Source organism: Pristis pectinata, chromosome 16, assembly GCF_009764475.1.
Source record: "Pristis pectinata isolate sPriPec2 chromosome 16, sPriPec2.1.pri, whole genome shotgun sequence".
Classification (NCBI taxonomy): Eukaryota; Metazoa; Chordata; class Chondrichthyes; order Rhinopristiformes; family Pristidae; genus Pristis; species Pristis pectinata.
Genome location: NC_067420.1, coordinates 3,814,654 through 3,942,552, shown reverse-complemented (window position 1 = coordinate 3,942,552; position 127,899 = coordinate 3,814,654). Strand labels below are relative to the sequence as shown.

Here is a 127,899-nt window from a genome sequence, read left to right as displayed (position 1 = left end):
TATCCCAGAATGTTATCTGAATATAACAGAACAAGCATTAAACCTGAGCTAAAGCTGGCACTCACCATACAGCTCCAGCTTCATGCTCTCTCTTCCCTGCTTCAGCCTGCGAGACTTCCTGCTGCTGTCTGTAATTAGACTGACGTACAGTCACACTTATTACCACAACACCTCAAAATGCTTTTTCTAAGAATAGGCATGTTGGTGGAAAGGTCAGCACTGACTGCCCCTCGGCAGCTCCCTGGTAGGGGAGGGTCTGCCGAGGCCATTCTGATGCACTCTCCTTTCCATCTGAGATGTGACAGCAAGTGAGGGAATATGGTCCGTGGAAAGTACACCAAAGATCATAGCGTCTTACAACCTGGAAGGCAATCGTTCCAAGCAGCGTGACAATGCTGATTTATATTGCCTCTTTACTGGGTTAATCCAATCAGTCGCACTTCTCTATATTTTTATATATTCACTTAAGGGATCTGGGTTTCGCATTCCTTGGGTTAATTGGCCACGATGTGAGTGGCAGATTCTGGGAAGGAGCTGATGTGGATGCGGTGAGAGTAAAACGGGACGGGGGGGGATTGGTGTAAAAATGGGTGCTCGATGGTCGGCACAACTCAGTGGGCCAAAGGGCCTGTTTCCGTGCTATCCCTCTTCTCTGACTTCTAGTACTTATCCCAAGTGGTGTCCGACCTAGCAGAGCACTGGGTCATTGGATGAGGGTTGGTCAACAGGGAGATTCTTTGTCTGGAATTCATTGCCGATTTCATGAATTCTTGTCCCCATTATCCTTTACGCTCTCACCTTCCCAGTCTGCATTAGGATGGCACCATTACCACCATCTAGTTTTTGAAACTTTATGAAATTTAACGTCCCTCCCATCTTCCCACTGTATTTGCAACAGCATAACAGCTCATCTTCTGTTTCTTTACTCAACCCGGCTGGTGCTGGAAGACAGAGCTGGTCCAGGTGATGACTAGAAGAGGAGGGATGGAGTACCAGTTGGGAGACAGATGCTAGAACCCCTCAGACTCATATGAAGGCCGTGCAGACCCTCTGAGAAAGCAACAATTCCTGAAGCGTAGCTTTCCCTCTGCCCTCGCTGATGGAGCCCCCCCACGCATTTCCTCCATTCTATGCACATCTCCTCTGAGCCCTCCACCCCTCCCCCTTCCCAGGCAGAACAGTAATAGAGTTCCCTTGGTGATCACCTTTCACCTCTCTGGCCTCTGCATCGTCCTCAACCATCCCCGCCGACTCCAACATGATCCCCCCCCCCGCCCCACCACCACACACCTCCCTCCATTTCTGTTTCCCATAGGGATCACTCTCTTCGGGACTCCCCAGTCCACTCGTCCCTCCCCACACACCCCTCTGGTCCCCTGGCACTTCGTCCTGCAACTGTAGGAGGTGTAAAACCTGTCCCTTCACCTCCTCCCTCACCACCATCCGGGGGCCTAAGCAGCCCTTCCAGATGAGCAGGGGTTCACCAGCCACCTCAGCCAACCTGCTCAACTGCATTCGGTGCTTGTGATGTGGTCACCTCTACACTGGTGAGCACCTACGCTCTGTCCGCCAGGGCCATCTCAAGCTTCTGGTCATACGTCATTTTAAGTCTCCTTCCCACTCCCGTACCAACCTATCTATCCTCAGCTTTCTCCGTTGCTACGAAGAGGCCAAATGCAAATTGGAAGAACATCTCATAGTTTGCCAGGGTGCCTAATGCTATGAATATTGAACTTTCCAATTTCAGGTAACCCACACTCCTGGCACTCTCCTCCCACACACTCTCCTGTCTACCTACAGATGAACCTTTGTTCATCCCTCCCATCCCCTTCCCCCATCTGGGCCCATCTGCCCATCATCCCTCCCCATCTGGCTCCACCTATCACCAACCAGCCTCTGTTGCATTGCCCCCCCCCACCCAGTTCCTTCTATGTATCATCCCTTCTCCATCCAATTCCACCTCTCCCCTACAAGCCTCTGTCCCGCCCCTCGACGTACTGCTCTATACCAGCAATCTTTCCTGTTCATTCTCAGTCCTGATGCAGGGTCTCAACTCGAAATGTCAACTTTCCCCTTTCATCTCCACCAATGCTGCTAAATTCGCCAAGTTCTTCCAGGGTTCTGTTTTTGTTTTAGGTCACCATAATCCTTCACTCAGGGATCACAGAAACTCAGTTGATCACCCTCTTATTGTTGGTTCAGTTCCTGCCCCAAACATCTGAGCTCTGATCCAGGCTGACACCGCAGTGCAGCACTGAGACACTGCAATGCTGTTAAGACGCTGGCTCTTGTCTGTCCTTCTTGTCTTCACAGGAAAGAAGAGTGGCGTTCTCTCTGGTGCCCTGGCTGTGTTCACCACTAAAACAGTTAATATTATCATTAACTGCCCATTATCACATTGCTGTTGTGGGAGATGGCTCTGAACGGACATTTCCTACAATACAGGATGACTAGATGTCAAAAGTACTACAAAAGTACTGTGAAAGATGGTAAATAAAAACTCTTACTTTCTTTGAAAGTATTTGAAGTACTAACGTAGAGGACAGCCCAGGGTTTGTTGCAGCTCCAGATTCTTCACCATATGACACATACAACACACCGTGCTCCTGATGTAGGTCCATGTGTACACGAGGAGTTCCCTCCCAGGTCACCGGGCTACAACCCGGAGGTGGCTCTGAAGCTCCTATGGGGCTGCTTCATCCGCAGCCTCTTGTTCAACAAATAAAACAGAACAGGGAGAGTCCCCAACAGCTCACAGGATACTCCCTTACCTCAGGAAAATTTCCCTAACCAGAATTGCTGTAGAAGCAGACTGCCAAATGTGGCTAGGAGTGTGAGGAATTGGAGGAAGGAAACTCGATCTGACAACACAGAAGAATAATGCAAATTCCAGGCTTGGGCTGCTTCACTGAATGTCTGGTTACCCTATTTTTGGAGGTAGTCAGATTGAAGAATACCGGGGCAGCAGGGCTGAGCTTCAGGAGTTGGAGCTGGATCCCCTGCAACAATCCATCCAGAAGTGGCCTCAGAAATCCCGCCTGAGAGCTCTTGACCAATGGGACAGGCTTGGCAGTGAAGCCCCCCAGTCAATAGGTCTCTGCTGTTATTCAGAGCAATGACTGCCTCTTTTCCACCAGCTGCCATCTACAAATGGCAACAGGGGAAGAGGCCAGCATTCATTCCACTCCACTTCCCGGGCAGTCCCTGTGGAGGCGGATGGACAGGGAGCACCAGACAGAGACAGGAAGACACCACGGATAACCTTCACTGTGTTTTGTGGCATTAGAATCCGATAGGCACCAAGTGGATCTGGCAGCTCAACTATGATATAGCGTGGACCATCAGCAGAACAGAGATGTACACCGCCACAGACTGTAACCTCATGGCCCGCACACCCCTCATTCTGCCTTTACTGTCAAGCCGAGGGATCAACATGGGTTCAGTGAGGAGTGCAGAAGGACATATAGGAGCAGCACCAGGCATGCCCACAGATGATGAGGGGCCAGCACAGTGAAGCAGAAACACCAGACCTTATGTGTGCTAAACAGCAAAGCAGTATGCAATAGAAAATGCTAAATGATCTTACAACCAATGGATAAGATCAAAAGTCTGCAGTCCTACCGGATCTAATCATGAATATTGGTGGAGAAATAAACAGCTAATGGAAGCAGGAGGCTCCAAGAACAACCCCATCCTCAACCATGTTGGGGCTCAGCACGTAAGTGCAAGAGACAAGACTGAACCATTTACAACCACGATCAGTGAGAGGTGTTAAACAAATGATCCATCTCGGCTTCCTCTTGAGATCCTCATCCTCACAGAATCTAGTCTAAAGCCAATTTCCTCCAAATGATATCAAGAAATGGCTGAACACACTGGATACAGCAAAGGCTACGAAACCAGTCAACATCCCAGATGTAGTACTGAGGACATGCTGCAGAACTAGCTGCACCTGTGGCCAAGCTGTTCCAGTACAGTTACAGGGTTGAGAGCTTCAAGTTCCTGGGAGTAAACATCACCAACAGCCTGTCCTGGTTAAATCATGTAGATGCCACAGCCAAGAAAGCTCACCAGCGCCTCTACTTCCCCAGGAGGCTAAAGAAATTTGGTTTGTCCCCTTTAACTCTCACCAACTTTTGCCGATGCACCATTGAAAGCATCCTATCTGGATGTATCACGGCTTGGTACGGCAACTGCTCTGCCCAGGACCGCAAGAAACTGCAGAGAGTTGTGGACACAGCCCAGTGCATCATGGACACCAGCCTCCCCTCCTTGGACTCTGTCTTTACCTCTCGTTGTCTTGATGTAGCAGCCAGCATAATCAAAGACCCCACCCACCCAGGACATTTTCATCGGGTAGAAGATACAGGAGCCTGAGGGCACGTACCACCAGACTTAAGGACAGTTTCTACCCCACTGTGATAAGACAATTGAGTGGTTCCCTTAAACAATGAGATGGACTATGACTTCATGATCTACCTTGTTGTGACCTTGCACCTAATTGCACTGCACTTTCTCTGTTGCTGTGACACTTTACTCTGTACTGTTATTGTTTTTACCTGTACTACATCAATGCACTCTGTACTGACTCAATGTAACTGCACTGTGCAGTGAATTGATCTATACAATTGGTATGCAAGACAAGTTTTTCACTGTACCTCGGTACAAGTGACAATAATAAACCAATACCAATACCAATACACCACTGGCAATGCAGAAGATTGCCTAGGCATGTTTGCTCACAAGATGTAGGACAATCCAGTCCGGCTAACTGCTGCCCAATCAGTCTTCTCAATCATTAGCAAAGTAATGGTCAGAGTCATTGACAAGGCTGTCAGGCACCAGTTACTCACCCACAACGTGTTCACTGATGGCCAGTCTGGATTTCAGCAAGACCATATAACCCCAGACTTCATCACAGCCTTTGTCTAAAAATGAACCAAAGAGCTCAGTTTCAGAGGTGTGGTGAGAGTGACTGTCCCTGACATCAAGGCAGCATTCGACCAAGTGTGGCATCAAGGAGCCCTGGTAAAACTGGTCAATAGACATGAAAGGAAAAACACTCTAGTGACAGGAGTCAGACCTCACACAAAGGACGATGGTTGTGGTTACTGAAAATCAGTCATCATAATTCCAGGACATCACTGCAGGAGTTCCTTAGGGCAGTGTCCTAGGCCAAACCACCGTTAGCTGCTTCTTCAATGACCTTTTATCATAAAGTCAGAGGCAAGGATATTCGCTGATGATTGCACATTGTGCAATTCCATTTGCAAATCCTCAGCAAATGAAGCAGTCCGGGCCTGTGTTGGCCTGAAGAAATTAAAAATCTGCAGAACAGATATCTGGAACAGGTCAAGGGCAGTGGACGAGCAGACAAAACAAAGGTCTTAGTTCTCACCAGGTGGTGGAAGAAGTGGAGGCTGTCCTTTCCTGAGTTAACTCTCTCTGGATTGAAGAACTTGGAAGTGGACATAACGAGGACCCTACCGATAATCTGCTAATCAAAGATCATCTCCAAATAGGGAGTTATTTGTGGGATGCTCTTCAATGAGGCAGAAGAAAACAGGCATTAGAAGAGAAGTCCGTGTCTGTGAACTGGAGTGGCCCGAGCCCAGTGTCTGACTTGAACTAGCCATAATTAGCCAAATTATGAACTAGCCAAAGTAGAGCTATGAACTAGCCAAGCCATGAACTAGCCAAAGTAGAACAGTGCAGAACTGATGAGAAAAACGTACAATAATGAAAGTTGTCGGAGGTAGAGCGAGGACTCAGGAGACTAACGAGTGAGAATTCCATGGAGAACAACTATCACAAGGAAGATCGCTGTGCCTGAGACAAGGAGAAGAAGGATCAGTTGGCTGGCCAACAGGAGATCCCCTATTTTGGTGTAAGTGAGTTTGGGTGAGTATTGGTCCAAAGGCAACAGTAGAATTTAGGAATGAGGTGGATATTTGCATTTAATATAATAAGCTGCTACATTAAAGTTGTGCGTAGTTTGAATTAATTAGACTTTGTGTGGTTATTCACCGAACCTAAGTTGGTTGACCAAGGTGAGGGTCAACACCTGTGTGTAGCAAGACCTAGACATCATTCAGGTGAGGGCTGAAAAATAGAAAGCAGCGTTCTCAAAATGGAAAGTAACATTCACAAAAGAGCAATGACTTTCTCCAAGAAGAGTGAGTCTAACCACCTACCCCTGACGGCCAATGTAATTACTGCTGCCTCGTCCCTGATCATCAACATCCTGGGGGCTGGTCAACCAGTCCAGAAGCTCACTGGACTAGCCACGTAAGGAGCATGGCTGCAAGAGCAGGTCAGCGGCTAGGTATTCTTGGGACACTCCAGATCCTTTCCATCATCCACAAAGCACAAGCCAGGAGCATGATACAGCGTCAACAATTCTCAGGAAGTTCAACACCATCCAGGACCAAGCAACCCACTTGGTGGCACCGCATCCACTGCCCTGAACATTCATTCCCTCCACCACCAGCACACAGTGGCTGCAGTGTGTACTTTCTCCCTAGGCTACTCCAAGTCCACCTCCCAAACCCCTGACCTCTCCCACAAGGGCAGCAGGTGCATGGGAACACCACTGCCTGCAGGTTCTTCTCCCACAGGACACAAGGAGAGAGCACGTTTTGTGCAGTGGATGGGAAACAGAGGGCTCTGTGGAAGGAGACAAAGGTAGAGGGACCCCTGGTCAGGACGTGAGTGGTGAAGGGTCTCTAAGCAGAGGGAGACACAAAGTCCTCTGGTGGTGGGGTAAGGGTGGCTGTGAGAAAGCCCCTCTGGAGGCAGAGGATAGAAGAATGCACCCTGTTTAGAGGGAGGAGAGAAAGCATTGACCTGTGGAGGGAGAGGCGCAACTTTCCTGTGAAGAGAAAGGGATGGAATGGGCCATCACAAAACCATTCATAAGGTGCAATCCTTTAGACACAGAGAGGTGGAAGGGGGATGTGAGGAGAGGGCACGGAGGGAGATGGGGCAGGCCGTCAACAGAGACAGGTGCTGAGAGGTAGAGGCTAGGAAAAAGGAAATGGGGGAGAGAGGGAGATTAGCCTTGTGGGGAGCGATTGATGAGCAGCTGGGGAACACTGGAGTGAGAGAGAACGGGAGACAAGGAAGGAGGAGAGGAAGAGCGAAAGGGTCCTGTCCCCGAAGATGGAGAGAGGGGGTAGGGTACCTGGCAGAGTGGCAAGCAGGTGGGAGGATGTGAAGGCCCTGTGGGGGGAGAGAGAGGCGGGGGTAGGGGCTCTGTGGGGAGAGAGAGGTGGGGGTAGGGGCTCTGTGGGGAGAGAGGCGGGGGTAGGGGCCCTGTGGGGGGAGAGAGGCGGGGGTAGGGGCTCTGTGGGGAGAGAGAGGTGGGGGTAGGGGCTCTGTGGGGAGAGAGAGGCGGGGGTAGGGGCTCTGTGGGGAGAGAGAGGTGGGGGTAGGGGCCCTGTGGGGGGAGAGAGGCGGGGGTAGGGGCTCTGTGGGGAGAGAGGCAGGGGTAGGGGCCCTGTGGGGAGAGAGAGGCAGGGGTAGGGGCTCTGTGGGGAGAGAGAGGTGGGGGTAGGGGCTCTGTGGGGAGGGAGTGGGAACCTGTGCCAAGGAAAATGGAAGAAGGAGAGGCTCCTGGAGGGAGAGGCATGGAGGGGAATAGCCCAATGTGAGAGAGAGTCCTGTGGAAAGGGCGAGGAAGGCACTGTGCATGGGGGGGGGGGGGGGAGGTCTAAGGAGGTGGGAGAAAAGGGAGGGGGAACCCAGTGAGATGGAAGTAACTAGAAGGATCTCTGCACAGAGAGACAGGGAGAGGGGCTGTGTGGACACAGTCTTGGAGAGTGTGCTCATGGGCTCAGGGGATTGGGAAGGACCCAATCTCTGAGATCAGGTGATTGGGTCTGGGAATTGGGTAAAGGATTGACTGGGAATCGTTTTTGAAGGGTGGTTGTGAACTGGGTGACTGGGTGATCAGCTCGGATGAGGGTGTGCGACGATTGATGCTTGGGATCTGAGGCTCACGAGCAGCTGTCTACAGACTGGAGAGAGAGTAGTTGTACGTAAGGATCATGTGATTATTATCTGGGGACCTGGTGGTTGAATCTTGCGACTGGGTGGTTATGTCTGGGAATCTATTGGTTGCGTCTAGTGATTAGGTGTTTGAGTCTGGGGATTGGGTGGTCAACTCTGAGGATCGGATGGTTGTGTCTGGGGGTTGGCGATTATCCCTGAGGATCAGGTAGTTGTGCTTGGAGAACAGGTGGTTTCCCTGGGGTTCAGGTGACTGTGTTTGGGGAGAAGGTGAGGACTGGTGACTCTAATTTCCCCAGTAGGACAGAGGGCAAGAGGAATTGATCGTATTTCTTGTAAACAGGAAATGAAACATTCGACCATAGACCACAATCTGGAGACTGCCCCACAGGAAGTCACCACTGACTGCTGAGGAATTGAAAGCTAAGATTAATAGTTTCGTATTCATCTGAAACGGGGGCTTCCTACCCGTGGCTTTGATTGGAACAGTCCTGGAGCGAGCTGCCTGTGATGGCATCAGGGGTAGAGACCGCAACCGTAAGGGCAACTGGATGGGGGAATGGGAGCAGGAAAGATGAAGCCATGAGAGAGACCAGAATGAGTGGGACTAAGGACATAATGTAAAAGCACGGAGAAAAGGAAAACAGGTAGCATATATGGTTCTTTGAGCCTGCTCCCCAATCATCAAAATCTCAACCGATCTTCTACCTCAACTCCATTTTCCTGAACTATCTTCATATTCCTTAACTCCCTTCCTATCCAGAAATGTTGCATCTGTACAAAACGTTGGTTAGACTGCACTTGGAGAATCATGTGCAGTTCTGACCACCAGAGTTCAGGAAGATGTGGTAGCGTTAGAAAGAGATTCACCAGGATGTTGCCTGTATTGCAGGGCTGTAGTTGTAAGGAGAGATTGGGTAGGCAGTGTTTGTTCTCACTGGAACGTAGGAGGCTGAGGGGTGACCTTAATGAGGTTTAGAAGATTATGAGGAGCACAGATAGGGTAGATAGTCAGAGTCTCTTTTCCAGGGCTGGGGAGTCTAGAACTAAGGGGCACAGGTCTAATGTGAGGTGGGAGATCAGAGGGGTAAGTTTTTCACACAGAGGGCAGTGGGTATGTGCAACGAGCTGCCAGAGCAGGTGCTAGAGGTAGATACAAGTACAATGTTTAAAAGGCATTTGGACAGGTAACAGGGATAAGAAAGGAGCAGAGGGATACGGGCTTAATGCAGGCAAATGGGATGAGAGTAGATAGGGGCATCACGGTTGGCATGGATAAGTTGGCCCGTTTCCGTGCTGTATCGCCCGATGACTCAGACCCCACTATCAATCTTTGACTTCAACAAACTCATTGACAGAGCTCCCACAGCCCTTCAGAATAGAGAACTTCAAAAATTCAAAAAATTCTCCTCATCTCAGTCCTTATTCTGAGAACGTAACCCCCGATCCTAGAATGCTCAACCAGGGGAAGCATCCACCCTCAATGAGATTGCCTCTCATTCTTCTAACTTCTAGAGAACATGGGTCTTGTTGACTAAATCTCTCAAATGGCAAACCTGTCATCCCTGGAGCCAGTGAATCTTAGCTGCACTCCCTCCATGGCGAGCACATCCTCTCTTAGTTCAGGAGTGGTGTTGCAACATGCAGCCTTGTGGTAACAGCTGAGTGAGGTGGCTGGTATGAAGGACGATCGCTTGAGTTGTTTAAAAATTAAACAAGGAAGACAGAAACGATTTCTTCAGCCTAAAAGATAGTTGAGACAAATTGTTACCAAGGTCTGGCTGCATCAGGTGATGAAGTAGTCTTGAGGGTTGAATGTTCTGCTCCTATTTCTGGAGAAGAATGAAGCATATCTCAGGACACAGCTGGAGGAGTTGCCTAAAAGCGGCAGAATAAAGAACGAAAACTTAACAGAGCATGATCTTCAGTGAATTTCTGTACCACCCTTCACACGGCAAGACATCCTGGGGCTGTTATCTGCCAAGGTTCTGCACAGAGCCCTTGGAGCTGTCATGAAGGTGCAGCCTTAAAGCAAGTGGGGTGTTGGAGAAGTCTGGTGAAAGATTTCCAAAGCTTAGGGCCTAAGTTGCTGAAGGCATGGCTGAAGAATGATTAGTTTACACAGTTTAAGGATGTGGTTTTGAGAAGGGGTTTGGGTAAGGGGAAAGGAGGGTAGCAGAGGAGGGGAAGCATCTAGAATTTCAGCTTCAGTGTGCAGTGGTGAGGGTCTGTGCTGCGAGTTAATACTGACACTTTTCAGCATTGTCCCACAGGAGAAGGGTTAGAAGGAGCAGTTCAATAGCATCTGGTGTCAGTGGCAGATCACAAACTGAGTTGGCTGCCCTCTGGTGCCCCAACACATCTGTTGGCACAAGGAAGGTGAAGAATGTGGAGAAATGTAAGATTAAGATTTCTTTATTAGTCACATGTACATTGAAACACACAGTGAAACGTATCTTATTTGCGTAGGGTGTTCTGGGGGCAGCCCGCAAGTGTCGCCATGCTTCTGGCGCCAACGCAGCATGCCCACAACTTCCTAACCCTTTGGAATGTGGGAGGACACCGGAGCACCCAGAGGAAATCCACCCAGACACACAGGGAGAACGTACAAACTCCTTACAGACAGCGGCCGGAATTGAACCCGGGTCGCTGGCGCTGTAATAGCGTTACGCTAACCACTACACTACCGTGCCATGATTGGATTAATAGATCTCGCGGGAAGTTTGCCCCAGTGGAGGGGCTGCTTCATTCAACAGGAGCATTGAGTATCTGAGGGTATTGTTGTAATTTATGGGTTTGTTAAGCCCAGCTGGGGGTGGAGTTGGGGGGTGGGTGGGGAGTGGCTAATACCAGGAGGAAGACACATGTTCCTCTTCCAACTTCTCCTCTTCATCTCTCCCAGCCTTCCAAACACCCACAGCAACATTCAGTTATGTAGAGGGAGTGACTCCCAATGACCTGTTGGTGACAGTTGCTCAAGTGCACAGTGTTGTTGCTGTGGTTGGAGACAGGTGACCTTTCTGTATTGAAAAGCAGCTTCAGGAGCAGGGTGCCCACTGGAGTTATCTACATCAGGTGGAGTTTTGCTACATCTTGTGCAGTGTCTTGTATCAAGTATGGTTCTCTGAACCCAGTGGAATACCCTGTACCACATAGTTTCCCCTTTACTCTGTGTGATTTCCTTTATCTATCAGGGTGAGTGAGAGTCTGGGTTTAGTTGTACCCAGTGGCCTGTGTCCAGTGAAGTGCTGTGTATCCAGTGGGCTACCTGTATTTGCCTGTTTATGTTTTACCCAGTGGGTTGTTAATGAAATGCCGATATCTATTGGGCTTTCCTGTTCCCAGTGGAGTCCCATACCAGGAGGCTCTTCCTATATCCAGTGGAGTGTCCTGCACCCAGTGGATTGCTCTACAGCCAGTGAGTTTCCCTGCATCCAGTGGTCACTCTGTACATAGTAGTGCGCTTTGCATCCAGTGCATTGACCAGCACCCAATAGCTTCGCCTGTAGCCAATCCACCCCTCACACCTTTGTAGTTTCCTTTTTATAGACAGAAACTAACCACTGTTGCCAGGGCGTTGGCCTGTATTGATTGTCTTGCACTCCTCTGTTGCCAGGGCATTGGCCTCCATTGATTGACTGGCACCCCTCTGTTGCCAGGGTGTTGGCCTCGGTTCTGATGAAGGGTCTTTTGACCTGAATGTTAACTCTGTTTCTCTTCCCATAAACACAGCCTGACCTGCTGAGTATTTCCAGTATTTTCTGTTTTTATTTTAGTTTTCCAGTCTTTGCAGTTTTTATTTATTTTCACTTACTTGTTGGCCTCAGTTGATTGGACTTGTGCTCCACTGAGCTCCTTGTACATAGTTCCCTGAAAGTGGCAACCCGGGAAGACAAGCTGGTGAAGAAGGCGTATGACACGTTTGCCTTCAATGGATGGGGCATTGAGTACAAGAGTTGGGACGTCATGTTCCAGCTGTACAAGATGTTGGTGAGATCACTCTTGGAATATTGTATGCTGTTCTGGTCGTCAGGTCATATGAAGGATGGGATTAAGCTAGAGAGGGCGCAGAAAAGATCCACAAGGACGTTGCCAGGACTGGAGGGCTTGAGTTATAAGGAGAGCCTGGATAGGTTGGGACTGTTTTCCCTGGAGCAATGGAGGCTGAGGATTGACCTTATAGAGGTCTATAAGCTCATGAGGGCCATACATAAGGTCACGGTCTTTTTCCCAGGGTAGGGGAGCCTAAAACTAGAGCACGTAGGTTTAAGGTGAAAAGGTAAGGATTGAAAGGGGCCCTGAGAGGTTAGATGTTCACACAGAGGGTGGTGGGTATCTGAAATGAACTGCCAGAGGAAGTGGTAAAAGACATTTGGACAGGTTCATGGATAGGAAAGGTTTAAAGGGATATGGGCCAAATGCAGGCAAATAGGACTAGATCAGGAAGGCACCTAGGTCAGCATGGATCAGTTGGGCTGAAGGGTCTCTTTTGGTGCTGTGTAACTCTATGACTCTAAAGTGAGACAATACAATTGAGGAAGTGTAACAAGACCAGTGAATATACAACAGATGGGAGGAAACAGGGTGATGTGGAGGAGCAAAGCAACATGGTGGTGAAGGTAGCAAAACAGATCAATAAGACCATGTCTGATTTGTTTCTCTGTATCAATAAGCCAATGATTTGATTTTTAAAACATTTTATTTACAGCATGGTAACAGGCCCTTCTGGCCCAACGAGTCCGCACCGCCCATTTTAAATCCCCATATTAACCTACCTGTACGTCTTTGGAAGGTGGGAGGAAACTGGAGCATCCGGAGGAAACCCACGCAGACACGGGAGAACGTACAAACTCATTACAGACAGCGGCGGGAATCGAACACCGATCGCTGGCGCTGTAATAGCGTTGCGCTAACGCCTTCGCTACCATGCATGCCATGTGCGTGTTATTAAGCTCTTGATTGGTGGAAAGATATATGGTAATTTCTGTGGAGAGAAACAAGATTACAGTCTACTTGTCACCACTGGCCAGTAACCTCACTGCCAAAGATTTTGTCCAGAATAATATCAGTATGAAGACAAAGTTCTTTCTCCCATTTTCCATCATACAGCATGGGATGTGTAGTGTGCTAATCAGGAAAGATTATGGACAGCCAGTGCAGCCCATGAGTGTTGAGGGTCATGAGATGCTGTCGCAATCAGTAACCTCATGGCCGAGAATACATATAAGCAGCCCATCAGCGGTGAGGAATTGGTTGACTAACTTGGTTCATTGCGATGCCATGACAAGATCAGATGCTCTCACTAACACCCATGATCCCAACCAGGACAACAATCACTTTTCCTTTACTGGAAGTGATGCCCAGATTCAGAGAATAAATTAAAAAAAGATCTTTGCCAACTTGGCGCAGTAAAACTACTAGCCTCCAGGACAGAAACATGAGCACATGATTCTGGCTAATACTTGAGACTTGGGAGATTGAATGGCCTCCTTTGATCAATAAGCCCTCTCACGTCACCTAGTCCTGACTTAAGCAATATCCTAGGCAGATGCTGCTTTGCAATCTTCCTCCAGGCATTTCCCTCCCAGGGCAGTGAGGGACTTCATTAACCCAGTAGGGAATATGTGATTGGTTTTATAAACATACAAAGCTCTCTTTAATTATTCACCTGGACATCCTGTTAAGAATATAGCAGCTTCATAAATATCCTTTCAAATTTAAATATTTGTTTTCCAATGTGGAAATCCAGGACACAAGGAAAAGAGCACGGCAATAAAATTAGACTGGCAGAGACATCAGGCAGTAGCTCCTGGCTGGTGGAAAGCTGGAACTCGCTCTGTAAAAAGCTGTTAAAAGTGGGCATTCATTCAAAACGTCAAAGCAGGCATTGATTTTTCTTGGTTGAGAGTATCAAGGTGTATGGAACCCCCAGGGCAGGCAGGTGGAGTTGAGATCCAGAGGAGCCATGCTCTGCCATGTGTGGCAGACCAGAGAGGTTGGACGGGTGGAGTCATCCCACTTTCTTCTGCTTCCCACTTACAGATTTGCAAATTTATTTCAAAACATGTAAACACTTATTCTCAATGCCAGACTTTAAAAACTAGAAGGGTTCCAAACAACTTTTGTTCAACCCTCCTACCATTCCCCAGTTTGTCATTTCCTCTGATTTATCTGCCCTCCCCTCTGCAAATGCATCTGATGGAGACCGGTCTGCCTCACGTTGTTCCCAGCCCAAAGGCTCTTCGCCACAACCTACACTATAAAAGAAACATATCATTGTGCAACTATACATATGATACACAGTGGCCCTCTGGGAACAGAGATATACCACACCCAGTAACAGGACAGGTCAATGAGGTGGCTGAAAAACTTGAGGACTGCGTCTAGTTCTGGTCACCACATTACACTACTGCTGCAGATCCAATTTGGCAGCTACATGCTTCTACCAGTGCTGGTACCACCGAGCCAAGCCCCAGTACCAAGTTACAGCTTCTTATTGATTAATTATGACACAAGAGTTCATTCGGCCCATTAGATCCCTGCCAGCTTCCATCATTCCTACTCCCCGCTCCCTACTCTCTTGTAACCCTGCAACTTATTCTCTCTCACATACCCACCAACTGATTCTGTTATCACTCGCCTACAATCGGGGTAACTGACAGTAGCGAATTGTATTGAGAAGGGACTGAATGGTCTCTTATGTTGCCAGCACTGGAAAGATTGGGTGTTTTCTTTGGGACAAAGGTGGGTGAGGTGAGACTTAACTGAAGTGTATGAAATTTCTGAAGGAAGAATCTCTTCCCCTCAAAATGACCCGTGGGAACATCAAGGGGGAAATGAAGAAAATGTCTTTACTCAGATGGCATTAGGGATCTGGAACCCACTGCTTGTAGCCCTCATAACATAGAAACATAGAAAACCTACAGCACAGTTCAGGCCCTTCAGCCCACAAAGTTGTGCCAAACATGTCCCTACCTTAGAAATTACTAGGCTTACCCATAGCCCTCTATTTTTCTCAGCTCCATGTACCTATCCAACAGTCTCTTAAAAGACCCTATCGTATCCGCCTCCACCAGCATCTCCGGCAGCCCATTCCACGCACTCACCGCTCTCTGAGTAAAAAACTTACCCCTGACATCTCCTCTATATCTACTGCCCAGCACCTTAAACCTGTGTCCTCTTGTGGCAACCATTTCAGCCCTGGGGAAAAGCCTCTGACTATCCACAAGATCAATGCTTCTCATCATCTTATACACCTCTATCAGGTCCCCCCTCATTCTCCGTCGCTCCAAGGAGAAAAGGCCGAGTTCCCTCAACCTGCTTTCATAAGGCATACTCCCCAATCCTGGCAACATCCTTGTAAATCGCCTCTGCACCCTTTCTATGGCTTCCACATCCTTCCTGTAGTGAGGTGACCAGAACTGAGCACAGTACTCCAAGTGGGGTCTGACCAGGGTCCTATATAGCTGCAACATTACCTCTCGGCTCCTAAATTCAATTCCACGATTGATGAAGGACAATACACAATATGCCTTCTTAACCACAGAGTCATTTAAACATCTCCTGTGGTTGCTTGAGAAAGTATTCTTCATCTCAGGAGATAGATTAGCAACAAATCTCCATTACAAGCCCACTGACAGCTACAGCTATCTTGACTACACCTACTCCCACCCTGCTTTCTTTATGGACCCCATTCCATTTTCCTGGTTCCTCTGTCTCAATCACCTCCGGTCTGATGATGGGACTTTCTACACAGGTGCCTCTGAGATATCTGGTGGTGTGATTGGGAATAGATGAGACATTTGGTGATACACTTGGTGGGCGGAGTGTGGAAGTGACGGGGAAGTGACATTGTATGCCTAAAGAAGAAGAGATGGAAGCAGGGTTATCTCACTTTAAAAAACTTTAAAACTTTATTTATACAGCACGGTAACAGGCCCTTCTGGCCCAATGAGTCCGCACCACCCATTTTAAACCCATGTTAAACTACCCGTACGTCTTTAGAGAGAACTTCTCGGAAAATGTATCAGAAAACCCCCAGCCCACAACCATCGCCCTCCACTGAAGGTATTGGGAAAGGAGGTAAGAGCAGCTGACTGCTGGAGGGCAGGTTAACCCACATCACAAGGATGAGAAAGGTTGAGTGGGGGAGACACGGGGTGCTGAGTGGGCAAGCACGCTGGATGGGCACTAAGTAGCAATGGTGAGACATTTGGTGCTGACAGTGAGACACTGGATACTTTCCCCTTTCAAAAAGGGAAGGTTACCTCCCTCAACAGTTTAAAAATGGCAGGCAGAAGAATCTTTCTCCACTGGATTGTGTGGGATAGGAGAGAGAGTGACCTCACCCCTCAACCTGGATAATGTGGGAATGGAGGACGTCACCGAACCACGCAGCAGTGAAGCAATAAGGGGTTGGTGTGGGGGAGAGGGAATGGGAAAGTAATCATAGCTCCTTGAAGAGGCAATTTAGGACTAAACTGGAATCACGGATGGACGCTCGACAGCTGTGTCAGGGCTTGCACAATATTACTTCCCACAAGGCGAGATCCGGTAGCATAAGTGGCAATGATCCATCCCTCCTGGATGAGTTCAATGCCTTTCATGCACACTTTGATACGGAGAAGTTTGACACACTCACATGAGCCCCTACATCGCCGGATGACTCTGTAATTTCACTCTCTGAGGCCAGTGTCCGGGCGTCATTCAAGGGGGTGAACCTACGAAAGGCGTCTGGTTCAGACAGCATACCTGGCCGAGTACTAAAGATCTGTGTGGATAAACTGACTGGAGTATTTACGGACATATTCAACCTCTCACTTCTATGGTCTGAGGTTCCCACCTACTTCAAAAAGGCATCTATTGTACCAGTGCCCAAGAAGAGCTCATGACTGTTTCGGCACAGCTCAAACACCAGTGATTCGCTGACGACACCAGTGTTGCTGGCAGAATCTCAGATGGCGACGAGGAGGCATACAGGAGTAAGATAGATCAGCTGGTTGAGTGATGCCACAAAAACAACCTCGCACTCAACGTCAGCAAGACCATGGAATTGATTACGGACTTCAGGAAGGGGAAGTCCAGAGAACACACACCAGTCCTCATTGAGGGATCAGCAGTGGAAAAAGTGAGCAGCTTCAAGTTCCTGGGCATCAACATCTCAGAGGATCTATCCTGTGCCCAACACTCTGATGCAATCACAAAAAAGGCACACCAGCAGCTCTACTTTGTTAGGAGTTTGAGGAGATTTGGTACGTCACCAAAGACTCTTGCAAATTTCTACAGATGTATGGTGGAGAGCATTCTGACTGGTTGCATCACTGCCTGGTATGGAGGCTCCAATGTGCAGGATTAAAAAAGGCTGCAGAGGGTTGTAGACTCAGCCAACTCCATCATGGGCACAACCCTCCCCGCCATCAAGGACATCATCAAGAGGCGGTGCCTCAAGAAGGCAGCATCCATCACTAAGGACCCTCACCATCCGGGACATGCCCTCTTCATGTTACTACCATCAGGGAGGAGGTACAGGAGCCTGAAGACCCACACGCAATGTTTCAGAAACAGCTTCTTCCCCTCCGCCATCAGATTCTTGAATGGTCCAGGAACCCATGAACACTACCTCGTTATTCCTCTTTTGCACTATTTATTGATTTTTGCAACTTATAGTAATTTTTATATCTTTATGTCTTGCACTGTACTGCTGCTGCAAAACAACAAATTTCACGACATATGTCAGTGATAATAAACCTGATTCTGAAGATTGTGGTGACCTCCCTCAATGACTACCGTCTGGTGGCACTTACATCAACCATAATGAAGTGCCTTGAGAGGTTGGTTATGGAATCAACTCCTCCCTCAGAGATGACCTGGATCCGCTCCAATCTGCCTACTGCCACAACAGGTCAAAAGCAGGTGCGATTTCTCTGGCTCTTCACTCTGCTCTGGACCACCTGGACAACAGGAACTCATATGTCAGGCTGCCGTTCATTGACTACAGCTCAATGTTCAGCACAATCATCCCATCCAAAGTCATTATCAAGCTTCAAGACCTGGGCTTCTCTACCTCCCTATGCAATTGGATACTCAATTTCCTCATCGGCAGACCTCAGTCGGTGAGGATTGGTAACAACATCTCCTTGCTGATCAACGCAGGTGAACTTCAAGGCTGTGTGCTTGGCTCCCTGCTCTACTCTCTATACACACACGACTGTGTGGCTAAGCACAGCTCCAATGCCATCTTCAAATTTGCTGATGACATCACTGTTGTTGGATGAATCACACATGGCGATGAGTCAGCTTACAGGAGCGACACCTGGTCGAGTGGTGCCACAGAAACAACCTCTCGTAGTAAAACTAAAGAGCTGATTGTTGACTTCAGGAAGGGGAAGGAGGGCGAACATGCGCCAGTCTACAATGGGGATCGGCAGTCGAGAGAATCAGGAGCTTTAAATTTCTGGGTGTTAACATATCGGATGACCTGTCCTGGGTCCAGCACATAGATGCAATCATAAGGAAAACGCATCAGCATTTTTACTTTCTTAGGAGATTAAGGAGGTTCAGCTTGTCACCGAACAGTCTAACTAACTTTTATAGATGTACTGTTGAAAGTATCCTGACTGGGTGTATCACGATCTGGGTACGGCAATTCAAATGCACAGGAATATAACAAGCTGCAGAGAGTAGCGGACTTTGCCCCATACAGGAGGTGCTGCCTCAAGAAGGCAACATCCATCATCATCCGGGCCATGCCATCTTCTCACAGCTACCATCGGGCAGGAGGTACAGAAGCCTGAAGTCCCACACCACCAGGTTCAAGAACAGCTACTTCCCTTCAACCATTCAGTTCTTGAACCAACCAGCAAAACCCTAATCACTAGTTTAGCAACACAATGAACACTTCATGAAAATTGACTTTTTTTTTTGTCCTAATTGAGTTTTCTTGTGAAAATTGTGTATAATTTATGTTTATGCTTTTCTTGTGAATGCTGCTTATATGATGCTATGTGCCTGTGATTGCCTGCCCATCTTCCATGCTTACGTGCACGCGCGGGTGTGTACCCTGGCTGAGTTCCGCGCTCGGTGGGCCCCTCAGGGGATCGCGTGGGTCGTGGACGGTACAAATGCGATCCTCATTTGAAGTGTTGCGTGTTGCGTTAGCAGGTGTAGTGTTGCGTGTGTGTTTCGTTAGTATTAGTTTGCATTCTCTACTGTAGTTCTATCATTGCTTAGTTTTTTCTTTTCTGTATTAGATGTAGTGTATTGACACCGGTTGTCTTTTTGTAGTGCTTTTAGCGAATAAATGTTTATATAAAAAAAATGTGCCTGTGCTGCTGCTGCAAGTAAGTTTTTCATTGTACCTGTGCACACATGGACTTGTGCAGATGACAATAAACCCGACTTTGACTTTGAGACCTCCCGCCAGGACTCACCTGCATCTACCGTCCTGGAAGAACAGGTTTCCCTATTGTCCTAGAGAGAGTCACTCCCCCCAACAGCCCACTCCCACTACAGCCACTCTTAGCAGAATTTGTATTTATAATCCACTGTTCTGGTCCCCCCCAGTTTGTGGAAATATTTCCCTGATATCTACTCTGTCAAACCCTTAACCATTTTCAAATTATTCCTTAGCTTTCTCTTTTCTGGAGAAAAGAGCCCCAGCCTGTTCAAGCTATCTTGGCAAGCAGAACCTCTTAGTTCCAGGATTTTCATTGTAAATGTTTTTGTACCTTTTCTGCTGCCAAGAATGGTTATTCTTAAAGTTACTGCATACAGAAACTTAACCAAACACATGACTGTGTATTCTGAAGCTGTACTGGCAGCACTAGGACCCCGAGGGATGCAGTTAAATTAGAAACAGATTTATGTCCTAACTGGCATAAAGCTTCTGCCCGGACATTATGTATAAAATGCAAGTCTGGGTCCCAGGCTGAATATTTGAAATACTTGAGGTAATGAGATCTGCCCTCACCAGTCTGGTTACAGACGTGTTTCACTCCCTGTGTCTCCGCTGTCTCACTTAGTGCTGCTCCTTCATCCCCGGACATGAGGACATGGTCCCCCTACCGCCTCGCCCTGGCCCTCACCCTTGCCACTGTCCTGCTGTGGCTGGGTTCAACCTCAGCCCAAGGACACAACTCCACGGGTGAGTTCAGCACTCCTTTCATGTCTCAAACGTTCTTATTGCACTCCAGTTGTAGTGAGAAACTCAGTACATGTAAATTCCTTTCACCTTCAGCAGGCAGCCAAATGCTGCCGGCTTGTGTGAGTCTCCAACTTCAGCTGATGGTCATAGTCCAGATCTCACTTCTAGACTATGACTATCAGCTCAACATTCCTGTCTGCTTTACCCTCTCTCTCTTGGCTTGATTCACTCTCTCTTGTCCACCACCTTCACTCTCTGTCTTCTGTCTGCTTATCTCTGTCTCTCCTGTCCACTTCACTCTCTCTCCCTTCTGTCCAGCTATCTCTCTCTCTAGAGAAACAAAGATACTGGAATCTGGATGAAAAACACTATGATGCTGGAGGAACTCAGCAGGCCAGGCAGCATCCGTGGAGAAAAGCAGGCGGTCAACATTTCGGGTCAGGACCCTTCTTCAGGACTGAAGATAGGAAAAGGGGAAGCCCGATATATAGGAGGGAAAAGCAGAGCAGTGATAGGTGGACAGAAGAGGGGAGGCGGGGTGGGCACAGGGTGGTGATAGGTAGATGCAGGTAAGAGATAGTGATGGGCAGGTGCGAGGGAGGAGGGGAGAGCAGATCCACCGGGGGATGGGTCAAAGGTAGGGAGAGAGAGGAAAAGAAAGAAAAAAGAGGAAAAAAGGCGGTAGAAAAAAGAGAGAGGCTGGGAAAGGGAAGAAGAGAAGAAGCGTGGTGGTGGTGGGGGGGGTTTTGTGGGGAAGGTGGGGGGGGGGGATTACTTAAAGTGGGAGAATTCAATGTTCATGCTGTTAGGCTGCAAGGTTCCCAGTCAGAAAACGAGGTGCTGTTCCTCCAGTTTGCGCTTGGACTTCTCCTGGCATTGGAGGAGGCCAAGGACTGACATATCAGTGATAGTGTGGGAGGGGGAGTGGAAGTGACCGGGAACAGGGAGATGCAGGTCACGGTTACGGACGGAGCGCAGGTGTTCTGTGAAACGGTCACCTAGTCTGCGTTTGGTCTCACCAATGTAGGGGAGGCCACACTTGGTGCACTGAAGGCAGTAGGTGATATTAAGGGAGGTGCAGGTGATTCTCTGTCTCACCTGAACGGATGCTGCCTGTGTCCCTGGATGGAAGTGATGGAGGTGGTGTAGGGGCAGGTGTTGCACCTAAGGTGGGGGCAGTGAAAAGTTCTCGGGGTGGGAGCGGGATAGGTGGGGGGGGGGGTGAGGAGTGAACTAGGGAGACGCAGAAAGAGTGGTCCCTGTGAAAGGCAGGAAGGGGTGTGGAGGGGAAGATATGCTTGGTAGTGGGATCCTGTTGGAGATGGTGGAAGTGGCGGAGAATGATGTGTTGGATATGTAGGCTGGTGGGATGAAATGTGAGGGCAAGGGGGACCCTATCCCTGTTGGGACTGGGAGGGGTGGGGGTGAGAGTGGAGGTGCGGGAAATGGCAGAGATGCGGGTGCGAGCTCTCTTTTGACCACAGTCGGGGGGAAGCTCCAGTTAGTAAAGAAGTTGGACATCTCGGATGTCCTGGAGTGGGAAGCCTCATCATGGGAGCAGATGCAGCGGAGGTGGAGAAATTGAGAAAAAGGGATCGCGTCCTTGCAAGAGACAGGGTGGGAGGAGCTGTAATCGAGGTAGCTGTGGGCGTCAGTGGGTTTGTAGAAGATGTCGGTGGATAAGGAATCTCCTGAGATGGAGATGAAAAGATCGAGGAAGGAGAGGGAGGTGTCAGAGATGGTCCAAGTGAATTGGAGAGCAGCATGAAAATTTGGGGCAAAATTTATGAAACTGTCGAGTTCTGCACAGGTGGCACCAATGCAGTCATCAATATAGCGGAGAAAGAGTTGGAGAAAGGTATATAGGGAATGGACGTCCATGGTGAAGATGAGGTTGTGCGTGCCGGAGAACTTAAGGCTATGGAAGTTGGAGAGCATGTGATGTGTCACTGACGTAGATGGGAAGGGATTGGACTGGGGTGATAGGATAGTGTCCGAGGACGCGAGCTCTGTGGGGCAAGAGCATGCGGAGACAATAGGTCTGCTGGGACTGTCCTTCTTGTGGATTTTAGGGAGGAGATAGAAGCGGGCAGTCCTAGGTTGTGGGACTGTCATGTTGGTAGCTGTGGGGGGGAGATCTCCCGAGGCGATGAGGTCAGTGATGGTGCGGGAGATAATGTCCTGGTGGTCCTTGGTGGTGTCATGGTTCAGGGGTAGGTAGGAGGAAGTGTCTGAGAGTTGGCATCTGGCCTCTGCAAGGTAGGGGCGTCTGGCCCCTACACCACCTCCATCACCTCCATCCAGGGACCCAGGCAGCATCCTTTCAGGTGAGACAGAGATTCACCTGCACCTCCCTTAATATCATCTACTGCGTTCAGTGCTCCATTTGTGGCCTCCTCTATATTGGTGAGACCAAACGCAGACTAGGTGATCCTTTCGCAGAACACCTGCGCTCTGTCCGTAATCACGATCTGCATCTCCCCGTTGCCGGTCACTTCAACTCCCCCTCCCACTCCGTCGCTGATATGTCAGTCCTCGGCCTCCTCCACTGCCAGGACAATTCCAAGTGCAAACTGGAGGAACAGCACCTCATTTTCCTTCTTGGAACCTTGCAGCCTAACGGCATGAACATCGAATTCTCCCACTTTAAGTAACACCCGCCCCCCGCTTCTCTTCCTCCCTTTCCGAGCCTATCTCTCTTTCTTCTACCCCCTTTTTTTCCTTTTTCCTTTTTTTCATTTCGTTTCCTCTCTCTCCGTACCTTTGACCCGTCCCCCGGTGGATCTGCTCTCCCCTCCTCCCCCGCACCTGCCCATCACTATCTCTTACCTGCATCTACCTATCACCACCCTGTGCCCACCCCGCCTCCCCTCTGTTGTCCACCCATCACTGCTCTGCTTTTCCCTCCTATATATCGGTCTTCCCCTTTTCCTATCTCCAGTCCTGAAGAAGGGTCCTGACCCGAAACGTTGACCGCCTGTTATTCTCCACGGACGCTGCCCGGCCTGCTGAGTTCCTCCAGCATCATCGTTTTTTTTTATCTATCTCTCTTTCTGTTTTACGCTCTCTCTCCTATCTGCCTGGCTCTCTCTCCAGACTTCTGTCTGTCTCACTCACTTCTTCCTGTCTGCCTCTTTTTCTCTTTGCTGTCTAATACACTCTCTCTTTCACATATTTAGAAATATAAGAACAGAAGCAAGCTATTCTGAGTCTGTTCCAATGTGCAATGAGCTCCTGGTTGATTTGTGAGCTAACCCCACCCATATCTGATGATACCTTTGATTAATTGATTACCTGTATCAATCACTGATTTAAGGTTGACATTAGTGGCATATGCTGAAGACAGTTCAAGTTCTTTCCTGCCCTCTGCATGTACAAATGTTCCCCGACTTTGCCCCTGAACACCTGGCTCTAGTGTTTTGGTCCTGCCCCCTACTGTTGGATTCCTCAACGAACAAGAATAGCCTTTCTCCATTGGCAATTTTTCATCCTGAAAATTTCAATCAAATAACTCAGTAACCTTCTATTTTCCATGGAATACAACTGAAGTTCTTGTAACCCTTGGAGTCCAGCTATCACTCTGCTAAATCCACACAGCACTCCCTGTGAGGCTGGAGGGGTGGTGCCCAGAGCTGTCCACTGCACTCCTAATGCGGTCTAACTCGGGGGCCATTGCCTATTTCCTCTCCTCCTGCCCCCCAACCTCTCTTTGTCCAGTCTACATCCATCACTGTCTCTGTTATTCATCCTCTTTCTTCCCTTCCTTTTTTTTATCAATGTCCCCTTTTTCCTGCCTCTCGAACTATCTTGATTAACTCTCTCTACAGCTCTTTTGCCTCATTCACATCTTTTTTCTGCCAACTTCTTTCTCTCTCTCTCTTTCTCTCTCTCTCCCTCTTTCTCTCTCTTCCTTTTCTGCCCATTTCTCTCTTCCTTTCCTCCCTACATCAATGCAGAAGTACGGGGAAAGTTTGCAACTGTTTGGTGATGCTCAACCAGCCTGCAGTTATAGACATCCTGAGCATTGCGATAATTCATAGACAGTCTACAGAAGCTCAGCATTATGTAGATAGGATGAAGAAGTAAGATAATACAGAGATATCACAGCTGAGCATTAGGCAGCACCCTCCGAGTGGTCCTATTCTGTCCTGTAACAGGGTCTGGGCCACCAGTTTGCTAGCACGTTGTAACAGCATCAATAAGAACACCAGTCACCAGCTTCTCTGGTAGCACCACATTCAATGCCTTCCACCATAGAACCATAGAAAACTACAGCACAGAAAACAGGCCATTCGGCCCTTCTAGTCTGTGCCAAAACATTATTCTGCTAGTCCCATTTACCTGCCCCCAGCCCATACTCCTCCAGACCTCTCTCGTTCATGTATCTATCCAATTTACTCTTAAAAGTTAAGAGCGAGCCCGCATTTACCACATCAGATGGCAGCTCGTTCCACACTCCCACCACTCTTTGAGTGAAGAAGTTCCCTCTAATGTTCCCCCTAAACTTTTCCCCTTTCACCCTAAAGCCATGTCCTCTCGTACTTATCTCCCCTAATCTAGGTGGAAAGAGCCTACTTGCATTAACTCTGTCTATGCCACTCATCATTTTGTAAACCTCTATCATATCTCCCCTCATTCTTCTTCGCTCCAAGGAATAAAGTCCTAACATGCTCAATCTTTCCCTGTAACTCAACTCCTGAAGACCCGGCAACGTTCTAGTAAATCTTCTCTGCACTCTTTCAATCTTACTGACATCCTTCCTGTAGCTCGGCGACCAGAACTGCACACAATATTCCAAATTTGGTCTCACCAATGACTTATACAACCTCACCAAAACATTCCAATCCTATACTCAATACTTTGATTTATAAATGCCAGGATGCCAAAAGCCTTTTTTACAACCCTGTCTACCTGTGACTCTACTTTCAGGGAATTATGTCTCTGAACTCCCAGATCCCTTTGTTCCTCCGCACTCCTCAGTGTCCTACCGTTTACTGTGTATGTCCTCCCTTGATTTGTCCTTCCAAAATGCAACACCTCACACTTGTCGGCATTAAATTCCATCAGCCATTTTCTGGACCATTTTTCCATTTGGTCCAAATCCCTCTGCAAGCTTTGAAAGCCTTCCTCGCTGTCCACAACACCTCCAATCTTAGTGTCATCCGCAAACTTACTAATCCAATTTACCACATTATCGGCTAGATCATTGATATTACCACAATGCTTACACTGCTAAAGTATCTTGTTTGTAAAGCCCATTAGGATGTCAAAGGTGCTATTTAAATGCATGTTATTTCTTTTTGCCTCATAGACAGAACATAGAGTACAGCACAGAAACAGGCCATTTAGCCCACGATGTAGTGCCGAACTAATTAAGTTAGTAATCAAATGCAAAACTAAACTAATCCCTTCTGCCTACACAATGTCCATATCCTTCCATTTCCTGCACACCCATGTGCCTATCTGAGAGCCTTTTGAACGCTCCCATCATATGTGTCTCCACCACCACCCCTGGCAGCACATTCCAGGCACCCACCACTCTCTGTGTAAAAACCTTGCCCTGCACATCTCCTTCGAATTTACCCCCTCCCACCTTAAATGCATGCCCTCTGGTATTAGACATTTCAACCCTGGGAGAAAGATACTGGCTGTCTACTCTATCTATGTCTCTCATAATCTTATAAACCTGTAACAAATCTCCCGTCAGCCTCCACTGCTCCAGAGAAAACAACCCAAGTTTGTCCAACCTCTCCTTATAGCACATGCCCTCTAATCCAGGCAGCATCCTGGTGAACCTCTTCTGCACCCTCTCCAAAGCCCTCACATCCTTCCTGTAATGGGGTGACCAGAGCTGAATGCAATACTCCAGATGCGGCCTAACTAGAGTTTTATAAAGCTACAACATAACTTCCTGGCTTGTGAACTCAATTCCTCGATGAATAAAGGAAAGCATTCCATGTGCCTTACCACCCTATCAAGCTGTGTAGCCACTTTCAGGGAGCTATGAACTTGTACCCCAAAATCCCTCTGCACATCAACACTGTTAAGGGCCCTGCCATTGACAGTGTACTGTCTCTTTACACTTGATCTCCCAAAGTGCAACAATTCACATTTGGCCACGTTAAACTCCATTTGCCATTTCTCGGCCCATATCTGCAACTGATCTATATCCCGCTGTATTCTTTGGCAATCATCCACACTATCCATAACACCACCAATCTGTATCATCTGCAAATTTATAAATCCACCCATCTACATTTTCATCCAGATCACTTATATACATCACAAACAGCAGAGGTCCCAGTATGGATCTCTGCAGAACACCACTAGTCACAGACCACCAGCAAGAATGTCCATTCGACCACTACCTTCTGTCTTCTACAGGCAAGCTAATTCTGAATCCAAACGGCCAATTCACCATGGATCCCCTGCACCTTAATCTTCTGGATGAGCCTACCATGAGGGACCTCGTCAAACACCTTACTAAAATCCATGTAGACAACATCCACAGCTTGACCTTCATCAATCTCATCGAAAAACTCAATCAAAGCCATGCTGATTGTCTCTAATTAGGCCGAGGTTTTCCAAATGGTCATAAATCCTATCCCTAAGAATCCTTTCCAGTAAATTCCTTACCACTGACGTGACACTCACCAGTCTATAGTTTCCAGGATTATCCCTATTTCCTTTCTTGAATAATGGAACAACATTAGCTACTCGCCAGTCCTCCGGGACCTTACCTGTGGCTAGAGAGGACATGAAGATATTGGTCAAGGCCCCAGCAATCTCATCTCTTGCCTCTCTCAATAACCTGGGGTATGTCCCATCAGGCCCTGGGGACTTATCCACCTTAATGTTCTTTAAGAGACCCAACATTACCTCCTTCTTTATCTTGAAATGCTCCAGTATATTAGCATGCTCCACACATCTCCCTGTCCTCCACATCCTTCTCCTTGGTAAATAATGATGCAAAGTACTCACTTAGGACCTCTCCCACATCCTCTGCCTCCAAGCACGTTCCCTCCTTTATCCTTGAGCGGTCCTACCCACTCCCTAGTTATCCTCTTGCACCTGATGTATGTATAGAATGCCTTGGGATTCTCTTTAATCCTACTTGCCAAGGACTTTCCACAGTCACTCCTGGCTCTCCTATTTCCCTACTTGAATTCTTTTCTGGTTTCTTTATAACCCTCAAGTGCTCTGTTTGATTTTCACAAGATCACAAGCTTCCAAAACCTTACATACGCTTCCTTTATCTTCTTGACCAAATTCACCACCTCTCTCGACATCCAAGGTTCCCCTACCTTACCATCCTTGTCCTTTCTTCTTACTGGAACATACCTGTCCTGTACTCTGTGCAGTTGGTCGTTAAACACCCTCCACATGTCAGATGTGGACTTGCCCAAAAGCAGCTGTTCCCAATTAACTCTCCCTAGTTCCTGCCTTATACCCTTGTAGTTTGCCCTGCTCCAATGTAATACTCTCCGGCAAGGTCCACACTTATCCTTATCTGTAACCATCTTAAAACTTAAGGAGTTGCAGTCACAGTTCCCTAACTGTTCTCCCACTGAAAGGTCAGTCATCTGATATATAGTAATCCCTTTGGAATAGGGATGGTGGAGGTGAGGTTCCTGATACCTACACCCTTTGCTTATAGCCAAGTCTTGTCATTGGCCTTTCCATTTAGCTTCAATGCTCCAATGATAGACCTGCACCTGAGCTGCAATAGGTTTTCAAGCTCCTTGATGTGTTCCTTTCAATGGTCAAATTAAAGTCAATGAAATCCACAAGGTGGCAGATTGAGAGCTCCCGCAGCTACCTCGGATTGGGGGTTTGTTGTCTCTCTGCATCTCACCTCGTCTCTGCCACACATGCCCCTACAGCACGATGGTTTGCTGTAACTTTATAATGAGCATCTGTTTCTGGCTTTGGCTTCAAGTCAACTGAGACTCAATTATAGCATGTGTTCAGACTCAACACAGCGTCTCATTTCAGTGGCACTGTGGGCAAATGTCAGCCTGGGGCCCAGAGAGAAGCCCACCCACTCTGACTGAACAAATGCAGGAAACAGTTGCAATTAGAGAAAATCATGACTTTATGAGAAATCGCTGAAAGGGCCCATTCAGCCTAGAAAATTGCAACCTGCGCATATGGAATCTGTCAGTGAAGAAAAATAGCAGTACCAGTGTATACATCAGAGAGCATTGGAACCAGGATAGAGCTAAAGGCTGGACTTGACCGATGCCTATTAAACATATATACTGGTTAACCTGATATTGACCCAGGCACTCCCTCCGCCCATCTGTTCCCGTTGAAGAGTCAGCTTGGTGGACTGCTGGATAGCCAGGTTTTTACTGCATCTTTTCTTCATGCGGGTGTTGCTGCCCTTGAACTGTGGCTTTCTGGGCCACTTCAGAGGGCAGTTAAGAGTCAATGACTTGGCCATGGGTCCAGAACCACACGTGGGCCAGACTCTGAAGGACACTGATAGGATTTTATGGTCACCATTACTGAAATGTTACAGAATATATCATGATACCTTTTTGGTATCTTTCAGAACATGTTGGTTTCAAGACACATACAGTTATCTATCAGAGAGTGTTGAAGTCAGAAATTATCAATGAGTATTGGTGTCAATAAAGCTACCTGTGCATAACAGAGGACACCAGAGAAGTATGAATATTGATATTTTTCCAGTATTCTGGTGTCAGGATAGATATCGTTTGATAGGATAGAATATAGGAACCTGTTGGAGTGTTGATCAGAGAGAGACTTTGCTCAGTGCTTATATTAACGGCGTTATGGATAGAATGGTGATTCAGTTGGCTTCACGCCTACTTCTGAATGGTGCTGGGTTAATTTGCTGTTCCTGAGACCTAAACTGCCCTTCAGTATTACCTCCTCCACTACTGAGAAGGTACTACATTGTCAGAAATGCTGCCCTTTGGATAGGCATAATTTTGTTTTTGTTTTCATGGAACACTGATGCACCAATCCCAGTATTTATTGCCCTGAATTAAGTGACTTGGGCCATTTCAGGGGACACTTAAGTCAACCATAATTACAGGTCTGGAGTCACATATAGATCAGACCTTCATTGATGGCATTAATGAAGCAGATGGGCTTTCACAACAACTGATCATTCATTAAATTGTGCCTACCAAGACTAATTAATTTTATTCGAGATTTATTTGATTGCCTGAATTCAAATTCCCCAATTGCTATAATGTGGATTTGAACTCACGCCTCCAGATTAGTGTTCCAGGCCTTGTGTTACCAGCCCAATAGCTTACTCATGACTGGCCCTGTGCTGAGGTCTGTTGGCTTAGGGTCCAGATTGTTGCCTTATTGTGCTTTTCTGTGAAGTTTTAGCTTTCTTTGCGCTTGCTTATATGTTTGCATAATCACCTGTTTGTCAGTAAACTTTTAGTAACTTGTAGTATATTTGTTTCTATATTTCTGCAGTTTCTTTGTCTGCAAAGCAGACGTGTGAATCAGTCACTGCTCACAGGTTTCTTATCTGGGACTGGTCTGACCGGTTTTGCAGTTTGAAAGGGGAGCATGTGCTCACCTTCCTTTGTTACCGATAGCGTCCTGTTACTCCTCATTACTGTTACGTCGCAGACCCTGTCTGACCTGTACTATGATGAACACCTAATAAAACAGCTGTAACCATAAGATTTTCACTTCATTCTTGACTTCCGAAGAACCTTCTGGACAACATCATCTCCAGATCTAACGGGTTCTACCTGCATTTCAGGTAGACAGTAAAGATTTTATGACATTATTTCAAAGAAGAGCAGGGGAGTTACTCCAACTGAAGGGGAATATTTATCCTTTACTCAACACAAATAATCTATCTATTAATGCCCTGCTGTTCACAGACATATGGTCTCAAATTGATTGTTGTGCTTCTTACCTTAGAACAGTGGCTACAAGAGGTACTTCACTGACTGTTGTGGATATTGTGAAAGATGTTATGTACATGGGAGTTTCTTATTTATCAGGGTTTTGGCGTCAGTACAGATATTGGCATTTGTATACAGAAAGCCAGTGTCAGGATAGATATCGCAATCAATGAGAGAGCAGTACAGATACTGGTAACGATCTCAGAGTGCTGGTGTCCTACCAATATCATTACACATTGCAGAGTTTGGGTGTCAGGATAAACAGGAATATCCTTGAGCCACAGTGGTACAGCTGGTACAGCAGCTGCCTTCCAGCTCAGGTGACCCAAGTTCAATGTGACTCATGACCATGTGAGTTTCCACTGGGTGCTCCGGTTTCCTCTCACATCCCAGGTTGATAAGTTTATTGACCACAGTAAAATGTCCCTAATGTGTAGGTGAGTGGTAGAATCTGGGGGAAGTCGATGGATATATGGGGAGAATAAAATGGGAGTAATGTAAGTGGATATTTGATGGTCGGTTCAAACTTGGTGGGCCGAAGGGCCTGTTTCCATGCTGTATGACCCCATGACAGTCTGGTCTCAATGTAGATATCAGCACCTATCAGGGATGGTTGGTATCACTAAATATTATTTTTACACACCTGAGGTTCGTGTTCATGGAGATATCACTATCTATTAGAGAGCACTGCTGTCAGGATTAGTAACCTTCACAGATTATTAGTGTCAATAAAGCTACCTGTACCTATCAGAGTATTGGTACCAGTACAAATGTGATCTATTAGAGATGTGTTTTCAGTGTAAATATCTTTATCAAGTAGGGAGTGCTAGTGTAATTTAGATTTCTCTCTGTTGCACCATTTAGACATCAGTGCTTCTCAAAGAGCAATGGTGTCACTATAGATGTCAGCATCTGTCAGTGTTATAATTGGTCTCAATACTTTTGGGAGACTGCCAGTGTCAGTATAGATATTTCCATCTTTCAGAGCTTGTCTCTATATAGTTATCACTATGTATCCGAGTGGCAGTTTCAGCACAGACACAGCTGTGTAACAGAGGATATCATTATCACTATAGACACCATGATTGTTCAGAGGGTGTCAGTGTCAGACTATACACCTATATACTGCCAGTATAACTTTCAGTATTTATTGAAGTGCATCAGTGTGGATTCAGAATTGGCTCGCTCATAGAACACAGAGGGTGGTGGTAGATGGAGCGTATGCTGCCAGGAGGTCAGTGACCAGTGGTGTTCCTCAGGGATCTGTTCTGGGACCCCTGCTCTTTGTGATCTTTATAAATGACTTGGATGAGGATGTGGAGGGGTGGGTTAGTAAGTTTGCTGATGATACAAAGGTTGGTGGTGTTGTGGATAGTGTAGAAGTTTGCTGTAGATTACAACAGGATATTGATAGAATGCAGAGCTGGGCTGAGAAGTGGCAGATGGAGTTCAACCCGGAAAAGTGTGAAGTGATATACTTTGGGAGATCGAATTGGAAGGCAGAATACAAGGTTAATGGCAGGACTCTTAACAGTGCAGAGGAACAGAGGGATCCAATGGTATCTGTTTAGAAATCAGTAACAATTGGAGAAACTATGTCAATGTGCATGTGGGTTATTGATTAGACAATTTGGCAAGTCAGTTCAGATATTACCTGAATTGGGTTGTGTAACAATATAGACATCATTATCCAAAGAAGCGTCAGTGTCAGTATGGGTAATGCATCTATCAGACATTTCGGAGTTAATAGTAATCACTCTAGCTGTTGGATTGTTTGGTGTTGGTATAGGCATCAATTGAAATGTGCTGATATCTACCAGGGAGCATATGAATATCAATATGTAGCAGTGTGTTAAGTACCAGTATGGTTATTAACGTTGAGAGTATTAATTCAAAATAAATCTGACTGGCAGTGTCAACGTATGTGTCATCATCTGTCTGAGATGGTTGGAATCATTAGAGATAATATCTGATGCATGAATACACATTTGTGTCTTACAGAGCGTGACTGATTAGAATTTATCATTCGATCAGTGACATTATTAACATCAGTATATAACAAAAGAGGCAGTGTCAGTCTAGATGTTGGCATTAATCAGGGGGATATTGGGTCATTACTGATACCAGTATTTATCAGAAAGTTGATATCACTATACTATCAATGTCTATCAGACAGTGTTGGTTCAATATAGATAATTACAACTAACTGGTGTCAGCCTTGCAAATCACAATAAAACCTGAAAATGCTGGAAAACACTCAGCAGATCAGGCGGCATCTGTGGAGAGAGATTCAGGTCAGTGAACTTTAATCAGAAATTGAAACTGTTAGACAGTTGGGCATGTCAATTTGGATGTCAAAATGGTCACAACAGCAGGTGTCACTTGCAGAGTGTTGGTATCATATCTGTATTCATCAGGAAATGTCAGTGTCACCATGACTATTACTCCTTTTGTAAATGACCGATTACCTATTTGACTGTGGTGCTGGCAACAGTGCTACCCTGCTCCCTCCCTCACACTGGCATCCAGCAGCCTCCTTCACATTGACGACAGCACCACCCTCTTCCATCCCTCACTGGCAACAACAGTACCCTCTTCCCTCCCTCCTTGACACTGGCAACAGTGCCATCCTCCTCCCTCCCTTACACAGGTCTACTGGGAAGCAGAGCAGCTCAGTCAACATGTGTTGTCCGTGGAGCTGGGGAGGGGCGAGCAGCACTCCCCTTGCCCATGCTGTGATGCGACCCAGTTATGCTCTGTTCCACAGCCACGGCCAGCAATGGGATTGCACAGCCTTGCCCTGTGGAGAGACCCTGTGGTCTGGAGCAGTGCTGCAAGAAGATCAACAAATAAGAAGGAATGTAGGGACATCAGTGCTTTCAGAAACAGTGTCCCAGTTAGAACATAAAACACTACAGCACAGTACAGGCCCTTCGGCCCACAATGTTGTGCCGACATCTTATCCTGCTCTAAGATCTATCTAACCCTTCCCTCCCACATAGCCCTTCATTTAAACCATAGAACCATAGAACAATACAGCACAATACAGGCCCTTCAGCCCACCATGTTGTGCCGACCCTCAAACCACGCCTAAGACTAACTAACCCCTTCCTCCCACATATCCCTCTATTTTAAATTCCTCCATATGCTTACCTAACAATCTCTTGAACTTGACCAACATACCTGCCTCCACCACCACCCCAGGCAGCGCATTCCATGCACCAGCCATTCTCTGAGTGAAAAACCTCCCTCTGATATCTCCCTTGAACTTCCCACCCATTACCTTAAAGCCATGCCCTCTTGTATTGAGCATTGGTGCCCTGGGAAAGAGGCACTATCTATCTCTATCTAGACTCTATCTATTCTTCTTAATATTTTGTACACCTTTATCATGTCTCCCCTCATCCTCCTCCTCTCCAATGAGTAAAGCCCTAGCTCCTTTAGTTTCTCCTCATAATCCATACTCTCTAATCCAGGCAGCATCCTGGTAAATCTCCTCTGCACCCTTTCCAACGCCTCCACATCCTTCCTATAATGAGGCGACCAGAACTGGTCACAGAGTGTGGTCTAACCAGAGTTTTGTAAAGCTGCATCATTACTTCGCGGCTCTTAAACTCGATCCCATGACTTATGAAAGCTATTGGGACACTTTAACTCAGGGAGTGTCCCCCATGCTGTCTGGGGTGCTCCTTGTTTAACTGCAAGTGAAAACTGAAGACTGTGGGTTATAATCCTTTGCTCAGGTTTCTGCTGGAAAGAAAACAATGAGCAGTGTGCATCTGGATATCACCACATGCAGGAAATGGGTTGGGGGTATGACTTCTGTGCTGGATGCATTGTACCCTGAAATCCTGTCCAATTTTCCGATAGGTGAGACTGACAGGAAATGGGCACAAACATTTCAAAACATCTGTGATTTACACATAAAAGAACAAACAGGGACAAATTTGGAGGCAGGTGCCTTCAGTTTGCAGACCCCCTCAACTAAACTTCAGTTTCCACTCAGCTGCCGTGCCCCTGTGCTGAAAGCAAATCTAGTGACACAAGATCCCACAAATATCTACAGTGACTGTGTACATTTCAAGACTGCACAAAGGTAAATATATAGCAGCTGATCCCACTGAATCCATCCATAAATATTTCAGTCAGATAGTAATGGGACACAGGGTCCTGGGCTGGAACAGTAGCCTCCAAAATCTGGACCTTTAGTCAGACGGAGAAGTGAAAACAGATTAAAAAACACTCAAGTGTACCAATTCACCTCAACATTGCCCACTCTGGTTTTACCACAGCTGGACTTCCTGTCAGTGACTAACCTGTTCCCGACACAAAGGTCCTTGTTTTAATATTATAATGAGGCTGCTTCTCTTTAGGTCTGCCAACTGCGAGACTCTGTCCCTGTCAGGCCTTACGCAGTTTGTCAAGGGTCATGAATTCTTCCCACTCTGGAGGCTTGGGGACATTACCTTGGCTGATACTCTGAGGGGATGCTGCCCTGTCAGAGGACCCTCACTTCCCATGCCTCTTCAGTTGGACATGATAATGCTGCTATTAACAAAAACAAAGAAGTTCTCTCCAGTGTCCTGGAATGATATTTGTTTCTAATAAACATCACAAGTGCAGATTTTCTTGTTAACTCAGCGCAATTCATGTGAAATTCTGCTGCTGTTCCCTACCCTGCAACAATGCATGTCAATGAGTTTCAATGAGTGCAAGATGTTTTGGGATGTCCCAAGATCATGTGGGATGCCACTGAATTGGAAAGCTTCACTTGCTTCTTTTCCTGACCCTTTGACGTCTCAGACTCAGACTGTGGTCCACTAAAGGTCGTGTGCTTATGGTCCCTGCGATTTCCAGTTCTCATTGGTTAAGCTAAATCTTTCATGATTACTTTACATCTGTCTGTGATGCAAAGTATATGTGGAGAATGACCAGAGTGTGTTTTGTGTCCAGCAGTGGTTAAATCTGGACGGTGTCCACGGAGGTTGGTGGTTGCGGTGACAAAACGCGGATGCAGGTGTGACGAGGATTGCCCTGGCGCAGACAAGTGCTGTGTGTTTGATTGTGGTGCAGTCTGTGTACCACCAGCATTCCGTAAGTAGCTCTCACCTCACTTATATGAGAACATGCCTGGTCTTCATAACTCACAAAAAATAGCTTAACACTTTGGAAAACATCTTGGATAAAGTCATAGAAAACACCTGGTGAACACACTTGGGGAAGACAGCAGAAGCAACAGGCCACTTCACTTCATTCCCTTCAGAACTAAAATCTATCCCTCTCTGCCTTGGATATATTTGGTGACTGAACTGCAACAGCGCTCTTGGGTACAGAATTCCAGAAATTCACTCTCCTTTCGATGAAGATATTCCTCCTTAACTCAATCCTGAATGGCCAATATCTTATTTTGAGTCCGAGACTCCCGTTTTCAGACACCGCAGGTAGGGGGAACATCAATCTTACATCTCCTCTGTCAAGCCATGTTAGTGTTTTGTATTTTTCTATGAGATGATCTCTCAGTCTTCTAAAAACCAGAAAGTATGGGCCAAACCTCATCTCAAAGAAAATTCATCCATCCCAGTACAAGCCTGGTGTGTCCCTCCACCAGCAGTATATCTTTCCTTTGACAGGGAGAGCAGACTTGTACACAATAATCCAGATACGGCCTCACCAAACCTCTATGTAAACTTCTTTATTCTGGTACTCAAATCCTCTTGCAATAAAGGCTAACATATTGTTTGCTTTCCTAATTGCTTACCGTTCCTTCATATTAACTTGCAGTGATTCATGTACAAGGCCACCCAGGTCCTCTGAACACCTGCACCTTTCAATCTTAAAATCACATCTGCGAACACACCTGGAGTTTACATCTCAGAACCAACCAATGGATCACATTTAGGAACACAGAAGACACCATTGCTGAACATTCCTAGGCTGCTCATCGCAGAATGCACCAGGGATCATATCAGAGCACAGCCTAACCCTAAGGTGCTCCTCCACAGTTGCTGTGAAAATTAGTATTTTGCCGTGATCAAATTGATAATGAAGAATAGTGTGTAAATCAAAGCAACGATAGCCTGGAAGATCTATGGGGCCGAGTTATCTTGTATGGTAATGTCCTGCATGCACATAACCTTTCATGAATATTTGCTGTCAGGCAGCTTTGGTTCACCTGGTCCACACTAATATGGGCACAGTTTGGGACATCTTACTTGCCAAGGAACATTAGACCTGCCAGCTCTGCATACAGATCCTGGTACATGGGCAGTGGACATTGTGTATCATCCACTGCTCTGTTCAGAACAACCTTGTAATCACCAGAGAGACAAACAGGCTTGTCAGACTCTGGAATTACATCTACTGGTGTCCCCAAGCCCCTCTGCTCACATTCACCAGCACTCCGTGGCATCCCATCTTCAGATTAAATCTTAAGAGCACAGAGCACTGGTCTAGGTCTGTAACGTATCGATATTACATGCTACTGAATGCAATCAAGGGCCCTATGCTCTGCCATGCCGTTACGGGAATCCATGAATAACTCCATATATTGCATTAGAATCCTGTCCAGACTACATTTCTGTATCCGGTTGAGCTGAAGTGTCTTCAGCCAACCTCCATCCAGCAGCTTTAGTCTCCAGGTGTAGTTTGCCATGATCATTGGCAACTGGAGTTCCTGACCTTTATGAAGAGCAGATCCCATTGCCTGCTACAGCATAGACCTGGATATATGTGTCTTGCCATGCAGTTGCTGGCTAATGGTTGTTCTGAGTCTGAGACTGCACGTGTCTCACCCCATAACAGAGCAATATGCTAATACATCCATAGACACTTCCAGTGGGATGTTTGCTGATGATTGCACAATGTTCAAATCCATTGGCAAATCCTCACCAAATGAACCAGCCTGTGCCTGCATGTGGCAAGACCTGAACAACATTCAGGCATGGGCTGATAAGTGGCAAGTAATATTCATGCCACAAAGGTGACAGGCATCGGTCAACGAGAGAGAGTCTGATCACCACCGTGACGTTCCATGGCATTATCATCACCGTGTCCCCCATCATTAATATCCTGGGGGGGCAGAGGGGTGGGTCACCACTGACTGGAAGCTCGACCAGACCAGCCACGTAAACGCCATGGCTACAAAAGTGGTTCAGACGCTGAACATCTTGCAGCAAGTGATTCACTTTCTGACATCTTTCCACTACCGGCAAGGTGCGATCAGGAGCGCGATGACTCTCTACTTGACATGGTTCAAGAGAGCAGCTCATCATCAAATAGGGATGGTCTGGCCAGTGGAGCCTGGATTACAAAAACTGAACAAATAAAAAAATTGCTGCAGCTGTCCACTTGCACGCAGCATGGACACCCTTATCCTGCAGTGAAAGGCATTCCCATGCCTTCTTCAATGTCTTTTCCAAAACAATGGCAATCTTGCATGCATCATCGAATGTGAGCTCCAGTGCAGTCAAAAGTTTAGCCTGAACCCACTTTCCTGTAAATCTACAGACAAACCAATCGGTCAGCACATGGTCCAGGAACACCTTGAAATTCCAGTGCCATGACCTTTTTTACTCAATGATGTATACTCCAATTGCTTCACCAGGCTTCTGACAACAGTTACCGAATTCATAGTTTTCAAAAGTTTCTGAGGATGCTGGATTAGTCATATAATATTTCAACACCCTCATTGGATGGAACATGTCCTAAAGGGCGCTAATTAGTTAGACCTGTGTGGGTATCACATCCTGTCTTTACAAAAGGAATAGCGTTCTTCTGCCAGCAAATGGTTTCGTGAATGTTCATTATCATTTCCTCCTGTTCCTTCTTTGCTCCTTTCTTGTTAACATGGAAAAACATTTCCATTCACTCCAAATAATTACTATGCCTCCTATGTTTTGTGATAGCTATTCCATCTTCTAACATATTCAGCAGGAATCTGGTCTGTCTTTTCCCCAGTCTCTGCTTGTATTCACAGTTGGCCAGGCGCATGGGATGATGACCCCCTTTGGAGGCCTGTTTTATTCATGAAGTTCCCAAACTCACTCAGCCTCAATTCTCATAGACTCGTTTCTACAACCTTACATCTCACCCTCATTGCAACAAACAATCTGCTGGAGGAAATCAGTGGGTCGAGCAGCATCTGTGGGAGGAAAGGAATTGTCGACGTTTTGGATCGAAAACCCTGCATCAGATTCCAGCACCCGTAGTTTCTTGTGTCTCCATCTCATCCTCATTGCCAGTTTCCCTGACTCATTAGGTTTTTGATTCGTGAAACACTAGGACCTTAACTTATGAGACATTAGGTCCTCTACTTGTCCCACATTAGCCCCTCTAGCTTGAAACATACAAGCTTATGAGGGGCTTTTGCTGGGTGGATGCGAAGAGGATGTTTCGTCTTGTGGGAAAATCTAGAATTAAGGACTTGAGCTTTTCAGTAACACCTGATAATTCTGAAGCAGTGCAGTGTTACACGTGGGAGCTCAGCAATGCTATGTTTTAAAGCACGTTGCAGAATATCACAAGCTTTTGAGATCTTTTTGAAACAACTTTAGGGACACATGCAACAATGTTTTAATGCTCAAACAATGACACAGATAAAATTCTTGGCCTTGTGCTGCCACATCAATAACATCTCCCCTTCAGGCAGTTCCCCCCTTTTCCTGAAGATACTATGGAGCTTGCCTTCAGTGGGAGGTGCCACAGACCCTGTGCTTGTATGACCACAGGCCCCGTTGTCTAGCAATATCAAATCCCTGCTGGAGATTCAGTTCCTTCTCACTGAGCTTGCCCCCTTGAGTATGCACATCACAGACTTCAGAAACATTGCCTCCAAACTCGTACCATGCTTGCAGTGCCCAACGATCCATTTCAAACTAGTCCTGGAGTCTGTGACAGGTTCATAGAAACATAGAAACATCTGGATGTTGAGTCCAGCTGTTGCATCTGTACCTGAACTGAGAGAGGGGGTTGCTGGCCATTAATTGGAGATCTGGGTCATTATTATTTCCTCAAAGTTTGGCAAGAGCATTATATTAAAACTTGGGTGATCCTTTGGGACCAGAGATTGAACTGCTTACACACAATCTGTATTTAAGGTGCACCTTTAACTTGGTAAAACAAACCCAATGGAGAAGCAACATGCCTGAAACTAACAGATATAGACTCTCAGACAAGAAGGCATGAGCTAGGATCAAAGTAAGGAGAGGAGTTGAGCGAGCGTTTGATGCTTTCTTCTGTTTCTATGCCCTTGAGACAAGGAGCATCAGACCAAGGAGTGTTCAGGCCAAATTATGTCACTGAATATTGTGAGAGTGGATTAATGTTGTATTTCACAATCTGATCCAGTTCTAACTGCAGTGTGTCTGATTTCTGTAGGTAAGCCTGGGATCTGTCCTCGGAGACACAGAGGAGCTGGAGTATGTGCTGAATATTGTACAGATGACAGTGACTGCCCAGAGGATGAGAAATGCTGCAGCAATGGATGTGGCCATGCATGTACCTCTCCCCAACAAGGTAGAACACACTCGTAACAAGTTATACTAAGAGCATAACATATAGAAGCAGGAGTGGGATGATCTCATCTGAATCACTGATACAGATTGTGAACAGCTGGGGCCCCAGATCCTATCCCCATGGCATCCCATTGTCACAGTCCCAACCAAAAATGACCCATTTATTCCTACTACTTGTTTTTTCACCCTTTAATCAATCCTCAGTCTATACCAGTATATTTCTCCCAATACCCTTAACTTGTTTATTAAGCTTGAGTGGCACCGTATTGAAGGCCTTCTGAAAATCCAAACACACCACATCCACTGGTTTACTCTCCTATTCTGCTTGTTACGACTTAATAAACTCGAACAGTTTTGTCAAACATGGTTTCCCTTCATAAGCCCATGTTGGCTGTACCCAATCTTATTATTTTCTAAGAGCCCTGTCACCACTTCCTTAACAATATATTCCAGTATTATATTAGTTTAATTTCCTCATTCCCAAATATAATTTCTCCTCAGTCTCAGGGATTCACCTTAACTGTAGATAATCTGTAGAAGCTATGCCAGCTGCTTTTATGTTTCTGCCTAGCCTACACTGATATTCGACTTCCCCTTTCCTTATGAATGCTTTACTCCTGCTGTGGTGAATTCTGAAATTTTCCCAAACCACAGGTTTTTTGGCAATGTTATAAGCCTTTTCCTTCCAATCTCTAATGGTTCCTGGTAACCACATCTGGGCCACTTTTCCTGTCATACCTTTCAATGTAGTTTCCCAATCTAACAAAGACAATTAAAGCTTATGCATTCCTAATGTGCTTTATTCAAATTTATGACAGATTTCAGATTGAAATAAATCACTTTCAATTTGTATAAAATTATATTTATAATATTATAATTAAGGTGGATGAACTCAGAGCGTGGATTAGCTCTGGGGACTGGGATGTTATAGCCATTACAGAAATATGGCTGAGAGAAGGGCAGGACTAACAGCTCAATGTTCCAGGATACAACTGCTACAGGCATGACAGAGGTACCTGTAACTGAGGAGGGGGTGTTGCCTTTTTGATAAGGGAGGACATGACAGCAGTACTTAGAGATGACATTCTTGGAGAATTGTCCAGTGAGGCCGTATGGGTAGAACTGAGGAACAAGAAGGGGAGCTTCACTCTATTGGGGCTGTATTATAGACCCCCCCCCATAGCCAGTGGGAACTTGAGGAGCAGGTGTATAGAGAACTTGCTCATAGTTGTAAGAATAACAGGGCTGTATTAGTGGGAGATCTTAATTTCCCCAGTATTGGCTGGGCCACACAGAGTGTTAAGGGCCTGGAAGGAGTGGAATTTGTGAAATGTGTCCCAGAAAGTTTCCTGAGTCAATATATAGATGGACCTACTCGGGAGGGTGCAATACTGGACCTCCTGTTGGGGAAGGAGGCAGGGCAAGTAACAGAGGTGGTAGTCAGGAGCCCTTTGGCTCCAGTGACCATAATTCTACGAGTTTTAAGATAGTGGTGGAAAAAGATAGGACAGGTCCACAGGTTAGGGTCCTAACTGTAGCAGGGCTAACTTTGAGGGAATTAGGCAAGATCTAGCAGAGAGTGGTTGGGTGAGCCTGTTTGAAGGAAAGGATGAATGGCAAGTGGGAGGCTTTAAAGAGTGTGATGTCAAGAGTCCAGGAGCAGCACGTTCCTGTCAGGGTGAAGGGTAAACCTGGCAAGTCTTACCCTTGGTTGACAAGAGATATTGAGGATCTGGTCAAGAAAAAGAAGGAAGCATACATTGGGTTTAGGAGGTCAGGGATGAGTGAATTCCTTGAAGACTATAAAAAGATTATTAATACTCTTAAAAGGGAAATCAGGAGGGTAAAGAGAGGGTATGAGATGGATCTGGCAGGTAAGGTTAAGGAAAATCCCAAGAGGTTCTATAGCTATATAAAGAGTAAAAGGGTGGCTAGGGAGAGAGTGGGTCCCCTTAGAGATCAGCAGGGCCACCTGTCTCGAGCCACAGAAGATGGGTGGGATTTTTAATGAATATTTCTCCTCGGTGTTTACTGAGGAGAAAATCATGGTTGTTCAAGAGGTAAGGGAAACAAGTGGAGATGTTTTAGAGAACATTCATATTACCAGGGAGGAGATACTTGCAGATTTACAGCACATTAAGGTGGATAAATCCCCAGGGCCTGACCGAGTACTTCCTCGGACCTTGTGGGAGGCTAGAGAAGACATTGCAGAGACCCTTGTGGAGATATCTGCTTCATCGTTAGCCATTGGTGACGTCCCCAAAGACTGGAAGATGGCTGACGTCATTCCGTTGTTTAAGAAGGATAGCCAGGACAAGCCAGGGAACTACAGGCCGGTCAGCCTGACTTCAATGGTGGGGAAGTTACTGAAGGGAATTCTGAGGGACAGGATCTACCAGCATTTGGATAGACAGAGTCTGGTTAGGAGGAGTTTAGTGTGGCATTGTGTGTGGGAAGTCATGTTTGACGAATCTTTTAGACTTCTTTGAAGAGATAACTAAAAGGGTAGATAAAGGTAAGGTAGTGGATGTTATCTATTTGGACTTTAGCAAGGCCTTCAACAAGGTCCCACATGGCAGGCTGATCTGGAAGGTTAGGTCCCATGGAATCCAGGGAGAGCTAGTTGGGTGGATTCAAAATTGGCTTGGAGACAGGAAGCAGAGGGCGGTAGTTGAAGGTTGTTTCTTGAAATGGAGACCAGTGACTAGTGGTGTGCTGCAAGGGTGAGTCTCGGGACCCTTGTTATTCATTATTTATATAAATGATTTGGATGTGAATACACAAGGCTTGATCAGCAAGTTTGCAGATGACATGAAATTAGGTGTTGTTGATAGTGAAGAAGGTTACTGTAGATTACAGGGGGATCTTGATCAGTTAGGGAACTGAGCCGAGGAGTGGCAAATGGATTTCAATACAGCCAAGTGTGAGGTGATGCATTTTGGAAAGTCAAACCAGAGTAGGACTTATACTATGAACGGTAGGGCACTAGGGAGTGCAATGGAACAGAGGGACCTAGGAGTACAAGGGCATAGTTCGTTGAAAGCAGCGTCACAGGTAGACAAGGTGGTGAATGCAGGTACAGAAGTATCATTTAAGGAGCACTTGGATAGGTACATGGGGAGGGGAGGGGCCTGAAGGGATATGGACCAAACACAGGAAGTTGGGACTAGCTAGGTGGCCAATGTGGTTGGCATGGACTGGTTGGGCTGAAGGGCCTCTATCCGTGCTGTATTGCTCTATGACTCTATGTTATGATTCCTGTTTCCTAAAGGCCCCTTAATTACCAGAACAATTAACCCTTCCTCTTTGAACAGTATCAGTGGAACTGTGGAGGGTCAATGCACAGAACTCCATGGTGAGTCCAGAGTCAGAGTGGATTCAGGAAACTGCAGCGATCTGCTGACCACAACTTCATGACTTTCTTTAATTTTTCAGGACAGTCGTCGTTAGCAAGGTCAGCGTTTATTGCCCATCCCTTAATTACCCTCAAAAAAGTGGAGTAGAGCTGCCTTCTTAAATACAGCACAGTCCTTCTGGTGAAGGAGCTCCCCTAATGCTGTTGGGGAGAGAGGTCCAGGATTTAGACCCAGTGACGACGAAGGACTGGCGATATGTTTCCAAGACAGGATAATGTGTGACTGGAAGGGAATCTGCAGGTCGTGGTGCTCTGAGACACCTGCTGCCTTTGCCCTTCTAGGTGGTAGAGCTTGTGGGTTTGAGAGGTGCCAGCAGTGTGGCCAATGCAAGTCACTGGGGTGCATTTGGCAGATGGTGCACACTGCAGCCACTCTGCACTGGTGGTGGAGGGAGTGAATGCTTGCGGCACATTCATGTGGAAATCCTGAACTTGCTTACAATTATACAGGGAATTGCTTGCAGCTGTCTGGGTAAATACTAACATTTCCCCACAAAATCTGAACTATTGGTTATTCATGGTTATGTATACCCATTAACTTTACTATTAGTTTTTTTTTCAGGACAATAGTCACTTACAATATTAAATCCTCTGGGTGGTGTTCCGATCAATAAGTAAACCTTTAAATAATAATGCGGATTGACCAAAAATAACCTGATTTTTTATGTTTCGTACTGACTCCGTTGTGTGCGTGCCTTGCCCCTGAAATGTTCTGGAGTGCAAGCAAGTGCCTGCTATTACTTTTACATGCATTTGTGGCCTCAGTTCCTGATGTGGTGTTGGTTGTGTTTACACAGTGAAACCAGGGAGGTGCTCCTTGCCCCGAGGAACTAAGATGTGCGCTGAGTTCTGTCAACATGATGGAGACTGTCCTCAGGAGCAGAAATGCTGCAAAACAACCTGCGGGCATGCCTGTGCTGAGCCATGTTAATGCCTCGCCACATGTATTTTCATGCCTCGTCAATGTTGCTAAGAAGTCTGTTTGTGCCATATTCTAGCCATTAATGCCTGATTAGTAATCTATTACTGCGCTTTTAAGTTCTATTACTGCCCTGCTACAACTCCATTAGTGCCCAATTACTGCCATGTTTGTGGCCTACTATTGCCCTGCAAGTGGTCCAACAGTGCTGTTTGTGCTCCATTAGGACCCTACTAAAGCTGTAAGTGCCTCCTCATTCTGTTAGACCCCTGTGATCACACTGAATGATACTTGCTGGAGTCCTACTGGAGTTTTGCTGTAGATCTGGTGGAGATCTGCTGGAGTCAGAAAAGGATCCTGCCGGAGTCCTGCTGTAACGCCACCAAGTCATAGCGTTCTCCTGGAGCGCTGAATGAACTCACCAATGTCATCCCATTGTTGGATGTTCACAGCCCAGACTACTTCCTGCTTCATAGAACAGAAACCGCTGACAGTCGTGGACACATCTGGAACTGTTTAATCAAAAGTAATAAATCTTTTATTTGCATAAATAAGTCTTTGTGTTTTTTTGCCTCAATAATTCTCCTGTGAAGCTCATTAGAACAATATTTCTAGGAAAAAAGGCATGATATAAATTTTTGCATTTCCTTTTGGCACAGGAGGCCATTTGGCCCATCAGGTCAATGTTGGCTCTCAGGTCAAGCACATCAGATAAGATATGATATCTTTTTATTAGTCACATATACATCAAAACACACAGTGAAACGCATCGTTTGCGTAGAGTGTTCTGGGGGCAGCCCACGAGTGTTGCCACGCTTCCGGTGCCAACATAACATGCCCACAACTTCTTAACCTGTACATCTTTGGAATGTGGGAGGAAACCAGAACATCCGGAGGAAACCCACGCAGACATGGGGAGAACATACAAACTCCTTACAGACAGTGACTGGAATTGAACCCGGGTCACTGGCGCTATAAAACGTTACGCTAACCGCTACACTACCGTGCCTGCCCATCCGTCCCATATTCCCAATAGAAGAGTTTGTTATTGAAAAGTTCAGGAGGTACAACACTCACACTGTCTCTCAGCTCCATCGTGCTTTACAGTATTGACATAGTTTCTGCAGAGAATGTCCCTACTTATAAATGGGACAGAATGTAAAAACCCCACCTATCAAATGGGTGTTCCCGAACCATAATCCCACATATAACGAGGATGATGTGTTCCCCAATAATAACCCCTCCAATGAGTGGGGACAGGTGTTCCTTAACAATAAGCCCATCTGTAAAAGGGACAGGTTCAGCCCACGTATAACCCTACCTACAGTCGGGACAATAACCCAGCTGTAAATTAATCAGTGGGATTGGTATGGAGCAAGGCTCAAAGCAGTGAACAAGACTGAAGACTGCAACCAGAAACCCTGCAATGATTTTGGATGAATACGGTGGTCAAGTTCGGCTCTTCTTGCTTCTGAAATTCAGGTTCTTCTCCTTGAGCAGCAAGCAGGAAGTGTCACAGGCACAGGGGTTTGTCAAGGATGCAGGCTATCCCAGGGAACGATGATTGCACCCGTGTACCCAGAGCTCTTCATGACCTGTGCCCATAAACACTTTAAGATCTTGTTGCAATGTGGCAATTTACCATCGCGCTAGAATAACCTTCTACGTTGTGGAGGCCTCAATATTTCACCCTGGCATCTAATGGCATTACCACTGCCCACTCCCCCAACTGCAACATTCCAGTGAACACCAGTGATCAGAAAATTTACTGAAACACTGTGCTGCAAGAACATGTTGAAGGCTGAGTTTACCAGAGTGAGGTGCCATCAACATTTTCTGTGTCTGTGTTGCAAAAATCTCTAAATTGTAAAGACTCTGAGAAATGCTCTCTACCTGGCTTAATGAATGCGAGTCCAAAGACACTGCTTAGTCTCAATCTAGCTGAAGCTGCTTTGTAGTACTGAGTCAATGGCTGCTGTGTGTGTTGTTTCCCAATTGAGTGGCTCATGAAACTTTCTCCTGATCAGAATATGAATCCTCAGCTTCTACCACACAGAAGGACAAGGGTGTCTGTCCCGCAGATATTACCACAGGATGGACTTTGTCAAACAGTTTCTCACCTGAAAATATAGTTTCCCTTTCTTGCGTACTGGTTCATTCATTGTAGGCAAGCTGTATCCAAGACAGATTTCTTGAAGGACATGGTGCAGTCCATATGAAGTCATGGCAAGATCCCACATCCAGACATAGGCACCTGTTATGTGACAATCCAATCAAGAGACCTCATGGGCGTCCACATTATCTGTGCCATGACAGATACCGATGACTACTGGACACTGCCTGACCTGCTCAGTTACCTTCATTAACCGGGCACAAATCACCAAAGTCAACAGAAATGGTGTTGCAAGGAGATCATTGACAAAGCTCTCCACAAGAGTCAGCTCTTCTTAGACAATGTCTCACAGACAAACTGTCAACTCTCAGCCAACAGAAACCATTGAGGACTCTCAACATCTGGACTTCCCTGAATCCACCATAATTAGCATCTGTGAAGAGACTCTGGTCTTCTCTACAATGAAGAACCAGGACTGGGTCGTTGAGAATGACCAGGAGGTCAAGAAGCTAATGAACCACAAACACAAGGTATTCCAGGGTTGGAAGTCCAGCAGAAAACCTGTGGACTATAGAAAAGATCCTAAGTGAAAACAGTACAGGAGGCCCAGCAACTCACTGAGCCTTATAGCATGTGCAGCTTCTTCAGTGCTGTCAAGAACATCTGAGGCCCAAAAACCAAAGCCCCACACCATTAAAAAGAAAGAATGGAAGTCAATTAATCAAGGAAAGAGAGGCAGGCAATACCCTCTGCATGGCAAACTTTCTCAACAACTGTCCTAGACGAGAGTGCACTTAACTCCATCCTACAGCTGCCTATTCCGTCCAATATCACTCATGGCCAACAAGAAGTCTAAAAGGTCATATGGCAACTTAAAAGACTAGGCCCTTTGACAGATAGCATCACCGCTGAAGTTCCAATAATAATTGAAAATAAAGAGGTGGCAGATGAATTAAACAGGTATTTTGCATTAGGTCTTAATGCAAGATTAATCTTAATTTTCCAGAATTCCCTAGATTTGGGTAAGGTTCCATTAATTTGGAAAATAGTGAATGAAACTTCTTTACTCAAAATGGGAGACAGAATGCAGAAAACTACACGCCACTTGGCTTAATATCTGTCATTGGAAAAATGTTAGCAGCTATTACTAAAGACATAATTAGAGCACACCTCGAAAAATTCAAGATAATCAGGCAAAGTCAACATGGTTTTGACAAATTTATTGGAGCTCTTTGAAGGAATAAACTGCATTGTGAGAAACAATGGATGTGCTATTCTTACTTTTCCAGAAGGAATTTGACAGGGTGACATATCAAAGGATATTGTGGAAAATCAAAGCTCATGCTGTAGGGGTAACATTTTAGTGTGGATCGCTAAGAGGAAACAGAGTAGGCATAACTGGGACTTTTTCTGGTTGGTGTGATAAAACAAGTGGTGTGCCACAGGGATCGCTGCTGGGGTCTCAATCTTTCACAATTTATATAAATGACTCGAATGAAGGTGCCAAAGGCACTTTTGGTAATTTTGCTAAAGACACAAAGATTGGGAGGAAAGTGAGTTGCGAAGAGGACTTAAGGAGGCTACAGAGGAATAAAGACAGGTTCAGTGAGTGGGCAAAGATCTGGCAAATGGATTATAAGGTGAGAAAAAGTGAAATTGTCCATTTTGCCAAGAAAAGTAAACATAATATCTAAACGGTGAGCTCTGAGATGCACAAGAATTGATGTCATGATGTATTATTTGTAAATGCAGGTATGGGGAGTAATCATGACAGCAGAATGCTATCATTTATTGTAATGGGAACTGAACACAAAAGTAGGGAGGTAGACAAAAGTATTTCAAGTAAATTACTTCACCATCCTCACCTCACTAAAGCTTTTGACTACATCATTCAGGAGGGACTGTGGAACACTCTCCACTAACTTGGCTGCCCACAGATATTCATCTCTATCTTATGTTTGTTCCACAATGGCATTTAAGCCATAATATTAACCAACAGGTTTACAACACAACTAATCTCAGTGAAGATCAGCGTCAAACAAAGTGCATCATTGCCCCAACAGTTTTTTTTAACCTTTCTCTCCACGATGTTGCACCTCATCACCAGCAAACCTCCCGAGGGAGTGGAGCTAATCTTCAGAACTAATGGGAAATTGTCCAACCTACGACATCTAGACTGCAGAACCAATGTCACTGGAACCTCAATTGTTGAGCTGCATTGCCTTCAATGCACTAGCACAGCCTTTGGTTGATTGAAGAAAACAACTTTTGAAGATCAAGACCGCAGACGTGACACAAACTTCATTATCTACAGTGATCCTGCCCTCCTATATTCTTCTGAGATCTGGACTACCTACAGCAGGTGCAACACGTAATCTCGAGCAGCATCTGTGGAAGGAAAGGAATTTTCAATATTTCGGATTGAAACCCTGCATCAGGACTGAGTGTGGTCCCCTCCACTCCCCTCTCAGATTGTTTGTTGCTCCAGATTCTAGCATCTACAGTCTCTTATGTCTTCTACCTACAGCAGGTATCTTGAGACACTGGAAAATACCACCAAATTTGTCTCTGCAAAATGCTCAAATTTTTTTGAAAGGAACACCATCAGCGTCCTTGCCCAGGCCAACGTACCCAGTTATTCTCAGTCAGCTACGTGTACAATGGCCATTGCACATTAAAAAAAATTCACAGACAACTTTCTCTCCTCAATACCATCCACTGTATCTTTTAATTCTACGTTGACATAACATAGCAACCATTCTCTACTGCTCCATTATAAAATATAGTTCCATTTAATACTATATTGTCACACAATGTAACTCCATTCTGTAACCAACCATTATACGGGATTAAAGCTATACTGCACAAAATATTTCACAGTCTGGTCCCATTCCCATCCTGTAACACCGTGTGATCCCATTCTGTAACACAATGTGGTCCCATATATCTTGAGTATTATGCAGTGTGATCCCGTTGAAAGGTCATGGAACTGAAACACTCACTCGTCTCCACAGATGCACTCTGATCTGCTGAGTATTTCCAGTGTTCTATGTTATTTTTTGCTTTCCACTTCTATGTTGCCTGTTACATAGTGTGGTCCCATTCTGTATTTTCCGACTACACAGTGTAGTCCCGACTCTGCCATTGCATTACATTCTCCAACATCTTTTTACACAGTGTGATCCCGTTCTCTGACATGTTTACACAGTGTGATCCCATTCTGACACCTTTTTACACAGTGTGATCCCATTCTGACACCTTTTTACACAGTGTGATCCCATTCTCTAGTATCTTTTTACACAGTGTGATCCTATACTCTAACATCTATTTATATATGATCCCATTCTCCAACATCTGTTTACAGTATGATCCCATTCTCCAACATCTTTTTACACAGTATGATGCCATTCTGGCACCTTTTTACACAGTGTGATCCTATACTCTAATATCTATTTATATATGATCCCATTCTCCAACATCTTTTTATACCGTGTGATCCCATTTCCAATGCATAACCCAATTCCCCCCCTTTCCACACAGCGGGAGGATGATCTCCACCACACACGGTCGACGCCATTCCCCGCGCCTTTCCAGTCCACTGACCTTCACTCCGGGTGACACAGCGCCCGCCCACTCTGCCCGGTGCCACCAATCAGCGCCTCACCGCCGGGCTTCCCACCAATCACAGGTGCGCCTGTCCGCCCCGCCCACAGACCCCGCCCCCTTCACCCAAATGCGCATGCACCGCACAGAAGAGCCGCTCGGTGCACCGTTACCATGGTGATGGAGCAACGCGGAAGGCGCCATGAACCGCAGCAAGGTGGGGACTTGCCAAATGTTGCAGCCCCCGGACCCGGGCCCGTCAACTTCCCCACCCCCCACCCCCACCCCCAAAACCCCCCACCCCCACACCGCCTCCCCAACACATCCCACACCCCACACCCTCTGCCCACACCCCTCCCTGACTCTTCCGATCCCTTCACCCTCTTACCTTCTCCCTCTCTGCCTCTCCCTTCTCCCTCCACTCTTGTAATCTGCCCCTCCCCACCCCTCCTCCCTCCCCCCTCCCTCCCCCCTCCTTCCCCCTCCCCTCCCTCCTCCCTCCCCTCCCCCTTCCCTCCCCTCCCCCTTCCCTCCCCTCCCCCTTCCCTCCCCTCCCCCTCCCTCCCCTCCCCCTCCCTCCTCCCCCTCCCTCCCTCCCTCCTCTCTCCCTCTCTCCCTCTCTCCCCCCTTCTCTCTCCCCCCCTTCTCTCCCCCCTCCCTCTCTCCCCCCTCCCTCTCTCCCCCCTCCCTCCCTCCCCTCTCCCCCCTTTCTCCCCCTCTCTCCCCCCCTTTCTCTCCCCCTCTCTCCCCCCCTTTCTCTCCCCCTCTCTCCCCCCTCCCTCCACACCCCCTCTTCCCTCCCTCCTTTCCCCCAGCTCCTCTATCCCTGCTTTGCCTCCTCATCCTTATCCCCTCACCCCTACTTCCCACCCATCTCTTCACATGCGCCTTTCCCTTTTTGCTGGTTTTGCAGGTGCAATGACATGTCTTTTCTTACCTGTAGTGCGTTGTGAACAAAGGACCATTTGGTAATCCGAAACAAAGGTGAGTTGATTTGTTTTGTTCAATAGCAAATGATCTGTTTAATCTATTCAATGGACCTTCTGTCTCCTGTCCTCCGACTCGTGGAATCGTGGAAGATTTAGGTTTCGACATCCATTTGACCCATTGTGTCAATGCAGGTGGAAAAAGTGCTATCAAGCTTAATCGTACTTTCCACCTTGGGGTCTGATCTCGGCTGTTCAAGTACATGTCCAAATACTGTTTAAATATGAGTCTGTGTCTCTCCCCCACTGTCAGGCAATGCTCCAGATGCCTCGGCCCTTTTTTCCTCTTTTCCCCTAATCTTTACTTTACTTTGAATTCACGCCCCCTGATTTTTGACCCTTTTGCTTCTCAATTATTCTTTGTAATCCTTAAATTTATTCTTATAATTTCGTACACTTCAATTAAATCTCCCCTATTCTGAAGAAAACATTCATAGTTTAACTAATCTTTCGTCACAGCTGCAGTTTTCCAGTTCCAGCAAATATGTGTTGCTCAAACTGTGACCTAATATTATATACAGTTCTAGCATAACCTCACTTCCCTTATATTCTATGTCTCAGCTAATAAAGGGTAGCATGCCTTTTAAACCATCTTATTGATCTGCACTGCTACCTTTGTGAATTTATGGAGAAATTCTCCAAGGTCCCTTTTTACCCCACCCGGCCCGGCCTGGCATTCTCCCGTTTATTGTATTATTCCCTTGCCTTGTTGCATCTCCATAAATGCAGCACCTCACACCTCTGAATTAAATTCCATTTGCCACTTCTCTGACCAATTGACCAGACAATCTCTATCTTCCTGAAATTAAAGTTTTCTATTTCACTGTGAATGATATTGTCAGTTTTTATATCATCTATGTACTACTTTATCATGTCTAAGTCGGTGATATACATAACATAAAGCAAGGAGCCAGCTTCTGAATCTGATGGAACCTCGCAGGTAACAGTCTTATGTTTGCAAAAACACCTGCTAACCATTGCCCTTTGCTGCCACTGAGCCAAAAATGGATCCATTTTATCATTGTCCCTTGGATCCCACAGGGTTTTACTTTTTTTTGACCAGCATGCCATGTAGGACTTTCTCAAAAGCCTTGCTAAATTCTAGGTAGGCTACATTAAACAACACTCATTGACTCTCGTTATTTCTCACAAAATTCATTCAAGTTAGCTGGACGTAATCTTCCCACGTTGACTGCCCCCAATCAATATTTCTAAATGAAAGTTTATACTCTCTCTAGATTCCAATAACTTCCAACCAAAGTTTAACCACCCTGTACTTGATTTGATTATCCCTGTTTCCATTTATCAACCATAGTACAACGTTAACCATTGTCCAGTCTTCTGACAAGACAAAGACGGGGAATTTGTAGTCAGGGGCTCTGGAATTTCCTCTCTTACTTGAACAGCCTGGGCCTGGGATAGGTTTCACCCAGGCCTGGTGATTTATCCATTTTCTCCCCTCTCTTCCCTATCTCACCCACCACCCCCCCACCCAATCCCTACCAACCAACACTTTCTCCCCTCTCTATCACCCTGCACCTCTCCAGTATCCTTTCTCCTTTTCCTTCTCTCTCTTTGTACATTTGGGTGATTGAGTAGTTTGCATCTTGGGTTCTGGGCGTTAATGCTATGCTCTTGTTTCTTTGGACGTTAACGGTATTGTCTTTCTACTAGGGAGCAACGCAACTTCATACGATTCAAATGTGTTTTGACAAATACTATCCTGGATGTTCTGCGGCAGCGACCTGGATGGGTTGAGGTTAAGGAGTGAGTACCCGCTAATTGTTGGGTCAGTGGGGTGTGGTGGGATGAGGGGAATAGGGTTGGAATAACATTAATTGGCTGAAAGTTTGTGGCAACTTTTCTGTTCTGAGAAACATTTGCAGGACAAAAAGGACCCAGGAGAGGATAAGAGGCACAGAGTGATTGGTCTGGGTCTGAACAAGTTGTTGGGTTAGAGGATGGGGCATTATCTTATCACAACAATCTGCTCTCTGTAGCAGCTGCAGAATCTTTGAGGTCTGGAAGTCTTCCCTTTGAAGCCTGAGCAACTCTCTGATATTCATATCCATAGCCCATGTGCAGGCAGAAGGGATTAGGTGTCATTAGCTCTTCGGCACAACATCATGGGCTGAACAGCCTGTTCCTGTGCTGTACTGTTCTATGTTCTACATTCCATTTGAAAGAAATATTTAATTCTCATGGTACTTTTCATGGGCTCAGTGAAGGCTTTAAAGTCTGTAAGGTACAGTTGTGATGTAGGAAACGCAGCAAGGTTCAAGAGACAACAAGGTAATAATGACCAGATGAACATTGCATAGGTTTCTGCAGAGAATTCCCTTGCTTTTCTTCAGTTCTTTTGCCTGCTCTTCCATTCAATTAGGTCACTGCCAATTTAACTAATGTCCTGTATTTACCTATCAGGATAAGACCCAAAGACTGATACAGGTAACCCCCACGTTACTGGAGGTTTGCATTCCAAGGAAATGGTCCGTATCGCAGTTTCCTGTAATGCAAAGCCGTGTCATCTGTATATGTGTCGAGAAGTGCGAGTTGGAAAAAAATAATACATCTTGTGCTTGCTTATTGACCTTTCTCCACAAAAATTTTGTAATGGCAAATTTTGTTCCGTATCACAGATTGTTTGGTAATGATTTGTAAATTCTGTAAGTGTGAATTTCCATTACCTGAACTGCCATGATGTGAGGGTGGCCTACGTATGGATTACCGTGCATGATTAAGCAGCACTCATTCATTCGTTTGTAAGCAGTATGATAAATTAGGGTCACCTGTTCTATTAAATAATTACCACTTTTAACCAATTCTACCCATGGTGCTGGCTCTATGCATCACTAGTGGGCAGGCACTACTTAAAGGAAGCCTGCACTTTTTGGACATGAAGTACATTGTAGCTGAAATTGTCAGTAGGCCACAGTTTGCAAGCTGAATCTATGCTGGGAGAGATTGAGTGTGTGGCAATGCTTGGATCTAGTTTATTGGGGACCTTGATGGAAGAGTTGGAGACGAGAGGGGTCCCATGTCTGGAGGCCCTCCAGTGGGAAGTAGCAGCAGAACAGGATATAATTTGGGATGTTGCTTATCAAATGTGCATGTAGTGCAGGAAGAAATTTCACAATGTGACAAGTTGTCAAGGTGAGACCTTATTGTCAAATAGCATATCAATCAAATGTGCCATGAACTTTGTCCAATCTTCATCATTCATCTACTTGGCCTCTATCAATCATGGCTGAACGTGACCATTCAGCTCCCTTACACCCTGGCATGCACAACTTGCAGATCGCACATTGGTGTCTATTCGTCACGACTGCCACGTCGCTCCAACACATTTGCTCTTTCTTGACAGACGTGATGATAAATAAGAGCAGAGAGTAGTGAAGAACTTGAGGATGACAGGCACACCTGCATGTTTTATCTTCTTGAAGGAAAGGGTCAGTGGGAAGTGGCATCACCAAGACTGCGTTCCAGTCGACCTGAAAGGATCATTTCCAGGGTGTCTGTAAATCTGATCATCCTCATCCTAACCCCCTCCCCTCTCAACACCCAGTCTTTTCTGATCTAGAAACAACAGAAAGTGTAAGCATTGACTTTTGCATTTTTCTTTCGACTTGTCCCTTTTTTATTTCAGAACCTTAAGAATTGGTGCCCACTTAATCACAACAGGAAGTGGAAGAAAATGAAGATGAAGAGATGCTGTCTCTCAATCTTGCAGCTGCAGGCATCGGTTCAGCCGCCACCTCTGCCTGTATTTCAGAGGGATCTGCATGTGGTGACACATGAGTTACAAGTGCATAGAAGCCAGGCTGCAGGGGCAGTGCAAACGCCAGCTTGGCAGAAGTCAAAGTCGCAGACCAGTTTTATTTCAGGGGACTTGGATAGGAGCTTTGACAGAAGGCTGAGGTGGTATAAAAACAAATGGTGCTTTGGAAGTCTAACATAAGGCTTTGCACAGAGCTTGGAGCCATTCATTCTGACATGGAATGTGCTGACATCTGTATCAGCACATCTGTAGAACCCACCAGTCTTTTGGCTGACGTCTCAGTTCCATGTAGTTCCTTTAAAGGTCTAGGTGTTGCAATGTGACAGAAGCTTGATCTGCTTCCTTGCAAGTTCAAATTTATGCCGCTATGGTCCAGATACCACAACAGAGGGGTTCCCAGTCTGTTACGTTAATCCATCAATTTGTCTTCCAGTGGGAATTCTGAGGTGCCACTTGACAGGGTGGCACCTATCTCAAGTTGATAGAATTCCTGCTTCCAGCTTTGCCATTCACCCAATGCCCTTGCTGTTGGCTGATCAACCCAGACAGCTGGAGCCAAGCCAGAGAAGGTGCTGTTTCCAGGCCTGGAGACTGCTGAGGTTACCCTCCATCTGCCATCTGCCACTCCTCCCATCCCTCCCACCAGCCATGCTGCAACCATTAGAAAAATACTACACAGGAGCATCAGGGTGGACAGTGGGCACCAGGCTAATGTACATGTGTGATCAGTCTTCTGTTGTATAAATTGAAATTATAAATTTGGATTGGGATGGGCATTTTTGGGTGTTCTTTATTCATAATTTGTCAGAAGGTGGACAAGATATCGGTGATTGAGGGAAGACGACAACAGCAGATTGTTTGTGAACAGGGAAGTGCGACTGAGGTTACAGATAATGATCATCAGTTAATTGATCATGTTGTAGCTGCTCTCTTTTCCTGTCAATCCACTACCCGTGGCACAACCTCCACCTCCTGCTCTTTCTTCACATCGGATAAATAGTGGAAAGAACCTTATAACCATGAGGTCTAGTGAGGTCTAGCTGTTTTGCTCTAGAGCGGTGCAGCCCGCTGAACCATTGTTCGAGGATGCTGATGGTTGTTCTATAATTAGGCCTTGAATATTTAGGAAGATTTAATAATTTTGAAAACCACTACTAAAGGCCTACTTGGAAAAATATGTTTTTCATAGATAAAACTCGTGGCAACAATGAATGGCAACCGTGCAGAATTTACATTTTGCTTTCAGCATGCTGCACTTGTTTATCGGTGCATTCTTAAAGGTTACTGACCAATTTCGTTTGTGTGTGGGATGCATTGATCTATGGCATGATAGTGGTACAAGAAAAAAAGAAAGAATAAAGCAACAGGCAATAACAGGGTGGAAAACCATAGGAGTGCATGAATTATGTGAAAGAAAATGAGCTTTTGCTGAAGTTGTTCAGTCTGAGTGATTTTGCTCCTGATACTGTGTTGCTTGGTGGAAATTTTGTGAACTGTCAATCAAGGAGCTGACAGTCTTGGTAAAAGATGATCGGTGAGACTGCTCATTATTTTGACAGTAATCAGGAGTCCTTCAATTCTTATAATGACACAGAAAGAGGCCATCTGGCCCATTGGATCAATGTTCTTCCCTTCTTGTCTTGTCCTTGTACCCTTGCAATTTATTCTCGTTCTCACTCTCTGTCTCTCATCCCCCTTTAATTCTTTTTGCCATTAACCTATATTGAGGAATAATTTACAGTTGACAATCAACCTTCCAGCACAGCTTTAGGATGTGAGAGAAAACTGGAGCCCCTGGAAGAGAGCACCTGGAGGAAACCCATGCAAACACCACTCAGCACCTATGGCCAGAATTGAACCCAGGTCACTGGAGGTGGGAGGCAGCTGTACTAACTGCTTTGCTACCATGCTGCCCTCTGTTTCCTGAAGTAACTGTATCTGAATTGGAACAAGCCAGAGACTGGATGGGTTTGCCTGATGGGATAATTTCTCTGCTCTTCTTGGAGATTGCACTCCCTGCATCTCGCAAGCATGTTTAAATAAAGCACCAGCACAAATTATGAATTCTATTATCTCCTCAAAAGAAGAAGAACTAAGGTCAGCATTTATCTCAGTGTCTAACAAGTGGCAGGGGTCCCACAAATGTATTTCTCTAGAATCAGGACAAGTAGATTTCAAAGCATGAACGGTATCACTGTAGACCTTGCAGAGTCGGTGTGCAGCCATTTCACATCAACCTATGACTGTTGTTATTTAAATTTATTTATTTCCAAGTCTAGAGAAGGAAAATTAATGTACTAATTGAAAGTTTATAAAATAACTAAAGTTAACTGATTTTGCTGAACATTTGATAAAACTGACACAATCTACCCCGACTCCCAAGCTGAGCTACAAATAATAACCAAAAAATTTAAGCTCTAACTATAGTGTGCTTGTGGCAGCACAGTTCTCATTTTATGTCTTGTGTGCATATTCTTTGGTATTGGTTTATTATTGTCACTTGTACCGAGGTTCAGTAAAAAACCAGTGTGACCCAGTGGTTGAGTTGCCAAAAGTAAGAGACAGGTTCTACCTCTTCCCGTGGGCTAGGTCTTTCAGAGGCTTTCTGATAGTTACTTCCATCAGTTGTTGGTTCTTATAGCCTTTTCTAATTGGAAATTATTTGTATGACTCCTGTGCCCACCTGCAGCTATCTGTTGATCTCCCAATTCACTCTGTGTCACTGGCTGGGATCCTGCAGCCTTGCTGAGCTCCCTACAGAGTTTGCAAAGCAACAAAAAACTGCAGAGGTGAACATCTGAAATCAAAACACAATGCAGGTAATGCTCAGCAGTGGAGGTATCGTCTGTGTTTCAGATTGATGACCTCTCATCAGAACTATTGACTGAAGTTCAAACGTTCTGGATCTGAACTAGTTCTGGTTCTAAATCCAATGCAGATGCAAGTTCATTGAACTGAAATATTAACTCTCCACAAAAGCTGTGTGATCTCAGCTCAGGTCTATATCACCTATAGAGCTCACCTAACCCTAAGCCAACCCTTTGGTCACCAGTTGGTCCCCATTACTAGTGATTTTAGTCAACACAAGCATGAAAACAACATTGGAAGCACTCCATGGGTCAAGCAGTGTCTGTGAGGCAAAAGGTGTAAGTTGATGTATTGGATTGAGACCCTGCATCAGGACTGAGAGGGGAGAGGAAAGATTGCCAGTATACAGCAGTATGTGGGGGGAGGGGTGGGGGGTGGACAGAGGGTGGCAGGTGATAGGTGGAGCCAGATGCGGAAGGGATGATGGACAGATGGGACCAGGTGGGGGAGGGAAGAACAAAAGGAGAAGAAAATTAGATGCTCAGGTTATTGTGGGTGGGTTGCCTGAAATTGGAAAATTCCATGTTAATACCATGGGGTTGTAAGCTACCCAAGCAGAATGAGGTGTTGTTCTATCAATTTGCGTTTAGCCTCTGTGTAGCAATGGAGAAGGCTGAGGACAGGTCGTGTGGGGGGTGGGAAGGAGATGCACCTGGCCGGTGTGCACAGAGCACAGGTGCTCCACCAAACACTGGTCTCATCTACAATTGGCTGCAACATTGTAATCCAGAGATATGATTCTGGTCACCACAAAGAGTAAGAGCTTCTAATTTTTCCTGAAATATTATGGTTACATCACTAGATGTTCCTAATATATTCTTGGGGGGCCTTGAGATTCCTGGCCCTGAAGCCCAGAAATCATATACAATGCAAGGCTGTTGACAACCCAGCTCAGTGGCCATTCTTTGGCTTGTTCTGATTCAGATACATCAGGTGCAGAGGACAGGTAGAAAATGATGGACTGCTGCCAACTACCAGGATAACAGGTGCTTGCATGCACACAGCAAGCAGTTGTCGTTAGAGGGTAAAATCCCCTTCACTTTCTGGGTAAGGCTGAGTTGTGATGCAAGCAAAGCAATGTGTGAAGTTGGTGCAACATCTTGCAATCTGTACAACCCTCACATGTGCTCCTTTTATAGGAGGAAATGAGATGAAACTGTATCTCTGTGTATAGAAAGCAACAGTGAGGTCACTAATGGCCCAGTGTATTGCAAGCTGCAAAGTATTGCTAACGTCTTAAGCAGCACTGGAACAAGCAGATAAATAAAAGACCCACAGTCACCGTGACATCCACAGGCGATGCACTCCTTGTCTGCACTGGGGTCACTATTATGATGACTGAAACTGGCAGATTTCAGTGACAATCTCTTCGCTGCTGTGCAGGTGAATTAACTATTAGTCACACTCAATGTTGAACACACGTTTCCCTAAAGTCGATCTATAGATAGATTCTCTTGCTGAGAGAGTCTTCTCCTCCTCCTCCTCCCAATAACTTGTGCTGCCCTGTGTGGCTTCTCTCCACTCTTCTAGTCATGCACAATTCAAGGGGAAGATGACTAGGCCAGCTATGTCTGCAAGGAACTTGTCTGACCACAAGTTTTTAAGTGAACAAATGACTAATTCAATACCTGTCTCTATGAATTATTGAAATGAGTGTCAGTTCAGTGCTGTGCACCAATGCCATAATTTGCATGTTGCTCTGCATACCGCTGTAGTTATTAGACATATGTGTACATTCGCATGTTTGCAAATTTCTTTATAAAGTTAGTGTGTGGTGCATGTACTTCCTGTTGAGATTAAGTGGCTTTATTTCACTAAAAAACATGTCTTTTCCCCCTCTCCACCATTTAAAATCTCAATTAAATTTTCCCTTAACCTTTGTTGCTCCAAGGAGAAAATCACTTTTCTTGATCTCAAAACAGATTCCAGGTGGAAATGTGAAGAATGAACCCGAAGATTTAAAAATTGATGTTCTCAGGATAAAGTTATCTGAGTGTCTGTGATTGTGAATCTCTTCCCTGGCTTGTTTAGAGAAACAGACACATGGTGACCTGTGAAGTGACTGTAGTTAATGGTTTTAGCTGGTGTTTTGGGTTTGTGTGCTTTTTTCATTGCTGGTTGTGTTTATGTCCTGTTTGTCATTGAGTTCTCCCTCATTGACAGTGAAGGTGAATGGGACTTTTACTGGTGTGACATCAGCTGGCTACGAGAGAACTTTGGCTACACGTATATGGATGAGCATGTTCGCATCTGTCACTTTCGCAATCACTATGAGGTATGAAAGTGGAACTCCTGCCACCCACAGGTATCGTGGAAAAGTTCACCTTAGCAAATGGATTATACAGATCCTTCAGGGGATCTTTTTCCTGCTTGTGAGAGACAGGAAAATATCGGTATTGGATCTTACTTCGGATTTGCTCCATAAAAAAATGTATTTCTTGGTAATAAGAAATTATTTTGTGTCTTTGATGTAATGAGAAAGACCTGAGTGCTGGAGACACTGAGGGGTTGCTGGAGTGAAGGGCGTCAGCACTGATGGAGCAGAGCCAGCCAAGCTTCCTCAATGACCCAATTCTTAAGAAGAGGGAGAACATGTCCAAATGCCTCCATGTTTTTGTAATCTGCATGTGTAAGTGTACCTGTAAGAAATGGATGTGGCATGACTTTTGATAACATAAGAAACAGAAGCAAACAGGCCACTCAGCCGACAAAAGTAGGTTACTCAGTGACTGAACCTCCACTGCTCTCTTGCATAGAGAATTACAAATTCTCCCCACTGTTATCCTGAATAGCAATTCTTTATTTTCAAGCTGTGACTCCTGGGTATGGATGCTTCAGCCAGGGGAAATATCATCCCTGCTTCTACCCTCCTGTAGGAAAGTTAAGGATCAGTGAGGTCATCCCTCATTCTCCTAAGCTCAAGTGAAAATAGGTCCAGTCTTCCTAATGTCATAGGACAGATCCTCTAGCTCAGGAATCATTCTGGTGATTCCTGCACTCCCTCTGTCGGTGATATATCCTTCCTGAATTAGGGAGACCAGACCTGTATCTGGTATTCCAAATCCAGTAAAACATCCTTACTCGAAATTCCTGCAGTTAAGCCCAACATACCATTGTCTGATGTATTTGGACATTAACTTTAGTGATTTGTGTACAAGGACATCCAGGTCTTCAGAACACCAACACCTTTCAGTCTCCTACCATTTAAAAATACCCTGTATTTTCTACTTTTTTCATCGAGTGTTATAGCAAGGAACGCAGTGCCTACAAAAATGTGGACTTTGAGTAAGGAGATTATTTTAAGAATTTATTCATTTAATTTGGTCTCACTGTTATATTTTCTTAATCTTTGTAGTTTTCATTTGCAATGGTATGAAAGTGACCTGTAATTTCCCAATTAATTAGGTTATCAGCTAAAACTAGTTAACTAAAGTTATTATCAGCTGACTCAGAACTTGTGGTATCTGGGAATATAAATCCGTGGCAAAAACAGAAAATGCTTGAAAAACTCAGCAGATCAGACAGCATCTGTGAAGAGAGAAAGAGTCAATGTTTCGGGTCGGCGACCCTTTGTCAGAACTGAAATGATGACTTTCTTCTTCCACGGATATTGCCTGACTTGCTGGGTTTTCCAGCATTTTCTGTTTTTGTCATCGATGCTGGAAATCTGAAGATGTTTGATTTTCATGTAAATATGTGGGTTCTACTGAATTGGTGCCCAATGAGTGCAGTATTTCCCAAGTGTTGACTTTGAGCAAGATACAAGGGCAACAATGAAGCTTTATATTTAAAGAATTAACTACATTGTTAAAGCAGGATTGGGGATGGGAGCGGAGAGATATTACCATTAGTTTTTAAAGAATGGATAAATTAATGGGATTAAAAGCTGATAAATACCTGGGATCCACTGATCTGCACCCAAAGGTTTTTAAAGAGAGAAAAAAACTAAAGTTGCTAAATAAAGACGGAAAATGCTGAAGATACTCAGCAGGGCAGGCCACATTGGTGGGAAGAGAAACAGATTCAATGTTTCAGGTTGAAAGCCCTTCATCAGACCCTGTCACTCCCTTGTTAGGCTTTTGGTCATCCTTATGTGGCTTCATGTAAAATTTTTATCTTACTCGCACTGCTGTGAGTTGCAGTGGAACATCTTACCATGTTAAAGGTACGGTGTAAATGCTAGTCGTTTCATTCTGAAGGTTATGTTTACATAAATGAGAAAGAAACAGGTGGTTTGGTCACTGTTGGTATTGATCCTTCATACTGTCAGAAATTCTGTGCCAATCTCCTAACAGTGACTGCCTCCCATCTGATTGGACCTTCCCCATTATATCTCCCACAGTTTATAAAGAATATGCAATGGTAAATTGTAACTGGGAACAGTAGCGCAATGAGCTCTTAAGTTGGTCTCTAATTGTGTGTAAGTTTAACGTTCGTAAACTGAGATGTAGATTAAATTTTCCCTCTTTCCTGGTATGGAAGCTGACACGAAAAAACTTCATGGTGAAAAATCTGAAGAGGTTTCGCAAACAGCTGGAGCGTGAGCAGGGGAAGCTGGAGGCGTCTAAATGTGACTTCTTTCCAAAGACGTTTGAGCTGCCTGTTGAGTACCACCTGTTTGTGGAAGAGTTCAAGAGGAACCCTGGAATCACTTGGATTATGAAACCGGTGAGAAAACGCAGATCAAGAACCTCACATATCCCATTTTCTGCTCACTTGATTGCCGTCCCTGTGCATTGGTACACACTCCCCACCCATGGTATATCCCCATCCATCTTTCAGTTTTGAACCCTACACAGTGAAAGTGATATGCCACCAAATGCCCACAGAATGAGGATTACTTGTTCAGCCAATGTGAATAGATAATTGATATTTCTAGGCTGAGTGAACATTTGCTCAGTGACATGAGCAAAAGGAGTATCACTGTAGACCAATGAGCTTTCCAATTCAGTAAACCCCTCAATTTCAAGCACATCAGCCATTGAAATTTCAATGTGTCATGTATTGTATTGTATTCTATCATCCAGGTGAGAAGTAGGAATTTTACACTTAAGTGTTGCTCGTTACCTGAAAATCCTTTTCTTTTTAGGTTGCAAAGTCACAGGGCAAAGGTATCTTTCTTTTCCGAAGACTCAAAGATATCATGGAATGGAGAAAGGTACTATTCTTCTCTGACAATATGTTTGTGAAAACTAGTATTCCCATATAATGGGAGAAAGTCCTGTAGTTAGAATGGAACAGAAGAATAGCAAGTAACAACTTGCAACGTTTGAAAATCAAAAACTCCAGAGACTGGAAACCTGAAATAAGAGAGCCTTTGAATGCATTCTAATTCCTCTTCTCACACCCTTCTCCTTGAGTTGCCCTGGTGCTCACTTTCCATCCCACCACCCTGCACATTCAATGGATTACCCTTCGCAATTTCTGCCACCTTCAATGACATTTCACTCCCAGACACGTCTTCCCTTCCCCTCTCAGCATTTTGAAGTGGCCGTTGCCTCCCTTGTCGACTCTTCCATTTTCACCAAATGATCCTTTTCCAGTGGCACCTTCCCATGCAATTGCAGTAGATGCACCATCTGTGCTTTTAATTCTTCCCCTCTCACCATCCAGGGAGCAGAACAGGTCCTCCAGGTGAAGCAATGATTCACTTGCACTTCTTCCGCTCGACTGCACTGCATTCGGTGTTTACCACGTGGTGTTTTCTAGAATGGAGAAATCAAATGTAGAGGGGGGAAATTCTCTGTAGAGCTCCTGCATTCAGTCCACAACCTGGAGTTTCCCCCTGCCCGCCATTCTAATTGCCAGTCCCATCCCTCAGTTCACAGCTTTTGCATCCCTCCTTTGTATTCTCCCTCTAACTTCCCTCATTATCCCGTCAACCAGATGAGTTCATCTACAGCTTATCACCCTGGCAACCCTGATCTCACCCGATCAGGAGTATTCTTTGTCCTTGCCAGGGACAGTTTTTAGGAGAGAGCCCCAAGTTTGTTTTTAAACAAGGGTAATAACTGCCAACAACACAATACTGCTGAAAATCTGAGTTAGAAAGTGCAGTAATTACCCAGCAAGTAAGTCAATGTCTGTGAGAGGAGAAACAGAGCTAATGACCCATCATCATGATTTCATAATTTGCTGGGAACCAGTTTACATCAGTGCGATGGTGAACGGGGCTTTGAGTGCAAGCAGCAGGGTTTTGAATGAGTTTGTGTTCATGAAGCACAGGATGGGTCCCTGCAGTGTAGAGCACTGATATTGTCAAATCTGGTGATAACAAAGGCTGGTTTCAGCAACAGACATATATTGTTACTGCACTGCTTAGTGACGACGTGCGATGTAGAAATAGACTCGGATTTTATTTTTCTGTCCCAGATATGGTAGGCCCCACTTTTTCTGTGTTCATTTGTTTTCAAAACTTACAGTTTGCCAATGTTATGCTATTTCCTGCCTAACCAGATAGAATTGGTGATCGATTGGCGACGTACTATCATTTTTTCTGGTAACAGCCGACAACTTAATAGCCTGGAATTTCCTAGTGAGCTTAATTGTCCCGGCAATTATCTAACCAATAAGTCCGCATTTGTAGAACCATAGAACCATACAGCACAAAACAGGCCCTTCGGCCCACCATGTTGTGCCGTCCATCAAACCACCCTCACACTACCTAACCCCTTCCTCCCGCATATCCCCCCATCCATTGAAGCATTGCCCAAGATTAGTATTCTCTGTGGAGCCATCCCTGGCTTGATTCAGGGAGGTCTGGCGTAGCACAGATGCTCACGGTCACAAGTGGCATGACATTGTGGGGCCCCATCCAAAGAAATGCTTTGGCAGCAAATGAAGCTGTCACCCTGTGCTAAACTTGTTGCCAGAGCTATCAGTCAATTTCAACAACAGTCCAAGAATATTGAAAAATAATCAAAAATTTAGATTATTAAAATAGTTTAAGGGAGATAATTAATTAAAAACTTTCAAGTAAACTTCATTAAAAAAAATGACTGTGCCTGAAATTTACTTACCTTCCTTGTAGCCTTTCCTCTCCATTGAAACAAATGGAGTCACTAATCACATAACTGCTGGGGAATTTAAGGAAGTTAGTATTCCACTGCTGAATTCTATGAGGAATCCAATGACATTAGCATGCATCTCTTTGGAAATTCCACTCTTCCCATTTACACACACATGTGCCAGAATCTCCAGACATTATGTGGGACAAATGTGAATGTGAAACTGCTGATATTTCTCAGGAAAATGCAGCCAAATCACTGAACCAATCTCCCACAGTGGGATTTAAAGTTGTCACTTTGGGATTACCTGTCCATTGGCATTGGCCATTACACTATGTCAAAGACAACGGCCAATCTGAACCACCATTTCATGGATAAACTGAAGGCCACCTTGGACGTCAGAGGCAGAACTGGTGGGCACTGCACCTCTCACAAAAGGCTCTGGGTCAGCCACTGCTCTCTCTCCAGGACATACAAAGCACTGCCTCATTGCCAAAGGCTTTGGTCCAAAATTGCCAAACCTGCTCATCCTGTCTCAACCTAGTCAGCGACCTCAAAGGCTGAGATGTTTCTCTGAAGCAGTAGTATAAATTTTCTCAAATGGATCCTTTTATCTTCCAGGATGGGACACGTGCAGATGATTCCAAAGATGAAGCTACAGTAGAAAGTTATGTTGTGCAGCGCTACATTGAGAACCCCTACCTGATAGGAGGTAGAGTACCTTATCTCTTATAGAAGAAATGTGTTCATTTATAGAACACCCTTAATACAGCAAACTATCCATAGTCACTTCACAGGAGTGTTAACAAACACTGTTGATGCTGAGCCACATAAGGAGATACGAGAGCAAATAACCAAATGTTTGGGCAAAGAGATAAGTTTGAAGGAATGTCAAATGAGAATGAGGTAGGAAGATTTAGGGAGAGAACACCAGAGCTGGAGCTTCTGCAGCAAGGTTGTCAAGGAAGGAGTGTCAGCTTTGCCTGCTGCCCCCCATCCTCAGGACTGATGACGTAAAAGCACTTTCTACACAGGCAGACACACAGCAGTGCAGTAAGGTACAACACACACTCTCTCACACACAACACTCGCACTCACACACTCACTCACTCACTCACACTCTCTCTCTCTCTCTCTCTCTCTCTCTCTCTCTCTCGCTCTCTCTCGCTCTCTCTCTCTCGCACTCACACACACTCTCCATTGCAGACTTTGGTCTTTTCTCTCACAGGCATTTCCTCTTCTCTCCACCATCTATGCAACATAAAACATGCTTATTTCTCACTTTTTGGTTCTTCTCCCATGTATGCTGTTTGACCTGCTGAGTGCTTCTAGCAATTTCTGACTCTCTGATGCAACACTGACCCAGACACAGACTCAGACTGCCAGTCAGCGGGTCTCCAGTGCAGACTAACTTGCACACACAAACACAGGCAGCCAGATCTTTAGTACAACATTATCAAATGCATGTGCACATACACACACTGAGCCAGCATGAACATGTGTATACACACACACACACTTCCCATGCAGCAGTTAAACTTTGTAGACTGATAGGGAACAGATTGTCCACTAAGCATTAACACATGCAGACAGACAGGTATGACTTCAGTGCAAGACTGACCCATGTAGACTGGTCTCCAGTGTAACATCACTTACACAAGCCAATAGATCTCTAGTACTGCACTAATTCACGGGCAGATGGGCCATCAGTTTCATATAGTTTAAGCAAAACTAACCATTACATTCTAGCCCTCTAGTTATAACTTTGACCTTTTTTTTGGACAGGTAAATCTGGGTACATGATTCTAAATTTTCAGTGTTCCTGGTCTTTTTATTGTTTAAGTGATAGTTGGATCTCTCCTTTTGTTTGAACCTAAATGCATTGAAATCCACCTATATTTTCTAGATGATGAACACTGTACCCATAGTGTGCTAGTGATGGGGTGTTTGTATGTTTAGAATAGAAGATTGTCAATAAAGGGGGCTGCTTTGCTACAGATGGTGTGGAGCTTTATGAGCGTTGTTGGAACTGCACTCATCTAGACCAGTGAAGTATATTCCATCACATTTCTGATTCATGCTTGTAGATTGTGGGAAAGCTTAGAAGGAAAGGCAGTAAGTAGACAGGTAGTGCAGGAGTCCTTCCCAAACAGGTATACCATTTTGGATATGGTAGGGGAGAATGGCCTCTCAGAGTTTGTGGCAGCTTGGATGGCTCTGATGAACAACAGGGGAGGGAGAAGTCTAGATGAGCAGTGGTGGTGGGGGATTCATTAGTGAGTGGTATGGACAGGTGCTGCTGTGACCAAGAGTGAGACTCCAGAATGGTCTGTTCAGGGTCTTCTTGGTGCCAGGGTCAGGGATATCTTCGATCTGGTATAGAACATTCTGAAGGGGTGGATGGGTGGGGGAAGAGAACAGCCAGAGGATGTAGAACACATTGATACTAATGACCGGTAGAAAGAAGGATGAAGTCCTGCAAAGTGAGTTTGGGGAGTTAGGAAGAAGGTTATAAAAGCAGGACCTCTAGGCTTGTAGTCTCGGATTACTCCCTGTGCCACGTGCTACTGAGGATATAAATGGGAAGGTAGGACAGATGAAGGTGTGACTAAAGAGATGGTGCAGGAGGGAGGACTTCAGTTACTTGGATCATTGGGACCACTTCTGGGGTAGGTGGGACTGTACAGGAAGGACGGGTTGCACCTAAACTGGAGGGGGGCCAATATCCTTGCAGGGAGGTTTGCTCATGCTACTCAGGAGAGTTTAAATAATTTGTTGGGGGGCTGGGAAACACAGTAGCAGTGCAGCAGATGGGGAGAAAAGTATAGAAGATAAATCAAGACTATTGGGTAGAGGCAGGTTGGGGAGCGGGAGAGTGCTGGCAGACTCAACTACATTTAGTTTAATGCAAGGAGCCTCACAGGTAAGTCAGATGAGCTTAGAACACAGATCAGCACTTGGAATTATGATACTGGAATCATGTATATGTGGTTGAGGGAAGGACAGTACTGGCAGCCTAATGTTCCGGGCTATAGAAGTTCTAGACATGACAGAGAGGAATACAAAAGACGATGGGGAGTCGCACTACTGATTGGGAGGACACACTGGTAGTATTTAGAAATGATATCCTGGAGGGATCGTCCAATAAGAGCATATGGATAAAACTTAGGGATAAGAGAAGGGTGATCACTTTGCTGGAGTTATACTATAGGCCTCCCAGTAGTCAGTGAATTAGAGGAACAGATATACAAGCAAACTGCAGAAAGGTGCAAGACCAATAGGGTTATAGCAGTGGGAGATTTTAACTTCTGCAGTACTTACTTGGATTGCCTTGGTGCATGGGATTTGGGAGGAGTAGAGTTTGTTAAGTGCATCAAAGAAAGTTTTCTGAGGCAATATGTAGGGAGTCCTACTGGAGGTGGGGCAGCATCACCTTATCTTAGGAACTGAAACTGGCCAGATGGAAGTGTCACTGGGGGAACACTTGGGGAACACTTGGGGAACAGTGACCATAATTCTGTAAATTTAAGGTCATTATGGAAAGGGATAAGGTCCTCAAATTAAGGTGTTGAATTAAGGGAAGGCTGACTTCAATAGTGTAAGAAAGGACCTGAAGAAAGTAGATTTGGAGCAGATGCTTGCAGGTAACATGACAACTGATAAGTGGGAGTCTTTTAACAGTTCAGGACCAGCATAGTCATTGAATCATAGAATAATACAGCATGGAAACAGGCCCTTTGGCCCAACTCGTCCATGCTGACCAATGTACCCACCTAAGCTAGTCCCATACGCCTGCGTTTGACCCGTATCCCTCTAAACTTTTCCTATCCATGTACTTATCCAAATGTTTTTTAAACGTTGTTATTGTACCTGCCTCAACCACTTCCTCTGGCAGCTCGTTCCATATACGCACCACCCTCTGTGTGAAGAAGTTGCCTCTTAGGTCCCTTTTAAATCTTTCCCCTCTCACCTTAAACCTGTGCTCTCTAGTTTTTGGTTCCCTTTCCCTGGGGGAAAAACTGAATTCACCCTATCTATGCCCCTCATGATTTTATACACCTCTATAAGGTTACCTCTCAGTCTCATATGTTCCAAGGAATAAGGTCCTAGCCTGCCCAACCCCTCCCTATAACTCAGGACCTTGAGTCCTGGCAACGTTCTTATAAATTTTCTTTGCACTCTTTCCAACTTAATGACATCTTTCCTGTAACACAGTGGCCAAAACCATACACAATATCCAAGTGTAGTCTCAGCAACATCTTGTACAACTGCAATATAATGTCCCAACTCCTATACTCCATGCCCTGACTGATGAAGGCTAGCATGCTAAACGCCTTCCTCACCACCCTGTCTACCTGTGATGCCAGTTTCAGCGAACAATGTACTTGTACTCCTAGGTCCCTCTGTCCTACAACGCTCAGCATGTTCTGGTAAATGTGAAAGGCAAAGCTAACAAGGTTAGGGAACGTTTGATGACAAAGGATATTGGAGGTTTGATCAGGAAGGAAAAGGAAAGAAATGGCAGGTATAGGCAACTGGGATCAAGGGAGTCTCTTGAGGAATATGGTGTGTGTAAGAGAGAAATTAGGAGGGCAAAAAGTGGCCGTGAAACATCTTTGGCAAGTAGGATTAAGGAGGGGGTAAACAGGGAAAAGTGGGTCCTCTCGGACCAAAGGGGTATTCTGTGCGTGGAGCCAGGCGATGTGGGCGAGGTCCAAAATAAATACTTCTCATCTGTATTCACCAAGGAGAAGGACATGAAAGAGTTCAGGGAGAGGTATGTGGATAAACTGGAGGAGGTCATTATTAAGAATGATGAGATGTTAGATGTCATGGGGCACGTAAGTGTTGATAAATACCCAGGACCAGATGAGGTATATCCTAGGTTGCTGTGGGAAGCATGGGAGGAGCCAGGTGGGGCCCTGAAGGAGATTTTTACATCTTCATTAGCCACGGGTGAGGAGCCTGAAAACTGGAGGATAACTGGTGTTGTTCCTTTATTTAAGAAGGGCAACAGGGATAGACCTGATAACTATAGGCCGGTGAGCCTTATATCAGTGAAGAAAATACTAAGGGATAAGATTTGTATACATTTGGAAAGCCAGGGCTAATCAAGAACCATCAGCATGGCTTTGTGCAGGGGAATTCCTGCCTCACTCATTTGATGGAGTTTTTCTGAGGAGGTAGCTAAGACGACTGATGAAGGCAGGGCAGTAGAAATCGTCTATGTGGGCTTCAGAAAGGTATTGACGTGGTCCCCCATGGTAGGCTGGTCCAGAAGGTTAAGGCACATGGCATCCAAGGTGAGATGGCTAATTGGATCCAAAATTGGCTTGGTGTTGGGACAGTGGATAGTGGTGGAAAGATGCTTTCCTGATTGGAAGTCTGTGACCAGGGATCGGTACTGGATCATTATTGTTTGTGATGTTTATTAATGACTTGGATGTAAATGTAGGAGGTGTGATTATTATGGGTTTGCAGGTAACACAAAAGTTGGTGGTGGTGTGGACAGCGAGGAAGGTTGTCTAAGGCTACAGCAGGATAAAGATCAGATGGAAAGTTGGGCAGAGTGTAGGCAGATGGAATTTAATCCTGGCAAGTGCGAGGTGATGCACTTTGGGAAATCAAATAGGGGCGGTACCTACACAGGTAATGGTTGGATGCCAAGGAATGTTGATGAACAGAGAGACCTAGGGGTCCAAATCCATAGTTCCCTGAAAGCGGCAACACAAGTAGATAGCGTGGTTAAGATATGATATGCTTACCTCATAGGTCAGAGCATAGAAGTTGGGATGTTATGACACAACTTTACAAAACACTGGTTAAGATGCACTTGGATTATTATGGACAGTTCTGATCGCCACACTATAGGAAGGATGTGGTTGCACTGCCGAGAGTGCAGAGGAGATTCACCAGGACATTGCCTGGATTGGAGGAGTTTAGTTATGGGGAGAGATTGAGTAAGCTGGGCTTTCTTCCCCGGAGTGAAGGAGACAGACTGACCTGTTAGAGGTAAATGAAATGATAAGAGGCATAGATAGGGTCGATAGTCAGAATTTCTTTCCTGTGGTAGGAGCATAAAAACAAGAGGGCATAGGGTTAAGATGAGAGGAAGGAGTTTTAAAGGGGATTTGAAGGGGAAAGGTTTTTACACAGTGGGTGATATCTGGAACTCGTGGACAGAGTAGATGGTGGAGTCAGATACAATCACGATGTTTAAGAGACATTTCGACAGGTACTTAAATAGGTGAGGCAGCGGAGGATGCAGATCTAATGTGGACAGGTGGGATTAGTGTAGATGGGGGAAAGGTCAGCACGGACATAGTGGGCCAGATGGCCTATTTTTGTGCTGTCCAACTCTCTATGATTCTAATCAGGAGGTGAGTCACTCACCACAGAATAGTCGGCTTCTGAGCTGTTCTGGTGGTGGGTTTCTGGTCATTGGTGGCTTCCAGGTTGATAGTGGGTGGCTTGGCATTGGTAATGTCATTGATTGTCAAGTGAAGATGAATAGACTCTTTTGTTGGCGATGCCGTTGTCTGGCAGATCTGTGGCCAGAATATGACTTGCCACTTTTGATCCAGCTTGAATGTTGTCTAGGTCTCGGTGCAGGTAACACAAACTGCTTCACTTGCTGAGGAGCTGTGAGTGAAATTGAGCATCAGCAGTCATTGGCCATTAGCCCTAGTGCTGGCCTTGTGGTGGAAGGGTTGATGAAGTTCGGGAGCTCTGCGGGTTATGGATGACCTGACTTATGGAAATCTGACTCTATGCAAATTCTCCCATACATTTTTAAAGGATTTTTCAAGACAGTAAGAATAGTAAAATGTTTTGTGGTATTCATTAATGACATGATACAGTATATATTCCCTTAGTTTAATTATGGGTAGTGTTATGGTGATTATTCAATGAAATGAAAGAATTATAGCAAGTGTATGTACGATACGGGTAGCTGTAGAAAATGGACATTTCTGATTTACAGAAAAATTGGCCTCTGGGTAGTTCTCAGGAATGGAACCCTTATGTAACCCGGGGACTGCCTGTCTTTCAAGAAAGATAGGCCGAGGGCACTGCCCGGCAGAACTTCTGTGATGTCTAATAGCTGTAATGATTGATCTGCAAGAACTATATCCATCTTTCTTGGTGCAAGGCAAGACTCCAACCACTGAAGTGTTTCCCTTGATGCCCAGTCATTTCAGTTTTACCATGATCCTTCATGCCAAAATGGGTTATGCTGCCTTAATATCAAGGGCTTTCACTTCTGGAACTCAGCTGTGTGGTTATATTTGGCCCATTGTGTGGACGGGAACTGAATAATCTACATGAAACCTAAAGTGTGTGCCATTGAGCAGGTTTAGATATATGGACAGTTTGTTAGTCCTGTTGACTTCAATCTCCTCCATCAGTCTGCTGATGGTTGAGCATAGATTATTGGATCAGTAAATTGTCGTTCCTCTTGTGGAGAATTTTCCAATTCTTGGGTATTCGCCTGGGTTGTAACCCCACAGAAAGCTTGGCTGGAGATGTAGCTGGTTCAGGAATGTGAGATTTCAGCACTCCGACCTTTGCTCTGCCCACTGCTCGTGATTGTTGCGTGATATCATAGCAGTGAATCATATTGGCTGAGAACTGCCTTCTGTAATGGTGGGGACCTCTGGAGAAAGCCAAAATTGATCAACTCCTTATCCTTCTGGCTGAAAGTGATGGCAAAGGTTTGAGCCTTGTCTTTGGCATTCACTTGCTGGGCTCCAGCAAAACTGAAGATGCATGTAGACGTTCTTGGACCCTCTTCCCCACTTTGACTATTTAACAGTCTGCCATTATTCACAGCTGGATACGGCAGCAGTGCAGAAACTTGGTCTGATCTTTTGGTTGTGAGAATATTTTAGGTATGACTGACGCTATTCCTGCAATTCTGCCATGCTCTTTATCGCATGGTTGATCTTCTAGCCTGATGGTACTGGGAAAGGGAGGGATATGCCAGGACATAAAGTTTCAGATTGTGATGCAGACTAATTCTTCTGATGGCCCATGGTGCCTCATGAATGTTCAATACTGAACTGCTAGATTTGTTCTGAATATGACCCATTGGACCCAATGGTCACACGTTGCAACACAATGGAATATATCCTCAGTGTAAAAGCAGGACTTTGTCTCCATAAACACTGGACTCCTTCCAGTATTATCGGGGACTAGTGCAGACTGATGAGGATGACCAAGCAGGTTTGTTCCTTGTCTTGGCTCATAGGGTATCAGATGCAGACCCACTCTAGCAAATATGTCCTCCAGGGTATTGAGCAGAGACAATAAATGCTGACTTTGCCATGTTCCATAAATAACAAAAAAACTCACATACATATAGGTACGTCCCTGTTTGTAGCATCTGTTGCTGTGCACAATCCTTAACCCAGACACACAATTTCAGCATAATACTTGCACAATGCATGCTTCTATATATAATACCTAGTCTGTCTATTATACCTTCTCTGTGCACAGTCTGCAGTCTTCTCAAATAGCTAGTCCTATCGGGTAGGGGAATTTTTCAATTTAAGAACAATTATTTATTCAGTTTACTAATGAGATCTTTGGTTATTTACAGGGAGGAAGTTTGATCTACGAGTCTATGTACTGGTGACGTCTGTAAGTAACTTTTGTTTCTGAAGCCCCTCCCTCGGGCTGTCTGGTTATTAAACAAATGTAGCATTCAACTACTTCAGAACATTGGATTAAGTACAAAGTAATGTTCTGAATTAGCATTGGGAGAGGTCCTCCCGTACGTTCTGAATTACTAATCATGTTTTGCATTTGTTCTGATGCTGGACTTGTACTAGTCCAATGAAAAAGTATGTATGAAAATTAAATCTGATCTCTGACTTAAATTCATGGATGAATGTGTTTAGAAACTTTGATATGTGCAATCTGAAATGTGTCTAATTACAGTGGTTCATATGATATATGAGCATAGGACATTACCCTTTGCATATCCTGCCCAGTGTCCTGTGCTGAGCTGATTGGTGTCAACAATCACATCAAAAAAGGTCTTCCATTGGTATATCCACAACTGACAAATAAAGATCTGTTGGTCAAAGCAGAAGGCATGGCTTTGGAATGAATGTATACTTTGCATTAGTGTTTACTATGGAAGAAGACATTGCCGAGTCTGTTGTAAACAAGGTTCCCAGGATAGGTGATTAGGTAAACACAGAGTCAATATTATAAAGCTGGCTGTAATTCAAGTTGTCCAGAAGGGGAACATCCTAGGTCACTGAGGGAAATAGGAGGTAGAAGTTGTGGAGATGTTGTTCAGTAACTTTCAATCCCGTTTAAATACAATAATAGTGCCTGAGCAATGGAGGTTTGCAAATGTTACATCACTGTTCCAAAAAAAAGTCTAAATGCTAGATCTGGACTGGTAGACGAGTTAGTTTGATGTCACTGGTGGGATAGTTTTTGGTAACAATAATCCTGGAGCAGACTAGCAACCATATGAGCAAGCTTGGGCAACTAAAGATGAGCCAGACTTGATGAGGGAACATTGTGTTTTACTAACTTAATTGATTAGGTTATAGAGAGGGTTTGATGATAGCAGTGCAAGTGACTTTGAATGTGGACTTCCTGAAGGTGTTTGAGAAAGCACCACATATTGACTTGTTTTACAAACTGTGGGACAGAAGGGAATGTTCTGCATTGCAACAATAACTACACTTTACATATACCTCATTGTCTCTAAAGCACTTTAAAAGGAATGACAGCCAGCACTGCATCAATGAAAGTCTTCCTTCTTTCAGTAACAGCACAGGTACACCTTTGGTTGAGATGGAAAGCAGAGATTTGTGGTGATCAGCCACTTTACAGACTGGAAGAAGGTGCACAGCTGTGCACAGCTGTTTGTGAGGAAGGGCCATACTGACTTTCCTAATCACTGCATAGGGCCACTCGAGTGAAACATGGCTTATTTTAACCACATTTAGTCAGGTTCTTGTATTTTTGATTTCACATTGCTACTGAACAAAACCAAACCAACAATGGTCTCTTTATTTAAATGCAGGGAATTATAACTTGTGTTTTTGTGGGTCTGACAGTACAAGTATTTTGACTCAGGGATTTGACAGCATTTTGACTTCAAAACTCGAATATCTTTCTTTTGCACACTTCAGTTATTTAAGTGATGACCTGTACAATCTTTTGAAGGTGTCGGGCACAGTTTAACAAGACGCTTAACAAAACATATTGTAGCCTGGGCTCTGCCAGCAGAGGCAGAGTGTACAAGGTTTTGCTAAACCTATCTAAAACAGGAGTTCAGCCTCCAACTCTGAGCACCGCACTTTAGGAAAGATATGTTGGTGTGGTGGAGCGTACAGAAGAGATGTATTGAAATGGTTGAATGAATAAGAGATCATAATTACATGCATAGGCTGGGGAAGCTGGAATTGTTCTCCTTAATGCAAAGAAGAGGGTGGGGAGATTTGATAAAGAGTTTTAAATTAATGAAGGGATTTAATAGAGTAAATGGAAAAAAAAAGGTTTCCATTAGCTGAGGGTCATTATTAAATTATTTAAGGTGTTTGACAAAAAAACCTGAGGCAGGCATGAAGAAAAGCTTGTTCACACAATGAACTCCAAGGATTTAGAATGCCCTGCTTCAGAGGCCAGTAAATGGAGATCGAATGGTTGCTTTTGAAGGGAAATTGGATAAATACCTGAAGAAGATGAAATGTGCAGTGATATGGAGCAGTAAGAGTATTGTTTGAAAGATATTGATGGAGCATCCAGACACAGCAAATCACTCACGGTTCCATTGTAAGCACAGTCAGGGTGTAGATTTTGTTCAGTAATGCTACCTACATGTTTAATTATTCCTTTCCCATTCTCCCTATATGCAGTACGTCCCTCTGAAAGCCTGGTTATATCGAGATGGGTTCGCACGATTTTCAAATACCCGTTTCTCCCTGACCAGCATTGATGATCATTGTATCCTTTGTTATATCATATTAGAGTATAACAACCACTGAAAATTCTTACAAGAAAATTTGTGCATTTGCTGTAACCTACAACATTTCATGTAATTCTCAGAAAAACCTTTTTAACTTGGTTTCCCATTACAGCCTCGGCAAAGCCGTGTTACTCATAGCTAAATCTGTGTAGTTCATCATTTCTCAGGGGATCTGCTGTATAACTTGCTGTAACCCACGACTCACAGTGAAACATAGTAACTTCTTTGCAAGATGGAGACACGAGAGACTGCAGATGCTGGGAAGCTGGAGCAACACACAAGAAGCTGGAGGAACTCAGCGGGTCAGGCAGCATCTGTGGAGGGAAATGGACAGTTGACGTTTTGTGTCGACACCCTTCATCAGGACCATAAGTGCCCTGCTATAACGTATTTAATAATAGTCGCTAACCTTTTTCCCCATGGCAGATGTTCAGCAACAGGACTGTAGTTTCTGCCATTTTCTCCTCCTCCCTTTAGTAAAATAATAGTTTGTATAAAAGTGCACAGTTTTGAATGTGTCGGTAGTTGCTTCAATCATTTTAAAGTTCTAGACACCACTCTATCTCAGAGTGTAATTCACACATTGATACATTAATATTTTTAATCTGGAATAGTTAAGCAATGCAACTATTCCTTGTACAGGCTCTTTTTTTTCCATAACTCATAAACAGTCATACATCTTACAAACGTGGCAGTCCAGAAAACTGCTCCCGACTACGATCCAGAAAAGGTAAGGAACAATGATCCATGAAATAGGAAGCAGCAGTGATGCAGTCATCTGATATGGAAGTAGAGCCCCAGTGGGAGAGACATTGGTGAGAGGGGGGCACTGCCTACAGTCATTCAGTATTGCTGTCTGATTTGTACGTAGACGTCAGAGTGAATGGTCATTCTCCAGTAACACGCGAGGATAGAGGGAGGGAGGGAGGAAGTCACTTAACCTCCCGAGCCTGCCCTTTTCCACCTTCTCCCATCTTCCTCGTGTGTCTTTGGATAACAAAAAAATCACCCTCTCTGATTAAAAATCAACAATTGACTGAGCATGTAGAGATGTTTCCTAACTTCCCTCCTCAAAGATCTGGTTATTATTTTCAGTATCCCAGACACACACCAACCACAAATTACACCCCCAGTGTTCACTCTAACAGAGAAATTCCCTTGGCTGCTGCCCAGACCAGCATTTCTCTTTTTCTCAGATCTGATGGTTTCCTCATTTGGAACATGTAATTGTAGCTCTTTCCACTGAAGATGCCTGACCTGCTCGTTTTTCCAGCATTTTCAATTTTCTGTTTTATTTTCTTATTCTACAAACATTAGTCCAGCCTGCTGGGCAAATCCCACCATTTTATCATTAACTACTCTTTACACAATTCTTGTAGCTTAATCTGCTGATAACTAACCCTGTTAAGCCATTCTGACTCATCCTATCACAGACATTCCCTTTGTTCTACACATTCCTCCCCCACCTTTGCTCCCACTGAAAACCTACTTGCATATCTTGGTCTCCCAGTTCTGATGGAAGGTTGCAGACCTGAAACGTTCACTGCTTCTCTTTCCATGGATGCTGCCTGACTTGTTCAGTTTTCCAGCATTTTCTGTTTCTGTTTCAGATTTGCAGCATCTCCAGTTATTTTTTTACTCATTTGAAGACAATGTGATGTACTGCAACAAATATTAAGGGGATGAATGTGAGGGGTAATATAAATGTTTAAGTTCCCTGTGATAAGAGATTGTTGGTAACCACATGTTGGCAATGTATTGTATTGCTGAGTGTGCACAGCTGCTGCTGAACTTGGTGGGATTTGTGTTTGTAGGCTTTTTTGTATTGCTGCCTGCAAAGGGAAATAATGGAAGTAGAGCTAACATAGAATATCCTTTATCGAACTTGGTGACCCTCAATTAAGTGGCAGTGTCTGGTTCAGTAAAATATCAATGTCATACCACACGCCACTCTCCATTCTTAAACTTGCAGTTACCCGTATACATTACACTGTTTCCCCTTAAAGTGAAATATTAAACTACTGCAACCATGGAATTGTACAGCGAAGAAACAGCCCTTTTGGCCCACCTCATCCATGCCGACTATGATCCCATTTGGCCTCGTTAGGCCCATATCCCCCTACACCTTTCCTATCCAAGCACCTGTCCGAACACATAACCGTAATGGTATCTACCCTCACTACCTCCACTGGCAGCTCGTTCCAGATATTCACCACCCTCTGTATGAAAACTTACCCCTCTGATCCTTTAAATTTCTCCCCTCTCACCTTGAACCCATGCCCTCTAGTTCTAGACTCCCCTGCCCTGGGGAAAATATTCTGGCTACCACACAAATTCTATGAACCTCCTAAGGTAACCCAAGAACATGCAAACTTCAGACCATACCTGAGGTTAACATTGGACTGTGGTTTGAAGGTGTGAGGCGGCAACACTACTCGCTGGGCCACTGTGCCACCCTGTAGTTACTGTGGTTACAATTGTCAGTCTTACTTGGATGCCATAAACTTAACTGCAACAATTTCTAGTTGCTTCTTAAGCCTCTCTACCTTTGTTTCTGTGCTTTCACACCACTGTACATCTTTACTTGCAATCTGACTCACTGCAGAACTTTCCTTTCTCCTGCCAACCCTTTTTAAGTCACAAAGTCCCATCGTCCAACCTTCCCTCCCTAGGTCATGTCCAAGGCTTTCAACTATTCCATAATTTTGTTTGCCCTCAGGAACGTTCCCGCTCATACCATGCACAGGACAAATGGCTGGATCCCTTCGTATCTCTTGAACTCACCAACATGTTTGACACGTCCAGTACCTGTCCTCATTACTAGACTACCCAGAAAATTGCTTATCAGTTTACTTTGCACTGGATCACTGTTCTGCTGATCCCTCAAGCAGCAACATCTCATCCTCATTGCCAAAGTAATGACCATCAGCTCTTTAATGTTGCTATTTATTAAGGTAAATAACAGAGACAGAGCTTTCAGTAGAGCACCCTTTACTGAGGGCAGTAAGTCCCAACTGTAAGCGGTGTCTGGTACAAGAATGCATTCAAGCTAGGTCACATGGCACACTTGCTTCTTAAAGTTACCCTCACACTTGTCTGCACTGCACCGGGGAAAGGAGATGAAGTCATGTCATTCAATATCATCCAATGTAGGACCCAGCACCTGGAGCCTTGACTCCTGGTGTTCACTTCCACTGTAAATTCTTTAGCATGGTTATAGGCCATGCATCTAGATGACTTCCTTACCCACCACGCACTTCTCCTTGACATCTTGCCCACCACCATCTCTGAAGCTGACAGGGAGTTTGCCCAGCGTCTGCACTGCTCTTCAGTCTGCTTTCACTACTGCTCCCTTAACAGGTATCGGCTTAGGTTTTCACGTCACCCTGGCCTGAAAATGAAGATTCACATCAGCATTAAGGTCAGCAACAATATGGTTATTGCTCCATTTCATGTTAATGTAACCAAGTAAAGAACTTTGCACAGGATGCTCATAGGTTAGAGAGGTACAGGCTAACCACACATTTCCTGGCATGCCACTGTTTTATTTAGGACTAAGTAGCTTTACACCACCCAGCCCCCACTTCTTTCACCGACACTGCAATACACAGGAAGGTGCTGTGATATATCACTGCCCACTGTGGCACACAAACACAAAGTTAATTTCAAGGAATTAAAGCTGGTATCAATTGGAGTAGCCACGGCACTGCCAGGTTGTTGTAAAATCCTGTTTAGTTTACTGTGACTTACTGACTGAAACTGGGACACTGACCCACTACAACACACCGTTGGAAGTTCTGAGTTGCTAAAACACATGGCAAGACTCTGAAACTCACCGGTGAGACATACTGAGACTGTGACACACTTCAAAACAATGCGATGCTTTGCTCTCTTCCAGGGATGCAAGTGGTTGATGCAACAGCTGCGACAGTATCTGACAGCAAAGCATGGCACTGAGGCTATAGAAACACTCTTCAGAGACATGGACAACATATTCATCAAAAGTTTACAGAGTGTACAGAATGTGATAATTAACGACAAGCATTGCTTTGAACTGTATGGATACGACATTCTGATCGATAAGAACCTGAAACCGTGAGGATAATGAATTAACTAAATATGTTAGGTTTGCCTACTGTGTGTGGTGTGGCTGTGTTTGCATTTGAATGTTTTATGTAGCAGTGTGTATGTGCCCTATATGAGGTATGTGATTCCCTATGTTCCTGTATATGTTTGTAATTCTGTATGTGTAGTTATAATGTTGTGTGACTCTGAGTGTGTTCTTGTACATCCAAAAGCAAAATATTGTGGATCCTGTGAATATAAAATAAAACAAAATCCCAGAAATAGTCAGCAGACCAGGCAGCATCTGTGGGGGGGGGGGGGGAGCGGGGAGAGAGTTAATATGGCAGGACAATGGCCTTTCATTGTCATTTGACTGCATTCTTGCATGTGCTCTATGTACATGAACCTGTGGTGTATACTTGCATGTCCTGTATAGCTTACGTGTGTGTCTATGTAGGCTTGTGTTTTGTGTATTTGTGATTCGTTCTAAAGAAATTAGTTTTTAAGTGAATGTTAGTAAAAATATGTAAGTGGGTCAGAGTGGCTGTTAGATCAGTGAACAATAAGCTGAATGTATGAAATGCTTCAGTTTGTTCAGTACTTGTGATTGTTATCATGAAATATGCTGCTTGTGAATTTTTGAATTATCCAAATCTTAAAGCATGATTAGGAACTGAGGTGAGTGCTCAGTGGCTGTCTGTACAATCGTACTGGACAGCAGTCAATCAAATATCACAGGACTCGTGCTTTCACACCTGCCTGTTACTGGGTAACTACTTTCCTCATGTTGCTTGGCTTTGTCAATGTTTTGTCCGCAATTCCACTGGGCAGCTCGTGAAGACAGTGTGATATCTGCCCTATCACATATTTGGTTCCTTCCTGTTTCCTTAGGTGGCTTTTGGAGGTGAATGCATCTCCATCACTGATAGCCAGCAGCCAGGAGGATTATGAGTTGAAATGTCATTTGCTGCAGGACACGGTGAACATCGTAGACATGGAGGGAAGGTGAGCCAAGAAAGACCGTGCATTTGCATGGTGTCTTCAACTTTGTACCATGCTCTGAAATGCTTCAAAGGCAAGAAATCACTGTCCTGTGGGAGACAAATGTAACAGCCAGTCTGCACAAAGCAAGTTCTCACGAGCAGCCATGACCTGAAATGAATGAATATTTGACCCTTTTTTTTTGCAGTGTTTGTTTGCTTAGAATCAAAAGGAATGTAGATGTTTAAAGCCCATCAAAGTAGTAGATAATCAGAAAGAGGACATTTCCTAAAGTGCAACACTCCCTCAATGTTGCTCAGGAATATAAGAGGGTATTATAGCAATTCTGTGATATAAAATATATAATTTAACACCGATTTTGAGAAATGGTGAAATAAATGACTCAGAAATATCAAGGAATTGTTACCATTGAGACAGTTTAAGAGCTTCAAATAAGCAAACGTAAGCTGACACCAAATGATACTTGGCACAACATGTTGCTCAGGAATATAAGAGGGTATTATAGCAATTCTGTGATATAAAATATATAATTTAACACCGATTTTGAGAAATGGTGAAATAAATGACTCAGAAATATCAAGGAATTGTTACCATTGAGACAGTTTAAGAGCTTCAAATAAGCAAACGTAAGCTGACACCAAATGATACTTGGCACAAGAGGGCACTGCTGAACAGGGTAAAATGCCGTCAAAAAACTTAAAACTGCTGGAAGCACTCAGTAGGTCAGGCAGTATCTGTGGGAAGACAGGCAAAGTCATTATTTCAGAATGATGACTTTTCATCAATACTCAGAACAAAAAGCTGATGCAAGGACTCAACCCAAAATGCCGACTCTCCCTTTGCCTCCACAGATGCTGCCTGACTCACTGAGTTCCCCCAGCAGTTGGTATTTTTTTTTGCTCCAGATTCCAGCATCTGCAATCTCTCTTGTGTTTTCATCAGAACTTCCTTGACCTAAGCAATTCCACCATTTTCTGATTTATTTTGGACTACCAGTGTCTACAGTGTTTTGCCATATTATATGCGTGCATATATATTGTATTTTGATATAAGAATAAATCAAGCACACTTGGCTTCTTAAGTGCAAATAGGAACTGAGCCTCCCAAAATATGAGTCATTATTACTAAGCAACTACAACTCCCAGGATCAGACAAAGTTCATGTCCTTCTGATAGAAAGAAAGCAGAGCTCTGAGATTTTCTTCCAAACACCTTGCACAAACGTAGTTAGTCCCTAAAAAAAAATCAATTATGGCTTTATAGATGTGTCATCTCCTTCAAAAGTACCGCATTTTGCCCTTCACCCATTCCACCTTGCCCATTATGATCGATACTGGAACTTCTGGATTAGGCCCTCTCAGGTGGGTCCTATGGACTCCAGGATGCGCCAAGTGTCAATAGCTCTTCCTTCCCTGCACTACAACAGAAGGCAGCAGAAAGCCTGCAGTCTAAGAGTAAGACCTGAATCAATAATTACTAGGATTTTGGATAGGAGAGGCTGAGTTTTCCTTGGTTGTTGGGGCCCCTCACACCAGTGCAGGTTTAATATTTTCCGAAATAAGTTTGCTGCTAGCAGACTGATGTAAGTGCTGCCTCACTATCTGTAGGACACAAGTGTGCACCTGCTTCTTGCCTTAGGCTATGTAGTTCTTGAAAAGTGGATGTTGCATGGGACCAGAGCTCCTTGCAGGGGGCTTGAATTCAACAGAGGCCTCCTTGGCCGATTCTAAGTCAGGAATGGTACAGAGCTGAGGGAGGTAAAGGGGAACGTGCACTAAAGACTGCCTGAAGTAGGTTGGAGGTGTTGTAGACTTGTGTGGAACATATGACCCTGAATTTTCCTTTGCTGGAATACCACATTCTTTCCTTAACAGGCTATGTTTTTCAGGCTCTCTGGGAAAGAGAAACAGGTCGGAGGTTTTGACCTGATGTGGAACGATGGTCCTGTTTATAGTGAAGATATAAATTTCGAAGGAGGCATTGATCTCATTGCGAACACTCACTTGGGTAAGAATACATTGACATTCTCTTTTCCTCTGTCTTTTACTGTTTGATTTCCTGTTTGTAGAAGGAATATAACCATCTTTCCTTTCTGTCACTGAACCTGGAAGTGATACCCTACTGATGCACATGTTGGCTTATCTTACCTCGAGGATCCTTGCTGGGGAGTGGGGAAAGAAATTTAAAATCAACTCAAGCAGCCCTCAGACCTGAAGCACTGTATCAATGTTGTTTTCATTTTGAAGTGTGTGGCCCATGGGTACATGGTACATTAGGTGTTAACTAAACTTTGAAAAGCTGCAATCTTGAGCATCACGAGAGCATCTTATTTATAGTGTAGATTAAGGATTTTTTAAAATTCATGGTAAAGCAGATTTCCTTATTGCAATTAAGATCAGTTATACACAGTATAGTTTACGATGAGCATATGAACTTTCGATAAGTGACCCATATTGGACTGATTTGCAGACTTTATTGTTTATTTTATTGCTTCAAAGCACTTTGTAACCTTGTAAATGGAATAGGAACAGAATAATATAAATGTAGTCTTTTTTCTTTCAGTAGCACTAACAATGTTTAAAAATTAGAAAGTGGAGATTTGTGGTGAATTGTTGCTCTTAAGACTGGAAGATAATAGGGAAGTCAGTTATGAAGAGGACACAAGGAGACTATAAAAGGATATTGGTAGGTTAAGTGTGAAGGGTAAGATCTGGTAAACAGAGAAAATTGTGAGAAAATATGAAATTGACAACTTTGGTAGAGAAAATAAGAGAGAAGCATATTATCTGAATGGTTGGAGATCGAAGAGCTCTGAAGCGCAGTAGGATCTGGGCATCCTATTCAATGGTTCACAGAAGAGGAACTGCAAGTAACTGGGAAAGCTGACAGAATATTATTGTTTATTTACAGGAGAATTGAATCCAAATGTAGGGAGGTTATGCTTCAGTTATGGAGGGTAATGGTAAGACCACATCAAGAGTACCACCTGCAGTATTGGTCTATTTGAGGAAGGACATAATGTGCTGGAAGCAGTTCAGAGAAGGTTTACGAGGCCGATAGCTGGAATGGGTGGGTTGTCGCATGAGGAAAGGTTAAACAGGCTGGGCTTGTTTCTGCTGGAATTTGGAAGAGTGATGAGCAACTTGATTGAAACATTAAGATTCTGAGGGGTCTTGACAGGGTGGATGTGACAAGGGCATTTCTTCTTGTGGGACAATCTAGAACTCGGGGTCTTTGTTTAAAAATAAGGGATTGCCCAGTTAAGAGAGTTTTTTTTTGAGTCTTTGGAGCTATCTGCCTCAAAAGGTGGTGAAAGGTGTGTGAATATTTTTAAGGCAGAGTTAGATGGATTTTTGATAACCAAGGGATACAAGGTTACCATAGGAGTGTGGAGTTGAATTTACTGTCAGATCAGCCATGATTCTGTTGAATGGTAGAAGAGGCTTGAGCGACTTTCATCGATACAATGACTGTGAGCAGGCCATTAGCCAGCAGATATCGCAGCTTAAGGAGGTTCTATCCTCGCCCAACATCCACTCAGAGGGAGGGATAGTGTTTGGGAATGGCCCTGCCAGCAATACCCTTGGGCACTCTGTGAGTTGCAGCTGGTTGAATGGAACAGGCTGAATATTGAGTCTGCCACTTTCTGTTCTGACTGACTGCAACAACTGAGGCATCAGAAAACTCTCTTAATCCTTTGTGTGGCCGGCTTTTCCCTCACTGACACATGCTGGTTCTTGACAGCCTCTCTCTGTTTTACATTTGTTTTGTTTCCAGGCTGCATGAATGACAGGGAGAAGCAGTTGTGGCATCTGTTAAAACCACTCGCCGCCCAGAAGAAGCAGCAGTGAACAGTTTGTGGAAACAGAAGAATGCGTGCAGTTTGGTGCCCTTGTCCCACACAGGGCTGGCTGGTAGCTGTGCTTCAAATGTAATACAGGGCAGGGCAGCCTGTCTGTAGTTTCACGTGTGTACTTATCAGTCAGTATCTTGCCCTTGTCCTATAACACTCTACAGGGTATGGAGCATGATGTGCTGTACGTATTTTCTGCAGGAACCAAAAAACAAGTGCAGTCTCGCTGCAGGTTCTCTGTTGCTCACTGCCAGAATGTAAATACTCAGCACAAGCTGCCCTGGCTTCATGCATAGGTGACATTAATTATAATTTGTATTGTGCTGTAAAAACAATTGCCTCAGAGGAAAGTAAATCGTATGAGGAGGATGCAGTGGAAGATTTGGTGACAATAAATGTGTAGCTGACAAACAGTTTCCCTGAATGTAGGAGACCGAGGGGGCGGGGTGCACTGCGTCAAGGACCATTGTCCTGCACCCACACTGGACAGACCCATGTTCAGGAGCCAAGCAAAGAACATTGCATAGACACCTTGAGCTCACCATGCCTGATGTTAACAGCACACTAATGGTTTCAGTAGCTTGTCTGCTTGTCCTGCCTCCATTAACACTGGGGATGGGCACCAGCTCAGTTTTGAAAGGAGCTTCTAGCCAGATTTCCAAAACAAAGCCTGCGTTATGCAGTCGGCTCCTCTTAATATGGTGATAGAGTTCCGTGATATGATTCAAGCTCCCACTGCCCACCAGGACTATATCTCCCACAAAAGTAATCAGCACAGACTGTGCATGAACATCTGCTCATGCTTATTTACAGCTCCTGCACCGACACTGGACACGCAGTGTATGAGATATCCTCCCTGTAATCTGTCAACACTAGAGTGCCCAGCTCAAGTTGAGTGCATGCTGGATGGTTCATGAGATAACCTCCTGCATCTGATTATCCGACTCACTCAAACAGCTTTTCTTCCAGATTCAGGCTTTAAAAAAAGTGAAAAATCAGACATATGGTGTCCCCTGGGATTACTCAGGGTTACAAATAAGCTTCAATTATTGGAGACTCCAGGAGAGTTTTGGAGGTTCAGTAACCATCTTATGGCTGCAGTATTATTGAGATGATTAACCCGTCAGAGGATTTCCGGTTACAGTTACGTGTCCACGTTGACTTGAAATCGAGAACTCCTGAGGTTCCAATCTGATACAGACCCATGATTTTGATATAGAAAAGGCTTGTTGACTCCTGTGGCTACTGGGCTTCACCCCCCCCCCCCCCCCCCCCCCCCAGGTTGTTTGGTATAATTCTAAAGCAATAAAAACATTAACACCAATGTTTCTGTGTTTGTTGAGCAAGGTTCATTGTAAGAAGCTGAGCAAAACCTTACTGTAAATCAGGGCTCTATGACTTAGTATGAAATGGAAGAGCCTGCTGATCATAACGTTGAGGGAGCTCTTGGCTATAACCTTGGGAAAGGTGCTTTCTGTGTCACTGGTTGAGCTGTTGGGCTGGAGGTTGACTGTGGTGTCACACAGGACACTTAGAGAAATGGTAGGCTAGAAACACGCAGGGATGTTGGAGGGAACACTATCACCCAGAACATTTGGACTGGAGTCAGCCAGGACAGAGGACTGCTGGCTAGAAAATTCAAGGGCTGTTTCCACTATTTTGGAAGTTCCACTAAGACCATGAGAAGTAGAAGCAAGATATAAAGTTTCAAGAGGCATTGATAGAGTAGACATTCGGTATCTTTTTCTCAGGGTCAAAATGTCTAATAGTGGAAGGTGAGAGGGGGAAAGTTCAAAGGGGATGTGCAGAACAAGGGTTTTTTTTACACAGAGTGGTGGGTGCCTGGAATGCGCTGCCAGGGGTGATGGTGGTGGAGGCAGATACGAGAGAGGCACATGAATGTGCAGAGAATGGAGGGATATGGACCTTGTGGAGGAAGAATGGATTAGTTAATTAGGTGTCATTAGCTTAATTAGTTCGGCACAACATCGTAGGCCATTGGGCGTGTTCCTGCGCTGTACTGTTCTGTGTAAGAGATGTATTCAGCACCCCCTGACTAATCAGCACACTGGGTATTAAAGAGAACTTTGTAGAGCTGCTGATTAGAAAACTGAGGGAGATAATGTGAAGCTTGTGCCCAGGGTCCTTGGGGAGCTGTTGAACAGGATATTGGAAGGGCAATTGTTCTCTGCATTAGAACCCAGCTGTCCAGGATACCAAGAAATGGGATGCTGAAGTAGCTGTTGTTAACCCATGATTATTATCCAGTTCTTTTATGTGGGATATTGGTTGAGGATTGGTTACAACCTGGTGGTGCTCTGTGTTTCTCAGAGCACTGAGGGAACTCCTGCCCAGAACAATGGGAAGTGTGGTGTTCCAGACAGTGCTTGAGCTGTTAGGTAGTTCACTGGAAGAGCTACTGCTGAAGACACTTGTGAGCTGTGGGAGGACACTGGCTGAGTTGTTGGTTTGGACAAAGAAAGATGCAGAACTCTGGAGGAATTGCTACCCAGGTCAATAGGTGTGTTTGTCCAATACACTGCAAGAACTTTGGCCAACAGTTCTAATGACTTGCCCAAAATATTGAGTGCTGGTGGCCTGGACATTGAGATAGGTATTGGGCAGGGTACAGGTGGAGTATCTAGAGATCGGTACTACTATGGACAGGAAACTGTGCATAGTATTTGGCAAGACCCTGGGGGTAATGCCGAGCAAGGAACTGCAAAGGATTTCCCAGGACTCTGAGAGGAGAGTTATTCAGAGACTGGTTGCCGGCCAGGACAATGTGATTGTTGTTCAAGAAGGGAGGAGAGCAGTTACCCAGAATGTTAAAGGATCTATTCTCTCGAACGCTTTTGTAGAAAATTAATGTTTCAGGATGTGAGCATCAACATTTATTGTTCATCTTTAGTTGCCCCTGAAAAGGTGGTGGTGAGCTGAGTTCTGCAGTCTGAACGAAGATACTAACACCGTTGGAGAGTTCCAGGATTTACACACGGTGATGAAGAAAGGACAAGGAATTTCAGTCAATGGAGAAGTCAGGATGTTTTGCGATTTGAACGTCGGTCGTGGTTTCCATCTCTGCCTTAAGCAGCCAAACAGTTCTGAAGGTTTTGACTTTGTGAAAGGCAATGTGGAGGTAACTTTACCATCAGCAGCTGTGCTCGGCATTCTCAGAGGGATCATTATACGCGATCAAATAGATAGAAATGCTTTGTACAACTCCAACTTGATTACCATAATCACACTTGTCTCTCTAATTGTAAAGGCAGAATACCAGTCTTTGACTCTCTCAAATGAGTCACAACAGATTCCGCAGATAGTTTGGTGTGCTGTTTGCTACTTTACGAGGTGCAGCATCAAGTCTGGAGGAGTCTGTTATGATTGGTCCAACAAGGTGTGAGCTTTTGTGCTGATCTTTGACCATGTTCTTGCATCGAGCACTATGTTGTACAGAGCAGGCGTCAAAAGTATTGACCATCGCCAGTTCTAAAGATGGAGATAATGAAGGCTGCAGGGCACAGCACACTCAGAGACTTCTGATGCCGCCTTTCCAAATGCAGCGATTCTGAAGTAATTGTCCACGGTCATGTTATTGGGCCATAGAGGTTCAAAAATGCAGCTCCCAGTTGTGTGATCACAGTGATTTCACCAATGCAGCTGAAGTGAAGACTTCACCTTTGAACGACATTGTACAGGTGTGTGCTCAGCATATTGCAAGCAAATACCCTGCCTAACCCGTCCCATTATTTCCTCTTTCTGCACCAGATACGGCTAATTAGCTGCCCATCAGAACATTTCACAGAGTCATACAGCACAGAATCAGGCCCTTCGGCCCAACTGGTCCACGCCGACCAAGATTCCCATCTAAGCCAGTCCCATTTGCCTGCATTTGGCCCATATCCCTCTAAACCTTTCATATCCGTGTACCTGTCCACATAACTTTTAATCTTTTAACCTTTCATGCTGTTGTTATACCTACTTTATTCTATGCTTGAGAGACATGGACAGTGTACAGCAGTCATGTCAGATACTTAACCATTTCCACATGCCCTGTCTACACAGAATACTCATCATCAAGTGGCAAGACAATATTCCGGACACACAGATACTGTCCCAGACAAATTTTCCCAACATTTATGCATTGTTGAAAGGATCACAGATCAGGAGGGTAGGGCGTGCCAGTAGAATGACAGAGTACCAAAGCAGTTGCCTTATGGAGAGCCGACTGAGGGGCAAAAAGTCATGTGTGGTCAGAAAAAGAGGTTCAAAGACTCTCTTAGAACATCACAGAAGAGTTTCAACGTTGATACACATAAGCAGCATTGGATTGTCCTGTTTTGCGTACCCGCATAAAAAGCTCAGGTGAGGAAGACAGAACAGAGGAAGCAAAGAGAAAAAGAGAATCTCGAAAATCAAGAACCACTGATGCTGCCACATCCCTACACCTCTATCACGTGTGTGAAGGGGACCTCCGAGGCCAGATTGTCTAATCAGCCACCTCCGTACGCATCACAACACTATAGACTAGAATTCATGGTCTTACTCAGAATGAGTGATGAACAACAAGTTTGTGGATGACCCCAAAACTGGTGGTGTAGTGGACAGTGAAGAAGGTTGTCTAATTCTAGAACTATGTCCCCTCATGTTACTCATTTTCGCCCTGGGAAGAATTCTCTGACTGTCTATGCCTCTTGTCATCTTGTACACCTCTATCATCACCTCTCATTCCCCTTTGCTTCGAAGAGAAAAGACCTAGCTCGCTCAACCTATCCTCATAAGACATGCTTTCCAATCCAGGCAGCATCCTGGTAAATCTCTGCACCCTCGCTAAAGCTTCCACATCCTTCCTATAATGAGGTGACCAGAATTGAACACAATACTCCAAGCATGGTCTAACCAGAGTTTTATAGAGCTGCAACATTACCTCACGGCTCCTGAACTCAATACCCAAACTAGTGAAGGCCAACAAACCATATGCCTTCTTAACAACCCTATCAACCTAAGAGGCAACCTTGAGGGATCTATGGATGTGGATCCCAAGATCCCTCTGTTCCTCCACACTGCTAAGAGTCCTGCCATTAACCTTGTATTCTGCCTTCAAATTTGTAGAACATAGAACACTACAGCACAGTACAGGCCCTTCGGCCCGCAATGTTGTGCCAACATTTTATCCTGCTCTATAAGAAACATTGAAAACCTACAGCACAATTCAGGCCCTTCAGCCCACAAACCTGTGCCGAACATGTCCCTACCTTAGAAATTACTAGGCTTACCCATAGCCCTCTATTTTACTCAGCTCCATGTACCTATCCAACAGTCTCTTAAAAGACCCTATCGTATCCGCCTCCACCACTGTTGCTGGCAGCCCATTCCACACACTCACCACTCTCTGAGTAAAGAACTTACCCCTGACATCTCCTCTGTACCTACTGCCCAGCACCTTAAACCTATGTCCTCTTGTGGACACCATTTCAGCCCTGGGGAAAAGCCTCTGACTATCCACACGATCAATGCCTCTCATCATCTTATACACCTCTATCAGGTCCCCCCCTCATCCTCCGTCTCTCCAAGGAGAAAAGGCCGAATTCCCTCAACCTGCTTTCATAAGGCATGCTCCGCATTCCAGGCAGCATCCTTGTAAATCTCCTCTGCACCCTCTCTATGGCTTCCACATCCTTCCTGTAGTGAGGTGACCAGAACTGACCACAGTACTCCAAGTGGGGTCTGACCAGGGTCCTATATAGCTGCAACAGTACCTCTCGGCTCCTAAATTCAATTCCACGATGGATGAAGGACAATACACCATATGCCTTCTTAACCACAGAGTCAACATGCGCAGCCACTTTGAGCGTCCTATGGACTTGGACCCGTAAGATCCCTCTGATCCTCCACACTGCCAAGAGTCCTACCATTAATACTATATTCTGCCATCATATTTGACCTACCAAAATGAACCACTTCACACTTATCTGGGTTGAACTCCATCTGCCACTTCTCAGCTCAACTTTGCATCCTATGTCCGCTGTAACCTCCGACAGCCCTCTATACTATCCACAACACCTTCAACCTATGTGTCATCCGCAAACTTACTAACCCATCCCTCCACTTCCTCATCCAGGTCGTTTATAAAAATCACGAAGAGTAAGGGTCCCAGGACAGATCCCTGAAGTACACCACTGGTCACCGACCTCCATGCAGAATACGACCCTTCAACAACCAGTCTTTGCCTTCTGTGGGCCAGCCAGTTCTGGATCCACATTGCAATGTCCCCTTGGATCCCATGCCTCCTTACTTTCTCAATGAGCCTTGCATGGGGTACCTTATCAAACGCCTTGCTGAAATCCATATACCCTACATCTACTGCTCTCCCTTCATCAATGTGTTTAGTCACATCCTCAAAAAATTCAATCAGGCTTGTAAGGCAGGACCTGCCTTTGACAAAGCCATGCTGACTATTCCTAATCATATTATACCTCTCCAAATATTCATAAATCCTGCCTCTCAGGATCTTCTCCATCAGCTTACCAACCACTGAGGTAAGACTCACTGGTCTATAATTTCCTGGGCTATCTCTACTCCCTTTCTTGAATAAGGGAACAACATCCACAACCCTCCAATCTTCTGGAACCTCTCCCATCTCCACTGATGATGCAAAGATCATCGTCAGAGGCTTCGCAATCTCCTCCCTCGCCTCCCACAGCAGCCTGGGGTACATCTCATCTGGTCGCGGTGACTTATCCAACTTGATGCTTTCTAAAAGTTTCAGCACCTCCTCTTTCCTAATATCTACATGCTCAAGCTTTTCAGCCTGCTGCAAGTCCTCACTACAATCACCCAGATCTTTTTCCGTAGTGAATACTGATGTAAAGTATTCATTAAGTACCTCTGCCATTTCTTCCAGATCCATACACACTTTCCTACTGATGCACTTGATAGGCCCTATTCTTTCGCATCTTATCCTCTTGCTCTTCACATACCTGTAGAATGCCTTGGGGTTTTCCTTAATCCTGCCCACCAAGGCCTTCTCATGTCCCCTTCTGGCTCTCCTAATTTCCTTCTTAAGCACCTTCCTGTTAGCCTTATACTCTTCCAGATCTCTAACATTACCTAGCTCTCTGTACCTTTTGTAAGCTTTTGTTTTCCTTTTGACTAGATTTATCATAGCCTTTGTACACCACGGTTCCTGTATCCTCTCATGACTCCCGTCTCATTGGAACAAGCCTATGCAGAACTCCACACAAATATCCCGAATATTTGCCACATTTCTTCCGTACTTTTCCCTGAGAACATTTGTTCCCAATTTAAGCTTCCAATTTCCTGCCTGAGAGCCTCATAATTCCCTTTACTCCAAGTAAACACCTTCTTAGTCTGTCTGTTCCTATCTCTCTCCAGTGCTATTGTAAAGGAGATAGAATTATGATCACTATCTCCAAAATGCTCTCCCATTGAGAGATCTGACACCTGACCAGCTTCACTTCCCAATACCAAATCAATCCTCTTGTAGGCTTATCTACATATTGTGTCAAGAATCCTTCCAGAACACACTTAACAAACTCCACCCCTTCTAAACCCCTCACTGTATGGAGATGCCAATCAATGTTTGGGAAATTAATATCTCCCATCACAACAACTCTGTAATTCTCACACCTTTCTATGATCTGCTTCCCTATCTGCTCCTCGATATCCCTGTTACTATTGGGTGGCCTATAAAAAAACACCCAGTAAAGTTATTGACCCCTTCCTGTTCCTAACCTCCACCCACAGACATTCCGTAGACAGTCCCTCCATGACGTCCACCTTTTCTGTAGCCGTGACACTATCTCTGATCAACAGTGCCACTCCCCCACCTCTTTTGCCTCCCTCCCTGTCCTTTCTGAAACATTTAAAACCTGGCACTTGAAGTAACCATTCCAGTCCCTGAGCCATCCGAGTCTCTGTAATGGCCACCACTTCGTAGCTCCCAAAAATTTATCCAAGCTCTAAGCTCATCTGCCTTGTTCACAATACTCCTTGCGTTAAAATAGACGCATCTCAAACTGGTCTGAGCACGTCCCTTCTCTATCACCTGCCTGTCCTCCCTCTCGTACCTACTACTAGCTTTCTCTATTTGAGAGCCAAACACCTCTTCCCCAGTCTCCCCAGTTCGGATCCCACCCCCCAACAATTCTAGTTATATTCCCCCCAGTAGCCTTAGCAAACCTCCCCGCCAGCATATTGGTCCCCCTGGGATTCAAGTGCAACCTGTCCCCTTTGTACAGGTCATACCTGCCCCAAAAGAGGCCCCAGTAATCCAGAAATCTGATTCCCTGCCCCTTACTCCAATCCCTCAGCCACGCATTTAACCTCCTCCTCATTCTATTCCTATACTCACTGTCACGTCGCACAGGCAGTAATCCTGAAATTACTACCTTTGAGGTCCTGCTTCTCAACCTTCCTTCCGAACTCCCTGAAGTCTTTTTCCAGGACCTCATCCCTTTTCCTACCTATGTCATTGGTACCAATACGTACCACGACCTCTGGCTGTTCTTCCTCCCTCTGCAGGATATCTTGGACGTGATCTGAAACATCCCGGACCCTGGCACCTGGGAGGCAAACTACCTTCCGAGTTTCCTTCCTGCGTCTACAGAATTGCCTGTCTGCCCACCTAACTACAGAGTCCCCTATCACTCGTGCCCTCCTCTCTCCTTCCCTACCCTACTGAGCTACAGGGCCGGACTCTGTGCCAGAGACACTGCCACTGTTGCTTCCCCCAGGTAGACTGTCTCCCCCAACAGTACTCAAGCAGGAGTACTTATTGTCAAGGGGTACAGCCACAGGGGTACTCTCTGGTACCTGACTCTTCCCCTTCCCCCTCCTGACTGTGTCTCACTTGCCTGTCTCCCGTTGCCCCGGTGTGACCACCTGCCTATAACTCCTTTCTACCACCTCCTCATTCTCCCTGACCAGACGAAGGTCATCGACCTGCATCTCCAGTTCCCTAACACTGTCCCTCAGGAGCTGCAGCTCGACACACCGGGTGCAGATGTGGTCGTCCTGGAGGCAGGGAGACTCCAGGACCTCCCACATCTGACACTGAGCACAGAAAACCGCACTCGTTCTACTTCCTTTCCTCAAATCACCTACCCCTCCTTGCCCCTTTACTGCTAAGCCCATTGAGCCAAAGCCTGATCACTCCGCTCCCTCTCACGCTGCTGCCCACTCCGACGCTGCCCGCTGGTTATGGCAGTCCACTTTTTAAACTGCCCGCACGCTACCTGCTGACGTCACGCACCTGCGCAGTCCTGCCCCACTATTCCCGATAAGAATTTAAAAAAAAACTTATCTGCTTATCTAACCCTTCCCTCCCACATAGCCCCCCATTTTTCTATCATCCATGTGTCTATCTACGAGTCTCTTAAATGTCCCTAATGTATCTGCCTCCACCACCTCTGCTGGCAGTGCGTTCCACGCACCCACCGCTCTCTGTGTGAAAAACTTACCTCCGACATCCCCCTTATACCTTCCTCCAATCACCTTAAAATTATGTCCCCTCGTGTTAGCCATTATCGTCCTGGGAAAAAGTCTCTGACTGTCCACTCAATCTATGCCTCTGATCATCCTGTACACCTCTATCAAGTCCCCTCTCATCCTCCTTCTCTCCAAAGAGAAAAGCCCTAGCTCGCTCAACCTATCCTCATAAGACATGCTCTCCAATCCAGGCAACATCCTGGTAAATCTCCTCTGCACCCTCTCTAAAGCTTCTACATCCTTTCTACAATGAGACGACCAGAACTGAACGCAATACTCCAAGTGTGGTCTGACCAGAGTTCTATAGAGCTGCAACATCACCTCGTGGCTCTTGAACTCAATACCCCGACTAATGTAGGCCAACCCTCCATACGCCTTCTTAACAACCCTATCGACCTGTGCGGCAACCTTGAGGGATCTATGGATGTGGACCCCAAGATCCCTCTGTTCCTCCACACTGCTAAGAGTCCTACCACTTCAGTATTTTACTGGGTTTTTCACTTTATGAAGAAACCTCTGCTGGATCAGGTCCATGGGAGGTTCTACAGAATGTCCTTCCTCTGAGGACCACTAAGGCATCTGCCTTTAAAATATTAAAGGACAGGAGGAACCTGGATTGACATAGATTATGGCACAATGTAATTTACCAGCAATTTTAAAACTCCTCAACTGTTATTATTTCACATATCTTCTCATTAAGACTTTATCCCTGTACCGTTTCCATCATTTTGCGGGAGTGCTGAAGTTTTTCAGGCATTTGTACAATGGAGTGGAACGCTCATTCCCAGGAAGGAAACAAAAGCATGAAATAGTAAATGAAAGGTAAAGGTTACACAGACGCGTCTCTCGCACTGTGCAGCTCCAGCTTTCCAGAGCCACCACCATCATTCCCTCACTGAAGGGGTTGTGCTGGAATCAAATGGTGAAAAGATTGTAAATAGCATAAACCTTTAATTTTTCAGTTTTGGGTAATAAAGAGCAAATAAACACCCTGAAGTTTACTTGAAAAAATTATATTTTTAACATTTGGTTTTACTGATAAAACCACCTTGCTGACAATAAATATCAATCGTGCAGTATTTACAATTTCGTTCATTTTGCTCTAAGGATACCACAGGTGGCTTTAATAATGAGGACAGAGAAACCTGACCAATCCCATTTTTCTGTGTGATGCATTATTCAGAGGCAGTGAACTGTAGACTGTAGCAGCAAATTTTAATAAATTAAAGTAAATTTCAATGTGCAAATTGTCATATTAACCTTCAATTTAGTTGCACTTCGTAGAGACTGAAAGTTGATGCATCACTGAACTGACATTTTTAGTAACAAAAAATACCCAATTTTGCCAAACTAACCCAAAAATAAAAAATCAAAAAATTCAAGCTACACAGAAAATTCTGACCTTTAAAAGAAACTTACAAAATGTTACAATTATGTTGGATGGCCTCCATTAGCTACTGCCTCATCAGAGCTTCACCAGAGGCACTGACAGACACACCATGTCCGGACTTTGTCCTGGCTCCATATGGTCCCATGAGAGGTTAGTGATGGAAGCCCCATGTCCCTTAACATCTCCCACGTCATTAAACACAGCAACTTTCCTATGTATCACAGTCCTCACTCGAGCCCTCCTGGGCAGGACTAATGTGTGACCTCTCTCATTCTCCACGGAGTGACAGATCAGGTTCCCCATGCCCCTTGCATAACTACTGCCTGCCTGGTATGTTACATCTCCCCAAACAAACCACATACCTCTAATCTGTGAATCCCTCGTAGTGTTGGTATTTGGTGGAGTCACAGTCTCCCCCTCCCCACCTGAGTTACCTGAAACACAATGTATTGGGTATGGTACGATAGTGGAGCATCTGGACAGTAAGGACACTTACGTTAGACTATTGTTTAGTGACTACAGCTCTGCCTTCAATACAATAATACCAAGCAAGCTTGTCACCAAACTCTGAGACCTAGGACTCAACACCCCCCTCTGTAACTGGATCCTTGACTTTCTAACAAACAGACCACAATCAGTGAGGATAGGCAGCAATACCTCCAGCACGATTATTCTCAACACTGGTGCACCTCAAGGCTGCATCCTCAGCCCTCTGCTCTACCCCCTATACACTCATGACTGTGTGGCCCGATCCTGCTCTAACTCCATCTACAAGTTTGCAGATGATACCACCATTGTAGGCCGTATCTCAAACAGCGATGAGTCGGAGTACAGGAAGGAGATAGAGAGCTTAGTGACATGGTGTCATGACAACAACCTTTCCCTCAATGTCAACAAACTAAAGAGCTGGTCATTGACTTCAGGAAAGGGGGCAGTGTACATGCACCTGTCTACATCAATGGTGCTGAGGTCGAGAGGGTTGACAGCTTCAAGTTTCTGGGAGTGAACATCACCAACAACCTGTCCTGGACAAACCACATGGATGCCATGGCCAAGAAAGCTCACCAGTGCCTCTACTCCCTCAGGAGGCTAAAGAAATTTGGTTTGTCCCCTTTGACTCTCACCAACTTTTACCGATGCACCATAGAAAGCATCCTATCAGGACGTATCACAGCTTGGTATGGCAACTGCTCTGCCCAAGACTGCAAGAAGCTGCAGAGAGTTGTGGACACAGCCCAGCACATTATGCACACCAGTCTCCCCTCCTTGGACTCTGTCTTTACCTCTCGTTGTCTTGGTGTAGCAGCCAGCATAATCAAAGACCCCACCCACCCGGGACATTCTCTCTTCTCTCCTCTTCCATTGGGTAGAAGATACAGGAGCCTGAGGGCACGTACCACCAGACCTAAGGACAGCTTCTACCCCACTGAGATAAGACTATTGAACAGTTCCCTTATACAATGAGATGGACTATGACCTCACGATGTACCTTGTTGTGACCTCGCACCTTATTGCACTGCACTTTCTCTGTAGCTGTGACACTTTACTCTGTGCTGTTATTGTTTTTACCTGCACTACATCAATGCACTCTGTACTAACTTGACGTAACTGCACTGTGTAATGAATTGACCTGTAAGATCGGTTTGTAAGGCAAGTTTTTCACTGTACCTCGGTACAAGTGACAATAATAAACCAATACCAATACCAATGTTGGTGGAGCACCATCTGATGACAACAATTAGTATCTGTTGGCCACGATAGCAGGAGAACTGTTGGTCAGAATCATGTACGTTGGCCAGGGTTCAGGACGAGCAGTTTCCCAGGACATTGTTAGAGCTTTGGCAAAGATCTTGCATGTTGACCAATTTCTTGGGGAGGTGTTAGAATGAGAAGAGGTTACCTGTTGACCAGGACTCTGAGGCTGTTAATTAGGGCACTGGGTATAGGTTAGGATACTGGGACTCCTGTTGTCTTGGTTACTGGGAGTGGATTTGGTCAAAATACTGAGAGAGATTTGGCTAACATAATGAGTAATTTGGTGAATAGGACACTGCCAAACCAGTTGGCCTTAACAGTAGGAGAGCAGTTGGTTGGTTACTGTGGGAATTGTCGACCAGCCCACTGGCGGAGCTTTTGATATCAAGACACCATGTGATAAATGTGGCATCAAGGAGCCCTGGTGAAACTAAAGTCAGTGGGAGTTGGGGGAGAAACTTCCCAATGGCTAGAGAGATACCTCACACAAAAGATGAGGGTGGTGATTGCTGAGGTCAGTCACCCTAGTCCCAAGGCAATGCCTTAAGTCCAATCAGCTGCTTCATCAATGACCTTCCAAACAAAAGTGGGGACGCTTGCTGATGACTGACAATGAGACAATGACTAGTTCCATTCGCAACTCCTCAGCAAATGATGCAGTCCACACCTACATGCAGCAAGACCTTGTCCACATTCAGGCGTGGTGATAATATGATGAGTAATTTTGTTTACTGTGATGAGTGACTTACCTCCAGACACCCCAGAGCCGCCAACATCTAAAAGGCACACATCAGGATTGGAATGGAATACTCTTTGCTTGCCTGGATGAATGCAATTCCAAAAAAGCTCAATAAAATCAACACCATCCAGGACAAAGTAGCCCATTAATTGGTGTCCTACCCACAAGCCTGCACATTCATTCCCTCTGCCACTGGCTCACCATGGCTTCAGTTACTTGGCCAAGGCTTCCCTAACATCTCCAAAACTTACACCCTCTACCACCTAGACAAGGGCAGCAGGTGCATAGAAATGTCACCACTTGCAAGTCATACAGTTTCTGACTTGAAGACATAATCATTCCTTTATCATCACTAGAACTAAATCCTGGAAATCCCAACAAAAGAAAGGCCACAGTGATGACCTCTTCACCAAACAGACTCAAATCGTTCATGTAGGCAGCTAACCACCATCTTCTTAAAGGTACTCAGGCTTGGATAATGAGCACTAACCTTACAGCAAAACCCAAATCCCTCCAAAATATAAAAAGGAGGAATTGTTCTGCAGGACACCGAGGGAGTTGTTGGTCAGACATTGATTTGGATGTTCATGAAAACACTCTTTCTTGTTGGGCAGTGAATTAGTTTGGTGAGAAATGTGTTAGCAATGATACTAGTAGAGTTGGACAGAAGAGATATTAGCCAAGACAATAGTGGGCCTCAAAAGAATACTGTTAGTCTTGGACATTGGAAATGTTTATGTCATGTATCTGTAAGAGCTGTTGGATAGACCATTGGGTGAGCTCTCATCAAGGACTCTGTTGGCTGGACCAATGGGGGAGATGTTTTAGAGGGCTCTGGGAGTGATGTTTACAGGTAGCTATATGAGATGCTGGCCAGAATACATGTGCTGGCTAAAATAACGAGAAAGATGTTGGATAAAATACAATTGTGAGATCTTGGTTAGATGATCTGTGAGCAGGATAAAGGAAGAATAGTTGGCCAAGCCTCCGGGAGAGTTTGGCTGAGATTGTGGTATTTAAGTTGTCGAAAGCACAAGGAAAGTTATTGTCCTGGATACTGAGGCACATTGGGCAGTGTCATGTTAGCCAAAAGACAGTAAACATTGCTGTCTTGGTGCGATATGCAAACTGTCAGATAGAGCAGTGGGTAAGTTGTTGACCAGGACTCTGGGAGAGCTGTTAGGAAAGACACTGGAAGAATGTGTGACCAGGATACTGGGAAAGCAGTTCAAAGGGTGGGAGATGTTGGCTAACACATTGGCTGGAACGCCGCAGAAGCTGCTGGGTAGAGCACTGGGTGAACTGTTAGCCAATACATTGGAGGGATTATTCTCATTGAGACTAACAGGACTGTTGTCCCAAGAGAACTACTGCACAGGACAACAGAAGGGGAATAAGACATTAGAAAGAAATAAAATGCTGTTAGGAGCAGTTTAAAGGTCCCCAACAGTACTGACACTCTTGGAGAACTTATCACCAAAAAATAAGACCAGCTCAGCAATGATAATGAGACGTTTATCCTCATGCAGAGCCAGGAGTTCATTGCAGCTGTGCTTCCAAAAATGGATTTCCCAACTCTTGATTTGCCACCCTGCAGCTCATAACCCTTCAGGTCCGATCCAAGGAATGTTTAAATGTGATAAGGCCGTCTACCTCCACCACTCCGAGTTCCAGGTCCCCACCAGCTCAGTGGAATATTTCCTGCCTGCTACAGGACATCGTTTCTTTCTGTTTGCTGTTTCTGGGCTGCCCATGGTTTAGTACACCTCAATTAAATCTCCCCTCAGCCTTCTTTCTTCCAAAGAAAACAGCCCTGGTCTGATCAGTCTCTCCTCAGGTCTATAATTCAGCAGGTCTGGAAACTTCCTTGTAAATCCCCTCTAGATCCTGTCTCGTGCTACCGCATATTTGCTGATTATACACGGTAATCTAGCTCTGCTCTGCTAAAGCTTTATATAGTTCAACCACAACCTCCCTGCTCTTATGTTCTATACCTTGTCTAATACAGGCAAGTTGTTTATGCTTTCTTAACCACCTTATCTACCTGTCGCTATGTTTAGAGATCTGTGGCATGCCCAAAACATCCCTCTGTTCTGCTACTCAGTATTCAACCATTTAAGATACACTCCCTCCCTTGTTTGCCCTTTCCAAATACATGATCTCACACTTCTCTAGATTGAATTCCATTTTCCCCTGTTGTGTCAATTTAACCAAACTGTTAGCCAAAAAAACTGCAGATGCTGGAAATCTGAAGTAAAAACAGAAAATGGTCAGATGATGTTAGGTCATTGATCTCAAACATTAAGTTGTTTTCTCTCTCCACAGATACTGCCTGATCTGCTGAGTATTTCCAGCATTTTCTGTTTTTATCCAAGCAGTCTACTGATCTCTCCCTGCAACCCAGAACTTTCTTCCTCACCTATAACCACACTGCCAGTGTAATCTGCGGCAATGCTTTAATAAACAAGGTTCCACATTCAGCACCACCTTCATTATTCTTGAAACCCTGGCTTTGGCTCACCACCCTTTCCACCCAACCTGTACCTGAGACATCCCCTCCTTAAATGTCTCCCATTGTTCTGTTACAGGTTTTCCTATCAATCTTTGGATCCGTTTCACTCTGGTTAGATTTCTCATCCCACTGAAGTTAGCCCTCTTCCCATTGAGACGGTCTACTTTAGATCGCGCCTTGTCACTTGCCGTTCCTACCTTCAGCCTTAAGACACCATGACCACACTTACCCCCGGTGACTCCAGTTGTCTTCCATTTGGAAATTCCGAGCTTAAGCCCAAGTGGGTGGAAATTCCGAGCTTAAGCCCAAGTGGGTGGAAATTCCGAGCTTAAGCCCAAGTGGGTGGAAATTCCGAGCTTAAGCCCAAGTGGGTGGAAATTCCGAGCTTAAGCCCAAGTGGGTGGAAATTCCGAGCTTAAGCCCAAGTGGGTGGAAATTCCGAGCTTAAGCCCAAGTGGGTGGAAATTCCGAGCTTAAGCCCAAGTGGGTGGAAATTCCGAGCTTAAGCCCAAGTGGGTGGAGACACTTCCTACACACTGATCCCACACGGAAGCATCCTGAACTTCCCATATAACAAAAGAAATGCAAGCAACCACTGCATGATCTAAAATAACCTCTACTGCATCCTTCAAAATCGAGCTATTAGTTTATTGAAACCGTTAATTCTAATTAATGTCTCCAGATTTCAGCTCTCAGCCCTCGTACCGCGCCACCTTTCTCTCAGGTAAAACTTCTTGTTTTATACAGCAACTCCTTCCTCTGCCTCACCTCGTTCCCCACACTCTGTCTTTGTATTCTGTAGAACCATTCTCTCACTCCGTACATTAACGAAAGCCTCCTGTCTATATACTGGCAACCTTTCCAAACATCTGAGTCCCCCTGCTATCAGTAGTTAACTGTCATTAACTACTTAACTGATTCTACAGGACAGGACACTGGGAAAGCTATTGGATGTCCATAAGACCATAAGACATAGGAGCAGAGTGAGGCCATTTGGCCCATCGAGTCTGCTCCGCCATTCGATCGTGGCTGATTTATTTTTCCCTCTCAACCCCATTCTCCTGCCTTCTCCCCGTAACCTTTGACGCCCTTACTAATCAAGAACCTATCAACCTCCGCTCTAAATACACCCAATGACTTGGCCTCCACAGCTGCCTGTGGCAATGAATTCCACAGATTCACCACCTCTGGCTGAAGAAATTCCTCCTCATCTCAGCTCGACAGGGACGTCCCTTTATTCTGAGGCTGTGCCCTCTGGTCCTGGATTCTCCCACTACTGGAAACATCCTCCCCACGTCCGCGCTATCCAGGCCTTTCAATATTCGGTAGGTTTCAATGAGATCCTCCCTCATCCTTCTAAACTCCAGTGAGTACAGGCCCAGAGCCATCAAACGCTCCTCATACGTTAATCCTTTTATCCCCAGGATAATTCTTGTAATCCTCCTCTGGACCCCAACGCCAGCATATCCTTCCTTAGATATGGCAGAGAGAGAGTAATTGGACTAGACATGGGGAGCTGTTGGACTGGGTAAGGGTGAAGCAACTGAAGAAATTCAAAAAGATAAACAGAAAGGCTGGAAACTCTCAGCAGCTCAGGCAGCAACGATGGGAAGATAAAGTTAACACGGAGACACAGGGGACTGTAGATGCTGGAACCTGGAGCAACAACCTGCTGGAGGAGCTCAGTGGGTCGAGCAGCATCTATGGGGGGAAAGGAACTGTTGACGTTTCGGGTCAAAGCCCTGCATCAGGACTGAGAGTGGAGAGGCGAGATGGCCGATATAAAGAGAAGGGGAGTGGTGAGACAGGAGCGTGGTTGCAGAGCCGGGGAGCAGTAGAAACCACTGAAGGGGAGCAGTGAGAGAGGGTCTCAGAGAACTCCCATCAGAGAGGGGAGCAAGACTTCTTCAAAGTCAGCGTACCTTGAAGAGACTTCGCAATGGAGTAGTGGAATGGAGACACAAGAGACTGCAGACGCTGATATCTGGAGCAACAATCAATCTGCTGGAGGAACTCAGGGGGTCAGGCAGCATCTGTGGGGGGAGAGGAACTGTCAACATTTCAGGTCGATACCCTGCATCAGGACTGAGAGTGGAGACAGGAGACGGCCAGTACAGAGAGGAGAGGGGGAGTGGCGAGACAGGAGTCTTGAGGCGATTGGCGGACTCGGGGGGGGGGTGAAAGATGACAGGTAGGTAGTGCCAGGTAGGGGAGGAGGAGTGGGGGTGGAGTTCGGAGAGAGTGGCAAAGATAGATGGAGGCAGACGGGAAAAAATGAGAGATGGAGCAAGGTTGGGGGGGCGGAGGGCAGCGTGAAGGTTGGAGACGGCTGCTGGAGGGAGATCAGCAGGAACACAAAGGGCTCCCAGTGCTGGACTCCGATAAACAAAGGAGGTGAGAACGGGAACCATTAGGGGAGAGGTGTATGGCAGGTGGAACCAGAACCAGATGGGGGCAGGGCCTGAAGGTGAACTATGACTGTTGTCGGTGGATGGAACTGGGGGGGGAATGGGGTGAAGATGGGTGAATGGGGGATTGGAGGGGTGGGTGGTAAAGGAGATAGAAATGGGAGGATTAGAGGAAGATTGGGGGGGGGGGTTACCTAAAACTGGAAAACTCAATGTTCATGCCATTGGGTTGCAGACTGCCCAGGCAGAATATGAGGTGTTGTTCCTCTAGTTTGCTTTGGGCCTCACCCTGGCTGTGGGGAAGGCCGGGGAGGGACAGTTCAAGGGGAATTGAAATGACATGCAACTCTGAGCTCCGGATGGCCATTACAAACAGAGCATAGGTGCTCGGCAAACAGCCGCCCACTCTGCGCTTGGTCTCGCCAACGTACGGGAGTCCTTTATGACAGTTAACATTTGGGAGTGCAGGACCCTTCATCAGAGGGAGCTACTGGATTGGATGCTGCATGATTAGTTGGGAAGACCACAGGGTAACTGTCGGACAGGACACTGGGAAGGCTATGAATCAGGATGCTCAGTGAGGATGTTCAAAGGGACGTAATTCACTGAAGACAAGTAGGCAAAAGTAATTATTTAATCCCTCTGCTATTTCCCTATCTCTGAAAGGACTTTGGAAGAGCTGAGACTGGCACTGGAAGGCAGGTGGACAGGATGCTGAGTCTTTCTGTAGAGGACACTGGGAAAGCTGTTGGATAGGACAATGGAGCAGGAATGGGTTGATGAGTGGCGAGTAACTTCTTCACCGCAAATGTGTCAGGCAACGACCATCTCCAATGACCAGTCTCCATCTCCAGATCAATGAAGATCTGCCATTGATCTTCACCGACATTACCTTTGCTGAGTTCTCCACCTGGGGGTTACCACTAACCAAATATTCCACCAAATCAGCCACATAAATATCATGGCTGCAAGAGCAAGTCAGAGGCTGGGTATCCTGTGGTGACTGACTCACCTCCTGACATCCCAAGCCCTTCCCACCATCTACAAGGTGTGATGGAATACTCCCCATTTGCCTGGATGAGTGCAGCACCAACAAATCTCAGCAAGCTCAGCGCCAACCAGGATACAGCAGCCCACTTCACTGACATGCAGTCCACCATCCTAAGCATTCATTCCCTGTGCCACTGGCACACAATGGCCAAGTGTGCACCAAATGCAACTCCAACAGCACCTCCCTAACCCACAAGCTCTACCACCAAGGACAAGGGCAGGAGGTGCACTGGAACCAGCTGTCAGTTGTCCTCCAAGTCACTAGGAAATGTATCACCATTCTATCATTGTCACCAACCCGAATCCTGAAACTCCCTGCCCAATACCACTGTGGGAGCACCTTCACCAAGACGGTAGTAGCTCAAGCTGGAAGCTCACTGCCATCTCTGTTAGAGCAATTATGGATGGGCTACAACCTCAGGCCTTGCAGGCAACACAGAGATCCAGCAAATGAACCCAAAACTAGCTGTTGGTCAGGTTACTGAGAGACCTACTGGACATGACTCAGGGAGAGTATGAACAGGACAGTGAGGCAGATGGTGAACATGACACGGAAAACTGTTGGGTTCGACATGGGAAGGGGTAGTGGGATTGGGAAATGGATGGGGTTATTTGGCAGGACATTGGGGGAGCTGTTGGATAAGGTGCTGGGGGAAATGTTGAATAGCATGCGGGTGTGGCTATTGGACAGGACACTAGGGGTGCTGTTGGACAGGAAAAAGGGGAAACTGTTGGACAGGATAACAGGATAGGTTTAGTCATGACAATTGGTGTTGGCTAGGATACTTGGAAAGCTTTTGCCCTTGAAGAATTCTGAGTTGTTGGCACTGCGCTCCCTGTACTGACTGCTCAAACAGTGATCCTAAGAATATTGAGCAAGCTCTTCAACAACAAACTGGAAATGCTGTTGGCCAGGACAAAACAAGAAGTCAAAGCCCTGGCTGAAGTTTGCCAGAACAAGATTGGGAAGCAGTACTCAGTCCTGATGGTAGCACCAACCCTGGTCCTATGAGTAACTGAACACTGAAAATCACACACAGGAACTCAGAGACAGACAGATCAGAGCCACACTGAATGAACAATGATACACTTAACTCCAGACCTCCATGACTCTCCAACACTTTGCCATCAGCTATCAGACAGGAAGGTACTTTACTTCAGTAATGTGAAATCTTGGCCCACTGGCAACTAATTCCCATCACACTGGGTCATTCAATGTGTACTGTTAACTGGCTGAAGTTCCATAAGCCCTCGTGAATTTAATGTGGACACCCTAGAGATGACAGCAGTCAGCAGCTGGGTGGCCTACAGTAGCCCACACGGCTTGATTGGACATCCCAGGTCAGCGTTACCATCCTCACTTTATTGAGTTGAAGAATCAGCTTGCTGCTAATGTGGTGGCGTGCAGTTGTTCATCTTCCATTGACCACTGACCACTGTGGTTATACAGGAGGTACTGGCTGTGTACATCAAGCAATGTCTGAGGATATTCAAGAGATTACAAACTCATGAATCAGTGTGAACATTTTGCCAAGTGCTTTTCAAATATTATTCAAATAAATGAATGTTGCCTTGGACCTCAGGAAGATTGTTGGCCACAACACGGTTGTTGGCTAGAAAACAGGGGCAGCGTTGACTGGGATGCAGGGTGTTGGATGTGGCCCAGGGAGCGCTGTTAGCTAGGGCACTGGAATACTTGTAAGAACACTTTAAGCCAGCACCCTGGGTGTTTGTCATGATAGTTTTGAGCCAAGAAACTAGAGTTTTTGACAGGGCAGAAAGATGGTTCTTGGCCAGTGTACTGGGCAAGATGTTGGCCTGGCCTCTGAGGGAGCTGTTATCCAGGACTTTGGGACAGGGGCAGGTAGCAGGTTGGCCAGGACAATGTGAGAAGGGATAATTAGATCACTGGGAAAGCTATTGGACTGAGTTTTGGCAGGTCAGGACATTGGAAAGGGTCATTCTCAGCAAGTGGTTCCAATGTTTTCTAAGATTATAAATGGATTATTTAAGTTTCTTAATGTACATATATCAAAACAAATGGCTGTATTCCAAAGCAGTACAGATTCTCAATGTCTAGTATTTGATTAATAAATATTACACTTGTCAATATGCACAGGGTCTGAAAAATTAGCAAAGCTGATTGTGCATTGGACACACAAAGAATTCCTCTCAACATCAGGGTGAAATCTGGTGCGCTCAAACATTTTATAAAGAGAAGATATGTTTGCATTTCAGTCTGGATAAAAAAAACCCTAAAACTTTGCCTCACATACCTTACACACTTTTGCAGTACAATAATGATTGTGAGAGTCCCAAGTACCAATTAAGTGTTTAATCAGCAGAACTTGTCAGAGTTGGATATTCATAAGATGTTGCCTCAACACGAACAGGACCTGGAGAACTTCTCTACTTGATGAATGCAAAATAATTCTTCTAACATCCTTCTCCCAGATCTCCAGTGTTACTTAGAGTGCACAACACTGATATCACTAGGTGAGGCTGTCTACTTTCTCCATGGCCAAACATTATGAGGTGTTAACTGAATTGGCACGATGCAATCAGCTGCTTGAGTGGTCTCATACTTTCTGCAGAAAGTAGGGCTGGTCCTTGCTCTGCTGCTACCACTCCATTCCAGTCAATGTCAGCAGCGGGTCCTGATTCAGTCTTTCTTGGATCCTTCAATTAACTCATACGATTATCCTCATGAATACCAGCTGCGGGGAATAACCACACCCAGTCTCTGGTTGCCTCGTGCACTGCAAGTAGTTCCTGACGATCTTCCTGCACTTCTTGGCTAAGTTTATCCCGATCATACTGCTACAGCCTGGGTCAGTTTTCCTCTGTTTTTGGTTCTTCCCAACTGTAGGCGGTCAATCTAAATCGACCGTCCTATCCTCACCGTCGTTGGGAACAGTGACCTGAAGGGATTGGTAGGTCATCTTGTAGTTGGTACCATTGTTGTTGTCCCAGAACTCCACTCCTTCAACATTGTACCTGATAGCAAACTGCAGACAGCAGCCTGGCTGGAGCACATGAACAGACGGATTCAATGTGAACATGAAGCGGTCCATTCTGCCTTCAATGTTGCTTTCAAACAGGGCTGAAACATCAGTTAAAAGCCTCCAGTCAGTGCAGGTGTAGCGGATTGTCACCTCCTTATGATATGCCAGGTTTATGACCAGGATGGTGCCACTGATAACCAGTTCTGACTCCGTCACTGCTTCCAGGCACACCTTCTGGCTGTTTAGTCGTTCACTGAAGTTTTCATCGTCCTTGGGATTAGTGAATTCCATTCTGAAACGCTGTACCCATATAACATGTTCTGTGGGCTCCTTGGCACCAAAGCTGGCCAGGACGTGTGCTGGCACAGTTGGGTCCTCTGAAGTGTCAAAGCTTCGAACTTCAGTTAACTCTAAGCCGAATGAGTCGGCAAATCTCACTCTGTTGCTGCTGTTACTTCTGTTACTCCCCCGCCTCTTAGCCGGGGAGCCCGGGCACGATTTTGCTCGTTTCCGTACTGTTGGCCGTGACGGCCAGTCCCTTTTACCTGGACCAAGATGGGATCTCGATCCATCAGCCAGTTGCACACTCTCACACAGGCCTGAGAGGTGACTCAGGCTTTGAGTGAGAGTAATAAAGAACTGCTGTTCTAGCCCTACTTTCTGAGCAGGGTCCAACGACTCCACATCTTGGCATTTGAAAGGCAGCATCTGTTGCTTGGGTGTCCTGGTCCCAGCCAAGGAGAGATGACGACATTGCTCCAATTTCTTGCCCCAGGCTGATCTCGCGTCCTGAAATGGGGCAAGTTTGGCCTGCTCCTTCAACCTTGTGGCTCCATGCACAGCTGACAAGTTGGGTTGTACAGGTTGAAAGTTTATCCCTTCTATCGGCGCCCCTTCTTCCGGTTCCAGCTTCAATCCCACTGCACTCCCAATCCTTGAATCAGGAGCCAGATTCATACCCTTCATCAGAGAGTTAGGCTGCTCTGGCACAAGGCCATTACCCCGAGCACAATTAATGCCTTTTTCTGATTCGCAGTCACTAATAACAAACTGGACCTGCTCTTCTGATTCTGAACTGCAGCCATCAACAGGCTGGATACCTTGATCTGACCCACCACTCTGGCCCAGTGTAGACTGGGTGACCTGCTCTGACCCATCACTCTGGCCCAGTGTAGACTGGGTGACCTCCTCTGACCGATCACTCTGACCTAGTGTAGTCTGGGTGACCTGCTCTAACCCACCACGCTTACTCAATGCTGACTGCGTAACCTGGTCTAAACCGCCAGTGTCAAGCAGTGTAGACCGGGTGACCTGCTCCAATCTGCCACTCTCACCCATGGTGGATTGGACAATCTGCTCTAAACCACCACTCTCACTCAAGGTCAACTGGATGACACTTTTACCCAGTGAGGACTGGGTGATAGGTTGTAAACCACCACCTTTGCCCATAGTTTGGATGACCTGCTCTAAACCAACACTGCCAGCCATGCTGGCCTGAGTGCCTAGCCCTGAGCCACCTAGGGCTGACTGACTGACCTGGGTTAATCTTTTGCCCAAATCGAGCCCAGAACTGGCCTTTGCGGCGGTGGGATCGACGACCCGCTGCTTGTTTGATGGTGAGACCAGACTGAGACCCACTGGCTCCACCACAGAGGCGCCGGCACACACCAGTGGGCTCTCCCCGGGTCCCAGCACCCTGCCCAGCGCAGGCTGGGTGCCCGGCTCCGGACCCCCTCCCTGCACTGGAACACACTGGGCGGCCTGTCCTGGCCCGGGATTACCGAAGCCGGGCGGGGTGCCCAGCGGTTTGACCCCCTTCCTCCAGCCCAGGACCTGCTGGATCTGGCTCCTGAAGCCAGTGCAGCGGATTCCCGGGGCTGCCCGGCGGCCCTGGGCGGCGCCCAGACTCTGGGAAGCTGCTGCCATGGGCGGTGCGGGCGGGCGGGCGGCGGCGGCGGGCGTCGGGGCGGCTCCATCACCGTGCGCTTTGTGACCGGCGGCCTCACGTCAGCCGTGCCGGCCCCAGCGGTCCGCCCGCCCGCAGCGGTTGTCTGTTACACCCCCCCCAACCCCCACACACCGCTCCCCCCCCCCCACACACCCTACACACACACACATACCACTCCCCTACACACACACCGCTCCCCCCCCCCACACACACACCCTACACACACACCACTCCCCCCACACCCCCCCCAACCCCCACACACCGCTCCCCCCACACACACACACCCTACACACACACCACTCCCCCCACACCCCCCCAACCCCCACACACCGCTCCCCCCCCACACACACACCCTACACACACACACATACCACTCCCCTACCCCCCCCCCCCCCACCCCCACACACCGCTCCCCCCCACACCCCCCCAACCCCCACACACCGCTCCCCCCCACACCCCCCAACCCCCACACACCGCTCCCCCCCCACACACACACCCTACACACACACCACTCCCCCCACACCCCCCCAACCCCCACACACCGCTCCCCCCCCACACACACACCCTACACACACACACATACCACTCCCCTACACACACCCCCCCAACCCCCACACACCGCTCCCCCCCACACCCCCCCCAACCCCCACACACCGCTCCCCCCCACACCCCCCCCAACCCCCACACACCGCTCCCCCCCCACACACACACCCTACACACACACACATACCACTCCCCTACACACACACCACTCCCCCCACACACCCCCCCAACCCCCACACACCGCTCCCCCCCACACCCCCCCAACCCCCACACACCGCTCCCCCCCACACCCCCCCCAACCCCCACACACCACTCCCCCCCACACACACACATACCACTCCCCCACACACACCCCCAACCCCCACACACCGCTCCCCCCCCACACACACACCCTACACACACACACACACCACTCCCCCCACACACCCCCCCAACCCCCACACACCGCTCCCCCCCCCCACACACACCCTACACACACACACATACCACTCCCCTACACACACACCACTCCCCCCACACACCCCCCAACCCCCACACACTGCTCCCCCCCACACACACCCTACACACACACACATACCACTCCCCTACACACACACCACTCCCCCCACACACCCCCCCAACCCCCACACACCCTACACACACACACATACCACTCCCCTACACACACACACACCACCTCCCCACACACACACACCACTCCCCCCCACACACCCCCCAACCCCCACACACCCTACACACACACACATACCACTCCCCTACACACACACACACACACCACCTCCCCACACACACACACCACTCCCCCCCACACCCCCCCCAACCCCCACACACCACTCCCCCCCACACACACACCCTACACACACACACATACCACTCCCCTACACACACACCACTCCCCCCACACACACCCCCAACTCCCACACACCGCTCCCCCCCACACACACACCCTACACACACACACATACCACTCCCCTACACACACACATACCACTCCCCTACACACACACACACACACCACCTCCCCACACACACACACCACTCCCCCCACACACCCCAATCCCCCCACACACCCCACCCCCAACACACACACCACTCCCACACACACACATACACCCACACACACCACTCCCCCCCCCCCCCCCCACACACACACACACCCTCCCTTGTGGTACTCCAGTTGCAATTATTCTACTTCTTTGCATATCCCTTCACTTACCCCTCCCACCACCTTTTGCTCAACGTTCATGATCTCTAATGTCCTGGCTTGAGTCTCTTTACCAGAACTTCCTGTCTTGCCTTATCTTTACTGTTCTTTTCAAACATTGAGTGTAAAAGGTGGAGAGGTTTAGGGAGGTTCCAGTGTTGTGGGCTGGATGTTCTGCACTACCCTTTCAGTACCATGGCAGTTGGTCTATATTTTGTCTCATTCATTCCTGCTTCACACCTCTCTCTGTCTGCCATTTGTCCACCCATTGCTCCAGCTGATTGAAGTCTTCGCAGCCTGTTACCACCCTGTTCGCATTAACTAGCTCTTACGTTATCCACAAAGTTTTACTTTGTCATCGCTATATGTTAGAAGGAGACGCAAGAGACTGCAGGTGCTGCAATCTGGAGCAACACACAAAACAAAAATCAAAAGGAGCAATGGTCCCAGCTCCGACACCCCAGAAATGCCATTTACTGGTCAGCATTCTCTGCCTTCTGTCTGTAAACCAATTTCAAACTCATGGTGTATGACCTTTTAATTCCATAGGTCACAACTTTCCTAACCAGCTTTTATTTGGGTCTATCACAAACACCTGAAAATTCATGTACATGGCTCCAACTGTATTCCCCAAATTGCTTTTTTTTATTGATCAATAAAAAAAGCACAATCAGGTAAATCAAACACCATTTGCCCTTAACCGTGCTGCCTCTCCTTTATTGATTTACACTTTGCTGGAAAGGACTCTCTTTGATGGGTTAGTGGATTATATGGAAGTGTGAGTGGGTTTATTGAAGGATGAGAAATTATATTGAATGGCGACTTTATATTAATGGGTCAGGGCTTTCTTAATGGTTATGGACTTTATACTCATGGATAAGATGTTATTCTGATAAGTGAGGGATTAAACAGTTACTGGCACAACATAATTTGCTGAGAGGGCTCTCTCCATAACAAGGGTTTATACTGAGTGAAGAGCGATGGTTATAATAAAGATGATAAGATGTTAATAAGGTGTATACTGATGAGGCAGGTCATTATATCGGATAAGTGAAGATTTTTATGTGGTTGAGTGAGCAAATTCAATGCATTTAAGGACGATGCATTAATGGGTCTCCGTTGATTTAGCATTTACTTTGAAGTCTGAGGGACACATTAAAAGGAATTTTGTTGATCATTACAATCTATTAATTACTGCATGATAAAATTGACACTTTGAGGGCCTATTATGTTGATGTGCAGGGCACCATCTTGTTGACTAAAAGGGTTTATCATCATTCTATTAATCGTTGAGGTGGTTAAATCATACAAAAGTTATATTGATAGGTAGTACGGGGCAAGGATCTGTATTTGAGAGAGTTTGTTGATATCATGGGATGATTGTACTATTTGATAAGTGGGTGAGAATATTATATCAATGAGAGAAGGGTCCATATCTAAAGGAGAGACGTTATATTGGAAGATGACAATGTTACATTGATAAGTCAGGGAATTATACTGTGGATGTATTATAGATTTACTTAAATAGTAAGGGGATAATAATAGTAGGTTAGATGTATTGTAATAATAGTGAAGAGTTATATCAATTGATAAAATTTATGCTGACAGTGATGAGTGAGAGAGGTACATTGATCAAATAATGTTGGTGGTGAGATCATATTGAAGGTGAGAGGTTTATGTTTCTGAATAGAGTCTTTAAATTGATTGAAGATGTGAGTTATTTTGATGAGTAAAGTGGTCATTTTGATGTGCAGGGGTCTTCTATTAATGGTTGGGGGAGCTAACTTTATTCAAGGTTTGATGGGGATAGATTTACTTGGTGGAGGGGTTTATATTGGATTGATGAAAGTCAAGGGTGAGGGTTTATCAATAAATGAATGTGTTATATTGATGGCTGGAACACTCATATGCATTACTTAAAGGTAAGGGGGTGAAATTAATACAATCAGAGGAAATATATGGTATACTCAGTTCTGGTTGCCTCACTACAGGAAGGATGTGGAAGCCATAGACAGGGTGCGGAGGAAATTTACAAGGATGCTGCCTGGATTGGGGAGCATGCCTTATGAAAACAGGTCGCGGGAACTCGGCCTTTTCTCCTTGGAGCGACGGAGGATGAGGGGGGACCTGACAGAGGTGTATAAGATGATGAGAGGCATTGATTGTGTGGATAGTCAGAGGCTTTTTTCCCGGGCTGAAATAGTTGCCACAAGAGGACACAGGTTTAAGGTGCTGGGCGGTAGGCATAGAGAAGATGTCAGGGGTAAGTTTTTTACTCAGAGGGAGGTGAGTGCGTGGAATGGGCTGCCGGCAACGGTGATGGAGGCGGATACGATAGTGTTTCTTAACAGACTTTTGGATAGGTACATGGAGCTTAGAAAAATAGAGGGCTATGGGTAAGCCTAGTAATTTCTAAGGGAGGGAGATGTTCGTCACAACTTTGTGGGCTGAAGGGCCTGAATTGTGCTGTAGGTTTTCTATGTTTCTATATGACACAGAAGGAAGCTTTTCACCAAGCCTAATGCCACCTAATCCCACAATGGGTCTGTATCCAAGTACACATCCAAGTACCGTTTAAACATGATGAGGGTTTCTGCCTCCATCTTCCCTTCAGGCTGCAAGTTCGAGACACCCACCATCCTCCAGGTAACAAATGTTTTCCTCATCTTCCCTCCAATTCTCACAATCAGTTTCCTTATATCTATTCCCCTGGGTTTTAACCCCTCTGTTGAGGAAAATAGTCCTTCCCTACGTAATGTTGTTCACCTTTATTAGGCCTCCCCTCAGCTTTCCCTGTCGCAAAGAAAACAAGTCTGTCTTATCCTAACTTTCCTCATTGCTGTGAATTGCAAGTTGAGTCATCATCCTTACGAGCCACCTCTGCGCCCTCTCCACTAACGTGGCTATGTCAGTGGTTGAGGTAGGATGTAGAGGGGTTTAAATCGAAGGATCCTGAGTATTCTGGACAGGACAGATGCAGAGAGGATGTTTCCTCTTGTGGGAAAGTCAAGAACTAGGGGTCCCAGTTTAAAAATAAAGAGTTCTCCATTTAAGACAGAGATAAAGCAACCTTTTTTCCCTCAGAGGATTATGTGACTTTGGAACTCTCTTCCTCGAAGGGCTGTGGAAGCAGAGTCTTTGAATCATTTTAAGGCAGAGTTGGATGATAAATAAGGGCATGAATGCAGAGTTGAGGTTACCATCAGATCAGCTATGATCTTATTGAATGCCAGACCCAGCTCGAGGGGCCGAGTGGCCTCCTCCTGTTCCTAACTTGAATGCCTGATTCTGGAAAGGCAGGTTACATTGATGGTTTTATTGATGGGTTTATTTAAGGATTATGGTGAAATGCTGATAGATAAAAGGCTTAAATAGTGATTATGATGGAGGGATTGTGAGGGAACTATACTGCTGGGTGAGGGAGATGAGATTAATGGTTGGGAATGTATCAGATGGAGAGGCATTTATCCCGATGAATCGCTCAGTGGAGGGTTAATAGCAATGATTGTGAGACATCAGTGGATGAATTGATGGATGAGAGACTTACAGTAATGGTACAGGCTTATATTTATAGGGCAGGGTTTATGTCAGTGTCTGAGGGAGTACTACTAATAAAGATATTGATACAGGAATATATTTTATTGATTTAAAGGGTTCTATTAATGATGGGTATAATTGACACAAATGGATTATGTGGATGTGTGAACAGATACATTTGTAAATAAATGTTATTGAAAGGTGATATATTGATGCGTGAAGTTGAGAGATTATATTGAAGGGGCAAGGGGTTATATTAATGTTGAGGTTTTATTTTAGTGGTTCTGACCATTATATTGATGCTATAATTTACAATGGGTATGGGGTTGTCGAGTTCACTGATATACTCTGGGGGTTTATCACTGAGACGTTATACAATTTGCTGCTTCACTCCTACAAAAGAAAAAAAATTAACTCTTTCAGAAGCCAAGTTCAAAGAAGCTCGGGACAAAATGAATGCCTTGGCAAGACAGCTTCAGCAGAATGTGAAGCTGGTTTCTCAGGGATGACCTGGTAACCCACAAGGATACAGAGCAACCACTGGCAGCAACTCTCAGAAAGACGGCAAACTTTAAAGCTATAAACAATACAGTCCTGACAGACAAACAACAGCAAATTAACAGACAGACATCACAGACGTCTACACTTGAAGGATGCTGCTGCCTGTGATCACTGATGCTTCTGGCGTGGAAAAGGGTCTGAAGGAAATTGTGCTCGGTGAAGAGGCAGGAAATAAACAAATACAAATGAACGGTGAAAACCTGCAGATGAGACCCTTGCCCTTAGTTCCCATTGGGAAAATAGTAACAGTCTAAAAATCAAAGGATGTAAAGGTACAGGACAACTTTGGAGAACACACTGCAGCAACCGGTTAGTTGGGAAGATGCCACTCAAGAGATCCCAAATCCTTGCTGGCAGGATGTACCCGAGAGCAGGTGTAGTTTCAGAGCTACTTGTCCCAGACTTTGCACAGCACCTGCTACACGAGAGGACAAAGGACAATACCCAGCCCTCGAGGAAACAGTTGTCATCGGAACAGCACTCATATCTAAAATAGGTAGGGCCATTTAAAGTTCTCTCACTTTTTCCAACCTGATAAGAAGACCTCATTGGAGTTTAATTACAGCAGTGGCATGCAGTTGGATTTCATCCTTGTATCCACAGGCATTGGTATCTTCCTCTCTGTTCTTTAATATAGACCGTAGGACAGTAGTGTAGTGGTTAGCGTAACGCTATTACACCGCCAGTGACCCGGCCGCTGTCTGTAAGGAGTTTGTACATTCTTCCCGTGTCTGTGTGAAGGAGTTTGTACATTCTTCCCGTGTCTGTGTGGGTTTTCTCCGGGTGCTCCGGTTTCCTCCCACATTCCAAAGATGTACGGGTTAGGAAGTCGTGGGCATGCTATGTTGGCATTGGAAGCATGGCGATACTTGCGGGCTGCCCCCAGAACACTCTAGGCAAACAATGCATTTCACTGTGTGTTTTGATGTACATGTGACTAATAAAGAAATCTTATCTTATCTCTTTCAATGAAAAAAGCATTGCAATAGATTTCACCACAAAATAAAGTGTAAGAGATTAACCACAGTTGACATGGTCTCCAGGAGATACAAGTAATGGAGAATAAGGAAATGGCAGAAATATTAAACTAATATTTGTCTGTCCTCACAAATAAATAGTGGGGAACAGAGGATCTAATAAGTGGAAAACTTTAGTTAGTATTAATGAAGAAAATGTACACAAAATTAATGAGACAAAAAGCCGAACAATCCTAATGGCCTGAATCTGCAGATATAGTGGAAGCATTCATTGTGATTTTTCCAAAATACCCTAAACCCTAGAGTCCGGGGGATTAGAAGGTAGCAAAAGTCATCCTGTTGTTCATTAACGGAAGGAGAATGAACACCAATTCCATTGGAAATGGTCCAACATTAGTGATAGGGAAATTTTAAGGATTTGGATACTTGGGAAATCAGTGTGATCAGTCATAATCAACATGGCTTTACAAAGAGATTGGAGCCATTTGACTAGCAGAGTATGAAGGCAGAATCAACATGTAGTGTGACTGAACTGAGTCTGCTGGTTGGATAGAGTCTTTCCCCAGGCAACTGGTATTCCCAGTGAGTCTCGCCCCAGGCAACTGGTATTCCTAGTGAGTCTCCCGTACAAGTACTGAGCAAGCCTTAAATAAAAATAGAAAATGTTGGGAATACTCTGCAGATCAGGCAGAGTTTGTGGAGAGAGGAACACAGAGCTGAAGTTTCAGGTTGATGTCCTTTCATCATAGAACACGGAAAAGTACAGCACAGGAACAGGCCCTTCGGTCCGTGATGTTGTGCTGAACTAATTAAGCTAGTAATTAACTGCCTAGCTAAGCAGTTAGGCATTTAGTTACTGGTTTAATTAGTTTGGCGCAGAAATGAGAAAAGTTAGAAATGAAATACAGAGAGTCGAGAGAGTTGGAAAGAAAAGGCAAAGTCTGCGGTGGCACCAATGGAAGAGGGTGGTAAAGGCCAATGAGTAACAAAAGGTGTGTCGGGAGAAAGCATAAAGAGGAGACAACAAATGAAATCCAAAATTACCAGGAGGAAGAAGAAAAGACTGCTAGAAAAGCAAGACCCAAAGATGGAATGGATGCAATTGTTGAATTCAATGAAAATCAAACGCAGATGCTAGAAATCAAAACAAAAAGGCAGGAAATGTTGGAAGCACTCAGCAGATCAGGCAGCATCTGTGAAGAGAGAAGCAGATTCAGCATCAAACATTAACTCCATTTGCCTTTTCACAGATGCTGCCTGACCTGCTGAGTGTCTCCAGCAATTTTGTTTTCATTGTTAAATTCAGTATTGGGTCCCAAAGACTGGAATGCATCTCACCAGAAGATGAGGTGGTGTTCCTTGAGCTTATGTTGATCTTTTGGGACAGTGTAGAGGTCAGAGTGGGAGTGGGGAGGAGAATTAAGGTGACAGGCAGCTGGACGCTCAGGGTCACCCTTGCATACTGTACAGAGAGTGGTCACCCTCTCTGCATTGGTTAGGCTGGGGACTCATAGTGAAAAACTGTTCTGTTGCTCTCTGGGAACCAATGGAGGTAGAATATTTTGATTTTCAGGAGGGGTAGTGCAATATATTGTTACACAACATTTTAGATCTTGGAAAGACAGTAAGAGATTAGGATGTATTGGGGGTTGGTTAAAGAACAGAAAGTAAACAGGTTGTTTAACGGAATGGTAGGTCGTAACCGGCGGAATGTTGGAAGGAATTGTGCTTGGATTTCAACTGTTTGCAATTTATGTTGGTGTAATTTACCTGAGTTTTAATAAACAGCTATGTGGGGAAATAGTTGGGAGGAAGATGTAAAGAACCTGCAAGAGATGTGGGCCAGTTAAGTGACTGGGCAAGAAACAGCCAACTGGAGTGTGGTAGGAAATTAAACCACTTTGGAAGAGGGACTGGAAAAACAGTTTGTTTTAGAAAAGTGAGAGACCAGTAAATACTTATAATCAGAATGATTTAGGGGTCCCTGTACATGAATTCAGGATGCGTGTGTACAGGGACAGCAATCCATTAGGAAGACACGTGGTATTTTTGCAACTGTTGCTTGGTGTTGCAGCCTAAGAGTATGGAAAGGCCACACCTGACGTGTCTGATTCAGCACTGGCCTCCTCATCCAAAGGAAGATATTCCTGTCTTGGAGATGATGGAACAAACTTCTACAGATAATGGATCGATTCTGGGACGGCAAGGTTATTTTATGAGGACAGATCAAGTAAGCTGGACCTGTATTCCCTGGAATGATAAAACTGAGGGATTATTACATTAAAATACAATCAACTCCTTGACAAGGTGGATACTGAGACTGTTCCCTTAGACTGGTCACTTTGCATTAATGCCATGAATAAGTGAGTTGGCCACTTATGATTCAGAATTCTTTGCGCTTAGAAGGTCGTGAACTGTTGGAATCCTCTAGCACCGTAGGCATGGATACCCAGTTGTTAATTTTTCCCCGTAGGTAGTCCCTCGGGATTGAGGGTGATCTGCTTCCGTTCCAATTCTTTGGGTTCTGAGGAAGCTGATGAGGCCAGTGGGGGAGTTACAGACTCTTCCACAGATGGGGCAGTGGTGCCTGATGTGATGGCTTGTGAGCTGGTGTACTCACTGAGATCATTCAAGACTGAGATTCAGAGTTTATTTTGGGCAATAAGGATTAAAGGGATTGTGTGTGGACATGGAGGTGACGTGGTTCTGCCATGATCTCACTGAAAGGTAGAGCAGGCTTGGGCAGCCATGTGAGCAACCCTAGCAATGTCTTATGTTCTTTTCCACCATCAGCTTTAGATTGTCTCTCTTTCCCTCTCTCTCTCTCTAACACACACATATATACAGATCCACCGTCTGACAGTGAGACACCTACATTTACACTTACAGTATCTCTAGAGTAAGGGACAAAGTTGGCGGTAATTTATCTCAGACTTAGTACATCACTGCAGGAGTTCCTCAGGCCCAACCATGTTCAGGGACAGACCTGATGTTCAACAACCACAATACTTTCCCTTGTGCCAGACACAATTCCAACCTGTGAAGATTTTCCCATTCCTGAAACTTGCCTTTCACCAGCCGCCTTGACACCACACTTGGCAAAACTCTGCATTGATTCGAGGGCAACCACTCTCCATTGCAGTTTGTCACCCTGTCACCAAGCATTTCCACATCAGTATAATGATCTTCCTCTGTCCCAGATGTGCGCTTATGATTTCTGCTGCTTGTACCACAACATTCTCTACACCCACCACTACCAAACCACAGCAGGAGGTGGGGGAGAGAAAACTGCACCCTTCTTATTCAATCTTATAAACCAACATGAGCAGTGAATGAATTAACTGAGGTAGGCTCGCCCGTCGTATGTGGCCAATGTGGGGCAGTCTGGTGCTCTGGGCCTTGTAACATGAGTAACCTTCATAGACCAGACACGACCCAGAAAATAATTGACTTTCCCCAGCTCAGATTTATTATTTCATTTAATGTCACTAAACAAATGTCTGTGTTGTTTCAGTTCCCACAGGGAAGATAATTTTAATTGAATCCCTGTTCAGATTGGCAGGATGTGACCTGTGGTTGGCTGTGGCAGACTAACTATAAAAATGGATAAAGGCAATGGTGAGCATTTAAATCCATGGCTTGCAACTGATATACATTCCTTTAAGGTACAAAGGTACAACAGGAAAGGTGGTCCAACCATGGACTACAGGAGAAATTAAAGATAGCATTAAATCTAAGGGAAAGGTTTGTAACTTTGCCGGGAAATCCAGTAAACCCGAGGTCTGGGAACATTTGTGAATTGAACAAAGGATAACGAAGAAATCGATGAAGAAAGAATGTGAGAGAACAGAACTAGTGAGAGAATAAAACTAGACTGTTCTACAGGTACGTAAATAGCATAGGATCAGTGAGGGCAAATGTAGGCCCCTTACTAAAGGAGGTGAGAGAATTCACATTGGGGAATAAGGAAATGAGGGAAGAATTCAACAAATGCTTTGCATCCATCTTCAGAGGAGGCACAAAAAACTTCCCAGAAACACTGGAGAACTAAAGGTTTAGTGCAAAGGAGTAAACCAAATAAATTAGTAAAGAAATACTACAAGGAACGTTAATGACATGATGAAGTTTTGAAAGAGGTGGTTTTAGAGAGAGTGGATTTCTCTATTAAAATATACTTTATTCATAAAAAATTCAGAAACGTAATACAGAACATTCAAGATTTTGGTTGGTTACAGGAGAGTGAACGGACATCAGTTCTCTTGGAACTGGTCCAACGTTAGCAAGAGATCCCACTGGATCTGTCACCTCTGACTCCTGATGGTCTGTGATGACAATTTGTGTCGCGCAGCGGCTGACAGACTTGTGGGTACCCTGGTTATCTTCTCTGGAAATGCTATAGATTCTGGAATGGTTCCTGCAGATTGGAGGGTAGCAATGCTGGCACAGCTACTTAAGAAAGGAGGCAGAGAGAAAACAGGGAATTACTGACCAGTGAGTCTAACATCAGTTGGGAAAATGCTGGAATCTATAATAAAGTATATGATGTCCAATAAATAAAACTCCAATAATCTGCTATGCAGAATTCCCAACGGTTTGGCATCTGGCCCACCAGATGTTTGCTGTGCTCCCTTTCATCTCACTGGTTCCCATGTCTCCCAGGGTTCACTGGAAAATACTGTGTAACATCTACAAAAAGTGAACTATAGGTGTTGGGGTATTAATAGGAATATCATTCAGAGGTCTTAAAAGTCTGCCAATCTAGCATCATCAAAGTCCCAAGCATGCCAGATTAATGGAATCTTAGCATCATCATCATCAAATTGAATCTAATTCCATCATCATTTTAGCATCATCATCATCATCAAATCATCCAATCTAGCATCATCAAAGTCCCAAGCATGCCAGATTAATGGAATTTTACTGTAATGTGATTCCAGACAGGCAACAAAAATTTATGAAAGGGGAATTATTTTTGACTGATTTACTGGAGTTCTTTGAGGAAATAACCAGAAGAGTAGATGAAGGGAAGTGGTGTATTTGAATTTTCAGAAGGCTGAACAAAGTTAGAGCAAATTAAATTGGGGCAGTAAACTGGTGTAGATTGAGAGTTGGTTAACAGATAGAAGACAAAGGATAGGAATAAAGAGGTCCTTCTAAGGTTGCTAGCTGTGGCTAGTGGGTACATCAGGGACCAGTGCTTGGGTCTCAAGTATTCACAAACTATACTGATGAGGAGACCAAATGAAACGTTTCCAATTTTGCTGCCGACACAAAACTAAGCAGAAATGTGGGTAGTGATTAGGATACAAAGAGGCTTCAAGAGGATATAGCTGACCGAAGTGAGTGTGCTCCATTTGTCATGTTGTTGGTCAATGTGGAAAAGTGTGAGGTTATCCACTTTGATTAAAAAGAACAAAAAATGCTGAGGTTTTTTTTAAATGACAAAAGACTGCAAAATGTCGATGTTCAAACGTGTCAGGTGCACAAAACACCAAGAGCATCATGCAGGTACAATAGACAATTAGGAAGGAGATATTATGTTAACATTTATTGTAGAAGGATTTGACTACAAGAATAAAGATGTCTTACTACAATTATAGAGGGCCTTAGTGAGACTGCACTTGGACCATTGTGTACACGTTGTTCTCCTTACCTAAAGAGTGTATTTGTTATGGGGAGAGTGCAGGAAAGGTTCACCATTGTGATCCTGGACTGGCAAGTGTTGTGACGTGAAGAGATTGTGTCAACCAGGCCTTTGTTCTCTATTGGTTAGAAAGTTGAGAAGTGGCGTCATTCATAAAGACAAAATACTTGGAGGGCCCAACAGGATAGATGTAGGGAGAATGAGTTGAAAATTCAGGAGCCGACCTATGGGGAAGGCCATTTAGGACTGAATTGAGGGGGAATTTCTTGCCTCAGAGGATGATTCTTCACTTGAAAATTCTTCACTCGAGAGGTGCAATTATTCATTGTATTCAAGATAGAGATTGATAGATTTCTCGATACTAGAGGAATCAAAGGATATGGGGATAAGACAGAAAAATCACTAGACAAAGGAGCAGAAGTAGGCCATTCGGCCCATCGAGTCTGCTCCATGAGCTGAACTAAACTAGTCCTGTCTAGCCCCAATTCCCAGCCTTTTCCCCATATCCCTTGATACCCTGACCTAATTAGATACCTATCAATCTCCTCCTTAAACACCCCCAATGATCGGGCCTCCTCAGCTGTATGTGGCAATGAATTCCATAAATTCACGACCCTCTGGCTAAAGAAATTTCTCCTTATTTCTGTCCTAAGTGGGTACCCTCTAATTCTAAGACTGTGCCCTCTAGTCCTGGATTCACCCACCAAGGGAAACAGCTTAGCCACATCGACTCTGGCCAGTCCTTTCAACATTCTAAATGTTCCTATGAGGTCCCCTCTCATTCTTCTGTACTCCAGTGAGTACAGTCCAAGAGCTGGGATATTTAAATCTAAGAAAAAAATTGCACAAGCTCTTTTTCCCAGAAAAGACAAAACCAAGATGTGACTTGGTAAAGATATTTTGGATTATGAAGTGATTGACAGGTTAAGTGTGGAGAGAAAGTTACCTCAGCATCACTGGCAAGGCCAGCATTTATTGCCAACCCCCAGCTGCCCTTTTGGTACTGCCAGCTTTAAACTGCAACACAACAATGATGATACAATGGAATGTCTTGCTGAGACATTTCAGAGAACACTTGGTGTCACATACCAGTGACACTTCACAATTGTCTGTTTGAAATTCCAGGTTATTATATCTGAATTCAATTCCCCACATGCCAAGGTGGGACTTGAACTCAGACCTCAGGGCAGATGAGATCAAAGACCCCACCCCCCCCCCCACCCCCCGACATTCTCTGTTCTCCCCCCTCCCATTGGCAGAAGATACAAAAGCCTGAAAGCACGTACCGCCAGGCTCAAGGACAGCTTCTATCCCACTGTTATAAGACTACTGAACAGTCCCCTAGTACAATAAGATGGACTCTTGACCTCACAATCTACCTCGTTATGGCCCTTGCATTTTATTGTCTGCCTGCACTGCACTTCCTCTGTAGCTGTTACACGTTATTCTGCATTCTATTGTTTCCCCTTGTACAACCTTGATGCACTGTTGTAATGAAATGATCTGCATGGATGGCATGCCAAACAAAGTTTTTCACTGTACCTTAGTACATATGACAATAATAAACCAATTTATTAGTTCTGTAATGTAACCTTAGCATCTCCTTCAGATGAACGGGCTGAATTTGATGCGAGAGATACTTCATGGGCAAACAAGGAAGAGACAGGATATTTAAACAGGGTGACATTGGTACCAACCAAAATGAGATCACAGTAAAGGAGAAAGATGCAGGAAGCAAATCAGTTTGGGAGAGCTCTGACCATGTAAATCATATTGTAGTGTAGGGAAAGAAAACTTTGCTTTATTATGTACATCTTGTGACCTCAGGACCATGATGGGCACTCTACAGTCACGGTTGTAACACAGAGAAGTGGCAGCAAGCTTATGTAAAGCAACCTCTCACAAACATCAATGTCATAACAACATCTTGGTTGGTTGAGTGATAAATTTTGGGTAGGGCACCTGGGATAATTTCCTATTCTGCCTCAGTACAGTGCAAAAAGATCCTTCACATCTACTTGAGAAGGCAGGTGGATCCTCAATTCAATATCCCAACTGCAAAGCAGTGCAGCACTCCATCAGCACTGTACTGAAGTGTCAGACAGACTTCTGTGTTCTGTATTCTGGAATGAGTCTTGAACCCATAACCTGACTCAGAAATAAGGCCCATGGTTGACACCTAAAGATAAAAGACAATGAACCAACCTCCCCAGAATCCTAGGGAGGAAATTGAAGTGATGATAAAATGACAGATGAGGATTCACTCGGGTGTGGCTGTGTGTTGGAGGACAGGAAGGATGTCAGTGTAGTCCCATTCATATAAGGAGAGACTGGGCAGTCTGCAATTCACAACGTATGTCGATAAAGATAATATAATTGTGAGTAGATAGCATACCTCCAAAGACGATGTGTGTTTTTATCAAATTCCTTGAGTCTACCAAAAATGAGTGAGATTGAAGGCCATATTTCCAAAAGCTGTGTTGCTATCGCAGAAGGGATTCCTTATTAGCAAGAGCCAGCGCTGCCTGTAAGCTATAGGAAGCCAATAAGAGGGATACTGAAAGCTAGCCATGCTCACTGGAGAATACTAAACAACAGAAACCAAAAGGCAGAGCTTGAGAGTTCAAAAGGAGTGTTATGTCTGGTGCTGCAGTTCATCAAGTGGGAATCAATGATCCTGTGGGAAAGAGTACGACTTCCCACACTAATATCACACACAAAGATAAGTCTGGAAGCCGGGAGCAGACTATAGCAGCAGGAAAGAGAACCAGAGACCAAGGTCATCAAACGACATCATCTCACACAACAGAACGACCTCTGCACAGCAAGACCTCTGCTTCAAGCACAACGTATTACAGATCCCTCATTTAAAGAAACATTTCCTGAAAATGCACCCATTATAGAAATGGGCAATTCTAGTTTTGCATCAACAGTCAAAGAGAATGTGTAGATCACAAGGAGTACCCATGATCACATTTCTTTGTTTAAATGTGTTGATGTTTTGCGACCTGGGCATCACTGGCAAGGCCAGCATTTACTGTCCATCCTTAATTACCTGTGAGCAGATGGTGGTGAGCTGCCTTTTTTGAACTGCTGCAGTCCTTCTGGTGAAGGTACTCCCAGAGAATTGTTAGGTAGGTCATTCCAGGATTTAGACCAAGTCACAGTGAAGGGCCATTGATATTTCTAAATCCAAATGGTGTGCAACTCAGAGGAACCCTGAGGACTGTGGTGTTTCTATGGGCCCCCTGGCATTTCTCCTTCTTGGTAGCAGAGGTTGCAGGTTTGGGAGGTGCTGTCAAAAATAGTTCAGGTATGTAATTGCAATGCATTTTATAAACAGTTCACACTGTAGTCACTGTCAGCTGGTGGTGGAGGGACTGAATGTTTAGGATAGTGGATGGGGTGACATTCGACTGGGCTGCTTTGTCCTGGATGGCTTTGAGTGATGTGGGAGCTCACCTAGACTGGAGAGTATTCTACCTTGCTTCTGACCTGTGCCTTGAAAATGGTGGAAAGTTTCTCTGTGTCAGGTAGCAAGTCACTCACCACAGGATACCCAACCTCTTGTGGCTGCATAACTGGTTCAGCTGAGTGTCTGGTCAATGGGGGTCTTCCTGAAATGTTGATGGTGGGATGCTCAGTGATGCTAGTGCCATTGAATGTCAAGTCTAGGTGGTTAGATTCTCCCTTCTTGGAGATGGTCATTGTCTGCCACTTCTGTGGAATGAATGTTACCTGCCACTTATCAGCTCAAGCCTGAACATTGCCTGGTCTTTACTCAATACGGCATGGACTGCTTGCTTTAGTCTTCACTTCTGACCATATGAAAGGAAAGTCATTGATGAAGCAGCTGAAGATGATTGGGTGAGGACACTGTCCTGAGGAACTCCTGCAGACGTCCAGAGACGGGCTTAATTTACTTTCAAAAACCGCAAGAGTTTAGCTTTTTGTTTTCATCTTCACTTTTGTCTTTGGTGACATCACCTGAAAACAAAGCATCAGTTTCTTGTGGATGAGCAAAAATTTTTGCCGACTCAACTCTGGAAGGACTGAGTCACCGACTGAAGTTCCTGCCATAATCTGTGTTCCCGAGTTACCAACTTTCATCCCTCAACAACTGCCCGAGATTGAACCAGGCTGCTTGTAACCAGCTGACCCCAAGCCAAGTTACAGCCCATATTATCACCATCACCAGACACACCCACTAGAAATATAGAAAATATGAACAGGCCATTTAGCCCTGCTCAACCATTCAATATGTTCATCCACTTCAGCACCCTGCCCCACTTTCTCCCCATATCCCTTTAGCTTTAAGAAACATATTTACCCCCTTATGTTTAATGACTTGGTCTTCACTGCTTACTGTAGTTGAGAATTCCCCAGGTTCACTACCCACAGGGTGAAGAAATTTCTCCTGATCCCAGTTGTAAACGGCCTACCGCACATCCTGAGGCTGTGACTCCTGGTTCTCGCCTTCCCAGCCATCAGGAACATCCACCTTGTCTGACTAATCCCGCTGGAATGTTCGAGGTTTCTATGAGATCTCATCCTTCAGTCCTGCCATTCCAGAAATCAGTCCAGTAAACATTTGTTGCAAGAACATCCTTCCTTCAGACCAAAACTGCACACACGACACTTGCTGGTTATGCAAGGACACCAGATCTCAGACTACCTTCCCCTTCTATCACCATTTAGATAAAACTTTTTTTTTAGAATCAAAGTGGATAACCTCACATTTATCTAAACTGCATCTGCCATGCATTTACTCACTCACTCAATTTGTCAAGATTACTATGCATCCTCCTCACAGCTCGCTATCCCCACTCGCCTCCCCGAGCTTTGCGCTCTCTGCAAACTTTTACATGTTACATTCAGTTCCGTCATCCAAGCCATTGATATATATTGTGAATAGCTGAAGGCTTGGCACTGATCCCTGTGGCACCCCACCAATCACTGCCTGCCAGCTGGAAAAAGATGTATGTTTCTACTCCTTGTTTCTCGTGTGTCACCCATTTCTCAGTCTATGCCAGCACATTATCCCCAATTCTATCTGAATGAATCTTGCATACTAATTCCATGCGCAACCTTTTCAAAAACTTTAAGCCCAAATACACTACATCCACTAGTTCTACCTTATCTTTTCTACTAGTTACAAACCCAACTCCAGTAGATTTGGCAAGCATCATCTCCCTTTCATAAGCCCACGCTGACTTTGTCCAATCCAGTTTGTACTTTCAGGGTATTCTGTTATGACATCTTTTTATAAAAGATTCTACCATTTCGCCACTGCTAATGTTAGAGTTACTGGTCTGAAATTTCCTGTTTCTTCTCTCTCTCATTTTTTAAATAGTGGGTTTGCATCTGCCACCCTATAACCTGTGGGAACTGCTCTAGAGTCTGAAGTGTTTTGTAAATTGACCATCAATGCATCCACTACATTCAGGGCCATATCCTTTAGTACTCTGAGATTATCATCTCCTGGGGATATGTCAGCCTTTCCTTGGAAATAGTGAATAACATTGTAACATCTCTGTGGTGTTGCCTGACCCTGTCCACATCTCTGCTCACATGCTGCCTAAAACCTCCACCGTACCTTTGTGTCTCCAGACCAGACTACACCGATTGCCCTGGCTGGGGTTCCACCTTCTATGTTTCCTAGATTGATCTCATGCAAAATAGTTACTCCAAACCTGTTTGTTGACCTGCGCACACTGGCACTTGGTGAATGCCTTAATTTTAAGGTCTTCAACCTGAATTTTAACCTTGGCTATGGCCTCACCTTCCTACCTATTGTAAGTTTTCATTCAATAATCCTCCATTACTCCTTCAGTTTAGATGACTGAGCTTCACTGATTTCAATCACTCCACCATCAGTGGCTGTCCCTTCGGCTCTGGCATTCCCTGTCAAACCCGGCCTCTATCAGCAACGCCCCTCTTTTTGATCAACTCCCTGATCACCACCCCAATGTGACTCAGGGTCATAGTTTGTTCAGTAACACTCACGTCAAGTGCCTCGGGAACGTTCACTGCAATAAAGACCCGGCATGAATGAGTTGGTTCTCTTGAAAAGGATGTAATTGTAACTGGGAGTTGGGCCACTCAGTGAGAGGGTTGGATATGGAAGCGCTTTCTTCTTGTAGCTGTAAATAATTTTTACCAGGCTGTATTACAAACTCCTTTTGGTGATGTGGTCTGCTCATTCTGTTTCTTCTTCATTTTTATCTTGGTGTTGCACTGATCCCAAAATACTGAGTGAGAAACGTTGTCATCAATATTCTTAGCATTAGCGACCATTGTGTACCAGGGTGGTTACACATGCTCGTTATCCTGTCACACCACAGCACAGTTGTGCAAGCTTCAGTCAGTCAGGTGTCCCACTGTCTGAAGCTCCATTCTCTGTTTCAGCCTCAGGGCGCTGGGAGCTTTCTCCTCTATCGCACGGACGGCTCTCCCCTGCACTCAAGACTCCCATGTCCTCAGGGAAATACCGGGCAGGCAATAAAATAGTAACATTACCCTCTGGGTGTCAACACTCCGGCAGCACAGAACTCTGAAAATAAACTGGAAATCTGAAATAAAGACAGAAACTGCTGGAAACACGTCGCTGGTCAGGCAGTACGTGGAGGCAGAAACAGTTTGGGTCCTAGACCCTCTGTTAACTGTTTCTCTTTGCATAGATGCTGCAGGACCTGCTGGGTGTTTCCACAATTGTCTGTTTTTACCATAGAAAACAGACCTGCCGCATCTAAGCCACGAATGGTGCTCTCTGGTTGTACTTGGAGGGTCTGGTCTCGGCAGTCAACATGCGGTCTCTCTGTTTTCACTTCTACCAGTACCCTACCCATTGAAAAAGAGCAGTGCTCCAAAATTACATGGCATTAGACTACATGAAGCAACAGTTAAAGAATAGTGCCCATTACAACTGAACTCGCCTCCGGGA

General features: G+C 45.4%; 2 protein-coding genes across 4 annotated transcripts; both read left to right on the top strand.

Annotated features, from left to right (window-relative positions):
* Nucleotides 1-20,003: 20,003 nt before the first annotated feature.
* On the top strand, nucleotides 20,004-44,409 carry wfdc2 (WAP four-disulfide core domain 2). Of its 2 annotated transcripts, none has more exons than XM_052031445.1 (4): nucleotides 20,004-20,152; nucleotides 35,017-35,154; nucleotides 39,436-39,573; nucleotides 43,785-44,409. In XM_052031445.1, the coding sequence occupies exons 1-4, from the start codon at nucleotides 20,053-20,055 to the stop codon at nucleotides 43,916-43,918; spliced, it is 510 nt and encodes a 169-aa protein (XP_051887405.1). In that variant the 5' UTR covers nucleotides 20,004-20,052; the 3' UTR covers nucleotides 43,919-44,409. The 2 variants fall into 2 exon arrangements, with proteins under 2 accessions (XP_051887405.1, XP_051887404.1); XM_052031444.1 differs by having other exon boundaries at nucleotides 35,014-35,154.
* Nucleotides 44,410-49,789: 5,380 nt separating this feature from the next.
* Nucleotides 49,790-85,423, top strand: ttll9 (tubulin tyrosine ligase-like family, member 9). Of its 2 annotated transcripts, XM_052031384.1 has the most exons (14): nucleotides 49,790-49,839; nucleotides 50,566-50,606; nucleotides 52,283-52,375; nucleotides 59,418-59,529; nucleotides 61,737-61,922; nucleotides 62,344-62,412; nucleotides 64,883-64,973; nucleotides 72,861-72,901; nucleotides 75,145-75,232; nucleotides 75,926-75,984; nucleotides 79,153-79,349; nucleotides 80,211-80,324; nucleotides 82,209-82,327; nucleotides 84,098-85,423. In XM_052031384.1, the coding sequence occupies exons 1-14, from the start codon at nucleotides 49,825-49,827 to the stop codon at nucleotides 84,169-84,171; spliced, it is 1,299 nt and encodes a 432-aa protein (XP_051887344.1). In that variant the 5' UTR covers nucleotides 49,790-49,824; the 3' UTR covers nucleotides 84,172-85,423. The 2 variants fall into 2 exon arrangements, with proteins under 2 accessions (XP_051887344.1, XP_051887345.1); XM_052031385.1 differs by lacking the exons at nucleotides 49,790-49,839; nucleotides 50,566-50,606; nucleotides 52,283-52,375 and adding an exon at nucleotides 57,087-57,205.
* The last annotated feature ends 42,476 nt before the right edge of the window (nucleotides 85,424-127,899 follow it).

Coding starts and splice junctions, on each gene's coding strand:
- wfdc2 (XM_052031444.1), top strand. CDS start 20,053: ATGAGGACATGGTCCCCCTACCGCCTCGCCCTGGCCCTCACCCTTGCC. Junction 20,153..35,013: donor CCAAGGACACAACTCCACGG/GTGAGTTCAGCA, acceptor TTTTGTGTCCAG/CAGTGGTTAAATCTGGACGG. Junction 39,574..43,784: donor ATGTACCTCTCCCCAACAAG/GTAGAACACACT, acceptor GTGTTTACACAG/TGAAACCAGGGAGGTGCTCC.
- ttll9 (XM_052031384.1), top strand. Junction 52,376..59,417: donor GGATGGGTTGAGGTTAAGGA/GTGAGTACCCGC, acceptor CCTCATTGACAG/TGAAGGTGAATGGGACTTTT. Junction 79,350..80,210: donor ATCGATAAGAACCTGAAACC/GTGAGGATAATG, acceptor CTGTTTCCTTAG/GTGGCTTTTGGAGGTGAATG.